This window comes from Scyliorhinus torazame, chromosome 13 (genome assembly GCF_047496885.1).
Source record: "Scyliorhinus torazame isolate Kashiwa2021f chromosome 13, sScyTor2.1, whole genome shotgun sequence".
NCBI lineage: Eukaryota > Metazoa > Chordata > Chondrichthyes > Carcharhiniformes > Scyliorhinidae > Scyliorhinus > Scyliorhinus torazame.
Genome location: NC_092719.1, coordinates 6,539,757 through 6,683,935, shown reverse-complemented (window position 1 = coordinate 6,683,935; position 144,179 = coordinate 6,539,757). Strand labels below are relative to the sequence as shown.

General features: G+C 46.6%; 1 protein-coding gene across 1 annotated transcript; it reads right to left on the bottom strand.

Moving 5' to 3' along the window:
• Window positions 1-34,076: 34,076 nt before the first annotated feature.
• Window positions 34,077-125,595, bottom strand: ccdc3a (coiled-coil domain containing 3a). The gene is made up of 3 exons (XM_072471000.1): window positions 125,027-125,595; window positions 118,319-118,493; window positions 34,077-35,001 (listed from the first exon to the last, which is right to left on the bottom strand). The coding sequence occupies exons 1-3, from the start codon at window positions 125,389-125,391 to the stop codon at window positions 34,750-34,752; spliced, it is 792 nt and encodes a 263-aa protein (XP_072327101.1). The 5' UTR covers window positions 125,392-125,595; the 3' UTR covers window positions 34,077-34,749.
• Between the last annotated feature and the right edge of the window lie 18,584 nt (window positions 125,596-144,179).

The following is a 144,179-nucleotide window of genomic DNA, read 5'->3' as shown; positions in this document are numbered from 1 at the left end:
CCTCGATCTCAATATTATATTCCCGCTTTCTCCCCATACTCCTTGATGGCGTTAAATCTAAAACATTATCAATCTCTTTTTTGTGACTTGGCCTCCATAGCTTCTGTGGTTGAGAATTCCATAGGTTCACTCCCTTGTGAGTGAAGAAATATTTCTTCATCTCAGTCCTAAATGGTTTAACCCGTATCCGGAGACTGTGTCCTCTTGTTCTAGATTCCCCAACCAGGGAAAACATCCTCCCTGCATCTAGTCTGTCCCGCCCTGTCAGAATTTTATGTTTCAATCAGACCTCCTCTCATCCTTCTAAACTCTGGTGAATACTGTCCCAGGTGAACAAATCTCTTCATAGGACAGTCCTGCTAATCCCGGTATCAGCCACGTGACCTCTGCTGCACTCCCTCGGTGGCAAGTATATCCTTTCTTAGGTAGGGAGACCAAAACAGCATAAAGTACTCCAGGTGTGGTCTCACCAAGGCCCTGTATAACTGCAGTAAGACATCGCTACTTCTGAACTCAAATCTATCTTGCAATGGAGACATACACACCATTTGTCTTGTCTGCTGCAGCTGCCTCTCCACTTTCATTGACTGGTGTACAAGGCCACCCAGATCCCTTTGTCCATCCACACTTCCAATATAACACCACTTAAATAAAACTCTTCCTTTCTGTTTTTCACAACAAAGTGGCCACGTTGTACTACATCTGCCACATGTTTGTCCACTCACTCAACTTGTCTAAATCACCTTGAAGCCTCCTTGTATCCTCCTCACAACTCACAATTCCGCCCAGTTTTGTGTCATCAGCAAACTTGGAAATGTTACATTTGGTTCCCTCATCCACGTCATTTATATATATCATGACCAGCTGGGGCCCAAGCTCTGGAACGTTGTAAGAAGGCGTAATTGAGAATCAACACCCAAAATTACACTCATTTTGCTGAGGTTTGTTCAAACCTGAAATTCCAACCAAACGCATTAATGTACACTGGAAAGTAACAGAGCCAGAATCAATAACCACATTCACGGAATGTATTTAAGAAGGAAATGGATAGATTTTTAGATTCTAAAGGCGTTAAGGGGAATGGGAAGGTTGCGGGAGTATGGTGTAGGGATAAAGTATCAGACATGATCATACTGAATGCCGGAGCAGGCTCGAAGGGCCGAATGCCTTTCTCCTGCTCTTATTTTCGATGTTTCTCTGTTTTCTAAGTGGAAATATGCATAAACAATTAAGGTCTAAGAAAGCACTGAAGTCATACCAAAGATTCCTTCCTTCAGTGTAAGACAATAAAGCTTCAACCCACCTAATTATCATTCATACACATTCGGCACATCATATTTAAAGATATCCAATCAGGGGAGCTCAGTTCTCAATGTGATTTATCGTGATGCCATGAGAATGCATTCAAAGAACAGGAAATATAATGAAGGTGACAAGTAGGAATGTTGTTTTTAACAAATAGCTCAAAACTATCATAAGAAACACCAGGAAAATGATCCTGCTGCAGCTTAAATTCTGGACTTCTGTTTTGAACCAGTGTAATTACACAAGGTTTATGTGTAAAGTCCTTCAGCCTCGAGAGGTAGACCCAAATACAGACACAAAAGAACAAGGAAATTTGTGCCTCGAGTAATCATGCATGTAGCAGATTTCACCAAAGTTTCCTCAAACTTTTACACTGGCTATTTGTTTTTTTCTTAATTATCTGTGACACCAGAGGCAAATATAGAGAAAATTTTCCTATAATGTGTAATAAACTGGCACTAAATTCATTGAAATTGCACAAGTGAGAGCTTATTGTGTCCATTCGCAACTCCGCAGATATTGTCTGTATCCATTTGCAGAGAGACCTAGATAATGTTCAGGCTTGCATGGGCTGGTATGTGGCAAGTAACATTCATGTCACAGCTGCCAGGCAATGATCATCTCCAACAAGAGAGAATCTAACCATCACCCCTTGACATTCACTGGCATTGTATTAATAATAACAATAATCTTTGTTATTGTCTCAAGTAAGCTCACATTAACACCGCAATGAAGTTACTGTGAAAAGCCCCTAGTCGCCACACTCCGGCGCCTGTTCGGGTACACAGAGGGAGAATTCAGAATGTCCAATTCACCTAACAAGCACGTCTTTCGGGACTTGTGGGAGGAAACCGGAGCACCCGGAGGAAACCCACGCTGACAATGGGAGGGCGTACAAACTCCGCAGACAGTGATCCATGCCGGGAATCAAACCTGGGACCGTGGTGCTGTGATGCAACAGTGCTAACCACTGTGCTATCGTGCACCATCACTGAATCCACCACGATCAACATCCTGGTGGTCCCACTGACCAGAAAATTAACTTGATCAGCCAATAAAATACTGTGGCCTCAAGAGAATGCCAGAGGTTGGAAATTTTCTGGGAATAACACACTTCCTGACTTCCCAAAGCCTGTCTATCATAGCGGGCTAAGACAGCTGGCTTGTACTGCAGAACAAGACCAGTAGCGCAGGTTCAATTCCCGTTCCAGCCTCCCCGAACAGGTGCCGGAATGTGGTGACTAGGGGCTTTTCACAGTAACTTCATTGAAGCCTACTTGTGACAATAAGCGATTATTATTATTATCATCTATAACGAACAAGTCAGGAGTGTGATGGAATACACTGAATTTGCTTGGATCAGTGCAGCTCAAGAATCATGACACCATCCTGGACAAAGCAGCCTGGTTAATCAACATCCCACTGCCAATTTAAACATTCACTCTTGCACCTCCGACACACAGGGTGTCACACCAAAACCCATGACCTCTACCATCTAGTACTACAGGGGCAGCAGGCACAGAGGAACACCACCACCTTCCAGTGGAGCCACACACCAGCTTGGAAATACATCACCGTTCCTTCACCGCAACTGGGTCAAAATCCTGGAACTCCCTCCCTAACAGCACTGTGGTTGTACTTACACCACATGGACTGCAGGGGGCCAAGCAGTCAGCTCATCACCGCCTTCACAAGGACAATAAATGCAGGTCTGGCCAGCAACACCCACATCCCACGAAAGAATAAAAGGGTTCTTATCCGTGGTGGAAACATCCAAGGTATTCTTACCAGCAGCAATGTGCTAGGTAGGCCTGATAGAAAATGCTGAAAAGAATGTAAGATGTGAATTTTCCATCTTTATTGGAGCGCTGACAGCAAAGAGATAATGTAAAACTGAAGGCCAGCAAGTGGGGCAGCTAGATTGGTTTACAACAAAGTTAGATTTGTAGTACGGGACATTCATCTTGCAATTGTTTGAAGGGTACGTTAATTCAATGGATTATTGTCAGCATCTGATCTCCAATATCAATGGAGATGTTCTTATATTTAAGATAGTTCAAACTGTATCTTAATCTCCTGAACATAAATTTCAGTCTGCCATCCTCAATGTCAGGAGCTGTTTTCAGAACATTACTCATACTGTTTACAGTGTAGCTGACTGAGCAGCACTATTTCACTCTGGAATAGCCGAAAACTTGGATCAAAGAACATGTCATAGCATCAGACAATCCCTACAGTGCCATTCGGCCCATCTAGACTGCTCCAACCCTTCGAAAGAGCATTCTACTGAGCCCCAATCCCCTGCCCTATCCCCGTAAACCCACCCAACCTTTGAACAATAAGGGGCAATTTATCATAGCCAATCCACCTAACCTGCACATCTTTGGACTGTGCGAGGAAACCGGAGCACCCGGAGGAAACCCACGAAGACACGGGGAGAACGTACAAACTCCACACAGTCACCTGAGGTCGGAATCGAACCCGGGTCCCTGGCGTGTGATCATCCCTGCCATCGTGTCATCTATTGTGAAAATGTAGAGAAATACAGCTGTATCATCAGGAGGATAAATGGGGATTCTTGGCAGTTTTTTCGGAATCTGAGTGGAGAGCGATCATTACAGCTGCCAGGAGCAGGCATCCACCAGGAAGCAACACTTGCAAACCTTTCCCCCTTATTTTTTTAAATAATAATCTTTATTGTCACAAGTAGGCTTACATTAAAATTGCAATGATGTTCCTGTGAAAATCCCCTAGTCACCACATTCCGGCGCCTGTTCGGGCACACCGAGGGAGAATTCAGAATGTCCAAATTACCTAACAAGCACGTCTTTCGGAATCTTGTGGGAGGAAACCGGAGCACCCGGAGGAAACCCACACAGATACGGGGAGAACGTGCAGACTCCACACAGACAGTGACCCAAGCCGGGAATCGAACCTGGGACCTGTAGCCACCTAAAATGGCTGATTCCCTATTAATTTGGCCAAAACACGATTTAAAATGGCTAACCGAAAAGGCTGATGGGAAAAGCAGCCAACAGGACACAAACGGACAGCTGCAGACAGAATAGCGTATTCGGCTCTGGGGAAGTCGGCCCAGATCGATACTCAAGACTATTAGCAGCACATCAACCCAGACATCTGCAGTTTAATCGGACATCCTCGGGAACAATTGCAACATATTAGCAATTGAATGCCGGGCCAGACCTGTCGGCGCCTGCAGTGGCCGAAACAAAGACAGGTGAACGACCACCCCCCGATCGAGGAATCGCCCCGTTATTGGACATATCGAACCCAGTGATTGGGAACAAGTCCAATCACTTGGGACTCAGGGTCAAGGGCCGCCCCGAGTGGCGGGAAGCCCCTGGGCCCTATAAAGTGAGGGGCCAAGTTCAGATCTCTCTCTCTCCCTTCTTCACCTGCTCGCAGCCTTCGCAAGAACCTTCAGCAAAGAACCGCAAGTTTGACTCCAGCGATCGCTACCAGATAGAGATTCCTAGCCATCGACCCGTATCAGCCTTTTGAATCCCGCGGGCCAGATCCAATTCGATAAGCCATTTGTTTCCCTGACCTGGTGGGCCCTTCCTAAAGTTAAGTATTGGCCAGTAGTGGTAGGTTTCGATATAGATAGTAGGATTATTGTGTAAGCATTAATTGTTGTATATAATAAATGACCGTTGATTTCAATCTTACTAAGCGGTGTGCTGACTTATTAATCATAACTTGAGCTTGAACCACGTGGCGGTATCGGAAAGATACCTGGCGACTCGTGAGCAAAGGTGGAGTAATCAGAGCTAATAAACTAAGGCTAAAAAGAGCAACAGACCCAGGCGCTGTGAAGCAACAGTGCTTCCTATTGTGCCTCCATGCCTGTGTGTGACTGGACCCTTTCCCATGTCTTTTCGTTGCCTAAGCTATTTTTATGTAATTTTGTACTAATGTCTTTATTTCTTAAATATGACAATCTTTGTACGTTTTCCAATAGTTTTCACTTCTTCCCGAGTTTTAAAGATATTTTTGTCCACATATTCTCTCTGGTAGGAATCATCACCCTGATTTTCATTCCCACCTGTTCTTCTCTTTCTCCTCCTTTGATTCTGTTTGGTTCTATTATGGGATGGCAAATCCACCTGCAACATTGACCAAGCTAGTCACCAGGTAGTACAGAACTTGAGTATTGCTGAAAAAAGAAGCATGCTGTTGAAGCTTTTTGGCTGGTACTCATCAGGACATACAGGCAAGAATAACAAATCTCAAAGGGAACAACAATTTATACTGCATGAAGAAAAGGTGCTGGTTGCTAAAGGTATTTCCATGGAAAATGCACTAGGTCCAACACATTTGGACCTAGTTGAAAAAAGCGCAATGCCTGCGTATATTATTTCTGTGTACAAAGGACAAGTCCCTGTTTATGAATCATAGAATTTACAGTGGAGAAGGAGGCCATTCAGCCCATCGGGTCTGCATCAGCCCTTGGAAAGAGCACCCTACTTTAGCCCACACCGCCACCCCATCCCCGTAACCCAGTAACCCCACCTTTTTGGACTCTAAGAGCAATTTAGCATGGCCAATCCACCTAACCTGCACATCTTTGGGCTGTGGGAGGAAACCGGAGTACCCGGAGGAAACCCATGCACAGACGAGGAGGATTTGCAAACTCCGCACAGACAGTGACCCAAGCCGGGAATCGGACCTGGGACCCTGGAGCTCTGAAGCAACAGTGCTAACCACTGTGCTACCGTGCCGCCCGGTGAATATATGTAGCTTTAGCGCATGTAATTGAGTCACATTGTGAACTTGATTAAATTGGTTGTTAGTGAAACTCTTAGCACAATCAGGATTGTTTAATAAGTGCCTTAACCATGATGATCCATGGTGCAGGAACCCTGAAAACTTTCGCACCATGTTTTAGGAAGAGTCTCAGCCTTCAAAAAGATTTGAGGTGGTTAAAAAGGTATCGGCTAGGAATTGGCAGTTTGTGGCGAAGGAAGGATGCCCGCAGTTCACCTCACAGATAGCTGCCCGCAGAGTTTTGTGAGCTTTTAAACAGAACCTCGTTCTAATCTGCTTTCATGATCCAGCTCCAGAGAGGATTTGTGACATCTGTGAGTAGGGCAAGCAACTGTGAGGGTCTTCAACCAATCAGCTTGAAGACTCTTCACTGAAATACTCCGTATGCAATGCAGGAACCATTAATTAGATTTAAAGCATGCACTAAAAGTGGAATAAAGATGGGGAAATAGGGATTGGAAAATAAAGATTGTGAGAAAGAAATAAAAGAGACAGAAAAATAAAATAAAAAATGAGACTCCACATTTGGTAAATTAACATTTCTAGCCTGGAATGGTTTTTGACAGTTATTATCATTTGCAGGCTATTAAATAGTCAATTACTGCTAAACCTACCAACCCTAACTTTTGTTCTGTCTTCTGTAGCGGGGAATTAGACAGCAAGTTACCCGAACACACGTCATTGAGGACTGTACCCCTCTCAACTTCCAGATTTCCACGTTTAATTACATTTGTGCGAATGCTGGAAATGAGTGTCTGATTTACTCTGCAATAACAATGAGCATTGTCAGCTCCACAATTATTATCCATGCAATATCCAGCCGACACTGGCTTTTAAGTATACACAGTATAATATCAATACTATTGTTAGCTGGCACCAATTACTTTGGAATCTGCAGGCAGTGGGTAGATAGGATGGACACCACGGCAGCAGCACCCTTGGACTGCTGCAGATAGAAGTGTTTCTACAACATGGGATTAGTATTCCAAAAAAGTCCCGAACAACTTTGATCTTCACCACTAAAAATAGATATTGATTCACCTCACACTCTTGCCTCAGTATCTCTGTCGCTTCCAAACACCATCACTCATCTAACATTGATCCTTCAGCGGTTTGATGGTCCTGTTGTCTGGCAGACGGCAGCTTTGTCTGTTCAATCGGCTTGGCAACATTGCTCTGCCACTTAAACATTCAACAAGCAGTACTGGAGCATCATGGGGATTTCTAGACTGAAGTATCTCTTGGCCATTTTCGAATGCCCTTTTTCGCACAATCCCAATGCAGGTATAGCATTTTGCAAGGAATACGGAAAACGCTCAGCAACTCGGGCCGCATCTGAGGAGAGAGAGACTGAGCTGGAAGTTCCAGATCAATGACCTTGCGTCAGGAACTGGGACAAGGTAGAGATGTAGCAAGTTTGAAGCAAGTACAGAGGCAGGGAAAGGGGGAGACGGGGGTGGGGGGGGGGGGGGGGGGCGGTGGGCAGGGGGGGACGAACAAATGGGAAGGCCTGGGGTCGAAGGCAGGAGGGATTATTTCAGATTTCCTGAATTCACTGTATGTTGGTTCCTTCTAATATTTTGCAATCCTGTCTGTCTTGCGTTCGAACACAAATCCAGTGAAGCTGAGCCATGACACGTTCACTAAACAAGCTCTGAAAACTGTACAATCAGGTTGTAATGACAAAAACATTTCAAACTGTCAGTGTGTCCTGTTACTGATCTCTGGACTAATACTTGAGGACCTTTCTCACAAAAAGATCGAATGACTTTGCTGACTGCGGCGGTAATAAATGTTCGCAATTTTGCATTAATGTATTTTTTGGCCTGATTAAATCTCCTGCGGTCTAACAATTTAATATGCTATAAATCCTGAAGCTCTATGATTTGATCTTTGTTTTTCTGGAGCTTAATCCTTGCGTAATGCTGAAGCAAATGGCGGGGGATGCTGGAAATGCGAAATAAAAACAGAAAATACTGGAAATATTCAGCATCTGTGAAGAAGGAAACAGAGTTGGGCGGCTAAGAGGGACGGGTGGGAAGTGAAAGGGGTAGTCCGTGATAGGGGAGAAGCAGAATTCAATGCCAATCCCCATGGCGGGTTTGATGGAGGGGGGGGGGGGCATTTAATCAGGTTAGGTAATGCCACCTCTGCCCCCTTCCCATCTCTGCCTCGATTAGGTCCTGAATGGGAAGGCTCGTGGATGGCCTTCCATCCCACCGCCTATCGAGGCAGCCCCCTTAAGTGGGCAATAAATGGCAAATTAAGGGCCTCAGCCACGTGCCACTGGTGTTAATCCAGCAGTGGGCAGTGGGATGCCATGTGAGCACACGGCAAGCATACCCGGGTGTGTAATGCTGCATGCAGAGCACATTAATGCTGGGAGGTTCTTCAATTATTGTTCTTATAGCAGACTCCATGCTCCATTGCAGATTCATAATGGAATTCAAATGCTGACTGTGTCCTGATACCAGAAAATCAATGACAGCTTTACTGTGCTCACCTTTTCCAATACATTATCTTCATGCCAAGGAGGCAAAGGTAGTTTTAAGTGACCTATATTTCTATTATTAAATATTAGAAATAAGGTATAGATTTAAGTGGGCTTAATTTAGTGTTCCTGTGTAACAAAGGGTAAACTTCTATTTAGATTCATGTCAAACAAAGGAGCTTGCATGATGGGGATTTTAGTCAGTTCAAATTGTGTTTCTATTGTGCTTAGAGAGGTTTACAGTGTGAAAAGTAAATAGAAGCTTTGTGAAGGAATGAATCATTGCTCAGCATCAAGGGGCACCTTTAGGGTAGAAAGTTTGGTTTTGGTTGAATTCAAAGCAGTTGGTGACAGAAAGTTAGAGGGTATCAGCTCTCAGCTTTACTAGAAGAAAAGCCATACAATGGAGTAATGGTTAAGAAAGGCAGAGCCAGAAATCTAAAGGACAGGTAGCTAAGGAAAGTAGAGAATTAAGAGGAATTTCCGGGAAATCTGAAGCTAAAGGGACAGAGGAAACTGGAACTAGGACAAGATATTGTTCAGTAAAGTCATAGACAGAGCTGAGAAGGAGTTGGCTAGTGAGAAGCCATAAAGGTATCTGAAGGGGATCTAAGGTTTGTGACATCTTACCACAGACTGTGAAACATTAGGTGAAATAATTGTGGAACAGTTGGTGGCTGTATCTCAGAGTTTGTGTAAAAGCATTTAAGATGAAGGACTACTGAAAGGAGAGTTCGAAAACCTGGAGGAGGATCCTTGCTAAAACAGTTGAGGGAAAGCGTTGTGTGAAACAGCTGAGAGAGAGAATTGGTTTGGAAAAATATTTTAAAATGCGTTTCTTGAGAGTGGAATTTGGAAACACTCAGATGATAATCATTTGGGGGTAATTTGAGGAGAACTTCACAGAGGATCAATTGAGTGGCATCTGCCATGTGTTGTAGGGTGGGGTGTTGTCTGAAAACCATCAGTTGTAGGTTTAAAGGGACTGCGTGTTTACTGAAAACCCTGGAGCATAAGATATATATTGTAGTCTATGTTTTCCTTAAAATCCTTGTACCTTTGTGAAGATACGTGGGAGTGAAGGAACTTTGTATTATAGTTGAAAAGTTAATAGGCAATCCTGTGACTCTCTTATTCCACGGGTTTTTAAAGCCCCCTGCATATGATTTGTGGTGGAGAAAGGTGACCCACTATTGGTTGACAGCGGGATCAGACATTGCCTGGCACCCTATCCATCACACTCCTGTCTTGTAGATGGCTTCTGGAGGTCAGGAGGTGAGTTACCTGCTGCAGGATTCCGAGCCTCTGAACAACCCTTGTAGCCACAGTATTTATATGGCTAGTCCTGGTCAATGGTAACCCCCAGGATGTCAATAATAAGGGGTTCAGCAACAGTAATGCCATTGAATGTCAAGGGGTAATAATTAGATTATCTCTTGTTGAAGATGGCCATTGCCTGGGACTTGTGTTGTGCAAATGTTATTTGCCATTTGTCAGCCAAAGCCTGGATAATGCCCAGGTCTGCTGCATTTAAACTTGGGCTTCTTCAATGTCTGAGGAGTCGCGAATGAAATGAATGAAAATCGCTTATTGTAACAAGTAAGCTTCAAATGAAGTTACTGTGAAAAGCCCCTAGTCACCACATTCCGGTGCCTGTTCGGGGAGTCTGGTACAGGAGAATGGTGCTGAACATTGTGCTATCATCAGCAAACATATAGGAAGAGGCTGGATAGACTGGGATTTTTTTCCCTGGAGTGTAGTAGGCTTAAGGGTATCTTATAGAGATCTAGAAAATAATGAGGGGCATAGATTCTCATTGACTCCAGTTTAGCTAGGGCTCCTTGAACCCATACTCCGTCAAATGTGGTCTTGATGTCACGGGCAGTTAATCTCTTTTGTCCATATTTGAACCAATGTCATTGTGAGGTCAGGAGCTGAGTGACCCTCGTGGAACCAAACTGAGTATCAATAAGCAGGTTATTGCTGATTAAGTGCCACTTGATCCAACTGTTGAAGACTCCTTTCATCACTTTGCTGATGATTGAGAATAGACAGAAGGAGGTAGTTGGCTGGATTGGATTTGTCCTGTTTCTTGTGTACAGAACATACCTGGACAATTTTCCACATTGCTGGTTGGATGCCAGTGTTGTAGCTGTACTGGAACAGCTTGGCTGGGGGTGCGGCAAGTTCTGGAGCACAAATCTTCAGTACTATTGCCGGAATATTGTCAGGACCCATAGCCTTTGCCGTATCCAGGGCCTTCAGCTGTTTCTGGATATCACGTGGAGTGAATCGTATTGGCTGAAGACTAACATCTGTGATGCTGGGGACCTCCGGAGGAGACCGAGATGGATCATCCACTCGGCACGTCTGGCTGAAGATTATATGGAATGCTTCAGCCTTGTCCTTTGCATTGATGTACTGGGCTCCTCCATCATTGAAGATGGGGATATTTGTGGATCCTCTTCCTCCAATTAATTATTTAATTGTCTTCCTCCATTCATGGCTGGATATGGCAGGACTGCAGAGCTTAGATCTGATCCAATGATTGTGGGATCGCTTAGCCCTGTCTAGCTTGTGTTGTTTGGCAAAGTGTCCTGTGTTGTAGCTTCACCTGGTTGACACCTAATTTTAAATATGCCTGATGTTGCTCCTGGCACGCTCTCCTGAACTCTTCATTGAACCAGGGTTGATCCCCTGGCTGGGTGGTAATGATGGAGTGGGGGATATGATGGGCCATGAGATTACAGATTGTGGCTGAGTACAATTCTGCTGCTGCTTCTGGCCCACAGCAACTCATGGTTGCCCAGTCTTGAATCTGTTTGAAGTCTATCCCATTTAGCACAGTGGTAGTGCCACGCTACACGATAGAGGGTATTTTCAATGTGAAGACGGGGCTTTGTCTCCACAAGGACTGTGCGGTGGTCACGTCTACCGATACTGCCATTGACAAATGCATTTGCACCAGGCAGGTTGGTGAGGATGAGGTCAAATATGTTTTTCCCTCTTGCTGGTTTCCTCATCACCTGCTGCAGCCCCAGTCCAGATGCTATGCCCTTTTGGACTTGGCCAGCTCGTTCTGTGGTGGTGCTACAGAGTCACTCTTGGTGATAGACATTGAAGTCTCCCACCCAGAGTACATTCTGTGCCCTTGCCACCGTCAGTGCTTCTCCAAATGGTGTTCAACATGGAGGAGTACTGATTAATCAGCTGAGGAAGGGTGGTGGGTGGTAATTGGCAGGAGGTTTCCGAGGGTAGTTAAGAGTCAACCACACTGCTGTAGGCCAGGCCAGGTGAGGCTGGCAGATTTTCTTCCCTGATGATGTAAGAGAAACAGATGTGTTTTTTGACAATTCGTACTTTTGTGGTCACTCACCTTTTACTCCAGGTTTATTTCACTAACTGAATTTAAATTCCCCAACTGCTATGGTGAGATTTGCACTCATGGCTTTGGATCATTAGTCTAGGCCTCTGGATTAGCACTAAGCTACTGGGCATTATTTTCATTTAACAGTTGAAGCAACTTTTTTCATTGGTTGTCACCATATAGTTAGTTGGCATCCTGCTTCTTCATAAGACCATAAGATATAAGAGCAGAATTAGGCCATTCAACCATCGAGCCTGCTCCACCATTCAATCATGCCTGATGTTTCTCATCCCCATTCTCCTGTTTCCAAGTCTCCCTCAGTCCACATTTCAATGTTATCCACCCATCTGCTGTTTCTTCTTTTTTACCCTCAGTTTCTCCATCAGCTGTTGCCAGGCCTGGATTGTCAGGTCTTTCCCACGTTGGTAATTGACTATCTTTCTCTCTCCACCTCTACTTAGCAAGCGTTTTGATTCCCGAACCTCTACTCTTGATTTCTCCCCTCATTTGTCTTTCCTGGTCCTGAGCCTTATCCATGTTCGAAAGTTGTTCTCCTCCCCTCATTCGCTTTGCTCAGAGTCTAACTCTCACATCCGTATCAATCTGATCATTCACGAGTGACAAAATGTATTCTGTTTAAACTCTGATTGACTTTACTGTGTGGCCTACACCACAGACAAACACATCAGAGCCAAAGGGTAAGTGTACTTGTGTCTCAAATGGCAAATGATGACTCTAAGGTAAGGAATTACTTCCCCTCTTCAGACAAAAGTAAGGGGCAGCTTTAACTCCTTGGGTGTAACACTGACATTGTTTCCCAATCCATCTGCTACCATTTAGCAGCCAAGACACCAGGGCAGTGTGAGACAGAGGAATCTTAATACCACCCCATCAGACTAACAAGAGGCACGTTCCCACTCTCACCAGCTTTCCCCAAAAAAATCAATGATGGCCTTATCCTCGGGTAAATCTTCAGATAACAATTTACTGTATAATTGTTAACTGTGGTCATTCATGTAGAAATGTTATTCCCTGCAGAGGGATTGCGCTTTAACCGCACCTTGTGATGCTACTTAGTCCGTTCTATTTAGCAGCAGGAAGCAGCACTTCACAATGTTGTGTGACAATTATTTTGTACTTACTTCACTCTTCAACACTGGTGTTTTGAAGTGGATAAGGGGGGGGGGGGAGGGTGGAACAATAGCCTCCTATCCCCCAGCATCAAGTGTCAGAACCTTGCGTTCCTGTGATAAAGGTAGCTGTGACAAACTGAAAGAAACTCTGGCGATCCTGAATGACTGAATCGCCGGATCAAAGAATGTTCCAGATTTACTGAAGAGTGCAGCATTTTGCAAGGTGAGGACCGTGACAAGCAAATCACAACAACACGAGTACAGTTGAATTAATAATGGCTTCAAATCATGCACGTAGACTCGAACTCCTCCTTTCCCTGTCTCAAGTATAAGAGAAAAGACAAGCAGATAACTTACACGGTAAAATGTGTTGCTACAACAAAATACAGCACTAAGGGCTTATTGTTGCATTAAAAAAAGAATAAGATTGAGCCAATTATTTGTTACGTTTCTCAACTTTTTATTTCCCTATGAAGCCTACGCCAAGGGTAGGATGTGAGAAAGTCTTGGTTCTTGAAGTCTTCTTCTTACAGACAGATCTTTGGGATGGAGGGTGACTTGTTCCCGCTCCAGTTTGAGGTGGCTGGTAAATCGAATGTGTGATCTGCAGGGGCAGGTGGTACTTGGAGGGTTGGGTAGATGAGTTGTTGGGAGGTATGTGCGCTCCCTCCAACACCTCGATTCCGCCTCCGTATGTTCCTGACAAAGTCTTCGAATGGGTTCGGTGCTAACCGGAATGAGCCATCCCCATTTTGTCCAGTCACAGACCAGGGTCCCCCAGGAGCCAGCGGGAATACTTGATGTCTTCAGGGATGCTTTGAGGACATCGCCAACAGGCTTCCGCTGTCCTCCTGGGAGTCTCCTGCTGCAAGCCAGTTCCGAGTAGAAGAGTTGTAACGGACCTCTGGCGTTAGGCATTCGAAAGCCAAGTCCCAGTCAGCAGAGCTGGTTCCGAATGATTTTGCTGCAATTCTTGTGACATTTGATGCTTGCATTTCAGAACCCTGTGCACCCCCACCACTATCTCATTAAAAATATTCTTTATTAGTGTCACAAGTAGGCTTCCATTAACACTGCAATGAAGTTACTGTGAAAAGCCTCTAGTCGCCACACTTATATAATAATAATCTTTATTGTCACAAGTAGGCTTACATGAACACTGCAATTAAGTTACTGTGAAAATCCCCTCGTCGCCATGCTCTGGCGCCTGTTCGGGTACACCAAGGGAGAATTCAGAATGTCCAATTCACCTGACAGCACGTCTTTCCTGTGGGAGGAAACCCACGCAGACACGGGGAGAACGTGCAGACTCCGCACAGACAGTGACCCAAGACAGGAATCGGACCCGGGACCATGGCGCTGTGAAGCAACAGTGCTAACCGCCTTGCTAAACATCAGCAGAGATAAATTGATCAGAAATCCCTGAGCAACCAGCATTCTGTTGTTGATACAGTCCTTCCTACATAACATTGGAACATAAGAAATAGGATTAGGTTATTTGCCCCGAGAGACAGTTTCACCATTCACAAAGACCATGGCTGATCTGATTAACTCCAATTTTCTGCCTGTCCCCCATAGGCCTTGGCTCCCTTGTCAACTAAAAGCTCTTCAGATGAGACGCTTGCCTGTTTAATTGCATCATCCTGCATGACTCACACAAGGAACAAAGCAATGTCCTATCATGGCAGGTAAATATTGCAAAGAATACTTTTGCAGCTGTTTGTGGAATGATTGCTTTCTTCACCATCAGCGAGCTCCAGAAGCAACTCACTGCACGGGACATTCTCAGACAGATCGACAACGTGAAGAAACTTAAATTCCCAACGTCAGCCTCGTCTGAATGTGTTGCCAAAAGATGGGTCTAAACAACAGACTCTCTGAAAACACTGTATTGAGTTGTATTCTTTAACAGATAGTCTGCCTTTTAAAAATTATGTTTGTCGAGATTTTACATTTTAATAAACAAGCCCAAAGAATCACAGGAATGGTGCAGCAGCACAAAAATAATGTCCAACACTGTGTCTGACCAGAGGTAAAAGTAGGGATTGCCCTATCTTTTTAAAAAACAAATTTCCAATTAAGGGGCAATTTAGTGTGCGGGTTGTGGATGTGAAGCCCACGTAGACGCGGGGAGAATGTGCAAACTCCACACGGACAGTGACCCGAGGCCGGGATCGAACCTGGGACCTCAGTGCCGTGGGGCAGCAGTGCTAACCACTGCACCACCGTGCCGCCCCTGCCCTATCTTCTTTAACAAGGCTCAATAAAGGCTTGTAATCTGCCAGCATAGACGTACTGGTGAAAGTTTCTAACACCAAATATAACCGCCAAGTCTTCCTCCTCAATCTGCGACACGCCTCTGCGTCTGAAAGAGTCCTGGCCGCTTAGGCAGTAGGTCTTTCTGCGCCGTCTTTTTTTAAAATATATTTAGATTACCCAATTATTATTATTTTTTTCCAATTAAGGGGCAATTTAGCGTGGCCAATCCACCTAACCTGCACATCTTTGGGTTGTGGGGCCGAAACCCACGCAGACATGGGGAGAATGTGCAAACTCCACACAGACAGTGACTCGGGGCCGGGATCGAACCCGGGTCCTCAGCGCTGTAGGCTGCAGTGCTAACCACTATGCCACGTGCCACCCCCTTTCTGCACCGTCTTGCAGTGATGTGAGAGTACTGCCCTGACTCCATAAGGAGAGGTGTCACACCTCATTATGAGCTTCTTGGGATTGTAATGGGCCAACAAATTCGACGATAGTAGCTGCTGTTTGACATTCAGAGGCATCTTCTTGTGGCGCTGCCCAGGACCATTTCTGGTATTCCCTCAGTAGCAGGTGCAATGGCAATAGCAAGGAGGCCAAGTTTGGGATGAATTTCCCACAGTAATTGACTAAGCCCAGGAAGGAGTTCAATTCCGTGGTGTTTTGTGGGATAGGTGCTTCCTTAATGGCTTTGACTTGCCCTCCATGTAGGCCTTTCTTGTCCACTCTGTAGCCTAGATAGGTTACTTCACTCGCTTGAGCAACACACTTTTCTCTTTAAAGATATTCCCCAGCTTTTGAAAAGCACCACAAGACGTCGTCTAGATTTGCTAGGTGCTCCTGCTCTATAGTACCTGTACTCAGAACGTCAACCAAGTACACCGTCACCTTGGCTAACCCTTGTAGTGTATCTCCATAACTCACTGAAATATGGCACATGCCAACAAGACCCCGAAATGCAGGTGGGTATACTCCTACAGGTCCTTATGGGTCTTCATTGTGACATATTTCTGGAAGAGTTCATCCAGTTCGAGTTTGAGGTTGGCATGGCTCATGTCTAGTTTTGTGAAAAGACTGGCCACCTGCCAGTTTGGCTTATACATGGTATGGGGTACCTGTCCTGTTTTCAGGCCCGATTAACTGTGAGTTCATAATCCCTGCATGGGCGGATGAATTTGTTGGGTTTGAGGACGGGTACGGTGGGTGCAGCCCATTCCACAAATTACACGGGTATCATTATCCCTAGGTTTTCCAGATATCCAAGCTCAGCTTCTACTTTTTCTAACAGTGAGTAAGGAACTGGTCGTTCCCTGAAGTATTTTGGCAAGGCGTCAGTGTCAATATAGATTCTGACTCCTTTAATTTTTTTCAAGGCCCTCTTCAAAGACTTAAAGGTATTTATTGATAATATTGTTTCATCCTCCAATGCCCAGTCTGAAGATTTCCAGCCAATCCGGTCCCACCCTTGTCGCCAATGTAATAACTCAAACCTCACACAAAATTAATGTTTATTTGAACAACAAAAAGAACCGCACCCATGGTGTACCGTGTTTGTATCCATTTCGGGGACCATCAGAAAGATCCGGCTCTGGGCTGTGGTTTTTTTAAATATAAATTTAGAGTACCCAATTCATTTTTTCCAATTAAGGGGTAATTTAGCGTGGCCAATTCACCTACCCTGCACATCTTTGGGGTGTGGGGATGAGACCCACGCAGTCACAGGGAGAATATGCAAACTCTACACGGACAGTAACCCGGGACTGGGATCGAACCCGGGTCCTCGATGCCGTGAGGCAGCAGTGCTAACCATTGCGCCACCGTGACCCCCAGTAGGCTATCAGTTTTAAAGTCCCGCCGAATGGTTCCTATTGGGCGAGCCTCCACCCGCTCAATAGGGGAGTTCACTTTCCACGAACTCCACAGAGAGATCAATCGACGAACCCCTCTGTCTTTCGTGGTTCTCACAACAGGGAGACTGGGAACAGAGAAAGATGGGAACAGACAACAACGGAGGTGGGAAATAGAGAGAGAGATGAAGATGGGGAACAGAGAGGGACAGGGAGATGGGGAACAGAGAGAGACAGGGAGATGGTGGATAGAGCAGGGAGATGGGGAAGAGAGAGAGACAGGGAGATGGGGAACAGAGAGAGACAGGGAGATGATGGATAGAGCAGGGAGATGGGGAACAGAGAGAGACAGGGAGATGGGGACAGAGAGAAGGACAGGGAGATGGGGATCAGGGGAGGGGCAGGGAGATGGGGAACAGAGAGAGACAGGGAGATGGTGGATAGAGCAGGGAGATGGGGAACAGAGAGAGACAGGGAGATGGGGATCAGGAGAGGGGCAGGGAGATGGGGTAAATAATGCTGCCAGTGGACCCAAGGAAGGGGAATTCATTGAATGTTTACAGGAGGGCTTTTTGGAACAGCTTGTGATGGAGCCCACGAGGGGACAGGCCATTCTGGACTTAGTGTTATGTAATGAGCCAGACTTGATTAAAGATCTTAAAGTAAGGGAACACTTAGGAGGCAGTGATCATAATATGGTAGAACTCAATCTCCAATTTGAAAGAAAGAAGGTAGAATCAGATGTAAAGGTGTTACAGTTAAATAAAGGGAACTACAGGGGCATGAGGGAGGAACTGACGAAAATCGACTGGGAGCAGAGCCTAGTGGGAAAGACAGTAGAACAGCAATGGCAGGAGTTTCTGGGAGTGATTGAGGACACAGTACAGAGGTACAGCCCAAAGAAAAGAAAGGTTATCAGAGGGGGGATTAGGCAGCCATGGCTGACAAAGGAAGTCAGGGAATGCATCAAAGCAAAAGAGAAAGCCTATAATGTGGCAAAGAGTAGTGGGAAGTCAGAAGATTGGGAAGGCTACAAAAACAAACAGAGGATAACAAAGAGAGAAATAAGGAAAGAGAGGATCATTATGAAGGTAGGCTAGCCAGTAACATTAGGAATGATAGTAAAAGTTTCTTTAAATACATTTTTAAAAAAACGGGAGGCAAAAGTAGACATTGGGCCACTCCAAAATGACACTGGTAATCTAGTGATGGGAGACAAGGAAATAGCTGAGGAACTAAATAAGTACTTTGCGTCAGTCTTCACAGTAGAAGACATGAGTAATATCCCAACAATTCAGGAGAGTCAGGGGGCAGAGTTGAATATGGTAGCCATCACAAAGGAGAAAGTGCTAGAGAAACTAAGAGGTCTAAAAATTGATAAATCTCCGGGCCCAGATGGGCTACATCCTAGAGTTCTAAAGGAGATAGCTGAAGAAATAGTGAAGGCGTTAGTTATGATCTTTCAAAAGTCACTGGAGTCAGGGAAAGTCCCAGAGGATTGGAAAATCGCTGTTGTAATCCCCTGTTCAAGAAGGGAACAAGGAAAAAGATGGAAAATTATAGGCCAATTAGCCTAACCTCGGTTGTTGGCAAGATTCTAGAATCCATTGTTAAGAATGAGATTTCTAAATTCTTGGAAGTGCAGGGTCAGATTAGGACAAGTCAGCATGGATTTAGTAAGGGGAGGTCGTGCCTGACAAACCTGTTCGAGTTCTTTGAAGAGATAACAAATAGGTTAGACCAAGGAGAGCCAATGGATGTTATCTATCTTGACTTCCAAAAGGCCTTTGATAAGGTGCCTCACGGGAGACTGCTGAGTAAAATAAGGGCCCATGGTATTCGAGGCAAGATACTAACATGGATTGATGATTGGCTGTCAGGCAGAAGGCAGAGAGTTGGGGTAAAAGGTATTTTTTCGGAATGGCAACCGGTGACGAGTGGTGTCCCGCAGGGTTCAGTGTTGGGGCCACAGCTGTTCTCTGTATATATTAATGATCTAGATGACAGGGCTGGGGGCATTCTGGCTAAGTTTGCCGATGATACAAAGATAGGTGGAGGGGCAGGTAGTATGGAGGAGGTGGGGAGGCTGCAGAAAGATTTAGACAGTTTAGGAGAGTGGTCCAAGAAATGGCTGATGAAATTTAAGGTGGGCAAGTGTGAGGTCTTGCACTTTGGAAAAAAGAATAGAGGCATGGACTATTTTCTAAACGGTGACAAAATTCATAATGCTGAAGTGCAAAGCGACTTGGGAGTCCTAGTCCAGGATTCTCTAAAGGTAAACTTGCAGGTTGAGTCCGTAATTAAGAAAGCAAATGCAATGTAGTCATTTATCTCAAGAGGCTTGGAATATAAAAGCAGGGATGTACTTCTGAAGCTTTATAAAGCATTAGTTAGGCCCCATTTAGAATACTGTGAGCAATTTTGGGCCCCACACCTCAGGAAGGACATACTGGCACTGGAGCGGGTCCAGCGGAGATTCACACGGATGATCCCAGGAATGGTCGGCCTAACATACGATGAACATCTAAGGATCCTGGGATTATATTCATTGGAGTTTAGGAGGTTGAGGGGAGATCTAATAGAAACTTACAAGATAATGAATGGCTTAGATAGGGTGGAAGTAGGGAAGTTGTTTCCATTAGCAGGGGAGACTAGGACCCGGGGACACAGCCTTAGAATAAAAGGGAGTCACTTTAGAACAGAGATGAGGAGAAATTTCTTCAGCCAGAGAGTGGTGGGTCTGTGGAATTCATTGCCACAGAGGGCGGTGGAGGCCGGGACGTTGAGTGTCTTTAAGACAGAAGTTGATAAATTCTTGATTTCTCGAAGAATTAAGGGCTATGGAGAGAGAGCGGGTAAATGGAGTTGAAATCAGCCATGATTGAATGGTGGAGTGGACTCGATGGGCCGAATGGCCTTACTTCCGCTCCTATGGTCTTATGGTCTTATGGACAGAGAGAGGCAAGGAGATGGTGGATAGAGCAGGGAGATGGGGAACAGAGAGAGATGGAGACAGAGAACACAGCGAGAGACAGGGAGATGGGGAACACAGAGAGAGAGACAGGGAGATGGTGGATAGAGCAGGGAGATGGGGAACAGAGAGAGGGGCAGGGAGATGAGGGACAGAGAGAAGCAAGGAGATGGTGGATAGAGCAGGGAGATGGGGAACAGAGAGAGATGGAGACAGAGAACACAGAGAGAGACAGGGAGATGGGGAACACAGAGAGAGATGGAGACCGGGAACAGACAGAGAGAGAGAGACAGGGAGATGGGGAACAGAAATTAGGGGTGGAAATTTCCACTGTTGTTGTCTCAGGTGGGAATTGTGGAGTGCCGCCAGGCAGCTGCCGTGTTGATTTTCCCGTTCAATCAGAACCCACCCACCAGCCACTTCAGGTTTTAGCAGAACAAGGCCTCAATTTTACAGGGCGCCCCAATTAATAAATAAATAAAAAGAGGAACACCCCACAGAACTCTCCCCAGGGAATGGGGAGTGCAGTGCCAGGGGACAGTGTTAGGGTACTGCCTAAATTTGACCTTCCCCCACCGCCCTGGGGCTTGTACTCACCTGTGCATCGCTGGCAGGTCATGTTTGCCAGTTGCGTGTCATGAGGGACATGTCGTGAATCACACTGACGTGAACGGACAGTCTAACGTGGGGGACTATCAGGTGCAAATGTTTGATATGCATTGTTGATTCAATGTAAATGGAATTCTCAACTTTTAAAGCTGGGATCCTCAAGGGGCAGCACGGTGGTGCAGTGGTTAGCACTGCAGCCTCATGGCGCTGAGGTCCCAGGTTCGATCCCGGCTCTGGGTCACTGTCCGTGTGGAGTTTGCACCTTCTCTCCGTTTGCGTGGGTTTCGCCCCCACAACCCAAAGATGTGCAGGCTAGGTGAATTGGCCGCACTAAATTGCCCCTTAATTGGAAAAAATGAATTGGGTACTCCAAATTTATATTATAAAAATAAAAAAGCTGGGCTCCTCGTTACGTCATTCGCGGGGCCGAGACAATCGAGTGAGGACATCCCTCCGGTGTTAATGCCGCTTACGGTTTCGCACTCAATTCTCTGCCCCCCTCCTCCGTTCCAGGCCCCCTGAAAATGGGGGCAGAATACCCCCTCCGACGGGTGACTGGGAACAGAAAGTGAGATAGCCGCAGGAACAGAATGTGACGAGCAGTAAGGAGAACAGAAGCAAACAGCAACAGGGCATTTGTAATCTCATAGTCGAACTCAAAATAGTGACCTGAATTTATTGCCTTATATGGCAGTGCGTTTGTTTGTTTACTTTTCCACCAAAATTTAAAAACTGGTGCCTCAGGCACCGAGATCAAGGCTCACCTGATATCGATATCGTATATGCATTAATTATATATATATCAAACAATCTCAAGGTCCCTAATTAGGAGTCCGGTCCATGTGTGACTGAAAATTCACTTTCCACAGCTGCCTGCCATGTGTTCTCTTTGTACTGTTCTTCTCCAAATATTATTTTGTGGATCAAAAGATTCTTTTGCGTTGTACGATTTTTATACCAGAGCTCCACTAATAAACAAAATGCCAGCCCAAGTCAGAGGGAACAGGAAATTTGTTCTTATCTTCACTCTCAAGGGGGTCACTAAGGCAAAAGTATTTTACTGTAAATTTGTTTCTTCAGCAAGTGAACCTCCTGTGGCGAGGTTTGTGGGAAGTTGGGAGCAGAGGTGCAGACCCAGAAACGTGGATGATGATTTAGTTCCAGGAAAACTTGGACCAGTTGGACAGGTCATCGCAGGTTCTATTGGTGCAACGGGTACAGTCAGAGATCATTTTCACCAGAGGTTGTCAGCCTCCGCTGCACTTGTTAGTTCTGCTAAGATGTACTTGTACGGAACACTAGTTAGACCTCAGCTGGAATACTGTGTGCAGTTCTGGGCGCCACAGTATCGGAGTGATGTGAACGCATTGGAGAGAGTGCAGAAGAGCTTCACAAGAATGGCTCCAGGGATATAAGGCTCTGGTCAGACCCCATTTGGAGAATTGCGAGCGGTTTTGGGCCCCGTATCTAAGGAAGGATGCGCTGACCTTGGAAAGGATCCAGAGGAGGTTCACAAGAATGATCCCTGGAATCGGGAGCCAATTGATGTGGTATATCTGGATTTCCAGAAAGCCTTGGACAAGGTGCCACACAAAAGGTTGCTGCATAAGATAAAGATGCATGGCATTAAGGGGAAAGTAGTAGCATGGATAGAGGATTGGTTAATTAATAGAAAGCAAAGAGTGGGGATTAATGGGTGTTTCTCTGATTGGCAATCAGTAGCTAGTGGTGTCCCTCAGGGATCAGTGTTGGGCCCACAACTGGTCACAATTTACATAGATGATTTGGAGTTGGGGACCAAGGGGAATGTGTCCAAGTTTGCAAACAACACTAAGATAAGTGGTAAAGCAAAAAGTGCAGAGGATACTGGAAGTCTGCAGAGGGATTTGGATAGGCTAAGTGAATGGGCTAGGGTCTGGCAGATGGAATACAATGTTGACAAATGTGAGGTTATCCATTTTGGTAGGAATAACAGCAAAAGGGATTATTATTTAAATGATAAAGTATTAAAATATGCTGCTGTGCAGAGAGACCTGGGTGTGCTAGTGCATGAGTCGCAAAAAGTTGGTTTACAGGTGCAACAGGTGATTAAGAAGGCAAATGGAATTTTGTCCTTCATTGCTAGAGGGATGGAGTTTAAGACTAGGGAGGTTATGCTGCAATTGTATAAGGTGTTAGTGAGGCCACACCTGGAGTATTGTGTTCAGTTTTGGTCTCCTTACTTGAGAAAGGACGTACTGGCACTGGAGGGTGTGCAGAGGAGATACACTAGGTTACTCCCAGAGCTGAAGGGGTTGGATTACGAGGAGAGGTTGAGTAGACTGGGACTGTACTCGTTGGAATTTAGAAGGATGAAGGGGGATCTTATAGAAACATATAAGATTATGAAGGGAATAGATAGGATAGATGTGGGCAGGTTGTTTCCACTGGCGGGTGAAAGCAGAACTAGGGGGCATAGCCTCAAAATAAGGGGAAGTAGATTTAGGACTGAGTTTAGGAGGAACTTCTTCACCCAAAGGGTTGTAAATCTATGGAATTCCTTGCCCAGTGAAGCAGTAGAGGCTCCTTCATTAAATGTTTTTAAGATAAAGATAGATAGTTTTTTGAAGAATAAAGGGATGAAGGGTTATGGTGTTTGGGCCGGAAAGTGGAGCTGATTCCACAAAAGATCAGCCATGATCTCATTGAATGGTGGAGCAGGCTCGAGGGGCCAGATGGCCTACTCCTGCTCCTAGTTCTTATGTTCTTATGAAAAGCTTGCCTTATGGGGAACGGTTGAGGACTCTGGGGCTGTACTCGTTGGAGTTTAGAAGGATGAGGGGGGATCTTATTGAAACTTACAGGATACTGCGAGGCCTGGATAGAGTGGACGTGGAGAGGATGTTTTCACTTGTAGGAAAAACGAGAAGCAGAGGACACAATCTCAGACTAAAGGGAAGATCTTTCAAAACAGAGATGAGGAGGAATTTTTTCAGCCAGAGGGTGGTGAATCTGTGGAACTCTTTGCCGCAGAAGGCTGTGGAGGCCAAATCACTGAGTGTCTTTAAGACAAAGATAGATAGTTTCTTGATTAATAAGGGGATCAGGGGTCATGGGGGGAAGGCAGGAGAATGCGGATGAGAAAAATATCAGCCATGATTGAATGGCGGAGCAGACTCGATGGGCTGAGTGGCCTAATTCTGCTCCTATGGTCTTTTGGTCTTATGAGAAACTTCAGTTATGAGGATAGATTGGAGAGGTTGGGACTGTGCTCCTTGGAGGGGCGAAGATAGAGGTGTTCAAAATGAGTGTCTCGGGCTGGAAGGCACTGCCTGGAAGTGCGTGGGAGGCAGGTTCAATCGAAGCATTCATGAGGACATTCGATGATTACTTGAATAGAAGCAATGTGCAGGGGTACAGGGATAAGGCAGGGGGATGGTAATGCTGCTCATTTGGAGAGATGGTACAACCACAAGAGGGTGACTGGCATCATTCTGCACTGTAACAGTTCTGTGATTCTGTCAGAAATCTATCCCTTAAAGTCTCCACAGTCTTCGAAATTGTTGCCGTGTTGCGTGACTACTCGTGTCTTATTCTGTTTTACATTTGTCCATATGACACTATAGGGAATGCAAATTTTTGCAAAGAAGTACGTTATAGGCAGATGTTTGTTTTGCTCCTGTGTGGGTATTATAGGCTGGGCAGGGAAACAGATTTGGAAAATGAAGCTTTTGCAACTGCAGTTAGATGCTGTGGTGATTTTTAAGGATAGGCTTGCAGACCGCGAAGGTACAAACAAACAAGAGCTTAATTGGAAAGGTGTTTACTCTACAGGCGGTTAGGATAGACTGCCCGTCTGCCCGCACAAATGGCCAATGATGTCATCAATACATCATGTGATCGGACCCTTAAAGTGACCCTTAAAGTGACCTTGTTCCAACTAGGAAGAAACATGAACACCCAACAGATGCAATAATGCTTTGAGCTGGTTTAATTAGTTAAGACAATGGGTAGTTGGCTAAACCCAACCAGGACACTAGTCTCCCCCTTGCCCTGTTTTGTGCCTGAGGCCATGAGACAATATGACACAGGAGCAGAAGTAGGCCATTCGGCCCATCGAGTCTGCTCCGCCATTCAATGATATCATGGCTGATCTGATATGATAATCCTCAACTCCACTTTCCCACCTTATCCTCATGACCAATGAATCCCTTTCTAATGGGATGTTACAATTAGTCACAGCATCCTCGGATTAGCAGTGGGAAAATTAGCTCCTGGTCCCATGTGTGTCTTTTTGGTGAGGCCGGGTTCAGGTTTAACTGTGACGCCTCAGATGAAAGAATAGCCCTCTGACACTCATCTGGCCCATCGTTGAAGAAAGAGTACTCGAGTGAGCTGTTGGAAGACCTCTGGGAAAGAGTCGGTGGCTTGAGAAAAGGAAAATGGAGAGCAAAGAATTGGCAGGAAGAAGAGAAAAAATGCATATCATCGCGGCCAATGTCTTCATTCCATTTAAAATACGCAAACAGCTTTTCTGCTTTAAGAACTTTTAAAAACAAAATACGTGCTGGAATGTTTCTGAAATATTTGCCTAACAGAGCAGCAAAGAAGTGAAAATCAATTTTTAAAAATCAATAAGCAGGTTAGCTTTACATTTCATCACTATCTTTGTTCCACTTATCAAAACAAAACTGGGAGGTGTTGGGGGGGCTGGGGGGAGGGGGCTGAGGTGGGGGAGGTTCTGTGTCCACTTATTGTTGAGGGCGGAGACCCTTAAGTGCTCATTAATTGGCACTGAAAAGCGTGAATTGATCCAAGGGCAGTCAGGCTGCCTGAGGCCTCCCCCGTCACCTGTACGATACCAGCGGAGACATCACCACTGCCATGGTATCCAACTTTACCCCCAGCCTGCCAGCCCGCTCCTAGTGAAGGGGTAAGGCGCTGCAATATTGCACCATTGAATTCACTTTCCACTGCAACTCAGACTACAAGGTGAATCCTGAGTCAGGGCCAGAGCTGAAGGCAGAACAAAGGAGCATGAATCTCCATAGAAGAAAGAATAACACTATTCAGTACATCATCGTTACCCGGGGGGAAAGAACAATCACTTCTTGATGCCAGACTGCAAATCTGACCTGATACAATTTTGTGGTGTATTCGTCATTCGGAGCATAAGAGCATGTTCTATTCTCCGTTCCCCCGTTGTGTACACTTTTCTACACTCCTAAGTTCAAAAGGGCCACCAGATTTGTTCAATAGCTGGGACATGTTCTGGTCATGCACTTGTGGTTAGTTCTGTGTGTAACCTGATACTGCAGAGTGCCCCATGAGGGGACCATGTGGGACTTAAGCTCGCTGACTCAGTTAGTGAGCTGAATAGGAAAATAGTCCATGCCATCTGGTTCCCATTCGTGAGTGTTACCTGCACATGAATCACAAGCCTCCCAAAGTGTTGTCCCAAACCAACAAAACTCTGTTGCCTGTACCTTAACTCACTCTAAGTCCCGTTCCCCTTTCGCCCCTGTGCTTGCTGACCTACACTGGCTTCCGGCCAAGTGCGTCTTAATGTTAAAGTTCTCATCCTCGTTTTTTAAACGCCTTCATGACTTTGCCCCTGAACTCTGGAATCCCCTCCTTACACCGCTCTGTCTCTCTCTACCTCTCCACTCTCCTTTAAGACACTCCTTAACGTTGACCAAGCTTTTGGTTACCTGATTGCATCTCCCCAGGTGCCTCGGTGTCATTGTGTCCTACTTTGCTCCTGTGGAACTTCTTGGGGCATTTCAATACGCTAAAGGCACTACATAAATATAAGTTGCCGGTGTTGTTTTTGTTTAATAAAGCGGAGTACAATTATTATTATTCCTACTTGCATTTTAATACTTTGTTATTGACCGCAGGATATCTCATACACTCCTCCATGAGGACAAATAGAACACCCCAAATGAACATTGTAATAAAAGCAAAATACTGTGGAATCGGAAACATAAACAGAAAATGCTGGAAAACCCCAGCAGGTGGGGAAGCTATGTGAAAGAGAAAATCGTGCTAACGTTTCGAGTCCATACGGCTCTTCTCAGAACCCATTGTGCTTGGTGAACTGATAAAATACATTGACATTCAGAATTCTCTTTGAGGGAAGCTCATGAGAGTCATAGAATTCCTCCAGGGCAAAAGGAGGCCATTTGGCCCATCGAGTCTGCACCGACCCTCTGACAGAGCACTCCATCCAGGCTCACACCCGCCCTATCCCAACAACCCCTTCACCTATTTTGGACACTAAGGGGAATTTTAGCATGACCAATCTACCTACCCTGCACATCTTTGGACTGTGGGAGGAAACCGGAGCGCCCGGAGGAAACCCACGCACACACGGGGAGAACGTGCAAACTCTGCACAGACAGTAGCCCTAGACTTGGTGCTGTGAGGCAGCAGTTCTAACCACTGTGCTGCTGTGCTAGCTACAAAGTCATAAGTAGCTCCAGGTCTGTGTAAAACAAGAGTGAGACCTGGGGTGGGATTCTTCGGAAACCGGCGGGGTGGGCAACTCCGTCGCGAAGGAGTGGTGTGAACCACTCCGGCATCGGGCCGCCCCAAAGGCGCGGAATCCTCCGCATCTTCAGGGGTTAGGCCGGTGCCGGAGTGGTTTGCGCCGCGCCGGCGGGCGGGGAAGGGCTTGGCGCCACGCCAACCAGCGCCGAAAGGCCTCCGTCAGCCAGCGCGAGTTGGCGCATGGGCGCGGGAGCGCCAGCGTGTGCTGGTGTCATCCCAGCGCATGCACAGGGTGGGTTCATCCCCGCGCCAGCCATCGCGGACCGGTACACTAGCCGGCACGGAGGAATAGAGTGCCCCCACGGCACAGGCCCGCCCGCGGATCGGTGGGCCCCGATTGCAGGCCAGGCCACCATGGGGGCACCCCCGGGGCCAGATTCCCCCCCACGCCCCCCCCCGAGGACCCCGGAGGTCGCCCGAGGAGCCAGGTCCCGCCGGTAAGTACCTGTCGTAACATACGACGGCGGGACCCGCCGCAAAGGGGCAGCCACTCGGCCCATCGCGGGTCGGAGAATCCCTTCCCTGATCTTTGCCCTTCCTGAACTGACTCAACCACAAACTACCACTGATAGTATCCATGAAATGTGGGCAGGCCGGGATCATCCTTCTAATAATAATAATAATAATCGCTTATTGTCACGAGTAGTCATCAATGAAGTTACTGTGAAAAGCCCCTGGTCACTACATTCTGGTGCGTGTTTGGAGACTCCGGTACGGGAATTGAATCCACGCTGGTGGCATTGTTCTGCATTACAAGCCAGCTGTTTAGCCCACTAGTTAGGGAGAAGGAGACCGATATGTTTGAGAATAATGGGTGGGAGAGCTGACACTGCATTTTCTGCAGTTAGGTGAACCCACACCTTCCCTCTTACACTCCTACTTCTTAAAGTTCTGCCTGAACCTGTCCAAATGGAGAAAATGGTTAAGGCTCACAGCTCTTCTTTTAATAGTTTATTGTAACATCGATAAACTTACAAATGCCAATACTCTAGCTGTTCCCCTTTGAAGTTAAATCAGTATGACACTCACAAACACTATCTGTAATTTCTGAGCTGCATCCATGCTATTAATCAATAGACTGCACTTTTGGAAAAGTTGCTACTTTGGACCCTGTTGTCCCCTTAGCATAGTTGACTGTCTTAGTCCTTTCAATTCCCTTATATTTCTAGAGATCTATGCTGTGTCATTCTGCTGCTGCTGCCTTTCTCTCTCGTTTGTTTCGGCTGCTAGTTTCTGCCGCAACTGCTCTAACTACTGAAACTCACGTTTCTTAAAAAAAAACACATCCAGGACAAAGATTGTTGCGAAAGCCCCTCCAAATCTGTTCCATATTGCAACAAATTCATGAATAGCCTGTTAACATATGTAGGCGGTTTCTAGCAAGTCAGTTTTGCTTTAATCAAAAGGTTTCCTGGTTAACAAATATTCCATTAACATGTGAAGGTGGGATCGATGGGGGAGATCCGAGTTATCGTACCAACTAGGTTTCTCGCTAATCAAAAAGTTCTTTCGGATTAGCGTTTAGAAGGAATGTGACTCAAAATCTGCGGATATTATTTACGCTTCTACATTTTGCAGACACATACCCATTGTGTGGCCTGATGGCTTCATAAAACTCACTCAGTGTGTGTTGCCAGGTTTTCAATGTCCCATGGAATGCTGGAAGGCAGGGCTCACCCATTTCAGAAAACCGTCCATCACAAATAGCCTTTTTTTGCAGAACCTTTTTTTTGCTTTAAAATGTTGTCTTTGTCTAAGTTGAATGCTGAAGGAACAGCTACATTTCTATAAACATAAGAGGAAGCTATTTTTATGCAGCATTCATTTTGATATGGAAGGGAATATTTCAATTATTCCCAATTTTCTCCTCATGCAGTCCTTCAACTCAAGCTTGGGTATGTCTCCATGAATCCTAGCGACTCTACATTTGATTTAACAAGTTGACCATGCTTCATCTGTGAGCATAACATAGAACATACAGTGCAGAAGGAGGCCATTCGGCCCATCGAGTCTGCACCGACCCACTTAAGCCCTCACTTCCACCCTATCCCCCCTAACCCAATAACCCCTCCTAACCTTTTTGGACACTAAGAGCAATTTGGCATAAGCCAATCCACCTAACCTGCGTGTCTTTGGTTAGGACTGTGGGAGGAAACCGGAGCACCCGGAGGAAACCCACGCAGACACGGGGAGAACGTGCAGACTCCGCACAGACTGTGACCCAAGCCGGGAATCGAACCTGGGACCCTGGCACTGTGAAGCAACAGTGCTAACCACTGTGTTACCCTGCTGCCCTCCTAAATATCAACAATCCTTTCCTTACTGGAGTCAAGCCCAATGCCCAAACTTTGCTGGTTTTGTCGCTGGCTCCCAACTAGAGTACAAACTTTGGCTCATTTCTACCCTCCCTAGTCCAGGGATTCCACTGCGATGCCCTAACAGAGGTCAGTCAACCCAACACAAAGCTGAGGAATTAACCTGTGACCTTTCTGAAGCGTAGGCTTGCTGTTACATCATATTAAGCATTTACGCCATAAGACCACAAGACATAGGAGCAGAGGTCAGCTATTCAACCCTCGAGTCTGCTCCGCTATTCAATGAGATGATAGTTGATTGGATGTGATGATACTCAACTGCACTTTCCCGCCTTATCCCCATAACCTTTGATCCCTCGCTGGTTAAAACCCCTGAGCCACTGGGTGAGCTCATAAGTGAAATATCTATTTACCGCTGGCCCTTAATTTGGGCTAACTTTCTGACGTCCTTGTGTTTTTCAACAATCATCTCTAAATGTCACCATCTCAGCTGATGAACATGTTTGTTCTATCTGCTTATTATTTCAAACCTTACGAAGTAAAATCATTTCAGTTCACACGACTACATTTTTCATCACACTCAGCAAAGGATTTATAGAATTAATGAGTGTTTAGCAGAAAGCTTTCTCTAAGTGATGAGTGGATATAAAACTAACACAAATTCTGACGTCCATAGGATTGAATACATTGTGCAGCCATAACAGGAACGAGACAAACTCTGCTCAAAAGTTTTGCTGGCTGAAACTTTGCTTGTAAGAAAATCTAATTAATTAAAAGCTATATCTTTGGTTAAAGGTTCCGAAAGGCGTGCTTGTTTGGTGAATTGGACATTCTGAATTCTCCCTCAGTGTACCCGAACAGGCGCCGGAGTGTGGCGACTGGGGGCTTTTCACAGTAACTTCATTGCAGTGTTTATGTAAACCTACTTGTGACAATAACAAAGGTTATTATCATTATTAATAATTGTCCATGAATTGTGGCTAAAATACCAACAACTTGCATTTATTTAGCACCCATAGTATAGCCAAATATCTCAAAGCACTTTGAAACCTCAACAAAATCTGACACTGAGCTATATTAAGGAGACATTAGGACACATCGCCAAAAGTCTGGAGAAAGAGGAAGGTTTTAAGTACTTCCTTAGAGATGGAGAGTGAAGCAGAGAGACCGAGGGAGGGAATTTCAGAGGTTAGAGCCGAGGCAATTGAAATCAAGACCATGGAGGGATTTGAAAATGAGAAGAATTTTACAATGGAGGTGCTTAACAAACGGGAAGCGTATGCACGTCAGCAAGCACTTGGGCCATTGGCACTTGGTGCAAGTTAGGACTTGGCAGCAGCGTTTTAGATAGGTTCATGCTTATTGGCTTCCTTCAATGAGGTGAAATGGGATTGAATCGATGCCAGACCAAATGTTCCCTTCTGGTGAACATTCTTATTAAAATGGTGCGCATTGGGTGGAACGGTGGCGCAGTGGTTAGCACTGCTGCTTCACGGCACCGGGGTCCCAGGTTGGATCCCAGCCCTGGGTCACTGTCCGTGTGGAGTTTGCATATTCTCCCCGTGTCTGCGTGGGTTTCACCCCCACCACCCAAACGTGTGCAGGCGAGGTTCATTGGCCACGCTAAATTGCCCCTCAATTGGAAAAAAATTAATTGGGTATTCTAATTTTATAAAGATAATTTTTTTTTTAAATGGTGCACATTAATTCATATGTAAGACTGCATCTTGCTAAATTGCAGTCTATCTAATGTTGTCTTCTTGAAATGAAATGAAAATTGCTTATTGTCACGAGTACGCTTCAATGAAGTTACTGTGAAAAGCCCCTTGTCGCCACATTCCGGCGCCTGTTCGGGGAGGCTGGTACGGAAATTGAACCCACGCTGCTGACCTGCTTTAAAAGCCAGCGATTTAACCCAGTGTGCTAAACCAGCCCCTTGCATGGTAGGTTCTCTTATAGAATGACAATATTCCCTGTCGCAAAAAAAACAAACTTGATTAGGTGTTAACAAGATCAACAAAGGGATTTGGTCACAATTTTAACCTCCATCCATTTAAAGTGGAATATCCTCAGGAGTTGAGTAGAAGGAGAACGCATCAAATGCTGAGAGGGTCGGCGGGAGCTGCAGGGCGACGGTTTCCCTTGGTTTAGAACATGGAACACGGACGTCACAGTCTCAGGACGCAGGTTCCGCCCATTTACATCTCAGGTGAGGGGATATTTCTTTACCCGGGGAGTTGTGAATCTTTGGAATTCGCCAGGCCGCTGCGGACTGTGAGGTGGTGAGTATATTCAAGCTGAGGTCAGTAGATTTTTGGGCACTAAAAGAATTAAGGAATCGGGTGAAATGGGAGAAAATTGGAGATGAGGATGAGGGTTATTAAATGGTGGAGCTGAAGCGAGGATCCAAATGGGTCTCCTCTTGTTCCTATTTCTTATGTTCTAAACATATGTGGAATGATGCAGAAGCACGATAAGCATCAATAACGTTCCATCGTGCATTAAGAGCGTGGATCAAAATTCCACTATTTCAATGAGATGCAGACAGCAGAATTTTCAAGTGGCTCATGTAATCACAACTTCCAACCAATTACATAAAGTGATGGAATTAATATTGCTTAGATTAAATATAACTAGACTGAGCAAAGATCAGCAAGAAGCCAAAATACCAACAGTATACTGCAAAGAACAAAGAAAAGTACAGCACAGGAACTGGCCCTTCGGCCCTCCAAGCCTGTGCAGACCATGCTGCCCGTCTAAACTACAATCTTCTACACTTCCAGTGTCCTTATCCCTCTATTCCCATCCTATTCATTTGTCAAGATGCCCCTTAAATGTCACTATCGTCCCTGCTTCCACCACCTTCCCCATCGCACCTTAAACCTATGCCCCCTAGTAATTAGCCCCTCTACCCTGGGGAAAAGCCTCTGACTATCCACTCTGTCTATGCCCCGAACAGGCGCCGGAATGTGGCGACTAGGGGCTTTTCACAGTAACTTCATTTGAAGCCTACTTGTGACAATAAGCGATTTTCATTTTCATTTCATTTCATTCATCATTTTGTAGACCTCTATCAGGTCGCCCCTCAACCTCTGTCGTTCCAGTGAGAACAAACCGAGTTTATTCAACCGCTCCTCATAGCTAATGCCCTCCATACCAGGCAACATCCTGGTAAATCTCTTCTGCACCCTCGCCAAAGCCTCCACATCCTTCTGGTAGTGTGGCGACCAGAATTGAACACTATACTCCAAGTGTGGCCTAACTAAGGTTCTATACAGCTGCAACATGACTTGCCAATCCTTATACTCAATGCCCCGGCCAATGAAGGCAAGCATGCCGTATGCCTTCTTGACTACCTTCTCCACCTGTGTTGCCCCTTTCAGTGACCTGTGGACATGTACACCTAGATCTCTCTGACTAGAGCAGATATAATGTTTTTAAGGTCAAATTATCATTTGATAGGTAATTTCTCTGTGTAGATTTCCTCCGGGTGCTCCGGATTCCTCGCACAAGTCCTGAACGACGTGCTGTTAGGTAATTTGGACATTGTGAAATCTCACTCTGAACAGGCGGCGGCATGTGGTGACTAGGGGATTTTCACAGTAACTTCATTGCAGTGTTAATGTAAGCCTACTTGTGACACTAATAAAGATTATTATTATTATTTGTATGAGTTGAGAAGTGACATTCTCATTATGTGACATGTTTTAAAAGTGGCTACTTTAAAATGAATAGAAATCAATAACACGAACAAGAGGAAGCAATGTTATTACAAGACTCTGAGATTTCACTTTGTTTTGGAATAACAAAGGAAGCTTTCATTGATTAAAATAAATACCACAAAGGAACCACTTAACAGGATGGGAAATTGGAAGTGAAAAGGTGGAGGAAAGGTATATTACCTCTGCAGATCTTTCAACCCCAATTCAACCTCAATTTGGCTTCCACTTGGAGAGAACCGTTACCAGGGAAGCTATCGCAACATGAACCCTTTGAAGCTCGCAAAGGAATTTCGTGCATGGGTTGTAGAACACCAGGCAAGCAATTAGACCACACAACCAAAACATCAAAGTTCAGCAGCTGTCAAAGCAAATAGTTTCAACAGTTTAATCATTTGGTTCTCTAGCAGTGTCTCCAAGCCTTCGCACTTTCAAAAGTTTTGTTCCACCCAAAAGTATGAGACAGTGGCACAACATTATGGTGGCAACACTTGTACTGTCAAAGGAGGGCTGGAATAGTGGGTAATGTTTGGAATACTTGCTCAATAATCAAGCAGATTTAGGTGCACGAGTACAAATGAAATCACTACAATTGCAAAGGTGTGAAGACAATATTTCCCCAATCTTATCTGCGATCTGTGAGATTTCCTGTGCATTTTCTTTACAGACTGCACACACTGGGTTGCTGGCTGGAAATGACAATGTTAAAGGTTTTATTATTCACCACTGGAGACAAAATAATTAGCAAAGTATATATTTTTATTGAAATATATAGAAAACATCCTACAAATAGTTACGAAAACAGATACAGACCATAGCTTTGAAACTGATTGGACTCAGTAACATAATGTACAAGGTAACTTTACAATTATAGTTTTGTTTTCAAAAATCATATTTGATGGAAATGTGTCAAAGAGGTTTATAGAGGGTTGGAGTGTCAGTGCATAAAATGCTATATTTTCTGCAGTAAATCTGTCGTATTGTTGCCCACACAAGAGAACTATTGTATTTCCATTTTGAAAAGCGCTAACAGATACTGTCTGGAATTTACATACCAGCAATTATGTTGTTAATTGCTTCTTAATTACAAGAATAAACATAGATAATCCTCAAAAGGAAATTCTGCAGCTAAAGCAAGAGATACTTAACACATATTGACCTAAGTAAAATAATGATTAATACTGTGCGTGCGCAATAACATTTTCCAATTTTTCTTTCCTCTCCTTAACCAAAGTGCTGAGACTATAGCATTATTCGGTAATGGATTAGGGGATTTAGTGGCTTTCAATGAACATAAATGACATGAGTACAGTGATTGAGCTAACAGAAGTGCCCAGCACCTCCTATGTTAGCTCACTGAGTATATTACAAGACAAGCAAAGGTAACTTTACCAAATTGACTGCCTGTGTGCTATACTTTCAGAGCTGCCACATTGGAGTCAGGTTTGGCATAATGTGGGCTTGATGTTTTCTCCAGTAGTTTTTTGTTAAGCTCCTCCATTCGACGGCTGTTCTTCTTCACCTGCCGCAGGGTGCGCTTTACTCTCTTCACCTTGTCCTTCAGTTGCTTGTTGCGACTCTCCAGCATGGCGACCCTGTTGATCAATTTCTTCACTCGGTCCTCCTCTTCAAAGAGTGCCTTCTGCACCGTGGAACACATGAGCTGTAAAAGGGACATACGTTTAATGCCTTTTCTTTTTGGTATTGCCTTACTTGGCATACAGCAAACCAAATAATGCTGATTGAATTCAACCTCAACAAATAGTCAATGCTTTCAATCTGTAGAGCAGACATATCATTCTCCATCTTAAATAGCTGAGGTACGTCATCTGTAAATGTGATTTTATTATTTTTGGCAGTTGGATTGTTAATTTTAATCGGAGATTGATAAGATTTTTGTTAGCCAAAGGTATTAAGGAATATGGGGTAAATGCATTTAAATGAAGTTATTTATACATCAGCCATGATCTCATTGAATAGTGGAACAGGCTCAAAGGGCTGTTTCTATGTTAGTTCCCACATTTCAATTCAGATGTTTTTGCCTCTTGTTCCTCACTTGGCTCCTTGCTGAGGTACAAGAACCGGGATTACTGATGGGAATGCCATTGTGTGGCTTCCTGGCACACTCGTATCAACCTTTACTGCTTCTTTTCGATTGACCTCTACCCATATCTCTTAAATATGTTAACAGTCGTTAAAACCTCAAGGAAGAATTTGACACAAGCTTGTTAAATGTTCAAACAATGACAATTGCAATCCTCTAGGTTCATCACCATTTGCAGTACACTACCTCATCAATACTGACCATTATTCGGTCTTAAGCTTAGCAATAGATATCACTGGGTTTTGCAATCGCGCAGTAGGGTATGACAGCGAACTTGTATCCTGTCCGCACCTGATGCCCACATACTGTGCATCCACTTAGGGGTCAGGAGCTTTCGATTTTGTCTTTCTTAACTCTGTGGTCTAATGTCATGTCCCTACCGTGTGAAACCGACTAACTCATCACAGGCAGGAGATTAGACCTCACTAAGGGCCATTTGGAAAGTGGCAAATGTCTCCATTTACTATTTTCATTGAATTCTTTAACCCCTCTTCCACTTTCAATCAACCAATCCAAATTCTGACTTATCCATAGACGCTATCAACGTTGCTGCATTTTCACAGCATGTAAAAAAGTAACCTTTACAAACAAAATGACGGGATTATTAAAATAATCTTAATTTGTTTTCGGCCTATCAGTGTTTAACTAGACCTAACCAAGAACACCTAGCACCTCTGTGAGTTCATTGGGTATTTAAGTGGGGTTACTGGGTTACAGGGATAGGGTGGAGACATGGGTTTGAGTGGGGTGCTCTTTCCAAGGGCCAGTGCAGACTCGATGGGCTGAATGGCCTCCTTCTGCCCTGTAAATCCTGTGATATCTATGATTTAAAAGTGAAATAATAGCACCATTGGAACTGGTGAATGGCAATAACAATACAGGATAGCGGACCGTCTCCATGATCCAGACTCCCAATTGCTGCATTGTCATCTAGCTGGGAGAACGAGAGAGAACAAGGAACATTCTGAAGAGATAGAACAACGTGTGAAAGAGAGGGTGGCGAGCCAGGAACCCAGGATGCAGTTCAGGTTGACTGGAAGTTTAAAGGGAATAATCAAAAGCAGTTTTCTCACATTCAATATCATGAGGAACATTTCTAATGGTTTGCAGGCTGATGAGGTGACGAGTGAGCAGTTCTAATTTAATTTTAAATTAAATGGCTAAATATTGCACTGTTCAAATTTCAATTCAAGTTGCAAGCCATAAACTAATTATAGAATGGGCAATGTTTGATAATAATGATATTATTATTGTCAGAAGTAGGCTTACATTAACACTGCAATGAAGTTACTGTGAAAAGCCCCTAGTCGCCACACTCCGGCGCCTGTTCGGCTACACAGAGGGAGAATTCAGAATGTCCCGTCCTCCTAGCAAGCACGTCTTTCGGGACTTGTGGGAGGAAACCGGAGCACCCGGAGGAAACCCACGCAGATACGGGGAGAACGTGCAGACTCCACACAGACAGTGACCCAAGCCGGGAATCGAACCTGGGACCCTGGCACTGTGAAGCAACAGTGCTAACCACTGTGCTACCGTGCCGCCCTCAATATATTATACCTCAGTATTTTATCATAATGGGGGCAATTTTCAATCCATAATCACTGACCGAGAGAACGGCAGCAAAAACCTGGGGGGGCGAAATTCTCCGTAATCGGCGCGATGTCCGCCGACCAGCGCCAAAAACGGCGCAAATCAGTCCGGCATCGCACCGCCCCAAAGGTGCGGAATCCTCCGCAGCTTGAGCGGCCGAGCCCTAACCTTGAGGGGTTAGGCCCGCGCCGGACTGATTTCCACCCCGCCAGCTGGCGGGAAAGGCCTTTGGTGCTCCGCCAGCTGGCGCGGAAATGACTTTGCCGGGCGGCGCATGCGCGGGAGCGTCAGCGGCCGCTCACGGCATCCCCACGCATGCGCAGTGGAGGGGGTCTCTTCCGTCTCCGCCATGGTGGAGACCATGGCGAAGGCGGAAGGAAAAAAGTGCCCCCATGGCACAGGCCCGCTCATGGATCGGTGGGCCCCGATCGCGGGCCAGACCACCGTGGGGGCACCCCCCTGGGGCCAGATCGCCCCGTGCCCCCCCCCAGGACCCCGGAGCCCGCCCGCGCCGCCTTGTCCCGCCGGTAAGAGAGGTGGTTTAATCCACGCCGGCGGGACAGGCATTCCAGCAGCGGGACTTCGGCCCATACGGGCCGGAGAATCGCCGGGGGGGGGGGGGGGGGGGGGCGCCAACCGGCTCGGCACGGCGCGATTCCCGCCCCCGCCGAATCTCCGGTGCCGGAGAATTCGGCAACCGGCGGGGGCGGGATTCATGCCAGCCCCCGCCGGGAGAAATCCGCCCCACTGGAGAGAATTGGGTAACGGGATTCCCTCCGGAGAGATCACGTTTCCCCATTTTCCGCCCCCCTTGCTAGCGATGTCACCAGGTTTATACCCACAAAGGGTGGGGACCTCATTTAAATATATTTTATTAAATGTTATTATTATTAACAGGCCTCCCTGCCACGTGATCCCCCCTCACTTAATATCTACACCTCGCCAACATTTACCACAGGTTTGGCTAAATGAGAAACAGTCGGGTGGCTCCCTCCGGGAACACAAAGGTAAGAATAGCCCCCGGGGGGAGAGGGACATGCCCTGGCAGTGCTCTGGCACTACACTCTGGCACCAGCTGGCAGTACCAACCTTTGCCACCACAGTGCCAGGATGGGCCCTTGTGGGACCACCATTGGGGAGGGGGCCCCATTAATGTTTGGTGGAGGGGAAAGTGTGCTCTGAGGACGAGGATGCAGGGTGGCCGGGGGGGGGGGGGGGGGGGGGGGGGGGGAGCTGGGCGCTGAGGGGGGAGGAATCGTCGGCGATTCTTCCACAGTCGTGGGGGAGGGGGAGGGGAGCCCCCAGTGATTGTCCGGGGGGGGGGGGGGCGGGGGGGGGGGGGGTGGAGCCCCTGATACTCCGTGGTGGGGGCTGGGTGTCGTTCAATTTCAGTTCTGATTGGGGCACCCTTTAAAGATGGTGGCCCGATCTCTGTGGAGCTGGGTGCAGGTTCTATCAGGCCCCACCCTGCCAGAGTGATGGCGTAAACCGCGCTCACGCATTTTATTTCTTCAAAGAGGCGCAGGATGTAGAGAGGAAACTGGTCTGTGTAACTGGAGAATTCCCCTCCAGTTTTCAGCCGGAGCTTGACACTGTGCCAAATTCTGGTAAGATTCCGCCCATGGTTTTTAATTATGTCACCATAATAGTTGTTGGTACAGAAGAAAGGAACAGAAAAGGGCATTGGCTCCTTAAACTGAGCATTTCCACATATCCCCATGACCCTTCTGCCACAGAATTGATCAGTAAAGGGTATGAATAGGGTATGAAGGGTTTAGCACACTGGGCTAAATCGCTGGCTTTTAAAGCAGACCGAGGCAGGCCAGCAGCACGGTTCAATTCCCGTACCAGCCTCCCTGAACAGGTGCCGGAATGTGGCGACTAGGGGCTTTTCGTGACAATAAGTGATTTTCTTCTTTTTTTTCATTTCAACAGCAGTTCCAACTTGGATTTCCTCAGGGACTGCTCACTTCCCAGTTGCTCAATCTCTTCTCCCGAGACAGTGTCCCACTGGATTGAGAAGGCTGCATCACAGCATCTATTCACTGTCATGAGCCTGCCTTGCTGGCCTGCCTTGGTCTGCTTTAAAAGCCAGTGATTTAGCCCTGTGAGCTAAACCAGCCCCTGCTTGTTGAGGGATATCTTTGAAAGGAGAGGAGTTGGAATAACTCTTGAGGAAGACAGTCTGAGAGAATTATTGCGATTTGTGGTGGGCACTGACATCTGCGTGAGGTGATGGGAAATTCATGGGAACGACCTTGGGAATATTTGCCACTTAATGTGCAATTTGTGGTATCTTCGACCACATTTTCCCTGATAATGCATGTCTGCCTCGCGTTAATTGTATCTGTTAGAGAGTAAAAGGTAAATAGCATTGGCCGTTGGCTTTCTGACTCTTGAGTAATAAAAATTCTTGTTTGTTTAAAGCTGTAGTATTTTGTGGCTTAATTCTCTCAGTAACTGGGATTTCAAATTTTGTCTACTTTTTTTTAAAAATAAGTTACCGGTCTCTCATTGGATTGTGACAAAATTTGGGAAGGGGGCTTCTAATCCGGGAACAAAATTGGGGGTCAGGTCTGGTATTACAGGAACTGTCAGAGACACTGGCTGGAATTTTCTGATTTTTTTTGGCAAAGTGTTATCTCTGGCGGGAAAAACAGTGGGAAGTCCACCAGCTGCCTCGCCAGGTTTTCCCGCCTGATTTTGGAAGTGGTGGGTCCCACAACGTCATGCTGGTGGATTCCGAGTGAACCCGTACTGCCAGCAACATATGCTTCTGGAAGATGGGGGCCGATTTTTTTTAAAAAATGAACACCAGGCAGAACAGCCCCCCTACCCCCTCACCACCGTCATGGAGTCTTCTTCCCCCCCCCCCCCCCCACAGAGACGGAACCCACCCCACCACACGGGAAACCCTCCGCATGGCACTGGCCCCTGGCATTGCTGGGGTAGTGCCAAGATACTGCCTAACCATCACCCTCTCCCCTCTGGGGGCTGCACCCACCTGTGCGCCTCCGACAGGCCTCTGCTCCCCAGGTGCCCGCTGTGGGGGAGCTGCCATGATTCACATCAGCAGGCCCTCACGGCCACGTTAATGGATAATATAAAGTGGGAGGACTATCGGGGCGTAAAGTTAAATAAACTATATTTAAATGTCTTCAAATTGGGATCCTGAGTTTTACGGTCAGGATTCCTGCTGCGTCATTGGTGGGTGACGGGGACAGTCGAGTGGGGAAATCCCACTGGGGTGATGCTGTTTTGGGACTCCCACTCAATTCTCTTCTTCTTCCCCCCCCCCCCCCCCATCCTGCCGTTCCTGCCCCTAAAACAGGAGCGGAATGTCCCTGCCATTAGCTTTCAGATCCAATGTTATACTGAGGCCCTATCCGCTTGCTCGAATAGATGTGAAACATCCTCTCGGGTAGCTCTGAAGAGTTATCCCCAACTTCCTGACCAATACTTAACCACCACTCAACATCGCAAAATTAACAGGTTGTCTGGCCATTGCCACATTGCTTTTTGTGTGGTGTTGACGTGCAAAAATTAGCTGCTGTGTTTCCTACATTAGAATAGCGACTACATTTCAAAAAGAGCTCAATGGCTGGGGAGCACTTTGAGATGGCGTGTGGCTGTGAAAAACGCTATATAAATGCAAGTCTTTCTTTATTTTGATGGAGTAAGCTTAGATTGTGACTTTCCTCATAAATTATCACCTGGGCCCCTGGCAACGTCATTCATGTGTTATGGGCCAGGGTTTAGAGAACCCCAAAGGGTATTATGGAGTTCACCTGACCCACAACTTTTACTAGATTGTGGTGTGGGGAGCACACGGCCCACTCTACAGGTGTGGGACAGCAGAAATGGAAAAAGTATTTTTTTAAGCAAAACAATGTTTATTCTATTAACTCAAGTTAACCAACAAACAGTGAACATCTTAGCAACCATTAATTCAAATACAACCCCCAAAGAATACAGCACTAAGTAATCCGTAAGCTGTCCTTTAAACATCCAGAAGACGTTAAAAAAAACCTTTAAAGAGAAGCACATCAGGTTAAAGTCACTACTGAGAGCAGTTATTAGTTTTAAATCACCAAAGGATCGATTTACAGCTTTTAGATTACAGAGAGACTCATACACCTTCTGGCTGTGACTGCAGAAATCCAGCTCTGAAAACGAAACTAAAACACACCCTGCAGCAAACAGCCTAAAACGAAAGTAAAAAGCTGATAGACAGCCCAGCTCCACCCACACTCTGACATCACCGATAAACACCCATTTCTTAAAGATGCATTTCTTAAACACCCATTTCTTAAAGCTACTTTCACATAACCCATGTCAACCCGCGGATTGAGGGGCAGCTTGAAACAAACCTGACACAGCCCCCAGAAAATTGGCAACTCAAAAATAGCTCTGACCAAAGGCCGATGACATGTGAAAATGAGTACCATTGAAAGTGGACTGAGACACAGGCATGCAGCTGAAGCTGGAGGTATACATTCCTTCACTTCAAATATCTAAAAGGCTGAAACTGAATACAAGCGCTGAAAGTAATACATTTATTTTTTTAGGGCAGTTTGGGGACAGCACCTCTTCCCCAGTAATACCAACGCCACCAGCTCATAAATCATGAGGCAAAGTCTTAGCAATTGGTGTCGGTATAAAAATCCTGGGCTGGATTCTCCATTTCTGAGGAGAAGTGCCGATGCCAACGGAGGATCCATGGGTTTCACGATGGGAAATCAGCGTGATACCCTCACCGATTCCACTTCCGGAACGCGCGGAAAACGCTCTGAGAATCGCCGGGTCCCGTGCTGCACATGGACAGGGCTGTGAAGCTGGGACACCCCCACACCCCCACCGATCGCGCCGGCAAAGATGGCGCTGGCAGTGTTGGAGCACGCGCCCATCCACCCCGACCCCACAGCCCACCTCCTGGATACCCCCCACTCTCCCCAGCCCTGGCAGTGGCCCCCGGCCAGTGGCATGGATCTCGGCAGAGTGTGGCGGTGCAGGGATACTGTCCGCACACCTTCCCTCTCTCTCCGCAGCCGGCACGCCAGGCTCATGACCGCTGGGACCACACGTGGCCCGTGCTGTCGGAAAGTCGGCCCATCGGAGACGGAGCATCGCGGGTGGGCCGGCTAATGACGCACCCACGGGATTGCGACTGCACGCGGCGTGCTTCCCGCTGAGGCCCATCTGGAGAGGGAAGAGCATCCGGCGTCGGGAGCCATTCGCGGCCCGATTGCCATTCCCGATTCCGGCCTCGGGCGACAGAGAATCGCGCCTCATGGGTTTCTATTTTTCAGACATTAATCAATACAGTTTGACAGTTGGTTTATAAATCTCATTAGTGGTTTATTTAATCTTTTAACAATCAGAGTTTGTCACACAAACTCTGTATCACTGCATCTGAAAATGCTTTCTAAAAAACTTCTAAAAAAGCTTGTGAAAATCGATCCCCTCTCCCACCACAGTCACCCCTGACTTAAACAACTGCTTCTATATAGAATTAAACTTCATCCCACTCAGCACATTAATACGTTAAAAATGCACTCATCTACAGTGGAGTATTATCACCTCCACATTTAAGTCATTTTAAATATGATGGGGGCAATTAATAATAATAATTGACAGATAAAGTCCACTCAGTAATTGTATCACAGTCCACCTCACAAAAATGTAATGATTTCAAATGTTAGTTTCAATGTTCAGTTTTAATCATTATTTTCATTTGCAATCTCTTGAAATAATTTAACAAGCAATTGGTAGAATAATAGATATTTCACGAACTGAACAAATCATTGTTCTTTTAATACCAATAGACAGCAATTTATAATCCTCTGATCATAGAATTTACAGTGCAGAAGGAGGCCATTCAGCCCATCGAGTTTGCACCGGCTCTTGGAAAGAGCACCCGACCCAAGGTCCACACCTCCACCCTATCCCCATAACCCAGTAACCCCACCCAACACTAAGGGCAATTTTGGACACTAAGGGCAATTTATCATGGCCAATCCACCTAACCTGCACATCTTTGGACTGTGGGAGGAAACCGGAGCACCCGGAGGAAACCCACGCAGACACGGGGAGGATGTGCAGACTCCGCACAGACAGTGACCCAAGCTGGAATCGAACCTGGGACCCTGGAGCTGTGAAGCAATTGTGCTATCCACAATGCTACCGTGCTGCCCACAATCTTCCTTATGTAAGGACACACCTTCAAGTGCTCTACATTCATGGGAGGGATTTTATGGGGGCTTGTTCCACCCCCTGACCCACCATGATTATACCAGGCTGATATCGGGCGCCACCCCCCACATGGGGCCAATTGAAATCCTTAAGTGGGGATTTCATTTTTTCACAGGTGTTGCTCACCCGCTGGGCCAGTGTTTATTGCCCATTCCTGAGGGCACTTAAGAGTCACCACATTGCTGTGGATCTGGAGTTATATGTAGGCCAGACCAGGGTAAGGACGGCAGATTTCCTTCCCTAAAGGACAGTAAAGAATCACGTGATTCAAAACAAACCTGTTGGACTTTAAACCTGGTGTTGTAAGACGTCTTACTGTGCTCACCCCAGTCCAACACCGGCATCTCCACATCACCCCTCAAGGACATTAGTGGGCAATCGACAATGGTTTCATGGTCATCATTGGACTTTTAATTCCAGATTTGTATTGAATTCAAATTTCACCATCTGCCCTGGTGGGATTCAAACCCAGATCCCCAGAGCATGACTCTGGGTCTCTGGATCACCGGTCCGACAATACCACCATGCCACTGCCTCGCTCCTATTGCTCCCGAACGGAGAATTTTCCCCATGTTTCCAATCAGCAGAGGTCCCTAAGCTGTGCCTGTCACGATCAAACTATTCCAGTTGCATTTCGCCAACACCAAACACCTTCATGTTCTCGCCACCTCACGCCCGCTTACCCCCCAACATGGCGCTCTCGACTTCTTTATCCTGTTTCTTCCCCCTCCCTCTCACCGCCCCAAATTGTTGCTACTGGATCGGAATTCCAAACACCTGCCCCCATCAACCACCCACCCACCAAGTGCTGCTCCTGACACCCAGCTCACCCCCTCAGTGCTGTCATTGGCTTCTACTCTCTTTTGCAAACCCCCAAAATTGCGCTCTCCAGTTGCTATTTCCTTCCCCCCCCCCCCCAGCTAAAAAGTCAAGGGGGGGGGGGGGGGGGGGGCAGCGAGAGGAACAGCCCTGCAGCCATTTAGTGGTTCATTTGCCATAACTCGACTTGAGTGGGAGCCGTATCTGTGCATCAGGGTTCAGAGAACTGTCACATCGAGCAGGCCTTCCCCAAAGTCCTACACTGCTGCTGTGACTGACAACACAATACACTGATGGCCAATTAGAGTGGGAATTCAGCTCAGTGCCAAGTGTCGTCAGTCACACTAGAGGCACCAGGAGGCAGGAGTCATTTGAAGAATGGAGGAGGATTAAAATGACACTTTTGTAAGAGTAGATGTAGGTGTGGCGTGAAGAGAGAGGATGTCAGCAGCAGGCGTGCTTGGAAAAGGAGAGGGCGGGTGAGAGCAGTAACGTGGGTTCATGGTATATATGGATCCTACATGTTGCTTTTCTCAGAGTGCTCTTTAACACGTCAATATCCTTTTGAAAACACGGTGCCCTAAACTGCATAGAATGTTCAAAATGTGGCCATACCCGTATCCTTTGCACAGTTACAATAACTTTAAGTGTCCTCAAGGTGTACCACAGGGCTGGAGTAATTTTCTTAATATCGGTTTTACGATGAACAGAGATAACAAGCACATCAAAAAATCTAATCAGCATCACAAGAAAGCATCCTAACTCCTCTTTCTTTTTGACTCACCTGTTCTAGTGATGCTACAGCTTTCTGCTCAACCTCCCAATTGCCAACGTGTCCTATATTAGTGTTGTCACAACACTCCACTTGGCGGCGCAATTTTCCTCAAGGTCATTAAGCGATCGTTATGGAGCCACATGTGTTGTCACTGTTCAGTGTCTCACAGTTAACTAGTGACATTCCACTGATTCACATATCATCACCCTCTTCTTCCATAGAGATATAATCAAATGCTTTAAGTTCTTGAGCTGCTAGGACCAGGGAATTGTGCGTGGGAAGATTTCTCATTCTCATTCGGCATGTATAGCGTGCAATGAAAAATTGAATATACATTCTGGAGTTTTGCTTCATTTACTCCTCAATGAGGCAAGGAGAAACATTGGAGGGTGTGTCCTCAGAAGATTAAATTGATTAAATAGGATCAATGTTCGAGCAATTGGATCTGGTCTTTGGATGGAGTAGCATTTTATCTTCCACACTTCATTACTGACATTCTTCTGAGTATGTATTCATCCCAGAACATCAATATGTTTCTCTTAAACGGTTCAAGACCTCAGTCCTATATTTTCCTAAAATGGAGGGGCTAATTTTAACTTCCATCACTAAGCCAATACGGGCGCTATCCAATCGGCATTCTGCTTTACAACACGTCCGGTTTTCTTTCCATTCAAGTGGCTCTGAAACAAAATGGGCCAATTGGTGAAGCTGACCGCAGGTTCACCATCACAAGGTTCTAATCGGTGTTAAAATTACTCCCAGAGACATTTGGGTTTTTAAAGTATCCTTTAAAAATTAAGACACCCATTCTTGTTCTTTTTTGGATCAATTTAGATTGTCATGATTTTGTTTGCTTCAGACCTTCACACACACTCTTTTCCCTCTTTTAGTGGGGAAGTGTTGGGAGGAATAACAGGCTGATTATCAGCCTATTGGGTGGCATTATGAATACTCCATCTATAGCCAACAAGTCGTGGAGTGGAATCCCCTTCACACCATCCCATGGCCATGATTCTGAAAGAAAAGCCATCAACAATAACTTTACTGTAGCGTCCAATTGTTCAGTATTTGATTATGTGTCTGTTGGCTGCCTCCTGTGCATGATTAGTTAAGCCTGGGTTTGGTGGCCTAGATAAAGAAACTAACCCAAGGTTAGCCGCTGTAAACAGGGGAGCTGACATTTTAAAGTATTGAATAAAACTCCTGTACACACACTTAACCTGGAATGCAGCACTTCTGCATATCTCTGGGCATACAACACAGTATTTGCCTTTACATCTTTATCAAAACACGCATTGCCTTAGTGCCTGGTCCAACGTTCCGACACAGTATTACCTCAGTGGCTGCAACATGGTTGTGGGACGCCTGCTGACTTTCATTGGAGGATCCTGCAGGTGACCTTCCAGTGGCCACAGCTCCTTGGGACCATGCTCCTTGCATTGACCTCATTTTGCCACCTAGCTCCCAATCACTTCAGAGGGTGCTCTTCAATGGATCCCTGAGGAAATATGAGTCCCGTGTACCTCCAGGGTTAAGGCCTCCCCTCGCCATGTTTGCGATGACGGGTGTCCTCTCTGCCCTGATGCTCCATTTTCTTTCCAGTTGCAGAAAAATGCGTTGCCAGCAGCAGCTTCCTTTCCGTCAATGCAGCTCCCCTTTAAGAGGGACAGACTGCCTTTAAGAACTGGAGGCTAGCTGTAGCACATGCTGGCCCCACATGTTGCCAGGCCCCCATGCTGAGCACACAGTCAGCCAGCAGTATAGTCAAGCTTGGCTACTAACAGGAGAACGAGGAGGCAGCACAATGCTTGTGTGCTGTCTGCCTCAATGGGACAGGGTGAGGCAGTTTGCAAGTCATAAACCTCATGTCCAAAAATCCGTTCAGATCCATTTTGGCCCTGTGTATTTCAGTGCTTTGCTTGCAGTTTGGTAATAAAAGATCCATTGTTGCAAATAAATCAAACCGTCATTTCCAGCTCTGAAGGCTAGTTGTCTTGTCTTTTTTTAGATTCACTTAATTCCCAGGAATTTCAGGAAGTTCCATTGTTTCCATTGAGAATTTGTTCCAGTATTTTCTCCCAATTCATACAAAGGTTAAAAAATTGCATCAAAATGTTTGGCAAAAGTTATCTCGAAATCTCAGTGGGGCACGAGAGCAGATTTATGACCAGTTTCATGCACACAAGCCTTATCCCTCATTCAGAATTACTGTAAGAACCTGTTCTTGATGTGAACAATGTGGTGCCAGATGGCTGGTAACTTGCAGACTTTGCTTTCAGCGCAGTTAGTTTGGACTTGTTCTGTCGCACTTGCTAATATGAGACAAGATGAGTATCAGACTGCAAACAGCAAAAGATATTTAACAGGGCCACGGAATGGTACTTGGAAAGGGAAGAGAACCGGCCAACCCCCAAATCTCAGGATCTGTCTAGGTTCTACCGATAACAGTGGATTTATACAGTCAAATCTGCTGTTTTTCAAAATGCCATTTCTGAAAGGTTTTAACTTGTGATCTTTTTCACCACGGTAGCACAGTGGTTAGCATTGTTGCTTCACAGCTCCAGGGTCCCAGGTTTGATTTACGGCTTGGGTCACTGTCTGTGCGGAGTCTGCACGTCCTCCCCGTGTCTGCGTGGGTTTCCTCCGGGTGCTCCGTTTTCCTCCCACAGTCCAAAGACGTACAGGTTAGGTGGATTGCCCAAGCTAAATTGCCCCTTAGTGGGATAGGGTGGAGGTGTGGGCTTGGGTCGGGTGCTCTTTCCAAGGGCCGGTTCAGACTCGATGGGCTGAATGGTCTCCTTCTGCACTGTAAATTCTATGACCAAGTCTGTCTATGACCTTTTTTTTCATAAATTTAGAGTACTGTTATAACCTGCCTACTTACCATTGGCTGGGGACTAATGACAATCCCACAATCCTGTGGGAGTATGAGCTTCCCCAATGAGGGGGGGCGGAGAAACTCCTAGTATAAATAAGCTGGCCAGTTCAGGAACCAGGAGGAAGGAGTATGTAGCAAGGGAAGTTACTGCTACTGTTATGTATATATGTGATAGTAAATAAATGTTATTACTTTGTATCCTTAAAACTCGTGCGGGATTCTTCGTGGCCCTTACAAAACTGGCGACGAGGATGGGATTGTGAGAGGTTTACCATGTGTGGCTGTCTACCTAGATGACGTTTTGATTACAAGGACATCGGAGCAAGAACATTTGGAAAATCTGGAGGCTGTCCTTAGACGCCTTTCGGAGGCTGGAGTCCGTTTACGTCGCACAAAGTGCGTATTTCAGGCAAAGGAAGTAGTCTACCTAGGTTATCGGGTGGACCGCGAAGGTCTGCACCCCGTCGCAGAGAAGGTGCGTGCAATTCAACATGCCCCCACCCCGACTGACACTTCGCATCTTCGTTCTTTTCTCGGTCTCGTAAACTATTCCGGGAAGTTCCTCCCCAATCTGGCAACTACGCTGGCCCCTTTGCACCTTCTGCTAAAGAAAAATCACACCTGGGTTTGGGGTCAGCCGCAAGAAACCGCTTTCCGGCGGGTAAAGCAACAATTGTTGTCGTCTGGGTTACTGACCCACTATGATCTTGGAAAGCCTTTGCTCGTCACATGTGATGCATCCCCGTATGGTATTGGGGCCGTCCTGTCCCACAAGATGGAGAACGGGGCCGAGCGACCGATAGCTTTCGCCTCCCGCACATTGACTGCAGCGGAGAAAAAGTATGCGCAGATCGAGAAGGAGGGCCTGGCAGAGGCTTTTGCGGTGAAACGCTTCCACCAGTACGTGTACGGCCGCCATTTCACTATCGTGACTGATCATAAACCCCTGCTGGGACTTTTCAGAGAGGATAAGCCAATACCGCCCATTGCTTCTGCACGGATCCAGCTCTGGGCTTTGTTGCTTGCTGCATACGAGTATTCTCTGGAGCACAAACCAGGTACGCAGATAGCAAATGCCGACGCACTGAGCTGATTGCCTTTATCGACCGGCCCCATGTCGACCCCCACGACCGGTGAGGTGGTTGCAACCCTAAATTTTATGGACACCTTGCCTGTCACGGCATCACAGATCCGTGAGTGGACCCAGACGGAGTCGGCACATAGTCCTGTATGGTGGGCAGCATAGACAGCTCCCAGGCGAGTTGCGGGCATATTCCTCCAAGCTGTCAGAATTCAGCGTGGAAGAAGGCATCCTCTTGTGGGGGATGCGTGTGATTGTCCCAGAAAAAGGCCAGAAGATGATACTATCAGACTTGCACAATGGGCATCCAGGCGTGACCAAAATGAAAATGTTGGCCCGGAGTTATGTCTGGTGGACAGGCCTCGACACCGACATTGAGAAGGTGGCCCAAAACTGCTCCATTTGCCAGGAGCATCAGAAGCTTCCGCCGGCCGCGCCCCTACATCACTGGGAATGGCCACGCTTACATGCAGATTTCGCAGGCCCTTTTCAAGGATCCATGTTCCTTCTACTAATTGACGCCCAGTCCAAATGGCTAGAGGTGCATAGGATGCAGGGGACAACGTCCTGCGCAACAATTGAAAAGATGAGTTTATCGTTTAGTACGCATGGCTTCCCCGAGGTGCTGGTCACGGATAATGGCACTCCATTCACGAGTGAGGAGTTTGCTAGGTTCACAAAGATGAACGGCATCCACCATATCCGCACTGCCCCTTACCACCCGGCTTCAAATGGGTTGGCAGAGCGCGCAGTGCAGACATTCAAAAGAGGCCTAAAGAAGCAGTCTTCCGGATCAATGGACACGAGACTGGCTCGCTTTTTGTTTACGTACAGGACCACCCCCCATGCAGTGACTGGGGTAGCTCCCGCAGAACTCCTAATGGGCCGGAGACTTCGCACCCGCCTTAGTATGGTTTTCCCGGACATTGGCGCAAAAGTACGCCGCACACAAGAACGGCAGGGACAGGGATTTTCTCGGCATCGTCCGATTCGGCAGTTTGCGCCCGGTGACCCAGTATTCGTGCGGAATTTTGCTGGTGGTGCCCAATGGGTTCCTGGGGTAATCTTTATCTTACCAAGTGCAAGCCCAGGGTCGTCTCCAGCGAAAACATGTAGACCACGTTCGGTCCAGAAGATCATTCCCTCAAAAGATTCCCCGCCCCCGGAGCTCATTTCAACAGCCGCAGAGACCAGAGACAAGGGAAGGTAGTCCTCACAATCTTCCACTGGTGCCGCACTCGAAGCCTGCGCAGGTCGTTACGGGACCGAATGGAGATAGAGACGCTGACATGACGGAGGCAGCAGACTCTGACTCCGAGATGGAGACACAGGATGCATCAGAGGGGGAATCCTCGGGTCCACGGGCCGTGGATGTACAACCGCGCCGTTCATCACGGAAGCGCCGGTCTCCGTCTCGTTACACGCCGCCTGATCCAGCGCCGCGTGCAAATGGCGTCCGGCCTGCGGCCAAACGAGTCCGACGCCTTCCTTCGCCAGGGTCTTCAGTGGATTCCTTGGACTTCGGGGGGGAGGGATGTTATTACCTGCCTACTTACCATTGGCTGGGGACTAATGACAATCCCACAATCCTGTGGGAGTATGAGCTGCCCCAATGAGGGGGGCGGAGAAACCACTAGTAAACTCCTAGTATAAATAAGCTGGCCAGTTCAGGAACCAGCAGGAAGGAGTATGTAGCAAGGGAAGTTACTGCTACTGTTATGTATATATGTTATAGTAAATAAATGTTATTACTTTGTATCCTTAAAACACGTGCGGGATTCTTCGTGGCCCTTACAAAAAGTACCCAATTCATTTTTTCCAGTTAAGGGGCAATTTAGCGTGGCCAATCCACTACCCTGCACATCTTTGGGTTGTGAAACCCACACAGACACGGGGAGAATGTGCAAACTCCACACAGACAATGACCCAGAGCCGGGATCGAACCTGGGACCTCGGCGCCGTGAGACAGCAGTGCTAACCACTGGGCCACCATGCTGCCCTCGTCATAGAATCATAGAAAGAGTAACGCGAAAAAAAAAATCAGCTAACTTCCGGTAGTGACAATTCATCAGAGAGTTTTCAGACTTCGGACCGATCTTTCAAATTTCAATTGACCTCACATACTCCTTCACTTTGTGACCTACCAATTCTGCTTTGCCAGCCGGGTCGGAGAATCCCCAGGGGGCAGCGCGAATCCCGCCCCGCCCCTCCGACGCCGGCTGCCGTATTTTCCGGCGCCGGTTTTCGGGCGGGGGCGGGGATCACGCCACGCTGGTCGGGGGCAGTTGGCAGCGGTCCACCCCGGCAATTCTCTGGGCCCCGATGGGCCGAGCAGCCATAATTTCCTGGCCAGTCCCGCCGGCGTGAAATGGACATGGTCCATCACGGCGGGACCTGGCTTGTAGGCTGGCTAGGTGAGTCCTCGAGGAGGCGCGGGGGGATCCGGCCTCGGGGGATCTGCGGGCGGGCCTGTGCCGTGGGGCAGTCTTTCCTTCCGCGCCGGCCTCTGTAGGGCTCTGCCATGGCCGGTACGGAGAAGAACCCCCCTGCGCATGCGCAGGAAACACGCCGGTGGTCCTGCGCATGCGTCAACTCACGCCGGCCCTTCACCGACGGTTGGCGCGCCGCCAACCCCTCCGCCGCCGGCATAGCCCCCAGAAGTGCGGAGGATTCAGCACCTTCCGGTCGGCCCGACGCCAGAGTGGTTTGTGGCGTTCTTGGCGCCAGCGTCGGGCCTTCCAGCCAGTTGCAGGAGAATCCTGCCCGAGATCTCTACCATCCAGACAGACAAGGGCAGCAGACACCTGGGAACACAACCACCTGGACGTTCCTCTCCAAGCGACATTCCATGCTGACTTGTAGCTAAAGCATCATTCCTTCACTGTCGCTGGGTCGAAATCCTGAAACTCCCTTCCTACAGCACGGTGGGTGTACCTACACCACATTGACTGCTGCGGTTCAAGGGCTGGGCTCACCACATTCAAGGACAATTAAAATTGACAATGAATGCTGGCGTAGCCAATGACATCCACATTCCATGAATGGATTAAAAGAATAAACTCTGGGTTAAGTTTTTCTTTAAAGTACAATCGCTTCAAATAAACATCATTCCTCAAGTTTGCAATAATTGATACACAGAAGATCGGAGCAGGAGGAGGCCTTTTGGCCCTTCAACCCTGCTTCGCCATTTATCACAATCATGGCTGATCATCCAACTCAATAGCCTAATCCTGCTTTCTCCCCAGAGCCTTTGATCCCATTCTCCCCAAGTGCTATATCCAGCCGCCTCTGGAATATATTCAATGTTTTAGCTCAACTACTTCCTGTGGTAATGAATTCCACAGGCTCACCACTCGTTGGGTGAAGAAATGTCTCCTCATCTCTGTCCGAAATGGTTTACCCTGAATCCTCAGGCTGTGGCCCCTGGTTCTGGACACACCCATCATTTAGAACATCTACCTTGTCTAATCCTGTTAGAATTTTACAAAATCATCTCACAAAAGTAAATAAAAATCAAGTTACAAAAAATATATGTCCTCTTTGCAGATTGTAGGTGTTTTAAAATAAATTATGAAGGATTAATTCAATACAGGTGTTTATATCAGGAGCTTAAACTATGAAAGATCTAAGATCATTTACTGAGAAGCAAGATTGAATTTCTGTCTTCTAGTGATACTATCCCCCTGTTAGCACTTGGTGGTTACCATTCAAAATTCTTCAAGTGATTATATTAATCGTACTCCTCCAATGTAGATGTCATTGCATAACAACATGCAATATCCTAGAGGTTCATTCGTCAGACACTTAACTGGACCGGCTATACAAACACTGCGGCTGTGAGAGCCGATCAAAGATTTGCAAGTTGGGGATTCTGTGGCAAGTCACTCACTTCCTGACTCTCCAAAGCCTGTCCACCATCCACAAGGCACAAGTCGGCAGTGTGATTGAATACGCTCCACTTGCCTGGATGAGTGCAGCTCCGCCAACACTCAAGTACCTCAATACCATCCAGGACAAATCAGCCCGCTTGATTGGCACCACTTCAAACATTCACTCCATCCACCCCCGAGGCACAGAGGCAGTCGTACGTACCATCTACAAGATGTGCTGCAGCAACCAAGACCCCTTCGACAGCACCTTACAAACCCATGACCTCGGCCATCTAGAAGGACAAGGGCAGCTGATACAAGGGGCTGAATCTTGTGTTCTCACTGGTGGTCAGCTTAAAGGTGGGAAGGGCATGTAATTTTGCGGGACGGTGGCACACCACATCCTTGCGTCGTTCCTGCCTCTGCCAAAATTAAGTTACGGTCGGGAATGTCCACGGTCAACCATCCTTCCCTGCCATAAATTGCCACAGGGCCAGGGACCTGGGTTCGATTGCCGGCTTGGGTCACTGTCTGTGCGGAATCTGCACGTTCTCCCCGTGTCTGCATGTTCTTCCTGTGTCTGCGTGGGTTTCCTCCGGGCGTCCGGTTTCCTCCCACAGGTCCTGAAAGACGTGCTGTAGGTGAATTGGACATTCTGAATTCTCCCTCTGTGTACCCGAACAGGCGCCGGAGTGTGGCGACGAGGGGATTTTCACAGTAACTTCATCACAATGTTAATGTAAGCCTACTTGTGACAATAAAGATTATTATTATTAAATTGAGGCCCTTACGTGGTCAATTAATGATCAATTAAGGGCCTTGTCTTGCCACCACTGATTGTAACTCAGCTGCAGGTGGTCCTGTCGCCATGCAACCTGCACAACAGGAAAAACCGTGCAGCCAGCTTCTCAGCTCCATCAAAGGCATCCAGTAGCTGATTGAGGGACTTGTCAACAGGAAGGGATAAGTTCACTGGCAGCCTCCTCCTACTGCTGACCCTCCCCCTGCACCCCTCATCGCGCAACCCTCATCCTGCAACACAAGCCCCCCCCCGCCCCCAGCAATTACTTACCTGTGGCCTCGGTTACTCTGCAGTCCTGCGACTCCAGTGCCTGTCCTTCTGTGGCAGCACACACTGCCTCCCCTGAGGCACTGCTGAGCACTAGGAGCTGTTCGTTTCCGATTGTCTGGCAGTTCGCTGTTGGCGAGACCGTCGCCCACAGGGCCTTGATTCAAATGGAAGGCCCCCCACTGGCCTTTCTACTGCCTGATTGGCTTGTGCCTTCCCAAAAAGGGGCAGCACGGGTCTCTCACTGGCTCTCCAGCCGACAGACTCCACTTTCCCATTCACTCAGCACCCTGACTCGAAAATATATCGGCCGTTTCTTCATTGTCGCTGGGTCCCTCCCTAACAGCACTGTGGGTGTACCTAGACCAAAGGGGTTGCCGCCATTCAAGAAGGCAGTTCACCACCACCTTCTCAAGGGCACTTAACAATTAACAATAAATGCTGGACTAGCAAGTGTCAATCATCCTCCAGATGATTAGTTTTTTAAATCACAGTGTGTATTTAGAATTGTCAAACACCAGGTTCAAAACAGACTAAAGCTGGTTTAAAAAAGGTTAAAATTAGTGCTAGAACTTGACAGATTATTATAATTTAAAAATACCAGACAATGTGGCAGATTTTCTTGCCGTAACCGTATCACATTTCAGACATTCGGCATTAACTGCTTGATAAGATTGCTGCTTTACAATCTCTCCTGGGTATCCATTACTTATGAAAAATAATGTACAGATAGATGTTCCAGCAGTATTTTTGATCTGGAGATTTTTCTGATGTCTTTTTAAGTATCATTTGTAAGATGAAAGGTTTTAGCAATTTCAAGATATGCCCAGGGGCATAATTGGATCAGGATGTATTGTATCACTTAATTCTTTTTTTAGCCGAAACTTCACTCATACATACTGCAGGGTGGATTCTCTGCCGCCTGTTGCCAGTAACGGGATTCCCGATTCGGCAGAGAATCGAGCATCGGCCAATAGACGGGATCAGCGCCCCCAACGTCCTGGTCCCCTGGCAGCAGCGAGCTACACACCGCACGCCAGGGGAGGGTGTGAATGGGTCATTTCCATCGTTTTGCATCTGATTAATTCTCTAGGCCCCAGTGATACTCCGGAGCCCAGTGATGCTCCAGACCCCCGCGCTGCTCTAGGCTCCCGCGCTGCTCTAGGCCCCCGCGCTGCTCTAGGCCCTCGCGATGCTCTAGACCCCCGCGATGCTCTAGGCCCCACGATGTTCTAGGCCCCACGATGCTCTAGGCCCCCGCAATGCTCTAGGCCCCCGAGCTGCTCTCGGGCCCATGCTGCTCTAGGCCCCCGCGATGTTCTAGGCCCCCGCGATGCTCTAAGCTCCACAATGCTCTAGGCGCCCGCGATCCTCCAGGCCCCACAATGCTCTAGGCCCCCACGCTGCTCTAGGCCCCCGCAATGCTCTAGGCCCCACGATTCTCTAGGCACCCGCAATCCTCTAGGCCCCACGATGCTCTAGGCCCCCGCGATGCTCTAGGCCCCACAATGCTCTAGGCCCCCGCAATGCTCTGGGCCTCTCAGCCAGGATTCCCACGGGCGCGGATTGGGGCAGGTATTTTCAAGCATGGCCCTAAGACACTGCACCTTGCAAGAGGTCAAGGGGGTCAGTGCGTAACGGAGGTGACCCCCCCAAAGTCCATCAAAAGGCCCCCCTCTCCCCACAACCCAAATCCTTCCCTCCTGCCCGGCCATCCAGTCCTCCCAGACCCCCATCAGAATCTCCTATCAGAATCCCCTGTCTGAAAGCTGAAGAGCAGCCCAGGCAGTAGATCAAAAAATCATTGCATTTTCACTTACCCTTCCCTAACATCTGCTGCCTCAGACAAAAGTGTTTATAGCTGCAGGGGTTATAAATGTCAAAGGCTTCTCCAAAGCCAAATTTGCTTCAAACAATTTGAAATCCCTTGAAAACCTTTGAAATGCACATTTTCCATTCAATTTCACACAGCAATACAGTGCATTAACCAGTGATTGACAGTTTTATTACTCCACAGACAGCTGGCTGGTGGATTATATGACAGCCCCTGGCCACATCAAAAGCAGCTGAGTGCTTTGATCTCCCCTTTGGCACACAGGAAGCACTTAGCTTTGATGTGGTGAAGCACTGTCAGTCATAGCAAGAGTGTTTACAAACATTGTGGTGAGCATCAAAGCAGGGTAATTGAGATGCACTCAAGCATGAAAGGAAAGATCAATGAACCATGCAGCTGTCTCTGGAGTAATAAAGCTGTCAGTTACTGGTTAATGCTCGAGCAATAAAACTGTCAATCACTGGCTAATGCTGTGTGAAATTGAAGGAAGATCTGCATTTCAAAGGCTGTCCAGGGATTTCAAGCCCTGTGAAGTGCACTGGGCTTTCCAGGAAGTCTCTGTAACAACTGCTGCTTTGAATATTTCCATTTGAGGCAGCAGATGTTAGGAAAGGGTAAGTGACAAACAATGATTTTTGACTGCTCTTCAAATGACCCATTTGCATCTTCCCACCAGCGCGGGGCATGTAGCTCGCTGTCGCCGACAACGGGGGAGCAGGGCATCGGAACGGGACCGGCTTTTAGCCCGACATTCAATTCTCCGCCGGATCGGGAATCCTGCTCCCGGCTGGATGGCAGTGCAGAATCCACCCCTTAGTCTCCAGATTAGAGAATCCAGCCCCCTATCTGTGTACCTATACAATATAGTGTCAGGTAGCTTCTGACAATCAGACAAATGCTGCTGTCTAGATATTCCCACAAGTTTTTTGCAATCAATTAAATTCAGGAGAATAACTATGTATGTTCAAGACGTTCTGTGCCAATTTTATAATTCTTGATTGTCATGTTGATAGTTTGCCAGCATTAAAAACGGTCAAATGGACATTTTGAATATTTTTTTATAGTTGGATGTGCGAAACTGAGCCACATTAACTTCAATTATCAAGCAGGCCGGGGCCTCATTTGAACACAGTTGAAAGATGACACATCTGAAAACACAGCTCTCTCTCAAAAATGGCACCTGCTTTATATACACATATATATGTATATATATATATTAGACCTAATTCCTGACAAACCACATACTGGGGGAAGGTTCCGATTTGCAACTATGTAGCATGAAGGTTTCCCCAGGGAAGCTCCGAGAACATCCCTGAAGTGACGGAGTTTGATGTGAAACAGTGGTGTCGGGGGTTCTGGTGTCCAGCATACGAACGACATGAAATCGAGAGAGATATCACGAGACCTCAACAGTGAACGTTGCTGCATAGCTAAAGTAAAAGTCAATTTGCTTTGAAACAAACTGAAGGTTGGAAAGGCTCACAGAACGCTCCAGGTGCATAATAAATGTTGAAATAACATCACCCGCTGTTTATAGGTTCCACATGAAGGGCTGTGAACAAATAATGTCCCGTTGACCTTTTCAGTAAATTCATACATTATTCTTCGCATGAAGAAAATGAGTGCAGGACACAACACATGGGCTATTTAAGGTCCAAAAGGAAAATATTGCCTTATTTTCTTTTACCAAACTGCAGTAATTCATAACACAATAGAGCCAACTATTTCAGAGTTACTGCAAAAATAAGAAGCAGAACTGCTCTTTCTTTCACACAAGTTAAATGGTTTGTGAAATGTCAGGTCCTGTAACACCAGAGTAAAAAAGATGGAATGTAACTCAATGCCGTGGCCATTCTTAGAACAATAAATGCAGAAAGTGTTGCTCATAGTGAGTCAGAGGAGAGTTTGCCTTGTGCGGTGTAAAATAGATAGGATAACTGATCTGTGGTAATTGAATAAATTAGATTGCACTTTATTCCCACAGGGATGGTAGTATTTTCCAATTCTAGTCATGTGATTCTGTCCAACCGATAGAACCTTTGTGTAGGCCGAGGCAGAGATAGGAAGACTCAGTCAAAGAAAAGTGCAATATTTCGCTAAATCTAAAGTGCGATAGGCATCCTTCATGATGACAGAAAAGTGTCAGAGGAATTAAATGTAACAGTGTGGGCGCCACTGTGATGCTGTGGTTAGCACTGCTGCGTCACGGTGCTGAGGACCCGGGTTCAATCCTGGCCCCGGGTCACTGTCCGTGTGGAGTCTGCACGTTCTCCCCGTGTCTGCGTGGGTCTCACCCCCACAACCCAAAAATGTGCAGGGCAGGTGGATTGGCCACGCTAAATTGCCCCTTAATTGGAAAGAAAAGTAACAGTACCACACTGGGGCTGATCATGTGTGTGGTGTCCTTTATGAATGGATTGGTGTAATGCCCCCCTGTGGTCATGTCACCTCCTTGTGTATCGTGAATGTCCATTGGTCGCCTCCTATCTAACTTATCTATTGGTTGAGTGTGTGTGTGTGATGTTTCTGGTGCTCCCTCTAGTGTCTGTCTAGCTTACATGTATTTACAGTGATGCACATCACCACAAAAGTGCTTATTGATTTATCAGTCATATAGTAAAGGTCCTAGAATTTCATAATCTTTTATTAGTGTCACAAGTAGGCTTACATTAACACTGCAATGAAGTTACTGTGAAAATCCCCTAGTCGCCACATTCCGGCGCCTGTTCGGGTACACGGAGGGAGAATTCAGAATGTCCAATTCACCTAACAAGCACGTCTTCCGGGACTTGTGGGAGGAAACGGAGCATCCGGAGGAAACCCACGCAGACACGGGGAGAACGTGCGGAGTCCGCACAGACAGTGACCCAAGCGGGAATTGAACTCGGGACCCGGGCGCTGTGAAGCAACAGTGCTAACCGCTGTGCTACCGTGCGCATTTAAACATACAATCAATTCTAAAAAATAAACATGATATAGTTTGGGATTCAGGATTCAGATGATCAAAACTGAACTCTTCAATGACGGTTCCTTCCCCTCAAGCAGACAAAATCTGCATGCCGACTTAATTTTTGTTGCTGTATCACATGTTTCTTTTCCATTCAATGTGATTGTTGTATTACCATAAGCTTTAATTGTACATCCCTCAGCGCTGTCACTACATAAACCTATGATGAAAGGATCAGCTTTTACACAGGCGTTGTTCTCTAACTTGTGTCCTTTCAATTCACAGTGAACACAGCTGTCTCAAGTCAAGGATTACGATGATCATGCTTTCGATCATCTTCAATTAGCATATACCATTAAGACAAATTCTCTGTCAGCTGATTATTCTTCCCCTGCACAAAAGCACATTGTGACATCATTGGTGATGTCAGGGTCTGTGTCAGTTCAGTGGTCAACGTCTTAGAATTACCACGTAGCTTTACAACTGTAACATCAATAGTTATTTTAAGACGTTATGATGTAAGAAGCATTGTACTCAACTTAACAAAGGTTCATAGATCATAGAATTTACAGTGCGGAAGGAGGCCATTCGGCCCACGCATCTACCCTATCCCCGTATCCCCCACTTAATCTTTTTGGACACTAAGGGCAATTTATCATGGCCAATCCACCTAACCTGCACATCTTTGGACTGTGGGTGGAAACCGGAGCACCTGGAGGAAACCCACACAGACACAGGGAGAACGTGCAGTCTCCGCACAGACAGTGACCCAAGCCGGGAATCGAACCTGGAGCTGTGAAGCAACTGTGCTGACCACTATGCTACCGTGCTGCCCACACAAATATTACAATATAAAAACAAATATTACTTCATGTCAGCAGTAGAATTCTGTTACGACTCTGATTAACCCAAATCTACTCAATTATACATCTTAATTATACATCAATTATACATTAAATCCTGTCCTGTGAAAATCTGGTGTGGTTTCAGTAAAACACTCTGGTTTCAAAAACCATTTCCCTTGATTAGTGCTTCAACAGAGACGGATTCAGATTCGACAGAACTTGAAGCATTGTGTTCACCATAATGTACTTGGTACCAAAGGCAACTTGTTGGTGTCAGTTCATTCAGTCCCCGGGAGAATCAACATTCAAATGTGTTTGACTTATCGCGGTGATTCTGATTGGCAATTCCGCCTGAGCTATAATGATGTCTGGATGTTCCAATACTGAAATAAATGATACTTCAACAGATTGCTTAATGGGTGGCAGTTTTCACTTCACAGAAACTTTTGGAATAATTGGATATGGTTCATTTAAAATACACATTGGAGTAGCCAGTTACACCGAAACTGTGGACTGATGTCGAGGAGGAAAAACACTATTCCACACTGGGCTGGTTTAGCTTATAAGACCATAAGACATAGGAGCAGAATTAGGCCACTCGGCCCATCGAGTCTACTCCGCCATCCAATCATGGCTGATATTTTCTCATCCCCATTCTCCTGCCTTCTCCCCATAACCCCTGATCCCCTTATTAATCAAGAACCTATCTATCTTCCGGGTGCGGCGATGACCAGCTGAGTCGCACGTTTCGGCAGCTCCCTGTGAAACGGACTTTTGGGCTCTTGATAGGAGCCCCAACGGCAATTTTGACGGCTAAAAACACTGTGCGGTAAACCAGAAGGGAATCCCCCCTGGATACGGATGGAAAAAGGAGGAGAGAGTGGCCAGATTGCAGTGGATCCTTTAGAACAGCGGCAAGGAAGGCAAGCAAAAACCAAGATGGCGTCGGAAGGTGGCAGTTTAACATGGGGCCCTGAACAACAAGAGTTCTTGAAATGCTGTGTGGAAGAGATAAAAAAGGAAATGAAGAAAGAGCTGTTGGCCCCGATACTACAGGCGATCGAAGGGCTAAAGGAGGAACAAAAGACCCAGGAGCGGGAGCTTCGGGTCGTGAAGGCAAAGGCAGCCGAGAATGAGGACGATATACAGGGCCTGGTGGTGAAGACGGAGACGCAGGAGGCACATCAGAAACGATGTGTGGAAAGGTTGGAGGCACTGGAAAACAACGCAAGGAGGAACAACCTGAGGATTCTTGGTCTTCCTGAAGGTGTGGAGGGAGCGGACGTCGGGGCATATGTGAGCACGATGCTGCACTCGTTAATGGGAGCGGAGGCCCCGGCGGGTCCGTTGGAGGTGGAGGGAGCATACCGAGTGATGACGCGAGGACCGAGAGCAGGAGAAATTCCCAGAGCCATAGTGGTGAGATTCCTCCGTTTTAAGGATAGAGAAATGGTCCTTAGATGGGCGAAGAAAACTCGGAGCAGTAAATGGGAGAACGCGGTGATCCGCGTTTATCAAGATTGGAGTGCGGAGGTGGCGAGAAGGAGGGCGAGCTTTAATCGGGCCAAGGCGGTGCTTCATAAAAAGAAGATAAAATTTGGAATGCTGCAACCGGCAAGACTGTGGGTCACATATCGAGGGAGGCACCACTACTTTGAGACGGCGGATGAAGCGTGGACTTTTATTGTGGAAGAAAAACTGGAATGAGCGGGTTATTAAAAAGAACGTTCGAACAAAGTGGTGGGGCGAATGTGGGGGGCAAAGAGGGGTTTTATGTACTAATCCTGCGATGTGGTAACTTTTCTCTCTCCCACAGGTGGTGATGGGGGGAGGAGGGGAGGTGGAGGAGATGGGGCGTTGGCCATTGGGGGCGGGGCCAAGGGAGAAGCGCGGGCTTGGTTCCCGCGCTATGATAATCATGGCGGGAATAGAGAAGCAGGAAGGAGGGGGCGTCGCACGGTGCGAGCCGAGGTCACGGGGGGAAGCCGAGGTCAGCCAGAGTTTGCTGACTTCTGGGAGCAACATGGGGGGAGTAATTACGCTAGCGGGGGATCTAGCGGGGGGGGTGGGAGGGGGGAATTACTGGGTTGCTGCTGCTGGGGAGAGGGGGGAGCTGGTATGGGAGAGGATGGGCGGGGGGGCACCGCCTGGGGGAGATACAGCTGCGTGGGAACTGGGTGAGGAGCTGGAAAAAGGTGATGGCTAATCGACAAGGGGGGGGGGTAGGAAGCCCCCCAACTCGGCTGATCACGTGGAACATGAGAGGGCTGAACGGGCCGATAAAGAGGGCACGGGTACTCGCACACCTTAAGAAACTTAAGGCAGATGTGGTTATGTTACAGGAAACGCACCTGAAACTGATAGACCAGGTTAGGCTACGCAAAGGATGGGTGGGGCAGGTGTTCCATTCGGGGCTAGATGCGAAAAACAGGGGGGTGGCTATATTAGTGGGGAAGCGGGTAATGTTCGAGGCAAAGACTATAGTGGCGGATAACGGGGGCAGATACGTGATGGTGAGTGGCAAACTACAGGGGGAGACGGTGGTTTTGGTAAACGTATATGCCCCGAACTGGGATGATGCCAATTTTATGAGGCGGATGCTAGGACGCATTCCGGACCTAGAGATGGGAAAGCTGATAATGGGGGGAGATTTTAATACGGTGTTGGAACCAGGGCTGGATAGGTCGAAGTCCAGGACTGGAAGGAGGCCGGCAGCAGCCAAGGTGCTTAAAGATTTTATGGAGCAGATGGGAGGTGTAGACCCGTGGAGATTTAGCAGACCTAGGAGTAAGGAGTTCTCGTTTTTCTCCTATGTCCATAAAGTCTACTCGCGAATAGACTTTTTTGTGCTGGGTAGGGCATTGATCCCGAAGGTGAGGGGAACGGAGTATACGGCTATAGCCATTTCGGATCACGCTCCACACTGGGTGGACTTGGAGATAGGGGAGGAAACAGGAGGGTGCCCACCCTGGAGAATGGACATGGGACTAATGGCAGATGAGGGGGTGTGTCGAAGGGTGAGGGGGTGCATTGAAAAGTACTTGGAACTCAATGATAATGGGGAGGTCCAGGTGGGAGTGGTCTGGGAGGCGTTGAAGGCGGTGGTTAGAGGGGAGCTGATATCAATAAGGGCACATAAAGGGAAGCAGGAGAGTAAGGAACGGGAGCGGTTGCTGCAAGAACTTTTGAGGGTGGACAGACAATATGCGGAAGCACCGGAGGAGGGACTGTACAGGGAAAGGCAAAGGCTACATGTAGAATTTGACTTGCTGACTACAGGCACTGCAGAGGCACAATGGAGGAAGGCACAGGGTGTACAGTACGAATATGGGGAGAAGGCGAGCAGGTTGCTGGCACACCAATTGAGGAAAAGGGGAGCAGCGAGGGAAATAGGGGGAGTGAGGGATGAGGAAGGAGAGATGGAGCGGGGAGCGGAGAGAGTGAATGGAGTGTTCAAGACATTTTATAAAAAATTATATGAAGCTCAACCCCCGGATGGGAGGGAGAGAATGATGGGCTTCTTGGATCGGCTGGAATTTCCCAAGGTGGAAGAGCAGGAAAGGGTGGGACTGGGAGCACAGATCGAGGTAGAAGAAGTGGTGAAAGGAATTAGGAGCATGCAGGCAGGAAAGGCCCCGGGACCGGATGGATTCCCAGTCGAATTCTATAGAAAATATGTGGACTTGCTCGCCCCGGTACTGACGAGGACCTTTAATGAGGCAAAGGAAAGGGGACAACTGCCCCCGACTATGTCTGAAGCAACGATATCGCTTCTCTTAAAGAAGGAAAAGGACCCGCTACAATGCGGGTCCTATAGACCTATTTCCCTCCTAAATGTAGATGCCAAGGCCCTGGCCAAGGTAATGGCAATGAGAATAGAGGAATGTGTCCCGGGGGTGGTCCACGAGGACCAAACTGGGTTTGTGAAGGGGAGACAGCTGAACACGAATATACGGAGGTTGTTAGGGGTAATGATGATGGCCCCACCAGAGGGAGAAATGGAGATAGTAGTGGCGATGGATGCCGAGAAAGCATTTGATAGAGTGGAGTGGGATTATCTGTGGGAGGTGTTGAGGAGATTTGGTTTTGGAGAGGGGTATGTTAGATGGGTGCAGCTGTTGTATAGGGCCCCAGTGGCGAGCGTGGTCACGAATGGACGGGGATCTGCATATTTTCGGCTCCATAGAGGGACAAGGCAGGGATGCCCTCTGTCCCCATTATTGTTTGCACTGGCGATTGAGCCCCTGGCGATAGCGTTGAGGGGTTCCAAGAAGTGGAGGGGAGTACTTAGGGGAGGAGAAGAGCACCGGGTATCTTTGTATGCGGACGATTTGCTACTATACGTGGCGGACCCGGCGGAGGGGATGCCAGAAATAATGCGGATACTTGGGGAGTTTGGGGATTTTTCAGGGTATAAATTGAACATGGGGAAAAGTGAGTTGTTTGTGGTGCATCCAGGGGAGCAGAGTAGAGAAATAGAGGACCTACCGCTGAGGAAGGTAACAAGGGACTTTCGTTACCTGGGGATCCAGATAGCTAAGAATTGGGGCACATTGCACAGGTTAAATTTAACGCGGTTGGTGGAACAGATGGAGGAGGATTTCAAGAGATGGGATATGGTATCCCTGTCAATGGCAGGGAGGGTGCAGGCAGTTAAGATGGTGGTCCTCCCGAGATTCCTCTTTGTGTTTCAGTGCCTCCCGGTGGTGATCACGAAGGCTTTTTTTAAAAGGATTGAAAAGAGCATCATGGGTTTTGTGTGGGCCGGGAAGACCCCGAGAGTGAGGAAGGGATTCTTACAGCGTAGCAGGGATAGGGGGGGGCTGGCACTACCGAGCCTAAGTGAGTATTATTGGGCCGCTAATATTTCAATGGTGAGTAAGTGGATGGGAGAGGAGGAGGGAGCGGCGTGGAAGAGATTAGAGAGGGCGTCCTGTAGGGGGACTAGCCTACAGGCTATGGTGACAGCCCCATTGCCGTTCTCACCGAGGAACTACACCACAAGCCCGGTGGTGGTGGCTACACTGAAGATTTGGGGACAGTGGAGACGGCATAGGGGAAAGACTGGAGCCTTGGGGGGGTCCCCGATAAGAAACAACCATAGGTTTGCCCCGGGGGGAATGGATGGGGGATATGGAATGTGGCAAAGAGCAGGAATAACGCAACTGAAAGATCTGTTTGTGGATGGGAAGTTCGCGAGTCTGGGAGCGCTGACCGAGAAATATGGGTTGCCCCAAGGGAATGCATTCAGGTATATGCAACTGAGGGTTTTTGCGAGGCAACAGGTGAGGGAATTCCCGCAGCTCCCGACACAAGAGGTGCAGGACAGAGTGATCTCAAAGACATGGGTGGGGGATGGTAAGGTGTCAGATATATATAGGGAAATGAGGGACGAAGGGGAGACTATGGTAGATGAACTAAAAGGGAAATGGGAAGAAGAGCTGGGGGAGGAGATCGAGGAGGGGCTGTGGGCAGATGCCCTAAGCAGGGTAAACTCGTCGTCCTCGTGTGCCAGGCTAAGCCTGATTCAGTTTAAGGTATTACACAGGGCACATATGACTGGAGCACGGCTCAGTAAATTTTTTGGGGTGGAGGATAGGTGTGCGAGGTGCGCGAGAAGCCCAGCGAATCATACCCATATGTTTTGGTCATGCCCGGCACTACAGAGGTTTTGGATGGGGGTGACAAAGGTGCTTTCAAAAGTAGTAGGAGTCCGGGTCGAACCAAGCTGGGGGTTGGCTATATTTGGGGTTGCACAAGAGCCGGGAGTGCAGGAGGCGAAAGAGGCCGATGTTTTGGCCTTTGCGTCCCTAGTAGCCCGGCGCAGAATATTGCTAATGTGGAAAGAAGCCAAGCCCCCGGGGGTGGAGACCTGGATAAATGACATGGCGGGGTTTATAAAGCTAGAGCGGATTAAGTTCGTCCTAAGGGGGTCGGCTCAAGGGTTCACCAGGCGGTGGCAACCGTTCATCGAATACCTCGCAGAAAGATAGACGGAATGGAAAAAAGAAGGCAGCAGCAGCAGCCCAGGATCGGGGGGGGGGGGGGGGGGGGGGGGGGAGGAGAGGAGGAACCAGAAGGACTCTCAGGGTTGTTAATATATACTGTATAGTATGTATAGGTCGTTGCTACAGATAATTATATATTGGACTGTTAAATTATATTTTTGGAGAGTGTTACTTGTGACAAGGCAGTTGCCAATTAAGGCTAGTTTTCATTTTTGTTATTTATTATTTATTCATTTTTTGTTTATAAAATAGGTCATTGTTATTTGTGTTGTTATAATATTGTGTAAAGGATGCACAATGTACTGTGTTGGTTGACCAAAAATTTTCAATAAAATATTTAATTAAAAAAAAAGAACCTATCTATCTCTGTCTTAAAGACACTCAGTGAATTGGCCTCCTCAGCCTTCTGCGGCAAAGAGTTCCACAGATTCACCACCCTCCGGCTGAAGAAATTCCTCCTCATCTCTGTTTTAAAGGATCATCCCTTTAGTCTGAGATGGTGTCCTCTGGTTCTAGTTTTTCCTACAAGTGGAAACATCCTCTCCACGTCCACTCTATCCTGGCCTCGCATTATCTTGTAAGTTTCAATAAGGTCCCCCCTCATCCTTCTAAACTCCAACGAGTTCAGACCCAGAGTCCTCAAACGTTTCTCATACAAGTTCTTCATTCCAGGGATCATTCTTGTGAACCTCCTCTGGACCCTTTCCAAGGCCAGCACATCCTTCCTTAGATACGGGGCCCAAAACTGCTCACAATGCTCCAAATGGGGTCTGACCAGAGCCCTATACAGCCTCAGAAGTACATCCCTGATCTTGTATTCTAGCTCAGTGGGCTAGACTGCTGGTTTGTGATGTAGAACAAGGCTAGCAGCACAGGTTCAATTCCCGTACCAGCTTACCCGAACAGGTGCCAGAATATGGCAACTAGGGGCTTTTCACAGTAATTTCATACTTGTGACAATAAAAGGTTATTATATGACTGCAATTTCTACTTATAAGAATAGAATGTTTCACTCAGTTTGACTGTTATCGAATACGGTATTTCCGTCTCACTAAACACACCATATAATTTCTTTGATCCTAAATCTTCCAGTAGCTTCATCTACATAAGATGTCTTGGGCCAAAAGCTGGGTGGCAGAGTGGTTAGCACTGCTGCCTCACAGTGCCAGGGACCCGGGTTCAATTCCGACCTCAGGTGACTGTGTGGAGTCTGTACGTTCTCCCCGTGTCTGTGTGGGTTTCCTCCGGGTGCTCCGGTTTCCTCCCACAGTCCAAAGATGTGCAGGTTAGGTGGGCTGGTCATGCTAAATTGCCCCTTAGTTTTCAGGGTTGTGCAGGTTAGGTTACGAGGTCATGGGGATAGAGGGGGGCGGACATGGGTAGAGTGCACATTCAACGGGCCGGTGCTGACTCGATGGGTCGAATGGCCTCCATCTGCGCTGTTGGGATTCCTTGACCCTGTGTTAACTTCACAGCTTTTGTTCTTAGTACCTCTATACATGAAGCCCAAGGTCCCATATGCTTTGCTAACTGCTCTCTCAATACACCCTGGCACCTGCAAAGTTCATACTGTGCACTGTTCCAGTCAACCCGCACCTTGAGACAGTGTCCAGTTATGGCCAACGTGGATATTCAGGCACTGGAACCAGTCCAGAAGAGAAGAACTTCAAAACTGCTATCTACTCTCCTGGAATGTGAGCTCCGGCAGGAGAAACGTGGGCTTTTCAGTCTTTAGAGGAATTGGCTGAGTGGTATACAAACAGTAAATGCTCGATAAAAGGGATATCTGGAAAAATAATCGCTGGCAGAGAATAAGTGGGAGTCGATTCAAACCCGTAAAAGGCAATGTTAGAACAATCGGCTGGAAGTTTTTAAAAGAAAGAGCGATGGATACAAGGAATGGTGAAGTCGCAGAGACAAAACCCTGGAATTGTTTAAAAAGCAGCTGGATCGTACAATGGGGCACGTTGGGGTCATTTGGCTGGATTGATCCAAGTCAATTGAATGGCCGTCCTCATCTGTTGTTATGGTGTGACCCCCAGAACTGCAAATGGAATGTAGTTTAAGAAAAATAAAAATGGTAAGTATGAGGGAGCTAAAATAGTTCAGTATGTAGGTCGGAAATAACAATTCATTACTTCTATCGCCATTCATCATTGTGAAGAGAAACAGCTTTGTTGAATCAGTAAAACATCAAAAGCTTCTCTATTATTTCCAGGTTAAATCATAAAATGGTGACACTGAATATGTTCTCTCGGAACTTGTGGAGCAAGCTTTGTGGTCGGGCGAAAGCAGCTTCAGACATCAAAGAGCAGAGAAGCTGTGCAATTAACACATGCGAATCTATACCACACTGCTCAGCTCAACTGAAGATAAATCACTGCGTAAACTGACCACAGCTAATGGTGGCCAGAATATTCCATTAACACTGGAATGTAGCATTTACGGAACTATTGATAACTACTTACTATTAAAAAGCCTCGGAACTTAAAGTCTAATTTAAACCTTCACAAATCCTCTCTGTACTGTGAAGTCACATGCTCTATTGAAAGTCATGATGTGGAGATGCCGGCGTTGGACTGGGGTGTGCACAGTACGAAGTCTTACAACACCAGGTTAAAGTCCAACAGGTTTGTTTCGATGTCACTAGCTTTCGGAGCGCTGCTCCTTCCTCAGGTGAATGAAGAGGTATGTTCCAGAAACACATATATAGACAAATTCAAAGATGCCAAACAATGCTTGGAATGCGAGCATTAGCAGGTGATTAAATCTTTACAGATCCAGAGATAGGGGTAACCCCAGGTTGAAGAGGTGTGAATTGTGTCAAGCCAGGACAGTTGGTAGGATTTTGCAGACAAGATGGTGGGGGATGAATGTAATGTGACATGAATCCCAGGTCCCAGTTGAGGCCGCACTCATGTGTGCGGAACTTGGCTATAAGTTTCTGCTCGGCAATTCTGCGTTGTTGCGCGTCCTGAAGGCCGCCTTGGAGAACGCTTACCCGGAGATCAGAGGCTGAATGCCCTTGACTGCTGAAGTGTTCTCCGACTGGAAGGGAACATTCCTGCCTGGTGATTGTTGCGCGATGTCCGTTCATTCGTTGTCGCAGCGTCTGCATGGTCTCGCCAATGTACCACGCTTCAGGACATCCTTTCCTGCAGCGTATGAGGTAGACAACGTTGGCCGAGTCGCACGAGTACGTACCGCGTACCTGGTGGGTGGTGTTCTCACGTGTAATAGTGGTATCCATGTCAATGATCTGGCACGTCTTGCAGAGATTGCCATGGCAGGGTTGTGTGGTGTCGTGGTCACTGTTCTGAAGACTGGATAGTTTGCTGCAAACAATGGTTCGTTTGAGGTTGCGCGGTTGTTTGAAGGCAAGTAGTGGGGGTGTGGGGATGATCTTGGCAAGATGTTCATCGTCATCACTGACGTGTTGAAGGCTGTGAAGAAGATGACGTAGTTTCTCCGCTCCGGGGAAGTACTGGACGACGAAGGGTATTCTGTCGGTTGTGTCCCATGTTTGTCTTCTGAGGAGGTCGGTGCGGTTTTTCGCTGTGGCACGTTGGAACTGTCGATCGATGAGTCGAGCGCCATATCCCGTTCGTGCGAGTGCATCTTTCAACGTCTGTAGATGTCAATTACGCTCCTCCTCGTCTGAGCAGATCCTGTGTATACGGAGCGCTTGTCCATAGGGGATGCGGGAATTCTTCCACAGACCCCAAGAGACCAACAGCGAACCCAAGCAGACTATCAATGAACCAGAACAGCAGACCGAGAGATCTGCGGTGCGGCAACCGAAGAGGAAAGAGTCGAATTGGACCCCTCCGGAAGGCCGCTGCCTTAGACTCGACATGTATGCTCAAGCCGTCAGGAGTCGCGTCAATGCCAGATTCATCAGTCGCATTCACAAGACAGCCCCGAACGTCACCCAAGCACAACGCAATGCCATCCACGCTCTCAAGACCAACTGCAGCATTGTCATCAAACCAGCAGACAAAGGAGGGGCCACTGTCGTACTGGACAGAACGGACTACTGCAAAGAAGTATACCGACAACTGAACAACCAAGAACACTACAGACAGTTACCCGCAGATCCGACCAAGGAACACATCCGCCAACTTAACAGACTGATCAAGACCTTGGATCCAGATCTTCAGAGCAACCTACGTGCTCTCATCCCACGTACTCCCCGCATTGGAGATCTCTACTGCCTCCCAAAAATACATAAGGCCAACACACCAGGCCGCCCTATCGTTTCAGGCAATGGGACCTTGTGTGAGAACCTCTCTGGCTACATCGAGGGCATCTTGAAACCCATCGTACAAGGTACGCCCAGCTTCTGTCGCGACACGACGGACTTCCTACAGAAACTCAGCACCCATGGACCAGTTGAACCAGGAACATTCCTCGTCACAATGGACGTCTCGGCACTCTCCACCAGCATCCCCCATGACAACGGCATTGCTGCAACAGCCTCAGTACTCAACACCGACAACTGCCAATCTCCAGACGCAATTCTGCAACTCATCCGCTTCATTCTGGATCACAACATCTTCACCTTCGACAACAAGTTCTTCATCCAGACGCACGGAACAGCCATGGGGACCAAATTCGCACCCCAATACGCCAACATCTTCATGCACAAGTTTGAACAGGACCTACTCACCGCACAGGACCTTCAACCGACGTTATACACCAGATACATCGATGACATTTTTTTCCTTTGGACCCACGGCGAAGAATCACTGCAGCGACTACACGATGACATTAATAAGTTCCATCCAACCATCAAACTCAGCATGGACTACTCTCCAAAATCAGTTGCATTCTTGGACACACTCGTCTCCATCAAGGATGGACACCTTAGCACTTCGCTTTACCGCAAACCCACGATAACCTCATGATGCTCCACTTCTCCAGCTTCCACCCTAAACACATTAAAGAAGCCATCCCCTATGGACAAGCGCTCCGTATACACAGGATCTGCTCAGACGAGGGGGAGCGTAACAGACATCTACAGATGTTGAAAGATGCCCTTGTACGAACGGGATATGGCACTCGACTCATCGATCGACAGTTCCAACGCGCCACAGTGAAAAACCGCACCGACCTCCTCAGAAGACAAACATGGGACACAACCGACAGAATACCCTTCGTCATCCAGTACTTTCCCGGAGCGGAGAAACTACGTCATCTTCTTCACAGCCTTCAACACGTCATTGATGACGATGAACATCTTGCCAAGGTCATCCCCACACCCCCACTACTTGCCTTCAAACAACCGCACAACCTCAAACGAACCATTGTTTGCAGCAAACTACCCAGTCTTCAGAACAGTGACCACGACACCACACAACCCTGCCATGGCAATCTCTGCAAGACGTGCCAGATCATTGACATGGATACCACTATTACACGTGAGAACACCACCCACCAGGTACGCGGTACGTACTCGTGCGACTCGGCCAACGTTGTCTACCTCATACGCTGCAGGAAAGGATGTCCTGAAGCGTGGTACATTGGCGAGACCATGCAGACGCTGCGACAACGAATGAACGGACATTGCGCAACAATCACCAGGCAGGAATGTTCCCTTCCAGTCGGAGAACACTTCAGCAGTCAAGGGCATTCAGCCTCTGATCTCCGGGTAAGCGTTCTCCAAGGCGGCCTTCAGGACGCGCGACAACGCAGAATCGCCGAGCAGAAACTTATAGCCAAGTTCCGCACACATGAGTGCGGCCTCAACCGGGACCTGGGATTCATGTCGCATTACATTCATCCCCCACCATCTGGCCTGCGAAATCCTACCAACTGTCCTGGCTTGACACAATTCACACCTCTTTAACCTGGGGTTACCCCATCTCTGGATCTGTAAAGATTTAATCACCTGCTAATGCTCGCATTCCAAGCATTGTTTGGCATCTTTGAATTTGTCTATATATGTGTTTCTGGAACAGACCTCTTCATTCACCTGAGGAAGGAGCAGCGCTCCGAAAGCTAGTGACATCGAAACAAACCTGTTGGACTTTAACCTGGTGTTGTAAGACTTCGTACTCTATTGAAAGTGTTATTGATGAAAGATTAAAACTATAACATCTTCAGATGGCAACAATTGGTAATTGAAGAATGTCTCCAATGGGAAGTGCTTGGTAATTTTACCAGTCACAGAGGAATTGGGAAAGGAGAATCAAACGCAAGGTTTACTGCCAAAAGTAAAGTATGTATAAGTAACAGTCCCAGACGGGACTACTCTGCAGCTCGTCTCCTACCTGGTTTAGCTCAGTGGGCTAGACAGCTGCTTTGTGATGCAGAGCAAGGCCAGCGGTCGTACCAGCCTCCCCGAACAGGTGCCGGAATGTGGCAACTAGGGGCTTTTCACAGTAACTTCATTTGAAGCACACTTGTGACAATGAGCGATTTTCATTTCATTTCATTCACTGGTTCAATTCCCGTACCAGCTGAGAATTCTGAATTCTCCCTCTGTGTGCCCAAGCAGGCACCGGAATGTGGCGATTAGGGGCTTTGCGCAGTAATTTCATTGCACTGTTAATGTAGGTCTACTTGTGACAACAATAAAGATGATTATTATTAGCATTATTACCTAGGCCAGCTTTCAAGGTCCTGAGTTAAGTATCCCGCTGAAGGGCCTCCACCCCTCAAGAGGGGTAGCTCGTTCTACATAAGGCTCACGGGGAGATGAATCGGGGTTGTCCCAATGGGTTTCGTGGGGGATTATAACAAAAAACGGACACAATATTTAAGGCGATATTTTTTGCTGTTCAGATTCCTGCTCAGATTCAAAGATGAATTAAACATTCATTCAGCAGTGACATTAGACAAGAATGCAATTATTTCCGTTTTTGGAAGTCAATACTTTCCTTATCATCCCCGCGCAATCTAGGGAGAAAGTGATTTTCCAGATTAAATTATTTAGTTTTGAATTTCGGTAACTATCACCGGCAGCGTTCTTTGTCATTGCACTGTGGTTATGTCATTTGATAAACTTCAGTCTTATGCTGAGACATTTCATAGGCTATGTAACCGACAGTGCTGATACAAACAACACTCGCATCTCTCGCTCTCTTCCATCACATCAATCTCAGCTTGAAATCAAGGCAGCATTTGACCGAGTGTGGCATCGAGGAGCCTGAACAAAACTGGAGTCAATGAGAATCAGGGGGGAAACTCCGCTGGTTGGAGTCATACCCGGCACAAAGGCAGATGGTTGTGGTTGTTGGAGGTCAATCATCTCAGCTCCAGGACATCACTGCAGGAGATCCTCAGGGTAGTGGCCTAGGCCCGACCATCTTCAGCTGCTTGATCAATGACCTCTCCTCCATCATAAGGTCAGACGTGGGGTTGTTCACTGATGACTTCGCACAATGTTCAGCGCCATTCGCGACTCCTCAGACACTGAAGCAGTCCGTGTCCAAATGCAGCAAGAACTGGACAAGAACCAGGCTCGGGGCTGACAAGTGGCAAGTTACATTCATGCTACACAAGTGCCAGGCAATGACCATCTCCTACAAGAGGATCTGACCATCGTTCCCTTGATATTCAATGACATTACCATCATTGAATCCCCAACAAACAACATCCTGGGGGAGTTACCATTGACAGGAAATTGAATACGACAAGCCACATAAATACTGTGGCCAGAAGAGCAGGTCAGGGGCTATAAATCCTGTGGCGAGTAACTAACCTCCTGACTCCCCAAAGCCTGTCTGCCATATACAGAGCATATGTCAGAAGTGTGATGGAATAATCCCCACTTGCCTGGATGAGCGCAGCTCCAACAATACTCCAGAATCTTGACACCATCCAGGACAAAGCAGCCACTTGTTTGTTACCCCTTCCATGAACATTCACTCCCTCCACCACCGACCAACACTGGCAGCCGTGTGTGCCATCTGCAAGGTACAGGATCTCATCAAGGCTCGTTAGGCAGCACCTTCCAAACACACGACCACTACCATCTAGAAAGACGAGGGCAGCAGATGCCTGGGAACCCCACCACCTGGAGGTTCCCCTCCAAGTCACTCACCGTCCTGACTTGGAAATCTATCACCGTTCCTTCATTGTCGCTGAGTCTAAATCCTGGAGCTCCATCCCTAACAGCACAGTGGGTGTACCTACACCACATGGACTGCAGTGGTTCTAGAAGGCAGCTCACCACCACCTTCTCAAGGGCAATTTGGCGTGACCAACAATGGTCAAGTCTCGTAAATGAATTTTTAAAAACAATAATATACAGCACCTTTAATGTAATAAAACATCCCAAAGCACTTCACAGCAGCAATCCTCAGACATAAATTTGACACTCAGCCACTTAGGGAGATATTAGGTTAGCTGACCAAAGAACATATTTTTAATGAGCATATTAAAGGAAGAAATTAGTTCATGGGATGTGGGTGTCATTGGCTGGGCTAGCATTTACCGCCGTCCCCGAGGTTAAGGGACAGATTTCCTTCCCTAAAGGGCATTAGAGAACCAGATGGGTTTTTACGGAGTTGCTCCGTTTGGACCTGTAAAGACTTAATTACCTGCGAATGCTCGCATTCAAAGTATCGTCTTGCATCTTTGACCTTGTCTATATATATTTTTCTGGAACCCACCTCATCATTCACCTGAGGAAGGAGCAGTGCTCCGAAAGTTAGTGATTTGAAACAAACCTGTTGGACTTTAACCTGGTGTTATAAGACTTCGTACTGTGCCCACCCCAGTCCAACGCCGGCATCTCCCCATAAAGGCTTTGCTAGCAGAGGAGTATATCTTTTTCATAAAATTCCCACTCACGAACCGCATTATCCACGTTGATAAATGTTTGTCGTAGCATTTCCACTCTAAAATTAATCTTCAATGGGTCAAGTGTATCCCTTTACTGATTTACTTCACATTTGTCATTCCTTCAGAAAGATACTTTGTGATTTAATATGACTCACCAAAATATTTAGAAAAGTAATGGAACTACTGAGATTAGCAGAACCTTTATGTCAATGCCCCTACATATTTATTGAATTAAGGTCAGATAGAACAGCTCATCTCATATCTCCTTTAAAATGCAAATCAGTCTGTTGTGTATTCATGGTCATTCCTAGTTGGAACAAGGTCACTTTAAGAGTCCAATCACATGATGTATTGATGATGTCATCAGCCTTTTGCACGAGCTAACATTCAGTCTAGTCTAGCAGCCTGCTAGAGTAAACACCTTTCCAATAAAGCTCTTGTTTGTTTGTACCTTTGTGCTCTGCAAGCCTATCCTATAAAAATACCGCAAAGAAAACTGGCGACGAGGAGGTCAGAACCACGCTGGCAGACTCCCGGAGAAGCAAAAAAAAATAGAAAAATCGTCAGTCCGTGCGCTGACATCCAAAAAGGATTACGAAGCTACAAGCTTTGCTACACCAAAGCTAGCGATGAAGGGGTGCCAAAGACTGCCATCGAAGGAACTGAAATTTAAACGTAGATTTTGGAGGAAACAACATCGAAAGGAAGCTTGCCACGTGCTCTGTCCGGAAAGATCTGGAACAATACAGGGAACACTGAGTATCAATTACCCTGCAACAACAGTTTAGAGTTGGAGGTGTTCTAAAGCTCAGAAGGAAAGGCTGAGCTCAGGGATCCCTTGTTTGAAAAAAAGCAAGTTAGTGCTAAATGTTTTGCGGCACCCCGTGCTTACGCAAGCCCCTCCCATGCGGGGATATTTGGTGCCATGGAACTGCATGATGAGAACGCAAAGCGGTGGAGCCCATATACTGAAAGATTTGCTTATTTTGTCCAAACAAATAAAATTGCGGCAGACATTGTAGTCCAACTTTCCTGAGTACAATGGGGAGGGGGAATATTCAACCTCCTGCGAAGTCTGGAGCAGCAAGGGTTACCAGGCTCGGAAACCTACGATGAGATTGTGGATCTATTGGAGGGCCACTTCTCACCTAAACCTTTGGTCATCGCCAAGAAGTTCAGGTTCCATAAACGTAACCAACAAGAATCGATCACACAGTTTGTAGCTACTTTGGAGAAATTAGCTGAACGCTTGGAGCTGTCTTGAGCGACACCATTAGAGACCGACTAGTGTGTGGGTTGAGAAGCGAAGCTATCCAAAACAGAAAGCAACTTAAACCTACAGAAGGCTTTAAAAGTCGAGATCGCCATGACATTAGCCGCTGAGGAAGACCAACAATTTAATTTGAGCACTAGAATCCATAAAATGGTGGTTAAGACCCAAACACAGACACAGGTTCAAAATTGCCACTGATGTCCAAAAACTGGGCACAAAGCAGCAGTCTGCTGGTGCAAAGATGCAAAATTACAGGAATTGTGGTCGAAAGGGGCACATCGGAGGTGTGTTGGGTAAAGAAGCAACAAGTTCCAAACAAGAACTATATAAAACAAGAACCAAGTGTATCAATTGGAAAACCAAACAGAGGGAAAAGGATCGACGTTTTACAGAAAGGATATGAAAAGGGACCGAGGCTACCTCGGTACACGTGACAATAAACAAATCCAATCCAAAGTCACAGTCAGATGATGAACTGTCATTGAATGTTCTGGCCACAGGGGGCGCAACAAGCCGTTAGTGGGTCACTCCTTTACTGGACGGACAACCGGTGAAGATGGAGGTGGACACTGGAGCAGCCGTTTTGTTGGTACCAGAAACTGTTTGCCAAGAGAAACTACGACATATCGCCGTAAAACCCTGAAAGATAACACTAAAAACCTATGATGTTGAGATGCCGGCGTTGGACTAGGGTGAGCACAGTAAGAAGTCTTACAACACCAGTTTAAAGTCCAATTAAATATTAAATAGGTTTGTTTCAAATCACTAGCTTTCGGAGCACTGCTCCTTCCTCACCTGAGTAAGGAGCTGCGCTCCAAAAGCTAGTGATTTGAAACAAACCTGTTGGACTTTAACCTGGTGTTGTGAGACGTCTTACTAAACGCCTATACTGGGGAAGCAGTACTGTTGAGGGGCCGTATAGATGTAAAAGTGCAGCTAATTAGACAGACCGCAGACTTGTTCCTGCGCATCGTTAGAGGTAACTATCCAGCCCTAATGGGAGAGCCTGGCTGGAGGGAATCGAGCTGAACTGGGCCGATGTGAATCTCATGTTGGAGTCCGAAGCAGGTCTACCAAAGATTTTAAACAAGCGTGACGTTTTCTTTAATGGTGAGCTGGGGAGCATGAAAGAGATCTCAGTCAAGGCAAAGATTAAGGACGAAAGCCAATGCTTAAAGGCTAGGTCAGTGCCGTAAGCCATCAGCACTAAGGTCGAGGCAGAGTTAGAGAGGCTGGTCAAGACGGGGGTTCTCAAATCCGTTAATGCCAGTGATTGGGCCGCGCTAATAGTGCCTCGAGTGAAGAAAGTTGGTTTGGAACGAATATATGGCAATTTTAAAGTCACTCTCAGTCGGGTACTGTGTGCAGAGCAGTAACCTCTGCCTGTAATTGATGATTTATTTACTGGGTTGGCTGGCGACCAGCGGCAGTGAAGCAATGGACACGATGTAGGAAAGCTCAGCTCAAGTGGGAGCTGGGCAGAGAAGGCCCGATTGGGACCTGGATACATCGGGTAAGTAGCTGTGAATGTAAATAAATAACCAATTTCTCTACGGCACTCATGTGGACTCCTCTATGGTCACAACACAATAAAGCTCTTGTTTGTTTGCCCTATGGGGTCTGCAGGCCTATCGTTTAAAAATACCGCACCGTCCAAACTTCTTCCTCACTCACATCATTTACTTCCACTCGATGGCTGCAATGAGAAAAAACATTCGGCTCATTTGACCTCGGCCTTGCTGCACACCATCTTCCCACAAACAGTTGTTTCTTTAATATGTCCAGGGCCTTTCTTCAACCATATTTCCTGGCAACTAATTCCAGCTATTGATAACTCCCTGGACAAAAAAATACTTCCTGACAAATGTCCTAAATTTGCACATTCCAACTCTGAACCTTGGCCTGCTGTTGTGATGTCTCTAGGTATTGTGTCGTTACTTTCTCCATCATGTTATGTACACCCCCAGAAGTTGCTTTGTGGTATATCCATGGGGCTGAAATCATAGATCATAGAATTTACAGTGCAGAAGTGCCCTTGCAGCCCATCGGGTCTGCACTGGCCCTTGGAAAGAGCACCCTATTTAAGCCCACGCCTCCACCCTATCCCCATAACCCAGTAACCCCACCTAACCTTTTGGACACTAAGGGGCAATTTAGCATGACCGATACACCTAACCGGCACATCTTCATCTCTGGGAGGAAACCAGAGCACCCGGAGGAAAGCCACGCAGACACGGGGAGGAAGTGCAGACTCCACACATACAGTCAGCCGAGGCCAGAATTGAACCTGAGTCCCTGGTGCTGTGAGGCAGCTGTGCTAACCACTGTGCCGCCCTAGTTTGTCAAACCATTCTGATGTGTTGGGTACTCTGGATCCGTGGAACACATACAGGCCACCAACACTTAAAATAGTACACCACTATTTTATTAAGTTAGAAAATGTTGAACATACTTTCACTGTGGGTTAACACGATGTTAGATTAAACTAAAGACCTATGCCTGTCCGAACCAGTCTATGCACTCAGCACATGGTGAGGATCTGTGCTGTAAGATGTAAGCTCTGTCCTTGTAGGAGGCTGCATCCCGAATGAGCGGGAGCTCTGATGCCCCCTGTCTTTATAGTGAGTGTGCTCTAACTGCTGATTGGCTGCGGTGTTGTGTGTGTTGATTGGTCTTGCTGTGTGTCCATCAGTGTGTGTCTGCACCATGATATACAGGTGTATATTATTATTTTTTTAAATATATTTTATTCAACTTTTTCAGCCAAATAAAACAATACAAAGGTTTTTCTCCTTTTTACAACAGCAAAACAATATAAATAACCGTGACCGTATTTTAACAAATAAATAATATATAAACTAAATGGCAACTGCCATAACAAAAATAATAGCTCGCCCAAATAATAAAATCAGCAATTCAATATACATAACCAAGTACCAATATCTTTACAAAAACACTCCTGAGGACCCACCTGAGCCTTCCCCCCACCCAACTCCCCCCTCCCCCCTGGGTTGCTGCTGTTACCTTCCCATTTCCTTTATCATTCTGCGAGGTAGTTAATGAACGGTTGCCACCGCCTGGTGAACCACTGAGCCGAACCCCTTAGTGCAAACTTTATCTGTTCCAGTTTTATAAACCCTGCCATGTCGTTTATCCAGGTCTCCACGCCCGGAGGCTTGGCTTCCTTCCACATAAGCAGTATCCTTCGCCGGGCTACTAGGGACGCAAAGGCCAAAACATCAGCCTCTCTCGCCTCCTGCACTCCCGGCTCTTCTGCGACCCCGAATATAGCCAGCCCCCAGCCTGGCTCGACCCGGACCCCCACCACCTTTGAAAGCACCTTCGCCACCCCCACCCAGAACACCTGCAGTGCCGGGCATGACCAAAACATGTGGGTGTGGTTTGCTGGGCTTCTCGAGCATCTCCCACACCTATCCTCTACCCCGAAAAATTTACTGAGCCTTGCTCCGGTCTCTGGTGTATATTATGACATCCCCTTTTATAAAAGAATGTATGTGTGTGGCAATAAATAATGTATGGTGAGAATTTTCCTAACTACATGTTGGGTGCGAAGACATATTTACAGGACTATGTACATGAGAACTAAGCTATTTACATGGGAAGGTGCCTGGTGCAGAGAAGTAGTATGCAACAAGAATAACGAGATCAACACTATATACAAACCAGGAGAATGATCAAACAAAGCAACAAAACAATTCAGAGAGTCTATAAGGCCGCAAAGTTCATAAATTAAGTCTCTGAGGTGGGCGACGAATTCTGGTTGACCGTAAGGGTAGCACACCACTCACCGTCTGGATCGATGCTGTATACCGATAGAGGCGGGATTCTTTGCTTCAGGGACACCCTGTTTTTTGTAACGATACCGACTCGAAGAGGTGCCTTCGGTTCCTCGGTGTCAATATCGGGTAGTAGGTCCGCATCGGACTCGGGGACCGTGGGTTGAATGGCCCGGACATTCCTGCGAGGCTGGCTGGAGCGATATGAATTTGCAGGCCGAGCTGATCTGCATAAAGCAGCATAGTGTCCAGGTTTGCCACATCTCAGGCAGTGTCGGGATTTGGCAGGGCATTGCCGCTTTAAGTGGGCGGAGCCACAGTTGCCGCACGCTGTAGCGTCAGTACGTTTGCTGCGCCACCACGCGTGCACGGTGCAGCCGTACATGGTGCGCGCCTGCGCAGAACGTTCACCGACGTCGCCGTCCCCTCGTTCGGTGCGCACAAGCGCGGGAGTACGCGAAAAGCGCGCAAAATGGCCACCCTCATCCAGGCTGAGGCCCTGGAATTGCTCGATTGCTTGGACCCATTCTGCCTCCCAGTGGCATGTTCGTGTAGCACGCAGGTCTCGATGGCGGTCGCTAGGGTGAGCTGCTTTACCTTGAGGAGCTGCTGGCCTAGGGGGTCCGACTGAAAATCGAAAGCGACCTGGTCGCGTATCATGGAGTCGGAGGTGGGCCCGTAATTACAGGACTGCGCAAGGATGCGGAGGTGGGTGAGAAAGGGCTGGAAAGGTTCATCCTTACCCTGCAAACGCTGTTGGAATACATAGCGCTCTAAACTTTCATTCACCTCGATGTCGCAGTGACTGTCAAACTTGAGGAGGACCGTCTTGAATTTTGATTTATCTTCATCATCGGCAAAGGTGCGAGAATTGGAAATGTGGATGGCATGTTCCCCGGCCGTGGATAGGAAGAGAGCGATCTTCCTGGTGTCTGAGGCAGCTTCCCGGTCTGTGGCTTCCAGGTAGAGCTGGAAGCGTTGTTTGAATATCTTCCAGTTGGCTCCCAGGTTACCGGCGATGCGGAGCGGCGGCGGCGGGCGGACGCTGTCCATTTTGCAGGATGACGGAATGCTGGTGGAAGGCAGATCACTTGCAGGTAGGTCTAAGAAGTTCTAATATCCCTCAACTCCTGGTATCATGATGTGTTGGGTGCTCTGGATCCGTGGAACACATACAGGCCACCAACACTTAAAATAGTGCAACACTATTTTATTTAAGTTAGAAACTGTTGAACATACTTTCACTGTGGGGTAACACGATGTTAGATTAAACTGAAGACCTATGCCTGTCCGAACCAGTCTATGCATTCAGCACATGGTGAGGATCTGTGCTGTAAGCTCTGTCCTTGTAGGAGGCTGCATCCCGAATCAGCATGAACTCTGATGCCCCCCTGTCTTCATAGTGAGTGTGCTCTAACTGGTGATTGGCTGCAGTGTTGTGTGTGTTGATTGGTCTTGCTGTGTGTCCATCAGTGTGTGTCTGCACCATGATATACTGGTGTATATTACGACATTCCTCATAGCTCTTCCCTCAGATATCTGTTCTTAAGTACTTTTTCTCCAGAGTTTTTAAAAATTCATCCAGGTTTTAATTGTCATTTACAACTGTACATTCTGGAGGGTTAAAATAATAAAACGTCAGGTTGATTATTATTGATGAACTAAATGCTTGAAACGTATTTAAACAATGCACCCTGAATATTTGAAATGGTGAAGGTAAAAGATTTGGATGTGGAATGCACTGACTGAGAATGTGGTGGAGACAGATTCAATCAATACGTATGATTTTTAGTTATTGTATTATAATACTTACCATTGGATATTTGTATGAAGAGAACAAATTGCAGGGTTATGGAGAAAAATTCATAGATTATTCATAGAATTTACAGTGCAGAAGGAGGCCATTCGGCCCATTGAGTCTGCACCGGCTCTTGGAAAGAGGTCCACACCTCCACCCTATCCCCATAACCCAGTAACCCCACCCAACACTGAGGGCAATTTTGTACACTAAGGGCAATTTATCACGGCCAATCCACCTAAACTGCACATCTTTGGACCGTGGGAGGAAACCGGAGCACCCGGAGGAAACCCACGCACACACGGGGAGAATGTGCAGACTCCGCACAGACAGTGACCCAAGCCGGGAATCGAACCTGGGAACGTGGAGCTGTGAAGCAATTGTGCTATCCACAATGCTACCATGCTGCCCGCTAAAAAGGCAGGGGAATGGGTAGGTGAATTGCTTTTGCACAGAGCCAGAATGGATGGGCAGGATGGACTGTATGGCCTCCTTCTACGTTACTATAACCATCTTATGATTCTATGATAAGCCTTGTTACTCTCCTCTGAACTGCCCTAGTGCCTAAATGCTACCCTTGTGAACAAAGCTATACTCAGCTAGACCAGTGACATTGAAACAGAGGTCCTCGTACGCCTGGGGCTCCCGTACTGCAGGGGCTGTTTAGCACAGGGCTAAATCGCTGGCTTTGAAAGCAGACCGAGGCAGGCCAGCAGCACGGTTCAATTCCCGTAACAGCCTCCCCAAACAGGCGCCGGAATGTGGCAACTAGGGGCTTTTCACAGTAACTTCATTTGAAGCCTACTTGCGATTTTCATTTCATTTCATTTCAAGACTGTGATTACCGAGTGGCGTCTGTCATTCTGGGCAGCCGGAAGTAGTAGTAGAGTGTGGCAGTCATGGGTGCAGTGCAGAATAGGCAGGCTGTCTCACCAGCGAGAGGGGAGCACGGAGGAAGACTGACTGCAGCATGAAGATCTGTGACTAAATCCCCATTTTCTTGGTAATCGGTTCTGGGCAATGTTTCCCTCCAAAGTCTTCCATCAGGAACATTTCACAAGAAGTGCACAATGAGTACAGCCAATGGTCACATTCATTTAAAAAGTTCAACAGATTTTCCTTAAATAAATCATTAGAAGGCTTGGAGATTAAAGTTTGTGGAAGCTTGTTCCAATCCTTAATTGTTCTAGGGAGGGGGGAGTTAGCAAAGGAAATAGGTTGGTGTGTATCCAGTTGGAGCTGTTCGTTCTGAACTCTTCGCGCTTTATGTATCCAATTGGGCTTTATGTACAGCTTAAAATATTTAATTGTTCGTTCAAAATGTAAAAGCGATTCCCCCATTCTGGAGACTGTGCCCAATTGGAAGGCACTAATAATAATATTTATTGTCACAAGTAGACCCTGGCGCTGTGAAGCAACAATGCTAACCACTGTGCTACCATGCCGCCTTGTGAGTAATTGTTTGGAGAAAAACAAGGTGCCCAGCCCATTCCAAATGAAGTAAAAAAAACATTATTAAAACACCTTTTAGACACAGAACTTTCAGATCAATAATATTATAGTCACATTATGTTACTTAGATTAGTGGTTTTCAATCACTGCGGATTCCCACAGCTACCCCAACGACAGCCCCTCACACCTCGCTCCCTGGAAGGACTCCATCCCATTCGCCCAGTTTCTCCACCTCCGTCACATCTGTTCTGATGATGCCCTCTTTGAAAATGGTGCTCTGACAGTCTGCCTTTTTCCTTACCTGAGACTCCCCTCCCACTGTGGTTGACTGAGCACTCAACCAGGTTCAACCCATCTCTCGCACGTCAGCCCTCAGCTCTCCCTCTCCCTCCCAGAAACATGATGAGGGCCCTCTTGTCCCCACTTTTCACCCGTCCGCATTCAAAGGCTCATCCTCCGCCATTTCCACCAACTCCAGCACGATGCTACCTCCAAACACATCTTCCCATCGCCCCCACTGTCAGGGGGCATGGATAGGCATTTCTGTAGCCACAAACAAGACTCTAGGATGGTGTGTTGCCTCCCTGGTGCTGGGGTTAAAGATGTCTCAGAGCGGCTACAGGACATTCTGAAGGGGGAAGGTGAACACAGTTGTTCGCCGCTGGTTTAGCACAGTGGGCTAAACAGCTGTCTTGTAATGCAGAATAATGCCAGCAGCGCGGGTTCAATTCCCGTACATGCCTCCCCGAACAGACGCCGGAATGTGGTGACTAGGGACTTTTCACAGTAACTTCATTGAAGCCTACTTGTGACAATAAGTTATTATTATTAGTCAGAGCAGAAATAGCAGGGCATATCGGATCAATACGTGGCTGAAGAGATGGTGTGTGTGGGGGGGTATCAGATTAATGGGACATTGGGACCATTTCTGTGGGAGCTGGGACTAGTACAAACTGGACAAATTACACCTGGGCAGCACCAGGAACTGATATCCTGGGGAGAGTATTCTGTTCTTTGTTGTAGCCACAAAGAGAAGGAATCAGAAGTGCCCACGTCATGTTGGTATAACACAGTGCAAGGGGTTATTTACAAGGTGCTGCTCAAACAGGGCACACTGATGAACTCCACAAAAGTCCGCGAAGCACTCCAATGATGCAATTGCATAACACGTGACATTACACCAGCCAACTGTGCTACTCTGATACATATCACCCCTCCCTCTTTACACCTTTAGTTCCACCAGTATTTTTACTTAATCAAACACTTTAACACAGATCCAGCACGTTATGCCATAACTAACATTGTTATGTTACAAATACATATATACATTAGTGAGACAGTCTCTTGGGCGAACGTCTGTCTCATTTTGGCAGAACACGACATTCAGGAACTTGGCTCTTAGGGGTACTAGACGTGGCTTCCTGTACAATGGTCGGAGTTACATATAATGAAACCAACTCAGGAACTGTCTTTGGTTGTGTGGATGACTCTGCTGCAACAGGTTTCATAATCTCAGCAGTTGAAGTCCTCAAGTCGGGCATGTCTCTGTCCATACTCCCCGTCATATAAACATCTGGTCCAGATCCTGCACTCTCACTATGGGCAGGCAATAACTGGTTAGCGTGCCGATGCCAAATTCGTTCATCATCAGTTTGCACAATAAGTGAAATTGGACCTGTTTTGGCTAATCCAATTGCTGGAGTCCATTTGATGTAATTTCTTGGAAGAGCACGTTCCCCACGGTCAGAGACTCTGGAATGTTGTTTCCTTCTAACCATTTGCATCCGATGTTGTTGCCTAACTATCTCTGAAGTTGAAGAGGGAGCCAAAATGTTGAACTGTGTGTGTAGTTTCCTTTGGAACATCAGTATAACCGGTGAACTTTGTGTTGTTGAATGCTCAGTGGTTCTGTCTGTCATTAGAAAGCTATTGACATGTTTGGTTTTAAAGCCTTTATGCCTCGAAACCTTCACTGCCTGTTTGAGCAACTGTACGAAACATTCAGCTAAGCCGTTGGTCGCTGAATGGTAGGGGGCAGGTTTGATATGGTGGACACCACACCTCTCCAGGTGGTCCTCAAATTCAACAGATGTGAACTGAGCACCGTTATCACTCACGAGTTATTCAGGTCACCCTAATCTTGGCAAAGAACTCGTCAAACCTTTCTATGTCTGTTCCGCAGTTGTCAATTTCATGATGGCAACATCCGGCCACTTCGAATGCGCGTCAACCATGACCAAAACCTTTGACTGGTCCCACATAATTCGAGATGGATTCTTTGCCATTCCCATGGATGAAAAGGTTGCAGTGGAGGTACATTTCTCATCGCACCGCAGGATTGGCATAAGTCCACCTTCTCCTCTATTTGGGCATCCAATCCGGGCCACCAGAAGTAGCTTCTTGCCAACTCCTTCATTCTAACTAGACCAGAATGGACCTCACTCAGCTGTTCCAGGATTCTACTTGGTAGACACGGTGGAATGATTACTCTAATACCCCACAACAATACTCCATTTTGTACTGTCAACTCAAGATGCTTGGTAAGATAGTGTTTATGGTCTGGATTCCTCCTGTGCTCTTGTGTTGAGTGTCTTCGTGAATCATGTCCAACACCTTCCCCATCACCGGATCTGTTCGGGTAAATTTTTGGTCCTGAAGGGATGATCATTGGGGCATATTCCACACGAGACAAATAAATCATGTCGTCGAAGTGTTCATCAGATTTGTGCTTGTCTTTTTGGTCTTGTTGATCTTGCAGCGGCAGTCTGGACAAAGTATCAGTGTTTGCATGCTGTCCTGTCCAAGATATTTGATTAAATAATCATGTGCCAACAAGATTAATGCCTAACATTGTAATCGACTAGCAGCGAGTGAAGGGAATTCCTAATGCAGCCCAAAAAGCATTCTTAAGGGATAATGGTCAGTCAATAGAATAAATTGACAGCCAAATAAATAACGGTGGAACCTTCGAATACCAGAAATAATGCTGAGAGCTTCTTTCTCAAGTTGAACATAGTTGGACTCAGCACTAGTCAATGTCCTGGAAGAAGATGCTATTGATCGCTCTTCGCCTGAAGGTATTATATGTGAGACAACTGTTCCAACCCCACAGGGTGATACATCACAAGCTGAAGCTTCCGTTTTGGGTTATAATGGACCAATAACTCTGGTTCCTGTAAAATCTGTTTAACAGTTTGGTAAGTATCCTCACAATCCTTTGTCCAGAGCCACACTTGTGTGTTACAAAGCAGCATGTGTAAAGGCTTCAGCCTTGTTGCTAAGTGCGGTACAACCTTTCCGTAGTAACTTAATAATCCTAGAAAGCACCTGAACTGAGTCACGTTCTGCGGTGGTGGAGCATCCGGTATCTCCGACATCTCCTTAGGTTCTTTGTGAAGGCTGTCCTGATCAATGATGTGTCCAAGATAGTGAATAGAAGATTTTAACAATTCGCACTTCTCTTTCTTCACCCTGAGATGATGGAGTCTCAGCATGGCAAGAGTAACTTCTAGGTTCTATACCTGTTCTTCATCGTTCAAACATTTGATCAAAATGCCATCCAGGTAGCATTGCACACTGATAGCCCACTCAAGATCTGATCCATAGATCGTGGGAAGAGAGCCGGTGCTGACGTTATCCCAAACGGAAGCCTCCGATACCGAAACTGTGTGTCACTATCGTCAGTAACGGGTGAGACTCACTAGCTACGTTCATTTGCAGATAGGTTTGCAAGAGATTTTGCTAAATCTTTGGCCTCCTGAGAGTCCTGGAAAAAGATCTTTGATAAGTGGTGAAGGGTGTTGATCAGCACCTAATGCAGAGTTGATAGTCATTTTGAAATCCCCGCAAATTCGTACTGAACCATCCCTCGTCAAGACCGAAACAATCGGGGTTGCCGGGACTGTGACATATCCATTTTACACTGAATTCAAATTCAGAATGCAAAGAAACATTATTGAAGACTCGTTTCATGATGGACTGGACTATTTTGAAATTGTGGGACTACACATGCAATTATAGCCTTCATGCAGTATTTTTATTATTTATTGGGGTGTGGGCGTTGCTGGCAAGGCTGCCAGTTGTTGTCCCTCTCCATTGCCCTGGAACTGAGTGGTTTGTTTAGCCATTATAGAGAGTAGTTAAGGGTCAAGCACATAGCTGTGGCTCTGGAGTTACAGGTCGGCCAGACCAGGTAAGGGTGACAGATCTCCTTCTCTGCAGGACATTCGTGAACCAGATGGGTTTTTGTGACAATCGTCAATAGTTTCATGGTCACCATTACTGAGGCTAGCTTTCAATTCCATAATTATTTATATAATTTAAATTCCACCAACAGCCATGGCGGGACTTGAACTTGTGTCAGGATTAGCATGGGCCGCTGGATTGCTAGCCCAGTGACGTTATACTACACCCCCATTTCCCCATGTATATTGCTTGGGTCTTGATAGCCTTCATGCAGTTTTTTTTTAACTCTTTCATGGAATGTGGACATCTCAACTGGGGCAAGGACTGCACTCTGGTCTGTGGTCTTGTCTGTCGCAGCACAAAATCGCTGTGTGCTCGGCATATTTAGCAACCTAGAGGGGATCCTGTTCTTATAATTTAACCCCCCCCCCTCCACCAAACAACCAACCGGTGACGGGCATAAAATTCTGGCCAGAGAATGTGTGTGTGTTGACCACATTCTCACTACGCAATGGACATTCAAATCCTCCTCTAGTTAGAACAACTGTTTTGTCTCACCAATTTTTGACTAAGCTTTCAAACATCCTCATCATCTCTCACACGGATAATTGCTTTCAGCATAGTGCAAGGATCTACGTCATGCAGTTGTGCCAATTGTCTCGATGTCCTAGACCTCCGGATCCAGTGATAAATCCTTGACTTATTCATCACTAACTACATAATCAAGATATTGGCAAGAGGCTCTATAGCAAAGAGATATCTCTCCTTTACAGCCATTCCGCCTGCAGCGTCTGAATGGCCATTTGGTGTATGTTGGAGCAGTGGTTAGCACTGTTGCTTCACAGCACCAAGGTCCCGGGTTTGATCCCGGCTTGGGTCACTGTCTGTGCGGAGTCTGCACGTTCTCCTTGTGTCTGTGTGGGTTTCCTCCGGGTGCTCCGATTTCCCCCAAAAGTCCCGAAAGACGTGCTGTAGGTGAATTGGACATTCTGAATTCTCCCTCTGTGTACCCGAACAGGCGCCGGAATGTGGCGACTAGGGGATTTTCACAGTAACTTCATTGCAGTGTTAATGTAAGCCTACTAGTGACAATAAAGATTATTATTATATTATTATGCTTCCACCTTTTGACACAAATTAATTTCCCAATTTCAGCATTCTGATCCATGAAGATACACTGTTGAGAGTACAAGTCTTGCACAAGTCTCATTGGGACTTTTATGTAGTCCGAAATAGAAGAAGGTGGCCTTCATATCATCTCACCATGGGTCCAAAAGATTCCAAAGTGAATGTAACATCCACTTTGCCCTCCAATATCAAAGCAAATCGACAAATTGAGCAGATGTCCTTTGTACCTTTTAATTAAAACCTTCCAAGTAACTCCCTGTGGATGATGTAAAGCTGTAATACCCCATGTGGACACAGACACTACCATATTCCATTAGCTATCCCAGTAAACATTTCACTTTTATTTTTTCTTTCCAAACATAATTTAGTTGAATCTGTCTCTAACCACTACGGATCATCAAAATATTCCTGTTTATTATCCGGCTAGACTCTGCACAGCTGTTCTTGCTATGTGAGTTTGGTTATATCTATAATACTTGTCATTTTGTCTTGCTTTGTGCTATTCATGTCTGGGGACTTTCCAAAGAAACATTTTGGATTGCGATACCGTGTCGACTAATGGAATTCTGGAATGAGACACAACTTCTACACAACATCACGCACTGACTCCAGCACTGAGAACACCATTATCAAGACACACCTGACGACGGTTGGAAAAAGGTTACCATTTAAATGATCGTGAACAATTGTGAAATGCTAAATATCCAGTCTTGTGATATTTTGTAAAAGAGGTATGGGTTTCATTCTGAAAAAAATAATTCTGTTCTTGACTTTAACTTTTTTTCCTCAGGAAAATGTTTGTTTTGGGGTTTAAAAGAAATTCCAAGTTCACACATGGGGCGAGATTCTCCAACGCCCCGCCGGGTCGGAGAATCACCGGGGACTGGCTTGAATCCCGCCCCCACCGGTTGCCGAATTCTCCGGCACCGGATATTCGTTGGGGACGGGAATCGCGCCGCGCCGGTTGGCACCCCGCCCCCCCCCCCGCCCCCCGGCGATTCTCCGGCCCAGATGGGCCGAAGTCCCGCTGCTGGAATGCCTGTCCCGCCGGCGTGGATTAAACCACCTCTCTTACCGGCGGGACAAGGCGGCGCAGGCCTGTGCCGTGGGGGCACTCTTTTCCTTCCACCTTCGCCACGGTCTCCACCATGGCGGAGGTGGAAGAGACTCCCTCCACTGCGCATGCGCGGGGATGCCGTGAGCGGCCACTAACGTTCCCGCGCATGCGCCGCCCTGCAAAGTCAGTTTTGCGCCAGCTGTCGGGGCGGAAATCAGTCCAGTGCGGGCCTAGCCCCTCAAGGTTAGGGCTCGGCCCCTCAAGATGCGGAGGATTCCGCACCTTTGGGGCGGCACAATGCCGGACTGATTTGCACCGTTTTTGGCGCTGGTCGGCGGACATCACGCCGATTACGGAGAATTGCGCCCCTGGTCTTTATCAGAGCACCTATTGCAACCTGGAGGGGGCGGGTGGAATTTCTCCACTTGCTCCTGTTAACAAAAAGGCTAAATAAGCACCAACGCCTGCTTTTATATTGGCAGTAGCTTTTGTGTTAAAACAGGGGATGGAGGAATCTAATTTCCCGGCTACTTGTAATTCGGGTTTGTTATACTTAAAGTTTCCGGCAACTCCTGTAAAGTATATGTTAGGGATAAATGCATCAAGCAAGCTGCAGGGCCAATGAGCTATTATACAAGCATTAAGAGGTCAATGTGTAGAGCTAATACAAAGAACAAAGAAAAGTACAGCACAGGAACAGGCCCTTCGGCCCTCCAAGCCTGTGCCGACCATGCTGCCCGACTAAACTAAAATCTTCTACACTTCCGGGGTCCATATCCCTCTATTCCCATCCTATTCATGTATTTGTCAAGATGCCCCTTAAATGTCACTATCGTCCCTGCTTCCACCACCTCCTCCAGCAACGAGTTCCAGGCACCCACTACCCTCTGTGTAAAAAACTTGCCTCGTACATCTCCTCTAAACCTTGCCCCTCGCACCTTAAACCTATGCCCCTGAGTAATTGACCCCTCTACCCTGGGAAAAAGCCTCTGACTATCCACTCTGTCTATGCCCCTCATAATTTTGTAGATCTCTATCAGGTCGCCCCTCAACCTCCATCGTTTCAGTGAGAACAAACCGAGTTTATTCAACCGCTCCTCATAGCTAATGCCCTCCATACCAGGCAACATCCTGGTAAATCTCTTCTGCACCCTCTCCAAAGCCTCCACATCCTTCTGGTAGAGTGGCGACCAGAATTGAACACTATATTCCAAGTGTGGCATAACTAAGGTTCTATACAGCTGCAACATGACTTGCCAATTCTTATACTCAATGCCCCAGCCAGTGAAGGCAAGCATGCCGTATGCCTTCTTGACTACCTTCTCCACCTGTGTTGCCCCTTTCAGTGAACAGTGGACCTGTACTCCTAGATCTCTCTGACTGTCGATACTCTTAAGAGTTCTACTATTCACTGTATATTCCCTACCTGCATTAGACCTTCCAAAAGTTATTACCTCACATTGGGATCTTATTGAAACATATAAAATTATGAAGGGAATAGATGGGATAGATGCGGGCAGGTTGTTTCCACTGGTCGGGGAAAGCAGTACTAGGGGGCATAGCCTCAAAATAAGGGGAAGTAGATTTAGAACCGAGTTTAGGAGGTAAATTTGGGACCTGCCTCCATGGCCCTGCCCAAGGATGGAAGGCACTGGCAAACAACCACTGGGGGAAAATAAACAGCCGAGGACCTGTACTCCTAGATCTCTCTGACTGTCGATACTCTTAAGAGTTCTACTATTCACTGTATATTCCCTACCTGCATTAGACCTTCCAAAAGTCATTACCTCACATTGGGATCTTATTGAAACATATAAAATTATGAAGGGAATAGATAGGATAGATGCGGGCAGGTTGTTTCCACTGGTCGGGGAAAGCAGTACTAGGGGGCATAGCCTCAAAATAAGGGGAAGTAGATTTAGAACCGAGTTTAGGAGGTAAATTTGGGACCTGCCTCCATGGCCCTGCCCAAGGATGGAAGGCACTGGCAAACAACCACTGGGGGAAAATAAACAGCCGAGGAAATGGATAAGGCTGAAGCATCAGCAAGCATTGAGCCAAGGACCTGCCTTTTGGCGGAGCAGAGCACACATAGAATCCCTACAGTGCTGAAGGCCACTTCACCCATCGGGTCGGCACCGTCCCTCCAAAAGCGTAACCTACCTAGGCCCACTCCCCAGCCCCACACATTGATCATGGCCAATCCACCAAACCTGCACATCTTTGACAAGGAGTTAGCAGCTCCCTGTCCTCTCCACAGGTGCTGTCAGACCTGCTGAGATTGTCCAGTATTTTCTGTTTTTGCTGCATGTCTTTGGACTGTGGGAGGAAACCGGAGCGCCCGGAGTAAACAGACACGGGGAGAAGGTGCAAACTCTACACAGTCACCCGAGGTCGGAATCGAACCGGGTCCCTGGCGCTGTGAAGCAGCAGTGCTAACCACTGTGCCATGAACGTTGAATATATGGTGAAGAGTTCATTCAGAACCGCTATAATTTAAAGAGCTTTAAAGACAATATTATGGTCAGCAACCAATATTGCGGTGCTACATGAGCATAATGTGTTGGCAGTTAAAAGTACTACTGCTGTCAGAGTGGTAACTCCTTACTGCAGAAAGATATTGGTGGCAGATCGCGTGAGTTAGAGAGGTACCCTAAAATGTCTTTTTCTCCTATGATCATTGTAGTCTCGTGGGGCAAGTCTTCATGCAGAAAGCAGAGTCTCACAAAATGAATCTCATGTTAGTCCTGTGGATAACCTAGAGAGAGAGATTTTCCCCTCAGTCTCGTGTCTGAGACAGAAGTAGACGGTACGTTTATTGTAGTAAAGGCCCACTTCTCTCAGCAGCAATTATCACTTGGTTTGTTAGTGCCAATGCTCCACTAGACCATAATCCCCAGCCAAAGTAACATTTAACAGTTGTAATATTGTCACAGCAGACATACAATACGGTGGCCTTTCACCTCCTGCACCTTTGACCTTGCAATGTTTTTTGCTTATGTAACTCTGCCTCTACCACAATCAATTACTTCATGACACTATGGAAAATTGGAAGAAAATGTATGGAAGATATATAAATATCAAAGAATAATAAACAATGGCAGTGAATTTACGGCTGCAATTTAATCTTGGGTCCTGCTGACATATGAAGCTCATTCTCATGTTTATAAAAACACTGGAACCAATTGATTGAATTTGCAAACTTGCTTCTTGCTGCCAATGGTCTATCACACTGGCCCACATCTTCTAAGCAGCTGCAATGATCAGCACATTTTTTTTAAATGTATCCTTTCACGGGGTGCGGGCTATGCTGGCTAGACCAGCATTTATTGCCCATCCCTAATTGCCCTTGAAAAGCTGGTGGTGAGCCACCTTCATGAGCCGCGGTGTAGGTGCGCCCACGGTGCTGTTAGGGAGGGAGACCCAGCAATCGGCCGGGATCTCCTAGCACTCGGTGGGGGGGGGGGGGGGGGGGGGGGGGGGGGGGGGGGGGGGGGGGGGGGGGGGGGGGGGGGGGGGGGGGGGGGGGGGGGGGGGGGGGGGGGGCGGCTTCTTGAGTCTTGTTGGAGCTGCGCTCATCCAGGCAACTGGAGAGTATTCCATCACACTCCTGACTTGTGCCTGGTAGAAGGTGGACAGGCTTTGGGGGGGTCGGGAGGTGAGTTATTCACCGCATGATTCCCAGCCTCTGACCTTCTCCTGCAGCCACAGTATTTATGTGGCTGGTCCAGTTCAGTTTCTATAACCTATTGTAAAACCCCCCCCCCCCCAGCGAGGTATCCAGCGATGGTAATGCCATTAAATGTCAAGGAACAATCGTTAGATTCTCTCTTGTTGGAGATTGGATGTTATTTGTCACTGATCAGTCCAAGCCTGAATGTTGTCCAGGTCTTGCTGCATATAGACACGGACTGCTTCAGTATCTGAGGAATCACGAATGGTGCTGAACATTGTGCAGTCATCGATGAAAATCCCCACTTCTGGCCTTGTGATGGAAGTAAGTTGATGAATGAAGCAGCTCATGGTGGGAGGGCCTAGAACTAATAATAATAATAATCTTTGTTATTATCACAAGCAGGCTTACATTAACACTGCAATGAAGTTACTGTGAGAATCCCCTAGTCGCCACATTCCGGCGCCTGTTCAGGTACACAGAGGGAGAATTCAGAAGGTCCAATTCACCTAACAGCACGTCTTTTGGGACTTGTGGAAGCAAACCGGAGCACCCGGAGGAAACCTAAGCAGTATTACCCACGCTGGTATGGACTCAGTGGGTCAAATGACCTCCTCCGGGACGGTAATCATTCCATGACAGTGCCCAGTGGGGTCAGTGAGCAAAGAGGTGAGGAGCGAATGGATTTGGTGTCTTAAGATAAGGGCATCAGAGTTTTGGATGATCCCAGTTTTGAAGATGGAAGATGGGAGGTCAGTCAGGAGCGCATTGGAATAGTCAAGTCGAGAGATAACAAAGATGTGGACAGAAGGATTTCAGCAGCAGAGGAGAAGCAGAGTTGGGTGATGTTACAGAGATGGAAATGGGTGGCCTTTACGGTGGAATGGGTATGTGGTCAGACGCTCTTTTCAGGGTCAAATATGACATCAAAGTTGAGGATAGTCTGATCCAGCCTCAAACAGGCTAGAGAGGGATAGAATTGGTTGCTTGGCAACAGTGGAGGCAAAGCCATTGGATTTGGACGTCTTAATATTTAGTTGAAGAAAATTTCTGCTCAACCAGTGATAGGTGCTGGACCGTCAATGTGACAAATTAGAGACAGTGGAGGAGCTAAGAGAGAAATAAAATTGGGAACATATCTAATATACATGTAACATAATATAAGATCCGGCAGCACAGTGGCACAGTGGTTAGCACTGCTGCCTCACGGCGCCGAGAACCCTGGTTCGATCTCGGCCCCGGGTCACTGTCTGTGTGGAGTTTGCACATTCTCCCCCTGTCTGTGTGGGTTTCACCCCCACAACCCAAAGATGTGCAGGGTAGGTGGATTGACCACGCTAAATTGCCCCTTAATTGAAAAAAAAAAATTGGGCACTCCAAAATTTTAAAAAATAATAATATAAAATCCTGGAAAATGTTCAAAATGAAGCAAGAGTGTAAATGAAAAAACATATTTTTGAGTTACTGATGGAAGTGTGTGACCCACGATGCCTATTGTGAAGAAATTAAATTGATAATGCCACTTTTCATTAAAAAGAAAACTTGGCAAAAGATGAACAACATGATTTCCTGTTATTTTCTGAAGCTTACATAAACACCGGAGTTTCGGAGGCAACTAATGGAAAGTTGACAGTATGACGAGAAGTGATCCTTGTCACAGGTGGATGCCTTCTCCAAATTAAGATTTGGGATCAAGTAAATAAGAAGCGTCTTGCCACAGGACACAGATCTAACATGATGGACAAAGGAAGCAGCCGTTACATGAGAAAAACGTTTTTTGCACATCGAGCAGTTAGGGGTTTGATACAGATCCAATAAGATCCTTCAAAACGGAAATCTGACAAAAACGCGAGGGAGCAGAAATACCGGCGATAGGGGGAAAGAGCGGGGGAGTGGAACTAACCAGATCGTTCTTCAAATCAGCTGGTGCAAGCTCAATGGACTGCATGGCCCCCTTCTGTGCTAAGTTTTTGTTTTTCATCCAAGGCCAGCGTTTATTGTGCATCCCTAATTGCCCTTGAGTATTCCAAAGCTTAACTGGTATTTGGATCCAAGCCAAGAACACATGACCCTAACAATATTACGTATTATATAACACATGACCCTATCTCCACTCCTTTAACACCTATCCAGTTGTCTCATGTCCTTCCTCTTCCAATTCCTAGCAGTTATCAATAACCTGCTGGTACTTTGAGTCCTCTCCTTATATATCATTCATGTCCTACATATATATGTCACCTCTAAATGTGGACATCACTCACAACATTTATATTGCTAAAAGACATTCGAGTGAAACAAATCGACAATGGTTCATGGTCATCGTTAGACTTTTGAGTGCAGATTTTGACTGAATTCAAATTTCACCATCTGCTGTGGTGGGTTTTGAACCCAGGTCCCCAGATTACTAGTCCAGTGACAATATCACGACTCCACTGCCTCCCCATCTCTGGGCTATTTTACTGGCAATGAGAATGCTGGATAAACCGATTACCATTGAACTCCCCGTCTGCCAAAGGCAAGCCTGAGAGAAAGTAATGAATACACAACTGCATTTATGAAGTACTGATCGCATTATTTGTCCTTTTAACAGCAACAATTCCCAGTTTAATCAGTTAATAGGTCACTTGATGTCCTTTGCCGCAAACGTAGGCACTGTAAGCACATCAATCTTACTGTCTCATCATGTTAGCAACAGTGAACATTTATGGAAGAAAGAAATTAATTTTATTCTGCACTCTAAAGCAGTTTTCTGTCAGCTCTGAACGGGATTTATAAGTGACAATCTCTTAAATATAAAGAAATGGCAACATTATCCTTCGTCCAATCAGATTTATCTCTTCTCCCACCTGAACATGTGAACTGTTTGATGCGGCACATTTCCATAGGCCCTCGGGCATCTCCAGTATAACCATCAAATGCCATTGTTGATAGCGAATATCACAGCAGCCGTTCAAACTCAGGAGAATAATCACAGCTGGACCCAAGACTGGTCCTCACCTGTACATTTCCAGCAATCCAGCAAACGTTTTCCTAAATTTGGCCGATTAAGGAGCAATTTAGCGTGGCCAATTCACCTACCCTGCACATCTTTCTGCGTTGCGGGGGTGAGACCCACGCAGACACGGGGAAAATGCACAAACTCCACACGGAGAATGACCCGGGGCCGGGATGGAACCTGGGTCCACGGCGGCATGAGGCAGCAGTGCTAACCACTGCGCCACCATGCCGCCCAAACCAATCCAGGTAAACTGTAGTGCCCGGCTGTTGCTCTGACTAAGATTAGCAGACTGAGTGCAAACTGGCTTCAAACCCTTTCTTGGTTTCTGTCATCCAGCGACTCACTGGGTTTATTGTTCAGTATGATTCCTTGGATGGACTCATGTGATCTCGCCTGCCAGTTCATGCACTTCATTGGCATTTCACCAAGCTGCGTTCTTTTGTAAATGTTGTCAAGCACTGTTGGAAACTGGTAACGTCCATCCCCGCTGGAACAAAAACTGGTAACCTCCATCCCCAATGGAACAGAAACTGGTAACCTCTATCCCCAATGGAACAGCACCTCAGATCCCACAAACCTTTTCTATTTCTGGGCAGGGTTGTACTATTCCCGAAATTCAGAAAGTCCCCACTTTCTCCAAGCATAGCCGCTCCACCACAGAAAGTATTTTCTCTTAATTTCCCGCAATAAACCGTCCCATTGTTATGACATTGATGTTCCTTTAGGTTCATTTGGTATTTTGAAATGTCCAACTTTACCACAAACCTCTCAGTACTTACTGGTAATATTAGAGCGTTTAGGTTTATAGCAGAGGTTCCAAATTTTATTCCTAGTGTACCCCTTCCAGAGCTACAGGTTACCCACATACTCTGAACAACATAGACGTTTAATAGTTTAATCCCTTTAATACCAAATCATGTACAATGTACAAATTGTAATATATATATACAACTTAAAGAGTTACACAGTTGTGTTTACTCCCTATTATTGTGACAAATGGGGCTGTTTGTTTCAGCATAGGCATCTACACAAAGGTGCTGCCAGTATGTCGATTAAAAATGCAAATGTTGCCACAGTCCCAGAGGCTGGCCCTTTGAGAGCTGACTGCTGGTGATTTAACCTGAGGGCCACCACGCCTCAGGCGAGGGACAAGGTTGAAAAGGCGGGGCCTTCATGAATAATCTCAGCCAGTACGGGAATTGAACCTGTGCTGTTGGTGTCGCTCCGCATGATGAACCTGTCGTCCAGCCAACTGAGCTGACCAACCCTCGGTAATAATAATAATCTTTATTTTTATCACAAGCAGGCTTACATTAACACTGCGATGAAGTTACTGTGAAAAGCCCCTAGTCGCCACAGTCCGGCCCCTGTTCGGGTACACGGAGGGAGAATTCAGAAAGTCCAATTCACCCAGCAGGCATGTCTTTCGGGACTTGTGGGAGGAAACCGGAGCACCTGGAGGAAACCCACGCAGACACGGGGAGAACATGCAGACTCTGCACGGACAGTGACCCAAGCCGGGAATCGAACCTGGGACCCGGGCGCTGTGAAGCAACAGTGCTAACCACTGTGCTCCCGTGTCACCCTCTTATGTTGACAGGGATCTATGTACATGGACACCGAGATCTCTCTGCTCATCCACACTGCCAAGAATCTTACCATTGGCCCAGTACTCTGTCTTCCTGTTATTCCTTCCAAAATGAATCACCTCACACTTTTCTACATTAAACTCCATTTTCCACCCCTCAGCCCAGCACTGCAGCTTATCTATGTCCCTCTGTATCTTGTAACATCCTTCTGCACTGTCCACAACTCCACCGACTTTAGTGTCATCTGAAAATTTACTCACCCATCCTTCTACGCCCTCCTCCAGGTCATTTATAAAAATGACAAACTGCAGTAGCCCCAAAACAGATCTTTGTGGTACACCACGAGTAACTGGACTCCAGTCTGAACATTTCCCATCAACCACCACCCTTTGTCTTCTTCCAGCTAGCCAATTTCTGATCCAAACTGCTAAATCACCCTGAATCCCATGCCTCCGTATTTTCTGCAGTAGCCTACCGTGGGGAACCTTATCAAACGCTTTACTGAAATCCATATACACCACGTCAACTGCTTTACCCTCATCCACCTGTTTGGTCACCTTCTCAAAGAACTCAATAAGGTTTGTGAGGCACGACCTACCCTTCACAAAACCGTGTTGACTATCTCTAATCAAATTATTCCTTTCCAGATGATTATACATCCTATCTTTTATAAACCTTTCCAAGATTTTGCCCACAACAGAAGTAAGGCCCATTGGTCTATAGTTACCGGGGTTGTCTCTACTCCCCTTCTTGAACAAGGGGACAACATTTGCTATCCTCCAGTCTTCTGGCACTATTCCTGTAGACAAAGATGACTTAAAGATCAAAGCCAAAGGCTCAGCAATCTCCTCCCTAGCTTCCCAGAGAATCCTAGGATAAATCTCATCCGGCCCAGGGGACTTATCTATTTTCACACTTTCCAGAATTGCTAACACCTCCTCCCTATGAACCTTTCCAAGATTTTGCCCACAACAGAAGTAAGGCCCACTGGTCTATAGTTGCCGGGGTTGTCTCTACTCCCCTTCTTGAACAAGGGGACAACATTTGCTATCCTCCAGTCTTCTGGCACTATTCCTGTAGACAAAGATGACTTAAAGATCAAAGCCAAAGGCTCAGCAATCTCCTCCCTAGCTTCCCAGAGAATCCTAGGATAAATCTCATCCGGCCCAGGGGACTTATCTATTTTCACACTTTCCAGAATTGCTAACACCTCCTCCTTATGAACCTCAAGCCCTTCTAGTCTAGTAGCCTGAATCTCAGTATTCTCCTCGACAACATTATCTTTTTCCTGTGTGAATACTGACGAAAAATATTCATTTAGCACCTCTCCTATCTCCTCGGACTCCAAGCACAACTTCCCACTACTGTCCTTGACTGGCCCTACTCTTACCCTTGTCATTCTTTTATTCTTGACATATCTATAGAAAACTTTCGGGCTATCCTTGATCCTACCTGCCAAAGACTTCTCATGTCCCCTCCTGACTCTTCTTAGCTCTCTCTTTAGGTCCTTCCTAGCTAACTTGTAACTCTCGAGCGCCCTAACTGAACCCTCATGTCTCATCTTTACATAAGCCTCCTTCTTCCTCTCGACTGCTTTAGTAAACCACGGTTCCCTTGCTCAACCACAACATCGAAGTCCCAGGTACCAATCCATGCCGCAAGTTCACCCACCTTATTCCGGATGCTCCTGGCATTGAAGAAGACACACTTTAAACCACCTTCCTGCCTGCCGGTACACTCCTGCAACTTTGGAACCTTACTCATGACCTCACTACTCTCAACCTCCTGTATACTGGAGCTACAATTCAGGTTCCCAAGGCCCTGCTGAACTAGTTTAAACCCTCCCGAAGAGCATGAGCAAATATTCCCCCCAGGATATTGGTACCACTCTGGTCCAGGTGCAGACCATCCCGTTTGCAGAGGATGTCAGATGTCCTTCCCTAAAGGACATTAGTGAACCAGATGGGTTTAAATGATGATAGGGCGGTTGTTTGCTTTTCACTGGGTACAGAGTGAACCCCTTCCAGTTTCACCTAAATCTAGAATGACAGAACCGCCAATCTAACCTAAATCCAGCCTAATTTTGATCGTTCCTTCATTTGACATTTCCCAAAAATATTTTGAGATTTTGCAAAGTTCAAGAATCTGGTGGATTTTCTTTTCCCCCCAGAAGCAGAGCTAACCCATTGTGGGTTTTAGTAAATGCAATTCCCAACACGCGATCTTATCCAATATGACATCATTGTTGCCGCAACCTACAAAACTGACACCTTTTAATTAAATGCCACATGTTCAATTGCGGCATTACCTGCCTGGCTGCAATTTCCTGGCCAGCAGGAGGATGTCAGTAATGGGTGGGAAATCCAGGTAATAAAGCCGTCTTGGGCCTCAGGCAGGGAAAAGGGGTATGCCTCCTCCAATCAAATTGTCTGGCTGCTCTGAGAAGCAGGGCTCCCTCTTCAGAGAGTTAATGGCTGCGGGTCAGCTCAGTGCAGCAGGGGCAGGTTTCGCAATGATGCTCCTGGCGGCAGTGTGGCAACACCCCCCCACCCCCACCACCCATGGCATCACTCCTACAATTAGAACCCTGAAGATGGGGGAAAAGGAGGAGAAAAACTTGGACAACAACAAAGAAAAATATATCGTTAAAAGCTGAAGAAACCTACTTGAAGGAATATTCTAGAAGATTTGTGACCTGCTTCCATCAGCTCCTGTCCCATCTGTTCAGGGGTGACCTTGGTAATATTCTTAATTGCTAGTCTTTCCTTTATCAACAGAGTTCTGTAGAAGGGTCACTTCGACCTGAAACTTTAATTCTCTTCCTCTCTCCACAGACACTGCCTGACCTGCCGAGTTTATCCAGCGTGCTCTGTTTTTATTTCAGGTTTCATCAGCCAGCAAACCCCAAATACTGCCCATGGCGCCATCGGTGCTGGTGAGTAAGATTCTGCAGCTCCTCCGAACCACAACAGGCTCGAGTGGAAATGCTGAAACCCAACCAGGGAGCCCACGAGAATGGTCATGAGCAGAGGGCGGCACACGAGAGGATCCACTGTTAGACTATTTCTCCCAACCCACCCCCCCCCCGTACTCCCCGACCCCCGCACTCCCCCACCCCATCCCCCCTGCACTCCCCCACCCCCCGCACTCCCCTACCCAACCCCCCCTGCACTCCCCCACCCCTCCGCACTCCCCCACTCCACCCCCCCTGCACTCCACCACCCTCCGCACTCCCCTACCCAACCCCTCCTGCACTCCCCCACCCCCTCACACTCCCCCACACCCCCTGCACTCCCCCACCCCCTCACACTCCCCCAGCCCCGCACTCCCCCCCCCCCCACCCCCCACACTCCCCTACCCAACCCCCCCCGCACTCCCCCACCACCCCACCACCCCACACTCCCAGGATGTGTCTGGCATACCCTGGGTGGTACGCATACCAATGTTTGGGAAAGGCTGGTCTCCAGGACGCAATCAGCTCGGCTCCTTGGCAGAGATTGCAGAGGGAAATGTTGGCAGCAGGCCAGATTTCAATACTGGCGATATGCAGGTGAGAGAATGGTTTGGATTTCTGCCTGATTGCTTTTGAGGATCAAGTATTTAATCAATCGGAAAATTGAATAAGCGCCTTAGATGCATGACTGGTCCTAATTGCACGTGGTCTCAAGAAGGGAAACATTTGATGGGCAAACACCCACCCCCCACACCCCGGTTTCATTCTGTCTTCTGCCTTCAACGTGATTCCAAATTTTGAATAAAACTTAGCGATGCCAACCAGCTACAAAACAAACTTTCAAATCTGGTGGCACAATAAAACTGTCTACGTCTTGGAAAACAGTAATCTGATCTGATTAGAATCAGTTTGTCTTTTTCTAATATTTATGCTGAATACTTTAAAGCAATCACTTAGGGGCTGGTTTAGCACAGGGTTAAATAGCTGGCTTGAAAGCAGACCAAGGCAGGCCAGCAGCACTGTTCAATTCCCGTAACAGCCTCCCCGAACAGGCGCCGGAATGTGGCGACTAGGGGCTTTTCACAGTAACTTCATTTGAAGCCTACTTGTGACAATAAGTGATTTTCATTTCATTTGATTATTTTCTTTAAGCTGTGATAGGTAACGCATTTGTATTGTATGATAAATGATTTGAAAATCGCTTATTGTCACAAGTAGGCTTCAAATGAAGTTACTGTGAAAAGCCCCTAGTTGCCACATTCCAGCACCTGTTCGGGGAGGCTGGTACGGGAATTGAACCGTGCTGCTGGCCTGCCTTGGTCTGCTTTCAAAGCCAGTGATTTAGCCTTGTGCTATTTACTGATACAGGGCGGTTATGTCAAGATCTATTTGTGTGTGTATGTTAAGGTGATGCTAATTTAAACTTTTCCAGGAAGCCATATAAAAGATTCACAACACCCTGGGTCCTTGCTGAGAGAATGGAGGTTACAATAAATGCAATTATTGTGGCAGAATGGTTACATCTGGGTGATGGGATTGGTTAATCTGTTTGCCAATGTCGGGCTTTGGTGCCAGGTGGATGAACCATTGTCCAAGAGGGAGTTGAGAATCACAAGAGAACATACCTATCAAGTCTCACATTGATGAAAACATTGTTCATTTCCCATCATGTCCACTCACACATTGACTCAGCGTCAATAATTTACATTAAAAGCTCTTCAACACTGCAGGAAATAACTACTCTACATTGGTCAGCCAGGAAAGGCTGTCGACGAACTGATAAACACCACCCGACCCAGAACCGTCGCAAGCTGAACCACAGCCTCGGGTGAAGCGGCACAGAAGGCCCTCCATCGTTGGCGGCTGAAGGGGAGATTTCGGACTTTGGGGGGGGGGGAGGGGGGTGTCATAACCCACACGAGGACCTCAGGGAAACCATTGCCAATCTCCCCATGAGTCTCGTAGAGAACGATCTTCCCAGGTAGGGGCCGGAGGCCATCCAGCTGGAGCTCATTAAAGATCCAGACATGAAAGCCGGACCAAGCAGGGCAAGTCAAACGCTAGGAATCCTACGGCAAGTAACTCACCTCCTGACCCCCCAAAGCCTGTCCACCTTCTACAAGGCACAAGTCAGAAGTGTGATGGAATACTCTCCACTTACCCGAATGAGTGAAGCTCCAACAACACTCAAGAAGCTCAACACCATCCAGGACAAAGCAGCCCCGCTTGATTGCTCCCCTTCCACAAACATTCAAACTCTTCACCACCAACGAACCGCGGCAGCCGTGTGTACCATCTACACGATGCACTGCAGGAACTCACTACCATCTAGAAGGATGAGAGCAGCAGATACCTGGGAACCCCACCACCTGGAGGTGCACCTCCAAGTCACCCCCCACCCTGACTTGGAAATATATCGGCCATTCATTCACTGTCGCTGGGATAAAATCCTGGTACTCCCTCCCTAACTGCACAGTGGATGTACTCACACCTGAAGGACTGGACGATTCAAGATGGCAGCTCACCATCAGCTTCTGAAGGGCAAATAGTGATAGGCAATAAATGTTGGCCTAACCAGCGACGCCCACATCCCGTAATTGAATAAAAACAACAAGGACTGGATTGAGAGAGAGCATTGCTCATAGTTCAATAAATCCTTGTTCCACGATCGCTGGCTTCCTCAAGTTACTAAAATATCCCTCTCTTCTCTTTTAACAGTGTAGTCTATTCTATTCCCACTATCACCTCCACCCACCCCCTGGTACTGTGCTGTCCAACAGAAATGGCTGATTGCCCACAGGTATAGCTGTGGTGAAATTGTTTCAGGCACAGGCACTCATTTTGGTAAACACACTCAATACGGCTAAATATACCTCACATACCTATTTACTTCACAAACATTTACAACCATCCAGTAACCAAGGAAGTAAAGCACTCGCAAAGTTCAAAAAACACTCATCCGCTCTTGCTTTGTGTCTTACTAATTCACCATCAAATATAGAAAACAGTTAAAGTGAATGTGCAGGCACTGTGCAAATAGGAGCACTGAGATCACATGCCTAAGAGTGGTGCTGATTACTCAATGCTGAATCCAGCAACGCAGGAAGAGGAGGAAGCAATTTAGCTTCTCAAGTCTGATCCATCATTCAATGAAATCATGGTTGATCGTAGACCCAGCTTTACTCTAAATCCCATCAGACGTTTTGACTAACAAAAATCTATCCATCTCAGATTTAAAATTAACAATTGATTTAGCATCAATTGCTATTTGTGGATGAGAGTTAACAAACTCCTACCACCCTTTGAGTGCAGAAGTGTTCACTCCTGGGTAATGGGGATAGGATGGAAGTGAGGGCTTAAGTGCGTCGGTGCAGATTCGATGGGCCGAATGACCTCCTTATGCACTGTATGTTCTATGTTCTATGAAAGGTCTAATTTTTAGACTCTGCCCCATTGCCCTCGACTCCCCGGCCATCAGGGATAGTTTCTCCCCAATCTGGCCCCCCTAGTATCTTGAAACGTTCAGTCAAAGCACCACCTAACCTTTTAAATTCCAGAGTGTACAACCCTAGTCTGTTCAATCTCTTCTCATACCTTAACCCTGAGTGTGCAGACATCATTATGGTAAACCCACACTGTACTACCCAGTGGAAAGTTCCAGGCAAGCGACCACACGGACGCGATGACTGTAAGAAAAACTCAACTTTACTTTACCTATTATAATACAACTCCTAGTCCCCGATAGGTCTCCCGTGCCCTGCCCACACTCGGGCTGGGGTACTTGTGTCCCATGAGGCCCTTGGCTTAAGGGAATAGCTCCGCCCCCTCAATGAGGGAGATGGTACTCAGGCGAGACCACAGGCACTCTGATGTTGCAGACCCTGTGGCCTCCGATTGGGTTATAACAACCCAGAAAGCCAATATGTCCTTCCGAAGGTGTGGTGTCCGGGACTGCTGCGATGCTCCAGGTGTTGTCTAAGTTTTATACAATTAAAACAGGACTTCTACCCCCTTGTATTCTAGAATAGAACATCTTATTTACCAATCAGAAATGCAGTTAGCCACATCTGAATCCACACTTGGCAGTGTATGGCGAGTGTCTAATATTGTGAGAAAGAAATAATTGAAAGATATATAGCCAAGTCTTACTTTTCTTTCGTTCTAATGTTTTGGACAACACTGCACTGAAATTTCGCCCTCCAAATCTTTCATCTTCCCCAGCAGAACCTGTATATCTGCAGCTCTTCTAATTTACTGTACCACATGGCTGTAGGACAGACAATAAATCACTTCCAGTCCTCCACATTACACATTGCTGAGATTGAACTTTGGCAGATTCCATGTGTGCTACAGAAGAAAGTTCCATTCGCCCAACGCCGCTGTGCTTACTGGCTCACATTGGCAGGCAGTTAAGCAATGCCTCGATTTTAAAATTCTCATCCCTGTTTTTAACTCCCTCTGTGTCCTCACCCCTCCCTATCTCTGTAATCTCCGCCGGCCCCACGACCCTCTGAGATATCTGCACTCCTCCGGCCTCTCCATCCCTGATTTTTGGGCTTGTCGCCAAACACCCACAGATTAGTGAAGGTGAAGGCTACGCTAACAACAAGAAGACCCAAATTTGTAACAAAGCAAAAATTCACATGGTGCTACATTCTATCCACTTTGCCACATGTCTCAGAGACCTGGACAATAAGTAAAGATCTGTGGAAGGAAATAGAGGCCTTTGAAATATGAATGCAAAGACATATACTAAAAATTGCAATTACACACATCAGACCATTGGGGTGCTTGAAATTGCAAGCGCAAAAAGAACTCTAAAGAGAGACCATCCAGAAAAGAAAATGTTCGTTTTTCAGCCATTTAATCAGAGCTGAAAAGCTACAGGATCCCTTCGAGAGGGGAAAGTACAGGCAGCAGAAAGAGAGGTCGACCGAGGCGTAATTAGATGACGGACGTCCTAGAGGGTTACAGATGAGCTGTGTGAGGGTGGCAACACAGATTATCTTCTCAGCCTACACGCTAAAAGGAGATGGACCCATTCTGTTGTGGGAAAAGTGCAAACCCTTATATAATGCGAATATAAAACATAGAACATACAATGCAGAAGGAGGCCATTCGGCCCATCGAGTCTGCACCGACCCATTTAAGCCCTCACTTCCACCCTATCCCCATAACCCAATAACTCCTCCGAATCTTTTTGGTCACTAAGGGCAATTTGTCATGGCCAATCCACCTAACCTGCACGTCTTTGGACTGTGGGAGGAAACCGGAGCACCCGGAGGAAACCCACGCACACACGGGGAGAACGTGCAGACTGCGCACAGACAGTGACCCAGCGGGGAATCGAACCTGGGACCCTGGCACTGTGAAGCCCCAGTGCTAGCCACTTATGCTACCGTGCTGCCCACTATAACACTATACAATATAAACACGGTTCCTTACCTACTGTTGGAGGAGCACAGAACAACCTCAGAGGTATATTATTGTTGTTGTTGGTTTGGAATAGTTTCAATAAATTCTCAAAGGCTGCTGGCTGCAAAACGCTCTTACTTTATTGGAACATAATATACAGTTAAGTCAAGTGGCCATAGTCCCAGATGACCATAGGCTGCTTTCCCCTCTGTGGGGGAGAGCTGACTGATGGGGGTTTAACCTGAGGGTCGCCACACCTCAGAGCGAGGGGCAAGATTGAGAGGGCGGGGCCTTCATGAATAACCTCAGCCAGTACGGGGATTGAACCCACGCTGCCGGCCTCGTTCTGCGTCACGAACCAGCTGTCCAGCCAACTGAGCTAACCCTGGGAATTTCTAATAGGTTCTGAAGATTTATTAGATCAAACAGGAGTCCCGAGAAGCACATGAGAGAGGTGTCTGACCGGGATACATGGGGCGATGGGGAAATCCAGATTAACACAGAGGGAAGAATGATGGATGAAACATACCAAGAGAAAAGATGCATTACTTGGGAGAAATGACCACAGCGGGAGAAAATAAACAAACTCCTCACAGCCTTTGACACAAGTAAATTAGTTGCAGCAGTGAGATAGAAAGCAATACATGGCCATGCTTTCACAACCTGAGCAACAAAGGTTTGGCCCATTAAGGTGCATGGAAATTCCACATAGAACTAGGCATTGAATTTCTCCCTATTCAGAGTGATTTCACAACAAAAAAAATCCAATATTCAAGATCCCAAGATCCTGGAAATACTTTTGGCCAGGGGTCCATTGTAAATAGCAGTCGGGATTCTCCTATTCCCCAGTCGCGTGTTGGCGGCGCGCCGTTCGCTGGGGGCAGCATTCTCTGCTCCCTCCGATTGGCGACGCGATTTCCCATTGAAGCCACCCCGCGCCACCAGGAAACCCACGGACGGGAATGCGTTGCCGGGGGTAACAGAGAATTCCAACGGCCGGAGAATTCCGGCCAAGCTTCCAAGCTTCGCTGGAAACTCAGACAGACGAGCAGAAATGAAGAAGTAAAGTAAGTCTCCCCGATTGTTGGCAAACTATTGCATCTGTTCATTTTAGGATCAAACTGGAAGTGATGCCTTGGATATGGGTTCCTTGATAATAGGATCATTCTTTTCCTCAAACACAATAAAAAGCTTGTTTATCCTGCAAGCTGCAGCTTATGTTTACCATGAATTTTCAATGATGTTGACATAGGTTTTATAAGGACCAAATTCAGGATGTCAACAGTTCATATTACTGGGCATTAATGCATTGTTGAATTCTGATAGAAAACATTGAGTACAGAGCCAGGAAATGTTATGCTTGGATCAGGAATCCATAGATAGACTAAAAGCACAGAAATAAATCACCCCTACATATACTCCGCGCTCTGAATCATTTAATTGTGGGTGAATCCATATTCAGCTCATTTCACTGTTTAAAAGGCAATTATTTTGATTATATAAACTTGTTGGGGTGTGAATAAATGCTGGAAAACATGCGGCAAATGGTGAAAAGTGAATTCAGACATTGCATTTTGAATTTTAACTGCGATTATGGGTTTATGGCTGGATTGGGATCTTTGATTTTTATACAGCCGCGCAGGATGATGGCCGCCACTGGCAAGGTCACCATTTATTCCTCATCCCTAATTGTCCTTGAGAAATAGGGCAGTGAGCAGGCTTCCTGACAACTCGAGTGGCGTGCTAGGCCGCAGTTAAGAGGCAACCACATTGCGGCGGTCTGGAGGCCGGACCGTGTAAGATTGGCACTTACGGAAGCAGACGCATTTTTACAACAGTCCAGTAGTTTCAGGATCACCATTACCGAGACTAGTTTGTTAAATTCCAGATTCACTTAATTAACTGAATTCAAATTGCTCCCGGCTGCCATAGTTTGATTTGAACTAACGTCTCCGGATCATTATCTATCCCAGGCCCAGAAACCTAGTGGATTTACGGCCAAGAAGCCTCCTTTTCCTTTGCATCATAGCAACAGCCCTTCTATCGCAGCCTGGAGATTTATATGGAGGGGGCATCAGGTGACGTGACTTGACATCAAAGGGGACAATTCTGGGCTTTAGTGGCAGGGATAATTAAAGGTTTCCCCGGAACAGTAAGGGCCCTGCTGAGTAAAGCTGTCAGTACTGTCAGGGAAGAAGAAACACCCACAGAAGGCAAATTCGACCTGCTTGGGTCTGCGGCGAACCTGGCTGTGTGAGTTTATTTTACAGCTGTAATAATTACTGTATTTTTGTGTGCGAGTAATAAACTTGCTCTTGGATAACACACTCGAATCTGGGTCATGAGGAATCACTTAACCCAGTTAAGTGAGTCAATCAGAATTGTAGCATAAAGAATATATTCTATAAGACTGATATAATCATTTTAGTAAGTTTTAAAATTCAAGAGGACCAAAAGAAGCTGAATTATAATTCCTTTGCACAATTGTTAAAACATGTTTAATTAAGCTCCCTGGTGACTTTACGACTAGTGCTGAAAGTTCCATTTTCGCCCAAAATATTTTGGCTGGGGCGTCATTTGGTCCGTGACAGAACTGCAGCAGAATTTTCAATAAGTTATAGAAGCAGTTGCAAAAACGTACGGCATTTAATACCTCACCATTCATTTCGGCTCCGTCACATGACATGCACAGCTTCAGTTCCAGTTGGGTTAGAGTTCCATTTCATAGGGCAGCACGGCGGCGCAGTGGTTCGCACTGCTGCCTCACGGCGCCAAGGACCCGGGTTCGATCCCAGCCCCGGGTCACTGTCCGTGTGGAGTTTGCACATTCTCCCCATGTCTGCGTGGGTCTCACCCCTACAACCCAAAGATGTGCAGGGTAGGTGGATTGGCCACGCTAAATCACCCCTTAATTGGAAAAAAATAATTGGGTACTCTAAAAAAAAAATGTTTTAAGAGTTCCATTTCATAGCTAAGGTGTACTTGTCGTGGTGTTACGCTGTAACCATTTTGATGTCATTTTTTTCTGTAAAATCCTTATCTGTGGACCAGGTTCAAAGAAAATCAAAGTTCTGTCAAGGGGCATAATATGATAATATGGGGTTTCATTAAACCTGTATTGATCAAAGTCCAAATAAAATAAGCACATATTTTCTCAATATGCCCCTAATATTTATGTATGCTAAAACAAACAGAAGTTGATATTTAACTTGGACGTTCTAACTTAAATCTGCTTACGGCACTGGATTAAGTGAATTGTTTTAACTTGTTTTCCCCTGCTTGCTCCTGACTCCCATTTTCTAATCACACCTCCTGGTTATGTAGCAAGGCTTGAAAGAACATGCAGTGATGGTGGTCCCACAGTTCCACACATGGAAAGAATATTTCCTCTGCATCCCATGGAGTAAATTTTGAGCTTTGGGTTCAAAAAGCTGCTGAAATTGCCTTGTACATGTCTGAACAATGGGGGCCTGGGCTTACTGGATATCAACAGCTCAGCATACGAATGCCAGCTAAATAAACCCATTACTTGGGCTTGCCTTGGGCTAAGTCACATTAGCATCTAGCCCTTCAATTTTAAGGGGACGCAGCCACTTCAATGAAAACGGTAACTGTGGAGCCAAAAATGACTCAAGGCTGTTAAAGACTCAGAACCCACTAAAGAAAGTTTCCAAGAATATGGAAGGTGAGTGGGAATAAATAACAATGCTCAAATGATGGCCCACATATAAAGACAGCAAGCTCCATCTGTTTCCCAAAAAGAATCAGAAATATGTCAGATTGAAAAAGGCACTAAAAACTATTAAAGTGTTAGCAAAAAGCATATGTCACAAATAGCAATTTAAAAGTCAATTCACAGGTGGTGTTTCCCTTACTCCCAATCCAAATGGAAGAAAGATTTACATTTATACAGCACCTTTCATGACCACCAGATGTCCTGCACCATGGAGCTCATGCCCTGCACCATGGACCGCATGTCCTGCACCATGGAGCTCATGCCCTGCACCATGGAGCTCATGCCCTGCACCATGGAGCTCATGCCCTGCACCATGGACCACATGTCCTGCACCATGGAGCTCATGCCCTGCACCATGGACCACATGTCCTGCACCATGGAGCTCATGTCCTGCACCATGGAGCTCATGCCCTGCACCATGGAGCTCATGCCCTGTACCATGGAGCTCATGCCCTGCACCATGGAGCTCATGCCCTGTACCATGGAGCTCATGTCCTGCACCATGGAGCTCATGCCCTGCACCATGGAGCTCATGCCCTGCACCATGGACCGCATGTCCTGCACCATGGAGCTCATGCCCTGCACCATGGAGCTCATGCCCTGCACCATGGAGCTCATGCCCTGCACCATGGACCGCATGTCCTGCACCATGGAGCTCATGTCCTGCACCATGGAGCTCATGCCCTGCTACCAAGTCTCCCCTGTGTTTGCCACCCTTTGCAGTGTTGACCAGGCTACTTCGGAGTGTTGGCACAATTTCCTCAGATATAAGGGGCTGGATTCTCCACACACCGATGCCGAAATCGCAGCCGGCGTGGGGGCGGAGAATCCATTTTCCCGCACGGAATCGGGACCGCCGCCGAATCCCCGATTCTGCGGGCCCCGAAAAGCGGCGCACTCGGAGAGTACGGCGTGCCACCTCGGACCAACCTGGGACCATTGCCAGAGTCCCGCTCTGCCATTCTCCGCCTCCAACTAGCCGAAACCCCAACGGCGTGGATTTAATGTGGTCCAGCCGGTCGGGATATTCAGTCCGCGGCCGCCCGGGTCGGGGGCGGGCCGATAGGAGGGCAGGGGTGGGGGGCCTCATAGGCGGCCGGGTAATGTTTGTGCAGGCGTTGCGGGTCGGGCACACGGCCGATCGGGCGGGTTTATTTTTAGGGTCCAGCTCCGTGGTCTGAGTCTGCCACAGAGCACAGCATGGCCACTGGAGGCGCGTCATGTGCATGTGCAGCCTCCCACCCGGAATAGCAGGGGCCCTTATCTGCATCAAAAACAGCTCAATCTACGCCGGGTCCCTGCTGGCCCCCTGCAGTGCTTGGATACGTGGCCCTTTCACGTCGGTTTTCTGACGTGAAGCTCCACAGTTTTGACGTCGGCGTGGGGACATAGTCCCAATAACGGAGAATCCAGCTCAAGGTGTTGGGACTCCTCCAGTCAGCCTTTCAATCTGTGGAGTGCAGATCACATCCCCTCCTGATGGTCCCGATTTCGTTTTTGGAGTTCCTGAGGTGTGGCCAATTCCAGAGGCTCCTCAGCTAACTGGGCCTCAGCAGGGTCCTGGCACCCAGCAATCCTCCGAGTGCCAGCTCCCTGGGACATCCCTGCCGTGGATCAGACAGAGTGAGGTTCTCACCGGTTTGTGACCCTGAGGCCTCTCTATTACCAAGTCCCACTGAGGTGTGTGTCTCTGCAGTAGTGGAGGGTGTCGGTGGAAGCTGTGACGCCTCGTCAATCTCAAGAGACTTCATCGGTGCCAGCGTCTGGGGTGGGCTCTCGTGGCTGTTTGCTGGAGGCACTGGAGGTGTCATTTTAAAAAGCTGGAGGTGGACAAATGTTTGACTGATTTTTGACGAAGGTTCTGACTGTGACATCCCTGAGGTTTAATAATCCAAGTTATTTGAATATAAGTTTCAGTCTATATGACAGGAAGAAAACTGTACTCATTTTGTCATGTAATCAGATTGTTAAAACAAAGTGGGTTGTAAAACAAATGTTGAATCCCATTAGCTTCACTGAGTGGAACACATGAAAATATCAGTTTTTAAGTGTTTGCCGATGAAGACTGAATGAGGAAATGGTGTCAGAATAGTGCACAAATCCTTAAAAAAAAAAATTAAATTCATCTCCCCGATTATTTTATTTTTCAATTTTCCTTCAGGTTCTCTCATATCTGATCACTTGTTTTTCTGTTGGCAATGATCCTTTCTAAAGGAGGACAAATTTAACATTTAGAAGGAATCTTTCATTACAGATCTCCAGTTGGATCCTTTCCCAGGGCACAGAAAGTGAAAAGACATGTTTTAACCCACACATTTTAAGAATTAACACATTGACGGACATCATATTGTGCATGCTCTGCAAACTACCAGAGGATGTCAAGTCCACACTCAGTACCCCTTTGCCAATATGGTGACCAGCACACTTTGCAACAGAAGTGTGCTTGCGCACTATAGATTTCACTTTGGAACTTGAGGTGACTCATCGCACCCAAAACATCCCTCTATGCCTCACACTCCACTTGGAAATATATTGGTTATTCCTTCACTGTTGCTGACGGCCAGTAAAATGTTTTTTGTTTCTGGTGCTGTAATTTTGTGATTCAGCCTTGTTGAGTGACTGCATGTGCATGGTGGGTCTTTGTTTGGTTTGATTACGGTAACCGAGGTTTGTCAATAGCGTCGAGATGGTGAACCAAACTTTAATCATTCTGAAGTGCGGTGCTGCAAATAAGGCCGGTTTAACTGTCATGATCAGTAGTTTTTCAATATCCCTCTCTTTTTAAACAAACAAAATACTGTCTGCCGCTTTCAGTAATTGTTAAGAAATAGTTCTGCTGGACTGATTTGCTTGACAGGCCAGCTGGTTTAGCATCTTTCAAACGGTTGCTATAGAGTTTTTTGTTAGCATTTCCCAAAGTGCTATTCATGATGGCTGTTTTGATGAGTTATATAGCTACAGTTATCACAGCAAAGGGGTTCTGAGTTTGTAATTTGATTGACAGCTTAAAGAGGCTATTAAAGAATGAAGTATGAACATAAGTTTGCTCGTTTTTAAAAGAGACTAAGCACTTGAAGAGATTTAAAAGCTGCAATGCTTTCAAGAATTGGAGCTCATTCATTCTTAAGTCTGTATAGTGAGAGCTGTATTAGCTTTTAAGAAGTTATTTTATTTCATCTCCACATGGCTCCTGAGATCTCCCCATGGCAGATTTCGGGTGAGTGGCTATGGAGTTGGCATTGAGGAGATGAAGGGCCATAAGGGTCAGTAGGGGCATGTGCTGGCAGGGTATGTGGGTCATGGGGTGGGTGGGTGGAGTGAGGAGTGTGACGGCGAGGAGGAAAGGAACTAACAGTTAAAACAACTGGAACAAAGTCCCAGAGAGCTTAAGCTGACCTAAGCAGTTCACCTCAGCACTCCCCACCTCGTGACTGCCTAGGCTCTGCTTCTGGAGTTGGAAGGCCTCCAGAGTGAATATTTTGCAACTCAAAGTACTTTTCTCAAAACAGGTCTGGTGGGTTGAATTCCCCAGTGCAGTAACCAAAGCCCAGCGCAATGTGTCCCAGGGGATACAATAGCATTGCCTTGTCACACCTATTGTCACTTTATATCTGTAATACTTTGTCATTGGCTCAAAAATTCTGCCCGCCCCACACAACATGAAACATCATATCAGGATATTAATAAATATTTAAAAATCTTAAATTAAAACTTAATATGATTGTTCAAGCAGAATGCCATAATCCTAAATTGCTGCAACCTCCTTCAGGAGATGTAAGGAATTTCTACAAGGCCACACATATATCCTTCTTTGTTCAAGGGTCAGAGACGTACGACCCCCGTCAGTCACCGTCCCCCGCGCCCCCCCGCCCCCCCCCCCCCCCCCCCCCCCCCCGGCAGAGATTAGTGCGTATCTGTTAATCCCTTTAGCAATGTTTGTTCTCCTTAGATCTGAGTGGATTAGTCACAGGGGCCGTTAATAAAGCTGTTTAAAGGCCATCCTATTCTCATTTTCCCGCCTGCAAACAAAAATATTTGGTCTCTAAACATCCTGATGTGTTGACATCTGGCAAAGCTTTGGTGTCATCATGTCAGTACAGAAATGCGAGGCTGGTCAGGAATGAGCTGTTTATCAGCGTTTGAAGAAACTATCATTGGTGGAAATGTCCTGGGCTCTGTCTCTCGCAGTCCCCGTGATAGTTCAAGTGATTCTGGGCCCACACATCATATCCTTTAACACAGTTTTACGATATATAGTTTCTCTCGTTTTATCTTATTCAGTGCGGCTGTGCACTTCAGTGATTTAATATTTAAAGTTATCTATGTATCAAGACTGATGTAATGTTTAAATGAAGGGCTGAAAGTCAAATTTGCCAGACTGCTTTTAGATCATAGAATTTACAGTGCAGAAGGAGGCCATTCGGCCCACGAGTCTGCACCGGCTCTTGGAAAGAGCACCCTACCCAAGGTCAACACCTCCACCCTATCCTCATAACCCAGTAACCCCACCCAACACTAAGGGCAATTTTGGACACTAAGGGCAATTTATCATGGCCAATCCACCTAACCTGCACATCTTTGGACTGTGGGAGGAAACCGGAGCACCCGGAGGAAACCCACGCAGGCACGGGGAGGATGTGCAGACTCCGCACAGACAGTGACCCAAGCCGGAATCGAACCTGGGACCCTGAAGCTGTGAAGCAATTGTGCTATCCACAAGGCTACCGTGCCCTTTTGAAATGAAGGCACGTCGCTTTGGGAATGCGGGAAGTCCCTGCTGAGGGGGAGGGGAAACCTCATTGCGATGGAGTTTCTGTGGGCTCTGCATTGTGCCACGGAGAACTCTGTGATCAAATCAATAAAACAATCTACAACTTCCTCTTTCCATGTTCAAGCTGATCACTAAAATCTGTTCAGAAACAGATTATATTAGTATTAGAGGGAGATGCTGGCACATTGGTAATGTCACTGGACCTGTAATCCACGAGCCCGGGTTACTGCTCTGGGGAATGTGGGTTCAAATCCCACCTTGGCAGCTGGTGGAATTTAAATTCAATTAATAAATCTGGAATTGAAAGCTAGTGTCAGTAATGGTGACCAGGACAATTATCATTGATTGTTGCTTATCATAGAATTTACAGTGCAGAAGGAGGCCATTCGGCCCATCGAGTCTGCACCGGCTCTTGGAAAGAGCACCCTACCCAAGGTCCACACCTCCACCCTATCCCCATAACCCAGTAACCCCACCCAACACTAAGGGCAATTTTGGACACTAAGGGCAATTTAGCATGGCCAATCCACCTAACCTGCACATCTTTGGACTGTGGGAGGAAACCGGAGCACCCGGAGGAAACCCACGCACACACAGGGAGGACGTGCAGACTCCGCACAGACAGTGACCCAAGCCGGAATCGAACCTGGGACCCTGAAGCTGTGAAGCAATTGTGCTATCTACAATGCTACCGTGCTTAAACCCATCTGATTCACTGATGTCCCTTTCAGGAAGGAAATCTGCCGTCCTTACCTGGTCTGGCCTACGTTTGACTCCTGACCCCAGAGCAAGGTGGTGGCACAGCTCCAGGATCCCAGGTTCGATTCCCGACTTGGGTCACTGTCTGTGCGGAGTCTGCACATCCTCCCCGTGACTGCGTGGGTTTCCTCCGGGTGCTCCGGTTTCCTCCCACAGTCCAAAGATGTGCTGTTAGGTGGATTGGCCATGATACATTGCCCCTTAGTCATAGAATAATGGAATTTACAGTGCAGAAAGAGGCCATTCGGCCCATCGAGTCTGCACTGGCCCTTGAAAAGAGCACCCGACTTACGCCCACACCTCCACCCTATCCATGCTAAATTGCCCTTAGTGTTGGGTGCGGTTACTGGGTTATGGGGATACGGTGGAGGTGTTGACCTTGGGTAGGGTGCTCTTTCCAAGAGCCGGTGCAGACTCGATGGGCCGAATGACCTCCTTCTGCACTGTAAATTCAATGTTTCTATGTTTCTATCCCCGTAACCCAGTAATCCCACCCAAGCCTTTTTGGACACTAAGAGAAATTTATCATCGCCAATCCACCTAACCTGCACATCTTTGGACTGTGGGAGGAAACCGGAGCACCCGGAGGAAACCCACGCACACACGGGGAGGATGCGCAGACTCCGCACAGACAGTGATCCAAGCCGGAATCGAACCCGGGTCCCTGGAGCTGTGAAACCACAGTGCTAACCACTGTGCTACCATGCCGCCCTTAGTGTCCAAGGGTGTGTAGGTTAGATGGGGTTACGGGGTTTTGGGGATAGGACGGAGAATTGTCCTTGGTAGGGTGTTCTTTCAGAGGGCGGGTGCAGACTCGATCAGCCGAATGGCCTCCTTCTGCACTGTAGGGATTCTATGATTCCATGAAATGGCCACTAAGCTCAACTGCAATTTAGGCCTTGCCAGCAATGCCCATGTCCGATTAAAGAATAAATTAGTGAATAAATTATAAACCACAACTTTAAAGCCTTAATTCAGTGTCAGTGATTAGATTCCAAAGAAAAGTGTTTTTGAATGACAGGTACTTCATCCGAGATGAAAATATTGCTTCTAAGTAAATAATTTAATCTTACTCTGCCTAGCCTAATAATAAGCATGCAGAAGGACTTTCTTAGTTACAGGTACAAAACTGGCAACCTTGGGACTGAGGCCACGCCAGATTTGGGGTTTTGGCACTTCTGGGTCAGGTGCTTCGGGCAAACGTCTCTTTGGGTCCATGCTGGTCAGGTGAGGTCAAGGGTTGTTTGGAAAGTGGAATAGACCTGAGAGCAAGTGGCAAAGGGGATAATAAGTCTGGCACCATGCAGTGCTTCGCTGAATTGTCCAGGTGAGTCCATCATAATTCAATAAAATATTAGAAGAAAATGATACATGGCACATCCTAAAATATTCCTCTGTGTTACACTTAACATTTTGGGAATCTTGGGATCATGAAAAGTCGCAATATAAATGCAAGCTCTTTCTTTCTTAAATTTACCTATAAATGTCCCAGGACTACATGTTTTATATTAGAATTCCTAGAATTATGTTCACTTATTCTTGCTAGAAGCTACAAATATTCAATCCAGGGATGGCAGGCAAAAGGAACATGTTCAGGTTTTGCACCTGTTTTGAATTAAACAAAAGCATGCGGGACAATAGATCCTTGATGCATTCTCCATGGTAACGCCTCAATCAGTCAGAGTTCACTTGCCAACCAATCAGCACCCTTTTCTCATGCAGCATAAATTGATACTCCCTTTGAAATTTGGTATTCTTGCATCTGTCCTGATGAATACTAGACAAAAACCTTTGATGGTGTGTCTCTTTTCTCAGCAATACTCAACTTCTTTACTATCAAGTGCCTAAGTCATGGACAGATACAAAGCAGCCATCCACTTCTGCTGCAGTGACTTTGTCCACTATCCTACCTCCTGCCCACAACTATACTTCCCAGAAGTGTATCCCTCCAACTGCCTGTCACTCTCTGGTTTCTTTTCATTTACCAGCTCTTCCCTCTCTCAACCTTTCCATGCTGCAGTGAGTTAAAGGAGGAAGAGAAAGCATTATGTCAAGAAACAGGAAATTGAGAATGTGGTGATTGTCCCTTTAAGGGCAACACAGCAGAGTAAGGGTCACCTGGCTTGGGTGGCCAATCAGGACTCAGAGTGGGGAATCACCCCCCCCCCCTCCCCCAGGGGGTGGAGTCATCTGAGGCAAAGACACATTTTGGGAGCTCGCTGCAGCCATATGACTACTGTGCAATTCTTGTTAACAATTCCTTTTTGCGTTCACCAATGGAGTCTCTGAAAGTGCATCTTTAGAGAGAGGTAAACTAAAGAGTAAGAAAAGGGGGAAAACGTGAAAAAAAATTAAAGTGAAAAGAAGCAATGGCGTTCAAGAATGGAAAGAAATGGCAAGACGGAGCGATACGCAGGTACAGAGAGATCCATATCCAGCGAACAAATTCCTAATTTTATATATTTTCAGCTACGCTGCTTCCCAAGAAATGGAGGAAACAGAAGAACGAAGAGAAGGATAAACCTTTTCAGGACAGAGACAGGGAAGGGTGGGGAGGAGGGGCCCAAGGGGGAAGCGGAGAGCTCACTTGATGATCCCAAAAACGTTGTGATGGAAAGAGACAGCCAACCAGATCTTGGGGCATTGGTGAGGAGAAAAAAACAGGAACATATATGATTCTGCTTGGGGTAAAGCTTAGAGTGAGCGGTGTCTGTCCCTTTGAGCAGTGTGTGGGAAAAGAGGAGGTAAACCCTCGCGGGGACAGAACCCTACGAAGAGGGGTATCTTATTGAAGAAGTGAAGGGGGGAGGGGAGCGGTGGGGAGAGAACTTGTTAAAAGGAGAAGCAAAAGAGAGGTGAGGAGGTCAGGGGGAATGGTGTGAGAAGAAAGGGAGAAAGAAAAGCTGTCGGAATAAGGGAAGGACCCCTCACTCGCCCGGGTATGGGACAGAAAGGCTAACTGTGCAGCTTGGAACACCCATACGAATAATGATCATCAAATCCATTTTTCCAGTACCTTTGACATACAAGACATCCCAAGACAATTTACAAAATATATTCAGAGTAATAGAACACAGTTGCTCATTCATAGTTGAGAATGGCCATGGGAGATCCATTAAGAAGTTATTATATTTTATTGCAATTAAAAATCACTGTTACTGATGGAAATTCCTGCAATTCGTTGAGGAGGCACAATTTTGGTAAACAAGATACTTGTCTCGTAACTGAAGTCAAATTACCTGCAGCTCAATGAAATAACTCGGAATGGGAGAGAGAAAAGAATGTCGTATTGAACCAATTTATTTTTTGTACTCCTAAATTATGTCCTGTTTTGAACTACTAAAAATACTTTGCCATTCAATCAAGACGGCTGCATTTCCAATAAAATACATAAGCATCATTAGATTTGTAGCTGAGAATTTTAAAATAGGACCATATGAATATTTGGCTTTCAACCAATAAAAGTTTTATTTTACTACCAAAATCCACCGTGTGTAAAAGCTCGACGAAGATGGCCAGCAGGTGGCAGCCTTACCCTGTGATCCTCTTGGATTTCCCAGTCAATGGTGTAAGTTTGGAGATGTTGCCCCTGAGTGCAGTTAGAGAACTGGAAGAGGCTGGAAAACATCTTCATGTTCTCAGTTGTGTCTGGAAAAATAGCATCCTGAAAATTAACTCCATGAGGAATTATGTTATAATTGTCATCCATCCTGCAAAAAATACAAAACAGCAATCTATCAGCATTAGTATTATAATAGCTTGTGATCTCCATTAATATCCCAGAATTATTCTGATGGCAATGCATGCTGCACAGAACCACAGAAGGAGGCATTTCAACCTATCGTGTCTGCACTTATGACTTACTGCCATTCCCCTGCCTTTTCCCCGTCCTTTACGAGCGGGAACAGGTGTCTCCCCGGCTACTCTATCCAGCTCCCTCATGATTTTAAAAGTCTCTATCTAATCTCCTCTTAACCTTCTTCGCTCCAAGGAGAACAGTCCCAACCTCTCCAATCTATCCTCCTCACTGAAGTTTCTCAACCCTGGAACCATTCTTGTGAACCTCTTCTGCTCTCTCTCCAATGTGCTCACATCCTTCCTATACTGTGGTGCCCAGAACTGAGAACACATTCCAGCTGAGGTCTAACTAGCATCTTGTATAAGTTCAGCATAACCTCCTTGCTAGCGTACTCAATGCCCTTAAAGCCTGATATACTATCTGCTTTGTTAACAGCTCTCGCCTCCTGTCCTGCCACATTTAATGATCTATGCATATGTTTACTCCTGTGAGGAAATGGTAAAGCAACAAAGGGTATTTCAGAATATAAGTCGGGGGATAAAATAGACACTGCCTTCATGCAAGATTATTGTATAATAACAACTTGCATTTATATAGCACCATTAATATCGCAAATTGTCCCTGGGTGGTTCACGGCAGTGTAATCAAAAGGAACAGAAACGTAAAAAGTTCCTTTGATTCCCCCCTCAATAAAGGAAGAGCCAAATTAAAATCCCATATCCAAAGCAGAGCCAGTGCTGCTGCCAGAATGCCAATCCACTGAAAAAAAACAATGACAAATTCATTGCCATTCATTCTTTTGTGAAGTTAAACTAATTTAACTAATAATAGGGGCTGTTTAGCACAGGGCTAAATCGCTGGCTTTGAAAGCAGACCAAGGCAGGCCAGCAGCACGGTTCAATTCCCGTAACAGCCTCCCCGAACAGGCGCCGGAATGTGGCGACTAGGGGCTTTTCACAGTAACTTCATTTGAAGCCTACTTGTGACAATAAGCGTTTTCATTTCATTCATTTAAAACATGGTTCATCATTTTACGTTTGTTGTTTTATTTTCTAAGTTGCAGAATTGTTGAAAAATGTTGACGAAAGGGATTGACTACCATCTATTCATGAATGTAAACTTTTATATACTGTGGTAATTGATTTGGAAGAGGGACTTGAGAAATTCCACCAATACAACCATTTAGTGATTGGAACCGTCACAACCACTGCAAGCAGTTCATCACCGAAACAGACTGGGAAACATTGATGTGGTGGTGGTGTGTTCCAGATGCACTTTCAAATGCATGCCGTTGTCCGGCACTATCAATACTGAGACTCCAACCTTCCCTCCATCACATGGATGACCGGGAGTCGCTCCCACTCGTGCTGTCTGCCATTGGTATGTATTTCGAAGGATTCGATGTTCAACCTGTTTGGCCACGTTAGGAACACACGTTTCTTGCGACTCAAACCTGGAGCTTCTTTTTTTATAATAATAATAATATTTATTATTGTCACAAGTAGGCTTACATTGACACTGCAATGAAGTTACAGTGAAAAGCCCCTCGTCGCCACACTCCGGCGCCTGTTCGGGTACACAGAGGGAGAATTCAGAATGTCCAATTCACCTAACAGCACGTCTTTCGGGACTTGTGGGAGGAAACCGGAGCACCCGGAGGAAACCCAGACAGACACGGAGAGAACGTGCAGATTCCGCACAGACAGTGACCCATGCCAGGAATCGAACCCGGGTCCCTGACGCTGTGAAGCAACAGTGCTAACCACTGTGTTACCATGCCGCTACAGTGCTCTGACTCATACGCAGGGACACGATCCACTGCCTCAAGATCTTCCATAATATTGAGGCAGCAATTGAAAAACATGAATAATGACAGAAAAGCCAGTGGACAAATTCTATTGATGAAAAGTTTACGAACAGGAAGTGCATGCCTTACAAGATTTTTAATGACATATAGGTTTTTCCACAGATTTATCGCCTAATATTCTTTGCTGATCTTATAATTTATATTTATATGATACTGTAAGCATTTAGATCCTGATACTATCTTATTATCTTTCATCTGAATTGTACTTCCATCTGTACTGCACCTGTTACTCATGAGGGGAATGAAAGTTAAATATTTTAGCCGAATTGTTACAGCACTGGACAGAGAACATCAGAGTTCAAATCCACCATGAAAAACTGGGAAACTGAATTCTACAAATCTGGGCATCTGTAGTCTAAGATCAAAAAGTAACTTTGAAACCTGTTGGATTATCACAAAAACCCAAGGGCTTCATTGGTGTGTGTGTGAGTCGAAGGTAAAGGTGTCACACGGCACCAGGTAGGCAGGTTTATTTACTCCACTCACAATGCTACAATTACGCTACTCCTCGCCCCGAAGCATTTATATCCATCACCAATAGTCTGTCCTGGTCCACTCAAGTTGATGCAACAGTCAAGAAAGTCCAACAACGTCTCTACTTCCTACGGAAGCTAAAGAAATTCGGCATGTCTGCATCAACTCTCACAAATTTCTACAGATGTGCACTAGAGAGCATCCTATCCGGCTGCATCACAGCTTGGTATGGCAACTGCTCGGCCCAAGATCGCAAGAAACTGCAGAGTGTGGTGAACTCAGCCCAACGCATCACACAAGCTTGCCACCCTCCCATTGATTCTGCCTACACCTCCCGCTGCCTCAGGACGGCAGACAGCATTGTCAGAGACCCCTCCCACCCAGTCATTGCCTTCTTCCAGACCCTTCCATCAGGCAGAAGGTACAGAAGTCTGAAGACCCGCACATCCAGACATAGGAACAGCTTCTTCCCCACAGCTACCAGACTCCTCAACGACTCTCCCTTCGACTGATCTGTTCCTTGCAAGAACACTATTCACGGTGCCCTATGCTGCTCGTGTTTGGCCTTGTTCCGCACTGTAACCAATCACTATTTGTTGATGCACCACTGTCGATGTTCTCTGTTGATTATTCTTTTGTCTACTATATACGCACTGTGTACGTTCCCTTGCCGCAGAAAAATACTTTTCAGTGTACTTCGGTACATGTGGCAATAAATATCAATCAATCAATCAATATCCTGTGAGGTTCCTCCCAGTTAGGAGGAGGGGATATGCCGCCCCCTGCTCTGCCCCCAATCACCTGGGGCATTTGTACTCCAAGGTGTAGGAGGGGAACTGTATACAATGTAGGGTTAGACCCCTGAGGGGGTCCTAACAGTGTCCTTCGGGAGAGGGAGCCTACTGTCTTCACCGGGTCTCATCGCTATGTGCTTCCCTCATACCTTCATAGTTAGTACTCTATGGCCAAGAAGAAATACAGGCAATCAAGCAAAAGAGGAATAAAGGTACATAGTACATGCAAAGAGGCTACAAACCAAAGGCTAATGAACGGCTGGCAATGAATGAGTTTAAGGATGTAATTCGATCCTGCAGATCCACCAAATATTTTGGTGTTGCTTTTGGCAGCTCAGGTTGCCATCCCAGGCTTTTGAGTGAATTGCTGCTCTATAACTCATCTCTCGCCATCTACTATCTTATCTGGCATCCTGGATTCAGGATGGGAGACGTGATAGATTACATGCTGTCTCCTCGGCTGCTCCTGAATGTCAGTGTTTATTTTTAATCAGAATAACCACCAGCAGGCTTCCACAGAGCCAAGTCTACCCGTCCCATTTAGACATGGCACATGACTACCCCAAATGCCCCAGTAATGAGACAATCAGGAATCAGAAATTCCCACAGAAAATATAAGGCAGTTCATTTTAAGTAGAAAAGACATATGCTATCTATTTGATTATAAACATCTAAAAGAAGTAAAATATTGACCAAAATACAAAGACTTGAACTAGATCGGCAAATTTTACAAGTTCCTATCATATGGCCCACTTTATTTATGCAGGTTTTGACATTTGTTCAATAACACTTTTCATGGAATCATAGAATCACTACATGCAGGAGGAGGCCATTCGGCCCATCAAGTCTGCACCGACCTTCTGAAAGAACACCCTACCTATCCCGGTAACCCAGTAACCCCACCTAACCTTTTGGACACTTAAGGGGCAATTTAGCATGGCCAATCCACCTAACCTGCGCATCTTTGGACTGTGGGAGGAAACCGGAGCACCCGGAGGAAACCCACACAGACACGGGGAGAACGTGCAGACTCCGCACAGTCACCCACGGCTGGAATTGAACCCTGGACCCTGGAGCTGTGAGGCAGCAGTGCTAACCACTGTGCAACCCACCATGTCGCCCATACTTATAATAATATTAGCAACAGTTTGTAAATCTAACAGTACTTCATTCAGGAAAACTGCTTTCTGGAGTAAATTATGAATATAGGGGGCGATTTTCCAAAATGGAGCCCAAGTGTTCGCGCTGTTGTGAACACCGACGTGTTTCACGACGGCACGATGCAGGCACGGGGACGACCGATTCTGTCCCCCCACAGGGGGCCAGCATGGCGCTGGAGCAGTTCACGTCGCCCCAGCCTCCCTCCCCGGCGCCAAATGGGCGCCGCGCCAACCTGCGCATGCGCGGGGGATTTCTTCAGCGCGCTGGCCCCGACTCAACATGGCGTGGGGGTTCAGGGGCCGGCCGCGCAGGAAAGTAGGCTCGGGGGGGGGGGGGCGGCCTGCTGATCGGTGGGCCCCGATCGTGGGCCAGACCCCATCTGAGGCCCCACCCTGGTGAAGGATCGCTTTTCCCCGCCCCACAGGCCCCCCCCCCCCCCCCCGGCCCTTCGCGAAGAGTTCCCGCCATCAGCGACCAGGGGTGAACGGCGCCGGCGGGACTCTGTCGTATCCGCACAGCCGCTCGGCCCATCCGGGAGGCCCCGCCCATTCCAGCAGCCCACGGCCGGCGCCCCTTCAACCGCGCCAGCGTAAATGGCACCTATTAACCGCACCTCGGAGAATCGCGCGCCGGCGTCGGCCGTCGTGGGGCGGTTGCGCCGATTCTCCAGCCTGGCGCAGGGCTCGGAGAATCGCCCCCATAATGTTTACAAAATCTATGGGTACAAAACTATATGGGGGGTAGCATGCAGAGAGTGATGGGGAACGGTTGTCAGGCTGCAGGGATAAGCAATGTGTTCTCACATGGGATTGGTGTTAAGTCATCTGCTGCTCTACTGGATATGTTTTAACGCCCTTCCGTATAAAGCCATAGTTTCAAAGTTTGCCGATGGCATGATACTTGCAATTATAGTAAACAATGAGTAGGACAATAACAAGCTTTAAGAGGACAAAGCCTAATAAACTGGGCAGACACGTGACGGATACTCTGTGATAGTAACAATAAGGATAGGAAATATAAACTAGAGGGTACAATGTTAAAGAGATTGCAGGAACACAGAGACCAGTGGGTGGCTCTACACAAAGCTATAAATGCAGCTGGACAAGTTGAGAGGCCTGTTAGAAAATATGGGATCCTGAGCTTATCGAAGAAAATGCCAAAGCAGTGGTGGAAGCAGATTCAATAGTAACTTTCAAAAGAGACTTGGTCTGTTACTTGAAGGAGAAAAATCCATGGGGCTTTGGGGAAAGGACAGGGGAGATCTATATCAAAGAGGTAGCATAGATATGATGGGCTGAATGGCCTCCTCTGCTGTATGGTTCTATGAAGAGTCTCCCAAAAGGCTAGTAGGTGATCTGTTGAGCAGATTTTTTTTTTTGGGGGGGTGGGGGATGGGAGGCTGGCATGGTAACCACCCGAGGATATTTTAACACTGATATCTGTGCGCAGTGATTACATTTTCACTAAAAGGGGAGAGGGTCTGAAATCAAAACAGTAAATTCTGGAAGACACAACTGGTCAGTTAGCCTCTGTTGCGAGAAAAGATAAGTTCCCCCTTGAACCCATCAACTGAACTCAAAACCACAAACCAGGTGAACCTTTGAAATAAAATGAAGACATTGCAGAATGGTTAGCACTGTTGCTTCACAGCGCCAGGGACCCGGGTTCGATACCCGGCTTGGGTCACTGTCTGTGCGGAGTCTGCACCTTCTCCCCGTGTCTGCGTGGGTTTCCTCCGGGTGCTCAGGCTTCCTCCCACAAGTCCCGAAAGACGTGCTGTTAGGTGAATTGGACATTCTGAATTCTTCCTCTGTGTACCCCAACAGGCGGCGGAATATGGCGACTAGGGGCTTTTCACAGTAACTTCATTGCTGTGTTAATGTAAGCCTATTTGTGACACTAATAAAAAATAATATTGTTATAAGCTTTTAAAAAAGGAGGGCAGGACACATCGGACTATCACAATCTCATATTATTAACATGTTTTTATATATATATCTACTCAATCATGTCTGATACAGGATTGAAGGATGTGAACCTTAGCTGCACCGTTTGCAGTCACTATTTGTTTTTTAAATACTTCAGTTTCAGGCCAGTAAGGTGTGTGTCGCTGCTGGTTACTGCGCCGCCGCTTGCTTGTCCTTTTACCTGAGAAAGAAGAAGTAGCTGTTGTTCTCCATGACGGTGTGGGACTGACAGGAGAAGTAGCCCAGGCCAGTGAGGTTTAGCCGGGATCCGCCGGGTACCTCCAGCATGCTGCCCCACGCCTGGTCACACAGCATCTCAATCTCCGCCGTGTAGAAGAGGCTGCTCTCGTACTGCCAGGGTAGGTAGTTGTACACGCTGTACATGTCCTGGTGGATGGCCAGCACCCTGGCGTAGACTATGATCTCCGCCAGCTCCGCCCTGCAGCCCTCGCTCATGGGTCTCCAGTCGGCGGGGAACTGACAGCTCAGAGCTGGGGCCAGCCTATAACCTGTGACAATCAGGATGATCGCAGGTATGAAGGTCATGCTGCGCAGAGAATTGCAACTTTGGAGCCAAAGTTAGTTTCCCCCTCCCCTCCCCCTTAACTTTTATGCCTGTTTTCTAACTTTTTTTCCCCCTCCCTTCCTCGGGACGATTAAATGAATTGCCAGCGCGAGGAAACAGATCCCAGAGTTTGCCCAGTTCTGGGATCCAGCAAAGTTATCAACAAACTTCCACTCCCAGCGAGTTGGTTGTGGACAAAATAAAACTTGAATGAAGTGGGGGGGAGCCAATTGTATCTTAGTCAGTCTCAACCAATCAGCTCCCCTGTGTGGATGTGAGCCAATCACAGTTTCCCCCTGAAAGAACCAATCGGGGGGTCTGTCGAAAGTTTTAACCCTTTCCCCACCAATAAGCACCCCCATTTTTGTTTTAGACACTTTTTTAAAAAAGGGGGAGGCCATTGTCAGCTGAGAAAGTGGCTGTCAGGAAATGTTGCCTGGTTGTGTGAACAGGAGGCGGGTCAGCAATGAGGTGCTCACATCATCATTCGGTTTGTTTCAAATCAGCTCAAAAGTTCAACACCAAAGAGTGACATTTTTTTGTGCTGCCCTAACTTGGACCTAAATTTTTTGAGAAGGGGATCAAACTGCTCCTAAATTCCTGGATCGTGGACCTAAATTACGTTTCTCTCGTTGTTTTACAAGCAAACACACGCGTCTGCCTCTCAGTCACATGGAAGCTCAGTGAGAGTTTGTCAAAGGTGAAACATGTTTGTTTTACAGTGGCTGTAAAGCACTTTATTATTTATGAATCTTACATATCTTACACATGGGGAGTCACAGTGGTTACCACTGCTGCCTCTCGGCACCAGGGACCCGGGTTCAATTCCAGTCTCGTGTGACTGTGCAGAGTTTGCACGTTCTCCCCGTGTGTGCGTGGGTTTCCTCCGGGTGCTCCGGTTTCCTCCCACAGTCCAAAGGTGTGCAGGTTAGGTGGATTGGCCATGATAAATTGCCCCTTCGTGTCCAGGGAAATGAGAGTTTGGTGAGGTTATTGGGATGAGGGGGGGAGTGGGCTGGGTAGGATGCTCTTTCAGAGGGTTGGTGGGGACTCAATGGGCCGAATGGCCTCCTGGACTGCAGAGATTCTATGGTTCCATATATTTATCTGCAATTGACCTGAGATTGAAGTAAAGTCTGACATGTATAGGAACATAGGATTTAGGAGCCCGAAGACAGCAATTCAGGCCTCGAGCCCGCTCCGCCGCTCAGTCAGATCATGGCTGATCTCTTCCTGGTCTCAAATCCACCTCCCCACCTGCTCCCCATATCCAAACCATTGAATGACTGAGATTCCACCGCACTATGGGGCAGCAAGTTCCACACTTCACCGCTCTCTGCGAGAAGTAGTTCCTCCTCATCTCAGTTCTAAATCTACCGCCTCTCAACCTATATCCATGAACTCTCATTCTAGATTGCCCCACAAGGGGGAACATTTGGTCTACGTTTACTTTATCAATCCCTTTTAGTATTTTATACACCTCGATCAGAATCCCTCTCCCCCTTCTAAACTCCGGCGAGTATGAGCCCAAACTGTTTAATCTCTCCTCATACGTCAACCCTTTCACCCCCAGAACCAATCTGGTGAACCTCCTCTGAACCGCCTCCAATACCACCACATCCTTCCTCAAATAACGAGACCAAAACTGGACATACTGCTCCAGATGTGGTCTCACCAACACTATACAATTGGAACAACACTTCTCTACTTTTATACTCCAGTCCTTTTGCAATAAACGCAAACATTCCATTTGCCTTATTTTTTTCAGAACACATTCAGACCATTTTGCAACAGATACATTTAAGTCAGATATAAAAGTGCTGGAAACATCAGCGGGATCTGGCAACACCTGTCGTGAGAAATAGAACTAACATTTCAGAACAACCTTCCATTTTCTCCTGCAATGTTAGTTTCTCCACAAATGCATTAACGTATTTTACTAAGCCAGTTGGTCAAATCCATTTGCCTTTTTAATTACACGCTGTACCTGCACACCGACTTTCTGCGATTCATGAACAAAGACACCCAGATCCCTCTGGCCAGACACATTTTGAATCTGCTTACCATTTAGATAATAATTTGCCTTTCTATTTTTTCGGCCAGAATGGATAACCTCACACTTCTCTTCATTAAATTTCATCCAATTTTGATCCAATCTCTATAACCACCTGTAAAATCTTTATCTCCTCTTCACTGCCTGCTTTCCCACCTTTTTTAGTATGATCTGCAAATTTTGCTGTGCTGCACTCTGTCCCTGCTTGCAGATCATTTCTATAGATTGTAAACAGTTGAGGTCCGAGGACTGACCCCTGTGGCACCCCGCTAGTTTCAGTTCACCAGCCTGAGAAGGACCCATTTATCCCGGCACTCTGCTTTCTGTCAGTCAGCCAATCCTCAATCCAATCTAGTACTCTACCCCCAACCCCCTGGATCAGTCTTTTATGCGGCATCTTATCAAATGCCTTCTGGAAATCTAGATATACCGCATCCACAAGTTCTCCCTTATCCACCTTGCTGGTTACATCCTCAAAGAACTCAAGCAAGTTTGTCAAGCATGACTTACCCTTCATAGAACCATGCTGACAACGGTGGATTGAACTTTGTCTTTCCAAATGTTCAGTCATCTCCTCCTTAATGATTGATTCCAGCGACTTCCCCACCACAGAGGTCAAGCTAACCCGTCTATAGTTACCTACTTTTTGCCTCTCTCCCTTTTTGAATAGGGGCATCATATTAGTGTGTTTCCAAATCCACCGTGACCCTTCCGGAATCCAGGGAATTCTGAAATATCATAACCAATGAACCACTATCTCTGCTGCTACCTCCCTTAATACCCTGGGGTGCAGCCAGCAGGTCCCAGAGACTTATCTGTCTTTAACCCCATCTTCCCTAGCGATGGTTATTACACCAAGTTCCTTGTAGATTTGGAAATTTTTTATTATCTTCTACTGTGAAGACAGAGGCAAAATATTGTTTCAGTGCCTCCGCCAACTCTGTGTTTCCTGTTGTTACCTCACCAGTTTTGTCCCCTAAAGGGCCAACATTACATTAGGTATTCTCTTCCTCCTTACGATTAATTCAACAATTTGTATTTATGTAATGCACCAAGGGACTTCACAGGAGCATTACAAAACAAAGCGTGAGACCGAGCAACAAAGGGAGATACTGGGTCGGATGATCATAAGCTAGATCAAAGAGGTCAGTTAGAAGGAGCGTTTTAAAGGAGGAATGGTGGAGAGGTAAATTAAGGAAATTGCAGAACTTAGAGTCTAGGCAGCTGAAGGCATGGCCATCAATAGTGTTTTTAAATCATTTTTTGCCGGATGTGGGCTTCGCTGGCTAGGCCAGCATTTATATCCCATCCTTAATTGCCCTTGAGAAAGTGGTGGTGAGCTGCCTTCTTGAACCGCTGCAGTCCCTAAGGTGTAGGCACACCCACTGTGTGTTAGGGAGGGATTTCCAAGATTTTGATCCAGTGACAGTGAAGGAACGGCCGATATATTTCCAAGCCAGGGTGGTGAGTGACTTGCAGGGGAACCTCCAGCTGGTGGTGTTCCCAGGTATCTGCTGCTCTTGTCCTTCTGGATGATATTGATTGTGGGTTTTGAAGGTGCTGCCAAAGGAGCCTTGGTGAGTTCTTGCAGTGCATCTTGTAGATGGTACGCACTGCTGTCACTGTGTCGGGAGTGCATGTTAATGGAAGGAGTTCGAATCAAGTGCGTTGCTTTGTCCTGGATGGTGTTGAGCTTCGTGAGTGTTGTTAGAACTGTGAAATGTTTAAAATTTGGGGTGTGCAAGAATTGGAGGAGTGCTGAATTCATGGAGCGTTCTGAGGCTGGAGGAGAGTACAGAGATGGGCAGGGTCAAGGCCATGGTGGGATCTGAAAACAATGGGACTCAGAGAGTTTTCTAAGCAGTAACCATACATATTGATATTTGGTTAGCACTGTTGCTTCACAGCGCCAGGGTCCCAGGTTCGATTCCTGCTTGGGTAACTGTGTCAATTCTGCACCTTCTCCCCGTGTCTGCGCGGTTCTCCTCCTGGTGCTCCGGTTAACCCCCACAAGTCCCAAATGACGTGCTTGCTAGGTGAATTGGACATTCTATATTCTCCTTCTGTGTACCCGAACAGGCGCCAGAGTGTGGCGACTAGGGGATTTTCACAGTAACATCATTGCAGTGTTCATGTAAGCCTACTTGTGAGAATAATAAAGATTATTATTAATATTAGTGCAGCAAAATCTGGGCCTGTTAACAGGCATGTAGAAGCTTCCAAAATTATTTTGCAATCATCGAGCAAGAGATGAAACTTAGCTGAGCAAATTCATCACATTTTGAAATTGAACTCCTATTGCCACAATGGAAAATGTTAAACTTGTCCCTGATTGGCACAGAATCATTTTCAGAGAGCATCACAACTCACAAATGAACAGCTCTTAAAATAGAGTAAGTAAAATGCATGTGGGAGTGAAAACTATCAGTTAAGCATTTAAAAACCACCAATCAAATTTGGCAATTGGCAAATAGCTACCAATTGCAAGAACAATAATTTGAACCAACTAAATATTTTTGAGAAGCCTTATTTCCAGCATCTCCTTCCCCACTTGGCTAATGAGTTGGTGCTAAAATAAGGGGCTGGATTCTCTGCACCCTGACGCCAAAACCGCGGCCAATGCCGCGGCGGCCAATCCATTTCACCACATGGAATCGAGACCGGCGTCGGTCCCCGATTCTCCGCGCCCCGTAAAGGGGCGTACCCGGCGCGGCATATCCCCTACTTGCAGTCGTTGCTGGAGGCCTGGCCCCTGCCATTCTCCGCCCACGACCGGCCAAGGTCCCAACGGCGTGGATCTAACATGCCCCTGCCGGTCGGGATACTAGCGTGGCGGCTGCGGACTCAGAGGGCAGGGGGGCCTTATACCTGGCCGAGCAATTTTTGGGTGGGCGTGCCAGGTCGGGCGCGCGGCCGCTGGAGGCTGCTGCCGTGTGCATGCGCGGCCTCTGACCCGGAAGTGCGGGGGCCTGTATCTGCAGCAAAAGCTGCGAGCTTCTCGATGGTTCACTGCTAGCCCCCTGCAGGGCTAGGAAAATGTGGCCCCTTCACGCCAGTTTTCCTGGCCTGAAAGGCCAGTTTATACGACAGCGTGGGGACATAGTCCCAAAAACAGAGAATCCAGGCCAAGGTTTCCATCTCTGTAAAAACGCAAGCAAAAAATATAATTCGGAAAATACGATTACTGAGTTGAATTGTGTGTTTCAACCTCCAGAATGTAATTTATGCTGCCCCTTCGGCATCCAAGGAACAATGACACATTTGGAAGTGCGAGAACACGTATCAAACTATTTTTTTTTCTGATTGGTGATAAATGTGCCAGAATTTATTATTTTTAAATCAAGCAGTCCCTTTGGCAATGGCCAGAGTACAGACAGCACTAAACGTTACAGAGCTGACTGTGAAGGTAGCTTTTCATAAAATTAACATATCAAAAGAGCACGGTAGCATTGTGGATAGCACAATTGCTTCACAGCTCCAGGGTCCCAGGTTCAATTCCGGCTTGGGTCACTGTCTGTGCGGAGTCTGCACAGCCTCCCCGTGTGTGCATGGGTTTCCTCCGGGTGCTCCGGTTTCCTCCCACAGTCCAAAGATGTGCGGGTTAGGTGGATTGGCCATGCTAAATTGCCCTTAGTGTCCAGAATTGCCCTTAGTGTTGGGTGGGGTTACTGGGTTATGGGGATAGGGTGGAGGTGTGGACCTTGGGTAGGGTGCTCTTTCCAAGAGCCGGTGCAGACTCGATGGGCCGAATGGCCTCCTTCTGCACTGTAAATTCTATGAAAACTGAGCAAAATATGAACTTGTGAACCTTACCTGGGTACATTGCGTAGGTTAAATATAACTTACTTTTTTTTTTGCCCTCTCCCTAACAGCACTGTGGGTGTACCTACAACATATGGAATGTGGTGCTTCAAGAAGATGGCTCACCACCACCAGGAGAATTAGGAATGGGCAACAAACACTAGCCATGATAGCGACACCCAAATCCCATGAACAAAATTGAATGCACTAACAGCACAATGCATAAACGGATAAAGTTGTGTTTTTCATTGTTTCACAGGATATGGGCCACCATATTTGTTGCCTATCCTTATTTGCCCTTGAACTGAGTGGTTTACACAGCCACTTCAGAGGTTAAGAGTCAACCACATTGCTGTGGGTCTGGAGTCACGTGTAGACCAAACCAAGTAAGGCCGGCAGATTTCCTTCCCTCAAGGGCGTTAATAAACGTGATGAAATTTCACAACAGTCAATGATAATTGTCATGACTGAGACGAGCTTTCAATTGCAGATTTCATGAATTGAATTTTTACCTGGGTGGGATTTGAACCCATGTCCCCCCAGAACATTAGCCTGGGTACCTGGACTCCCACTGTACCATCTCCCCCTATGAGATGCACGTGAGAGGAACAGGTTTAGTTCTTCCTTCAATGACAAAGAAAACATTACTTACTGCATTCGGAAAAAGATTTTTATTCATAAGTAATACCATGTAAAATCCATCCATATCAAAGTTTGAAAACTCTTTCAATGACTAGGTACCCTCACCTACCCCAGCATGATCTTTCCAAGAGGAGGTAGATTTAAACATTTCTATTTTGGGGGACTGAATTCCAAAACCAGAAGTATTCCCTGGCAGGCAAATTAATTTAAATATGATTACTGTCCCATCATTGAAAAATACTGCCTAACTTTCTGACATGGGTTGGGATTTAAAACATAAGAAATATGAGCAGGAGTGGGCCATTTGGAATAGCCCACTCTTGTTACTGTGAATTGTTACCTCTTTCCCAGCAACCTATGTTGCTTTTGCCATGTCTCCAGACAAATTTAAACCTAAATTCCAGAAACTGTGGCAAAGCCTTTAGTTCCCAAAATGATTCATTGCATTGAGAACTGGTCTATGCATTCAGAATGTTCTGTGTGCGCAAATAAACTGGCCAGCCCCATGGAATTTTATATGAATTAATGCTGGGTCTGTCCGATGGTGATAGCTGAGGCAGAGTAAAGACGATAATACCCTGCTGTGCCTGGTGTGATAGTTATGGATCTGCTCCACATGTTAAGTAAGCTCAGTTTAATATATAAACGTACATGGCAATAGAATTGGATGCCAAAGCTGTCCAGCCATTGACTAATTCGCTCTTGAAGATACTGCGTTTTACATTAATATGTTTCTTTTGTTTCTCAAAAACAATAATTTAGGTATTTATTTAAAATTACATTTGAAACTAACGGATGAAACACAGTGCACATATATTTTTTTATATTTTAGGAGGGTGACGCAATTGGAATTAATGGTGTGACAGCTCCATCTAGTGGGTAGACAAAGTGATCCTTCTACAAGTGATAAACTCCTAGGGCTGAACTGTGTGGGGTCCCACATTCCCTGCCCCCTCCCCTATGCCCAGCAAAAAGGTCAGTGAGGGAGCCCACCTAGACTTCGGGACAAAGGTGTGTGGCATTGGAATAGGATTTGGGTCAGTGTTTGGGGGTCTCGAGGGTCCCAAACAGAAGGGGGGGGGTGGAGGATGGGAGGAGGCGAAGACCTTCAGGGGCTCTCTAAAGGGCCCACTCTGAGGGACCCACTCCAGCCCCATCCAACCCACCAGCACCAGCCTGCACAGAGAGGCTTGCTCGAACTGGCCGCTTGACATGGACCTCACCCACTGTCAGTTAGATTCCCATGGCAGTAGGACCTGAGGTGGCATTAATCGTCCACTTAAGGCCTGAACTGGCCGATTGGCTGGCATCCTACCCAATACCACATCTACCGCTGGTCAAATTGCATTGGCGGTAGAGGTGCTCCGCTAGGTTGTAGGCAGTCCACTGTATTTAACAAGCTCCCCACCTTCAAACCCATTGGTTAGGGGGTGAGGCTAAAATCCAGCCCCTAAAAGTGGCAAAAACCACATGCTGAACAGATTTATACCAGCACACCATAGATGATGAGGGCCATTCGGCCCACATGGTTCATCCAATGCAGAAGCAGTCTACAATCCCCTTTGGCACCTTCATGCAGCTGTTTGCTTCCTCTGGGGAATAAATTGAAATGAAATGTCACCACAGTCCTGGAGGAGCTCGGGCTGAATTTTGAGAGAGAGCTGGCTGGTGGTGATTTATCCTGAGGGTTACCACACCTCAGCCGAGGGACAGGGTTGAGCAGACGGGGCCTTCATGAATAACCTCGGCCAGTACAAAGATCGAACCCGCGCTGTTGGCCTCGTTCCGCATTATGAACCAGCCGTCCAGCCAACTGAGCGAAACCAACCCCACCTTTGGAGAATAGTGGGGAGTGTTGGGAGGATTAGCAGGCTGATTATAACCTATTTACCACATGATGAACGCTCCTTCTCCAGCAACAAATCCTGGACTGGAACTTGAACCAAGAGCTTCAGGCTCAGAGGCAGGGGCCCGATATGCTGAGCCACATCGTTTCTTCAGTATTTCCTTGGTTTTTACCTCCACTATTCCAACATCAAGTTCATCCTAAGTGGCTGCCTGAAGAACATGGTGATATCAGTTTTAAAGTGCCTTTTGCTTGATCATAATTTAACTTAACTGAATATTTCTGGTTAATCTTTTCCATACCGTTTACAGTCTTACATTCTTCTATCAGGTCAGCTCTTAGAGGCCAACCTTTCAAGTTGAAATAAAGTCCCCCTTGTCGTCCCACATAACTCAGAGCCGTGGCACCTGAAACCATCTCAACTTGCATTCCTACAATGCCTCAAGTCGTTGAACAGGACTGTCATATGAGGAGAGATTAAATCGGGTAGGATTGTATTCATCAGAGTTTAGACGAGTGAGAGGGGATCTCAGTGGAACTGAATAAATTCTAGCAGGATTAGACAGGGTAGATTCAGAAAGAGTTTTCCCGATGGTGAGGGGAGTCCAGAACTAGGGGTCACAGTTTGAGGATAAGGAGTAAACATTTTAGGACTGAGGTGAGGAGAAATTTATTCACCCAGAGAGAGGTGAATCTGTGGAATTCACGACATAGCAAGTAGTTGAGGTGAAAAAATTGTGTAATTTCGAGAAGGTGCTAAAGGGATCACGGGATATGGGGGAAAGGTGGGATCAGGGTATTGAACTTGATGATCAGCCACGATCATAATGAATGGCGGAGCAGGCTCGAGGGGCCGAATGGCCTCCTCCTGCTTCTATTTTCTATGTAACAGCTCCTTCATGGTTCAGTGATAAGAATTCAACATAATATTCAAATACGGCCAGATGTCATTATATCGAACTGTCCTTGTTATAATAATAATTTTTATTGTCACAAGTAGGCTTACATTAATGCTGCAATGAAGTTACTGTGAAAGTCCCCTAGTCGCCACACTCTGGCACCTATGTTCGGGTACACTGAGGGAGAATTCAGAATGTCCAATTCACCTAACAGCGCGTCTTTCGGGACTTATACAGTTCAATATTCTAATTATTCTGCATTAGTTGGACCTGTTGAATTTACTAAGGTTTCTTAGGCTTTTTACACCGAAATATATTCCTGCATGTTCTCCAATAAGTTTGTAAAAAGCCACATACAAGATCTGGAGTAGTGGATATGTTTGGTGTTGTACTTAGGCAGGAAAGTCATTCCTGAGAGTTGTTATTCTGAGTCATTCCTAAGAGAACATACTGTAGAAGAGTTATTTAGGTCCGAAACGTTAAGTCTGGTTCTCTCTCCACAGCTACTGCCAGACCTATTGACTTTATCCGCATTTTTTGTTTTATTTCAGATTTCCAGCATCTGCAGTATTTTCCTTTTGCCCTCAAATACCTCTCCAGTACCATTTTAAAACTATTTAATAATAATCATCTTTATTGTCACAAGTAGGCTTACATTAACACTGCAATGAAGTTACTGTGAAAAGTCCCTAGTCGCCACATTCTGGAGCCTGTTCGGGTCCACTGAGGGAGAATTCAGAATGTCCAAATTACCTAACAGCACGTCTTTCGGGACTTGTGGGAGGAAACCGGAGCACCCGGAGGAAACCCACGCAGACACGGGGAGAATGTGCAGACTCCGCACAGACAGTGACCCAAGCTGGGAATCGAACCTGGGACCCTGGTGCTGTGAAGCAACTGTGCTAACCACAGTGCTGCCGTGCCACCCTTTACAGAACTAGTTTCCACCCCATTCTCCGGTACAGTGTTCTAAATCCTGAACTCTTGATTGTCAGCTGTGGATCATTTAGTAGTACCCTTACCACCAACTAAGATGGTTGTTGTTGTAAGGGTTTATTCAGTGGGTCTCACAAAGGCATTCAGAGGGCTTGTAAGTTTTAACACTAATTGCTTACTGGTAATGCATAACTGCATACACATGTCGAAAGTATAGCCCAGACTAGGAGCTAACTCCATGCTTATTTCTATACAAGTCTCTAAATCATGTTTGCTCCATGTATTAACCTGTCTGCTCTGTGTGCACATCTTGCGTCATGAACTCTTTACATCAGACCATTCTCTAGTCCCACATTAGCCCTTGCCACGCCAAACCTGCTTAAATCACACCTCCCCCCAGGTCTTTACCCAACATATTTGCAATGCCATCTTTTTTTCAGCAACGGCTCTGGTGAGTCCAGTTGTCTTTGTTCCAGAGTAATAGGTGGATCCCTTAGACATGCTGAACAATTTCACCTGGGCATTCAGTTCCTTTTGGAGTCTTTCTTCCATGGTCACTGATTCTTAAACTCTTTCACTTAAACTCTTTCAATCCACAGGTCTACAAGATTATGAGGGGCATGGATAGAGTGGATGGGCAGGCACTCTTTCCCAGGGTGGAGGGGTCACTCACCAGGGGGAATAGGTTTAAAGTCCGTGGGGCAAAGTTTAGAGGAGATGTGCGAGGCAGGTTTTTGACGCAGAGGGTGGTGAGTGTCTGGAACACGTTGCCAGGGGAGATTATGGAAGCAGATACATTAACGGCATTCAAAAAACATCTTGACAAACACATGGATAGGACGGGTATAGAGGGATACGGCACAAGGTAGTGCTGAGGGTTTTGGCAAAGGTTGGTATCATGACCGGTACAGGCTTGGAGGGCCAAAGGGCCTGTTCCTGTGCTGCATTGTTCTTTGTTCTTTTGTTCTTTACTCACGCATGAGGTCCTCAATTTTCCTTATCTGCTTTTAAAATCTGGATTTGCAATTCCATAATGTACATCTCCTCTTTCATGCTTTGAAAGCAGACCAAGGCAGGCCAGCAGCACGGTTCAATTCCCGTAACAGCCTCCCCGAACAGGCGCCGGAATGTGGCGACTAGGGGCTTTTCACAGTAACTTCATTTGAAGCCTACTTGTGACAATAAGCGATTTTCATTTCATTTCATTTCACACAGGATCGGAGTTGCACCACTTCCTCAGTTTTGGTTGTGAATTCAGCATTCAACCCATTGTTCTGATTCACCAGCAATTCCTTCTCTTGCTCCAGGCATTTCTCGCCATTCTTAACAGGGACTTCTCATACTTGAAGTTCGTCAAGTTCCAACTGAAGATCTGTCTTTGTTGAATTGGCTTCTACAAGTTTGTTATTTGGATGTTTCAAGTCCTCTTTCGAGTGCGCTGCGTTGTGTGAGCAGCGCTACAATATTCTCATCAGGTCTTATCTTCCATGAGCAAACCCATCTTTATTACTCAAATGTTGGTTGTCTACACTGATCAGCTTTTCCTGAGCAGAGCCGGGTTCCTCTGTGCTATCTTTCAAGCTCACATTCTGAAATTTTACTTCTGCTAATTGTTTCTGAAATTCTTCATACTCCTTTGTGAGAACTTCTACTTTCAATTGTTGGGATGCTGTAAAAGTAGAACTTGATTGTCAAATTGGAACCACACGTTTCTTACATTTTGCAGCCACTGAATACAAGAATTCTCATCTTCTTTTCCTCATGTTGTGCCCAAACTCTATAGTTCAGTGATGTTTCCATTGTCTCAAACTCTACAACAGGAATGTGCCATAACTCTATTCCCTCCTTCAATGCCTGGATGCCTGATTGCAGCCTGGTATTTCCCTCCTGTGATCTTTCATTTTGTTCGGCCTCTGTATACTTCCTCATCATCCTTTCCAGGTTCTCATCCTTTTTGCCTATTGCATTTATAAGATTGCTTTCCATTTCTTCATATATATCTTTGAAAATGTAATGACTTTCCAAGTTATCTTTCAAATGTTCAGCCATTTTCTTCAGCTCTACAGTACCTTTCTTGTACCTTTTGACTTTCTCCTGGAATATAGAATATTGCAGAGTCTCTTCTGAAAATTGGTTCTTCGGATCTTTCCGTGACATTAAATTTCTTTTGCTTCTCTTTGTAATTTTCCAGAGGAACAACCTTTGACCTCAGGGATCCTTGGAGTTTGTGAAGCTCAGTTAACAGGCTTCCCTTTTCTTTCTGAATCATAATTGTTACCTCTGAAATGTTATTGTAATATAAGAGTCTCCTTAACTTTGTTCTGTTGATCCTCCATTCTGCTGTTCAAGGCAGTCTTCATTTCTTCATGGCTGCCGAAGGGTTATGGACTTATATTGCATTTTATCTTGAAAATGAAAAAATGAAAATCGCTTATTATCACAAGTAGGCTTCAAATGAAGTTACTGTGAAAAGCCCTAGTCGCCACATTCCGGCGCCTGTTCGGGAGGCTGGAATGGGAATTGAACCGCACTGCTGGCCTGCCTTGGTCTGCTTTAAAAGCCAGCTATTTAGCCCAGTGTGCTAAATCAGCCCCTATCTTGAAGGATAATCAACTGTTCTTTCAACTGTTTATTTTCTTGTTCAGCCTCTTGCCATCTCACTCTGCACTTCAGTGCATTGCTTTTTCACGACTGATAGTTCCAACACGGCTTTTCCTTAAGTAGTCATCCTTTTTTACTCCTCGTAATTTTTCCAGGGCCACAAATTAATTCTTCAGAGTCTTTCAAGGCAGCAATGTCTTGAGTACATTTTCTGTCCACTATTGTGTCTGGCTGCATTTCTGGTTGAGTTCTTCCAACTTCCTCTTTGATTTGCCAACAGTGGAATTTAGAGTTATTATTTCCTCCTTGTGCTTTTCTGGAAATCTTATGGTCTTATGGTCTACAACAAGATTAGGAAATCAGAGGTTTCCAAGTTAACATGTTTTATACTTATTTGGTGAACTTGCTGATGAAGTAATCCTAATGGAAGACATTGATGAATCCTCAGCCAGCTTTGATGAGATATTAAAAGACTTTGACAATTAATGAAATGCACAAGCTGAAGGCTGAGAACTAGCTGGGAATCTTAGTAATAAACCTTTTGAAAATGCTGACATATTATCCAAACTGCAGTCATGGGTGGCAGTAGTTATCGGTTTGGATATGTTCATTGTCATGTTTACCGAGGTACAGTGAAAAATATTGTTCTGCATACAGTTCAGACAGATCATTCCATACATGAAAAAAAAAGGCAATATAAATACATAGACACAGGCTATGTGAAGCATACAGGAGTGCAGTATGACTCAGTAGAGAAGTGTGAAGAGATCAGATCAGTCCATAAGAGGGTCATTCAGGAGTCTGGTAACAGTGGAGAAGAAGCTGTTTTTGAGTCTGTTCGTGGGTGTTCCCAGACTTTTGTATCTCCTGCTCAATGGGAGAAATTGGAAGAATGAATACGCCGGGCCGTAGGGATCTTAGATTATGCTGCCCACTTTCTCAAGGCAGCAGGAGGTGTAGACAGAGTCAATGGATGGGAGGCGGGTTCGCGTGATGGACTGGGCTGTGTTCACGACTCTGTGTAGATTTTTACGTTCCTGGGCCGAGCAGTTGCCATACCAGGCTGTGATGCAGCCAGATAGGATGCTTTCTATGGTGCATCTGTAAAAGTTGGTATGTCAATGTGGACATGCTGAATTTCCTTAGTTTCCTGAGAAAGTATAGGCACTGTTGTGCTTTCTTAATAGTATCGTCGACGTGGGTGGACCAGGACAGATTGTTGATGATGTGCATACTTAGGAATTTGAAGCTGTCAATCATCTCCACCTCGGCACCATTGATGCAGACAGGGGTGTGTATGATATTTTGCTTCCTGAAGTCAATGGCCAGCTCTTCAGTTTTGCTGACATTGAGGAAGCGATTGAGGGAATGCTGAGTCAGCTGACTCTGATTTAAGGGGAAGTCATAGAGAATTCATAGCTGCAAGTGGATAATGAAGTTACAAGCTAAGACTTCATCGGAGTCATGTCTGGCTAACAGTGAAACTAAAATGAAGGACAATGACAAATCTCTGCTGCATGCAGAGAAAAAATAAGAGCAGAAAATGCTTGCATCAAAGCTGAATTGGAAGTTTTGAAACACATAGATTCAAGTATATTTGAAAATGCATGATAAATAAAGTCTTCAATGAGCCAAACTGTTCATGATCTGAACAAACACATTTTTGAGATGTCACAAATACAAGAAGGCTTTGAAAGGAACAGCAAGGTTGAATGTTGAGAAGAGTGCAATAAGTAAAAATCTGAACCTTGTGTAGACTCAATTCATACATAGGAGCGGAAGTAAGGCCATTCAGCCCATCGAGTCCATTCCACCATTCAATCATGGCTGATTTCAATTCCATTTACCCGCTCTCTCTCCATAGCCCTTAATTCCTCGAGAAATCAAGAATTTATCAACTTCTGTCTTAAAGACACTCAATGTCCCGGCCTCCACCGGAATTCTCCCTCTGTGGCAATGAATTCCACAGACCCACCACTCTCTGGCTGAAGACATTTCTCCTCATCTCTGTTCTAAAGTGACTCCCTTTTATTCTAAGGCTGTGCACCCAGGTCCTAGTCTCCCCTGCTAATGAAAACAACTTCCCTACATCCACCCTATCTAAGCCATTCATTATCTTGTAAGTTTCTATTAGATCTCCCCTCAACCTCCTAAACTCCAATGAATATAATCCCAGGATCCTCAGACATTCATCGTATGTTAGGCGTACCATTCCTGGGATCATCCGTGTGAATCTCCGCTGGACCCACTCCAGTGCCAGTATGTCCTCCTGAGGTGTGGGGCCCAAAATTGCTCACAGTATTCTAAATGGGGCCTAACTAATGCTTTATAAAGCTTCAGAAGTACATCCCTGCTTTTATATTCCAAGCCTCTTGAGATAAATGACAACATTGCATTTGCTTTCTTAATTACGGACTCAACTTGCAAGTTTACCTTTAGAGAATCCTGGACTAGGACTCCCAAGTCCCTTTGCACTTCAGCATTATGAATTTTGTCACCGTTTAGAAAATAGTCCATGCCTCTACTCTTTTTTCCAAAGTGCAAGACCTCGCACTTGCCCACGTTGAATTTCATCAGCCATTTCTTGGACCACTCTCCTAAACTGTCTAAATCTTTCTGCAGCCTCCCCACCTCCTCAATACTACCTGCCCCTCCACCTATCTTTGTATCATCGGCAAACTTAGCCAGAATGCCCCCAGTCCCGTCATCTAGATCGTTAATATATAAAGAGAACAGCTGTGGCCCCAAAACTGAACCCTACGGGACACCACTCGTCACCGGTTGCCATTCCGAAAAAGAACCTTTTATCCAAACTCTCTGCCTTCTGCCTGACAGCCAATCGTCAATCCATGTTAGTACCTTGCCTCGAATACCATTATTATTTTACTCAGCAGTCTCCTGTGAGGCACCTTATCAAAGGCCTTTTGGAAGTCAATATAGATAACATCCATTGGCTCTCCTTGGTCTAACCTATTTGTTATCTCTTCAAAGAACTCTAACAGGTTTGTCAGGCACGACCTCCCCTTACTAAATCCATGCTGACTTGTCCTAATCCGATCCTGCACTTCCAAGAATTTGGAAATCTCATCCTTAACGATGGATTCTATAATCTTGCCAACAACCGAGGTTAGGCTAATTGGCCTATAATTTTCCATCTTTTTTCTTGTTCCCTTCTTCAACAGGGGGGTTACAACAGCAATTTCCCAATCCTCTGGGACTTTCCCTGACTCCAGTGACTTTTGAAAGATCATAACTACCACCTCCACTATTTCTTCAGCTATCTCCTTCAGAACTCTAGGATGTAGCCCATCTGGGCCCGGAGATTTATCAATTTTTAGACCTCTTAGTTTCTCTAGCACTTTCTCCTTTGTGATGACTACCATATTCAACTCTGCCCCCTGACTCTCCTGAATTGTTGGGATATTACTCATGTCTTCTACTGTGAAGACTGACGCAAAGTAACCATTTAGTTCCTCAGCCATTCCCTTGTCTCCCATCACTAGATTACCAATGTCATTTTGGAGCGGCCCAATGTCTACTTTTGCCTTCTGTTTGTTTTTAATGTATTTAAAGAAACTTTTACTATCATTCCTAATGTTACTGGCTAGCCTACCTTCATATTTGATCCTCTCCTTCCTTATTTCTCTCTTTGTTATCCTCTGTTTGTTTTTGTAGCCTTCCCAATCTTCTGACTTCCCACTACTCTTTGCCACATTATAGGCTTTCTCTTTTGCTTTGATGCATTCCCTGACTTCCTTTGTCAGCCATGGCTGCCTAATCCCCCCTCTGATAACCTTTCTTTTCTTTGGGATGAACCTCTGTACTGTGTCCTCAATTACTCCCAGAAACTCCTGCCATTGCTGTTCTACTGTCTTTCCCACTAGGCTCTGCTCCCAGTCGATTTTCGTCAGTTCCTCCCTCATGCCCCTGTAGTTACCTTTATTTAACTGTAACACCTTTACATCTGATTCTACCTTCTTACTTTCAAATTGCAGACTGAATTCTACCATATTATGATCACTGCCTCCTAAGTGTTCCCGTACTTTAAGATCTTTTATCAAGTCTGGCTCATTACATAACACTAAGTCCAGAATGGCCTGTTCCCTCGTGGGCTCCATCACAAGCTGTTCCAAAAAGCCCTCCTGTAAACATTCAATGAATTCCCTTTCTTTAGGTCCACTGGCAACATTATATACCCAGTCCACCTGCATATTGAAGTCCCCCATGATCACTGTGACCTTGCCTTTCTGACATGCACTTTCTATTTTGTGGTGCATTTTGTGCCCCTGGTCCTGACCACTGTTAGGAGGCCTGTACATAACTCCCATTATGTTTGTTTTGCCTTTGTGGTTCCTCAACTCTACCCACACAGACTCCACATCATCTGACCCTATGTCGTTTAGTGCTATTGATTTAATTTCATTCCTAATTAACAAGGCAACCCCGCCCCCTCTGCCCACCTCTCTGTCTTTTCGATAGGATGTGAATCCCTGGATGTTTAAATGCCAGTCCTGAACCCCCTGCAACCACGTCTCTGTGATGCCTACCACATCATACCTGCCAGTCACAATCTGGGCCACAAGCTCATCTACCTTGTTCCATACACTTCGCGCATTTAAATATAGCACCTTTAATTCTCGATTGACCATCCCTTTTTGTTTTCTTAGTGTGGTGGACCTTGGTTTACTGAGCCTTTCCATACACTGTGTCATATTTTGTGAGATGGGGACTATCGTAACCTCTCCTGAGTTCTGTCTTTTCGTACTTTTTTGTATTCCTAAGCAGCTATGCTTCCCACTGATTACTTCACCTCTTGGTTCCCTGACTTTCCCTTCCCCCCCAATCTCTAGTTTAAAGTCCTATTGACCACCCTATTTACTCTAGACCAATAACTTCAAACCTTTTTCACCAAAGTCCCCAATTCTGTGCCTGGTTCGGACCTTGGATCTCCCCAGATTGAACTGATAGGGCTGATTTGTTAGCCATGGTTGCTTTTTAGCTCAGGGGAGGTCAGTTTAAAATGCTGTTGCACTTTTAAAGGTGGTGCTGCAGTAACCGTTTTTTCACTTCTCCTTTCTGTACTTGTCGGGTTTTGGCAGGTTCTCGCAGCGATCGCGGACCTGAGCTCAGAGATTGATTTATTTCAGCAAATGTTTGCAATCAAAATTGTGTGGCCTTCAGGGTGTATTTTAGGTTGATTAAAAAGTGACTCCTGGCTTTGACTGAGCTTTTAAAACTTTGTTTTATTTTCAATGGAGCTCAGCCATGGTGGTGTTGACTCTAAACCCAGTCTGGCTGTGGTGATGAACAAAATGGAGTGCTCTGAATGATTAATGGTCTGAAGATTGTAATGGCCATTTCAGCCTTGGAACTGAATTTTTATTCATCCATTGCTAGGTCCTTTGATTCTGCAATTGATGCGGATTCACAGTGGACCTCCACATGCTCTGGTGGAGTGCTTTCATTGCACAATGGATTGTTCTCCTGCTCTCCAGCCTCCTCATCTGCAATGGAGCTTTTTAAGCAATCGGCAGCTGTGTCTTCAGTTCCGATGCACTTCAGTCAGGTTAGATGCTGTTCTGTTAGTTTTTTTAGATTCTGGGATTATTCACCAGCTTCTCTGATGCTCTGAGTTCTTTAATTAGCTACCACCACTTTGAAAAGGTTTATTCAGTAGGTCTCACAAAGACGTTCATTCCTAATGCAGAACAAGATACATATGTACAAAGCATAGCCCAGACTAGGAGCTAACTCCATGATGACTTCTACAAAAGTCTCTAAATTATGTCTGCTCCATGCCCTGGTCTTGTCTACTGTGTGTGCAGGTTTTTGCCATGTGACTCTTTAGATCACATTGTGGGCGGTACTGTTCTCCAGTCCCACATTAACCCTTGCTGCTCCAAAGCCCTTTTATTGCAGTTGTGGTTTCAAGTCATATCTTGAGAACAAAGGATTCTGCTCCAGTACTGAGGGGGTACTGCTCTGTTGGCG

Bases quoted from the DNA above. Each gene is read 5' to 3' on its own strand.
- ccdc3a (XM_072471000.1), bottom strand. From the start codon at position 125,391: ATGACCTTCATACCTGCGATCATCCTGATTGTCACAGGTTATAGGCTG. The intron at 118,494-125,026 runs GTAAAAGGACAA...TATTTTTTGCAG, and splicing joins AGCTACTTCTTCTTTCTCAG to GATGGATGACAATTATAACA. The intron at 35,002-118,318 runs GTAAGGCTGCCA...TCCCTTTTACAG, and splicing joins AAATCCAAGAGGATCACAGG to CTCATGTGTTCCACGGTGCA.